The following is a 114933-nucleotide window of genomic DNA, read 5'->3' as shown; positions in this document are numbered from 1 at the left end:
GAGAGTACCTATAATACAGCTTTGTCTGAACATGTATATCTCTTATACCAGCCAGCCAGCAGCAGTTAGGTATCTCATTAATTCAATCCTTGCTTTGTGGAATCATCCCAAGCTGAATGATGATAAAGGTTCCCTAAGACTGTGACTTGTTATGTAAGGGAGGCCCATTCCACAGAACGAACAGTATGCATATCTTTTGCAGTGTACAGTATATAACTTGTAATTTCATGCAAATTTTCACCTACCGTAAATTACTGTGATGTATTAAATTGGTGATTTACAGTTGAGTACATATAAGTTAACCTGATTTTATTACCAGCCAATCAGCAGTCTGTACGACAGTCGGTGAAAACTTACAAGAATCTAGAAGTTATTTACTGTGAGCCATATTTAGCATGTTCTGTATTTGATGTGAACTGCAGAATGCTATATCATATATCCTGCCATGGTTCATGCAATTTTGCAGTAAAGCACTAGTTCTCTTTGGGTAATGTGTGGAACATCCATGTGTCTGATGTATGCTGTATGGAATTACCCCCCCCCCCCCCCCCACACACACACACACACTGCATGCTGTGTGGAATGCCCTCAACCCTTACACTCCCCACTTATATGCTCAATTTATGATACCGTTAAACCCCTCTTTAAGATAACAACGATGCATTCAAAAAGTTTTCTATCTAAGGTAAAAAGATTGTTGTACTTCTGTTATGCGAGGCAAATGATGCCCGAATGCTGCATGACCTGGACTACACTACTGTACATTAGTTCTTAAATTATTGGCTTTTTAAGTGTTCATTTGAACTTTAATGGTGAGCTATATTATGATATGGTTGTGATTGATAACGGTGATGCATTTTCATGAATATGGACTGGATAGACTGTTAGTTATGTAAGATGTGTACTGAATTTAATATATACACGTGGTTTAATATATATGTAGTTAAGCTGAAAATGATCAGGTACACCTTGAGTTTGATGGTTTTATTTTGCACGAGTTTGAATTCAACATAAACTCATCATGTGCATGGCTACTAGCTTTGTGTAATCCACATTGCTGTTTGTCTATTGTCACAGACATGTAGATTCCGAAGTATAATGTGATGAAAGATGACGTCAACAGCACTTTATAAAGATGTATGGCCGCAGGATGTAATGACCTTTCAATTGATGTATACCTTTATTATCCAAACCAGTTCTATCAAATGGTAGTTGAGCTGTAAAGTGATAACACAAACAGCAATATGTGTGTTTTTTGTGAACATGATTGTGCAGTCTCCTTGCTTGTTTTTGTTAGTATTATTGTAGTTTCAACAGTGTTTGTATTTTCCAGGATTTTTAATGTTAAAAGAAATATCAAATAAAAAAATTGGTATCATATTTATAACAATTAAGGTAATATTTCCAGTATGAGGATCCACTGGTGTAATTATATCTTCTAAGATGAGTGCTCATTGCTCTTCCGTTCAAACTCCAATTGATCATGCAGCTACTGACAGTTTGATGGTATAGAATCTAATCCTGCTCTTGGGGCCTCCGTGTCTCAGTTGGTTAGCGCACTAGCACAGCGTAATGATCCAGGAGTCTCTCACCAATGCGGTTGCTGTGAGTTCAAGTCCAGCTCGTGCTGGCTTCCTCTCCGGCCTTAAGTGGGAAGGTCTGGCAGCAACCTGCGGATGGTCGTGAGTTTCCCCCGGTTTCCTCCCACCATAATGCCGGCTGCCGTCGTATAAGTGAAATATTCTTGAGTATGGCGGAAAACACCAATCAAATAAATAAATAAATAAATAATCCTGCTCTTGATGTCAGGTACCTGGCTCTCAGGTTTCCTCTACCTTAGGATGAACTGATGTTGGATTCAGTACTTTAGTAGTGTTAAATATCAATCAAATAAAGAAATACATGCATGATGTATTGGCAACTACATGCCTCTGTACAAAGAGGATGCATGTTCAAAATCCAGTTCTGGCTGTCATTCTGTCCTAATGAGTTTTACAGCTGGAGATTACATGCCTGTGTACAAAGAAGATGCATGTTCAAATCCAGTTCTGGCTGTCATACTGTCCTAATGAGTTTTACGGCTGGAGAACACGTGCCTTTGGACAAGGACGATGCATGTTCAAATCCAGTTCTGGCTGTCATACTGTCCTAATGAGTTTTACAGCTGGAGACCACATGCCTTTGGACAAGGAAGATGCATGTTCAAATCCAGTTCTGGCTGTTATACTGTCCTAATGAGTTTTACAGCTGGAGACCACATGCCTTTGGACAAGGAAGATACTTGTGCAGATCCAGTTCTGGCTGTCTTACTGCTTTAATGAGTCATTTTGCTGATGAAGCACAGTTGAAGCCTGGCTCAGCACTTGGGTGAAGGTATACTGAGTACTTAGGTGAAAGCAGGGCTGAGCACAGGTGAAGGCAGGCTGAGCAGTTGGGTGAAGGTATACTCAGTACTTAGTTGAAAGCAGGGCTGAGTAAAGCGAAGGCAGGCTGATCACATAGGTGAAGGTATACTGAGTACTTAGGTGAAGCCAGGCTGAGTACTTAGGTGAAGGCAGGATGAGCACTTAGGTGAAAGCAGGGTTGAATATCTACATGTAGATGAAGGCGGGGCTGAATACTTAGTTGAAGGCAGGATGAGCACTTAGGTGAAAGCTGAGTTGAGTACCTAGATGAAGGCAGGGCTGAGTACTTAGGTGAAGGCAGGGCGGAGTACTTAGGTGAAGGCAGGGCTGAGTACTTAGGTGAAGGCAAGATGAGTACTTAGGTGAAGGCAGGCTGAGTACTTGGACGAAAGCAGGGTTGAGTACCTGGATGAAGGCAGGATGAGCTAGACGAGGGCAGGGCTGGGTTCTTAGGTGAAGGCAGGATGAGTACTTAGGTGAAAGCAGGGTTGAGTACCTACATGTAGATGCAGGCAGGGCTAAGTACTTAGGTGAAGGCAGGATGAGTACTTAGGTGAAAGCAGAGTTGAGTACTTAGGTGAAGGCAGGATGAGCACTTAAGTGAAAGCAGGGTTGAGTACCTACACGTAGATGAAGGCAGGGTTGAGTACCTACATGTAGATAAAGGCAGGGCTGAGTACTTAGGGGTGAGTGAGTGCTTGGGGTTTAACGTCGTACTCAACAATTTTTCAGTCTTATGACGACGAAGGAATCATTAGGGTGCATGTACGTGTAATGTGCCTCCTTTGTTGCAGGACGGATTTCCACCGCTCTTTTATTTAGTGCTGCTTCACTGAGACGATTTACCGAAGGCAAGTAAGCCGCCCCGCCCGAGCCATTATACTGATACGGGTCAACCAGTTGTTGCACTATCCCCTTCATGCTGAACGCCAAGCGAGGGAGCTGCAACTTCCTCTTTTAAAGTCTTGGGTGTGACTCGATCAAGGATTGATCCTGGATCTACCGGTCCCGAAGCGGACCTGAGTACTTAGGTGAAGGCAGGCTGAGTACTCATAGTGTAGGTGAAGACAGGCTGAGACTTTAAAAGAGGAAGTTGTAACTTCCTCGCTTGACTATCAGCATGAAGGGTATACTGGAACGACTGGTTGACCCGTATCAGTATAATGGCTTGGGCAGGGTGCCTTACTTGCCTTCGGTAAGGCTACTCAGTGAAGCAGCATCAGATGAAAGAAGGGTGGAAATCTGTCCTGCAACAAGGAGGCACATTACATACACCCTAGGGATTCCACTCAAAACAGGTAAGAGGGCATTTTTTTCAGGGGTAGCTGTTGACAAACAGGAATCTTGGACTAATTTTGCTGAGACTAATTTTAGAAACAGATTGGGAGACACCAATTGTTACCAGTTATGCTTTCTTATTATTTCTCAACAACATGTTCAAATATTATTGTCAACTTGAGGATGTTTTTCATGCCTACTTGTGCTATCTATCATACTCTGGTATTATGAGAACACAATCATTACAACAGTTTTATTACAAAATAATGCCATGGGCACATGCTAAAATGTGCCACCCTTAGACAAACATGTATTATAACCTATAATATTACACATTATTTTCACCTACAAATGTGCAGTAAAAACAATTTGATACGCAAGGGTGGTCAGTAAGTTAAATGTTCTCATGGTTGATACTATTCTCATTCATGTCTTGTATGTCATTTTCAAAAAGCCATCACACACTCAAATAGATATGTACCTAAGGTACCTACAGTTTCAACATGATATATCCTCTGACTTCACTTCTGAAGTCAACTAGATTATCCATACAGCTTCCAGATGACGTCTATTACTGTACGCATCTACTAAAGGTGTGTGACAAGCACATGTACAGTATATGCACCAATACAGGTCTATACAAATGTTAACAAGCAGTATCTGTAATACAGGACTTAGGAGTAACCGGTACTATGCTTAACAGTGACTTTCACTGTAATCATGGAATTTGATTAAAGAGCAAAATGCCGCACAGAGACTTTAATTGTAACTACATGTTTATGTACATCTTTGGCTTCATAACAATACAGAGAACGCTTTTCACTGCTAATGACGCGAGTTGCAATCTCAATATATACATATTCAGAGTGAGTTAACCAAAGGAATTAACACACCGCCATTCAAATATCTCATATGTTAATAAAAACATTGTGTAGTAGCATAAAAAAATATAAAACAGGAAGCAATGAGCACACAGCCAAGTTTACAGATGATAATCCTGCAGGATTCTGGCTTGTGCTTCCTTGCATGATAAACTGAGACATCTGCAGTCTCATAAGACGAACACGTGTGGTAACTCTATCTGAACTGAGGTGAAATGAAAAACAAAATGAGACTCAGTAGGTGATCCTGCCATTCACATCCAAGGGAAGTAACTCTTTTGGCACTTCAGCAAAATACCCAAATAAATTCAATCTGAATGGAAAGCCCTTCTTCTTTGACCAGCTCAAGACTAGAACATTATTAACAAATGAACACTTTAACAATATGCTCCAGTGCAGTATTTGTTAAGTAAATTCTACTTTCTTCATTACAGTTATAATTGTGATACAGGATCACAGATATTCGTAATAAAGATCAAAATAACCAACGAAATATGTCATGTGTCCAGGTTGTCTCCATCAACCAATCAACCAATCAAACCTATCATTTAGTGCAAGTCAGTTCTTTGAGACCTACTCTATAATGACATTATTTAGCACCAATGGGTTACTAAAGGGAGTTATTTACTCTATGCCATAATGAAGACCACCACATTCTACAGCATAACCATTTCATGGTACTCAGTACCGTAATGAAGGCCACCACATTTTACAGCATAAACGTTTCATGGTGCTCGGCACCTTAATGGAGGCCACCACATTCTACAGCATAACCATTTCATGGTACTCAGTACCGTAATGAAGGCCACCACATTTTACAGCATAAACGTTTCATGGTGCTCGGCACCTTAATGGAGGCCACCACATTCTACAGCATAACCATTTCATGGTACTCAGTACCGTAATGAAGGCCACCACATTTTACAGCATAAACGTTTCATGGTGCTCGGCACCTTAATGGAGGCCACCACATTCTACAGCACAACCATATCATGGTACTCAGTACCGTAATGTAGACCACCAAATTCTACAGCATAAACATTTCATGGTACTCAGTACTGTAATGAAGACCACCAAATTCTACAGCACAATATCATTGTACTCACTACTGTAATGGAGGCCACCACATTCTACAGCACAACCATTTCATGGTACTCACTACTGTAATGGAGGCCACCACATTCTACAGCACAACCATTTCATGGTACTCAGTGCTGTAACGGAGGCCACCACATTCTACAGCACAACCATTTCATGGTACTCAGTGCCATAACGGAGGCCACCACATTCTACAGCACAACCATTTCATGGTACTCAGTGCTGTAACGGAGGCCACCACATTCTACAGCACAACCATTTCATGGTACTCAGCACCGTAATGGAGGTCACCACATTCTACAGCAGAAAACAGCAAACAGGAAGACTGCCTTCTTCAGGATAACCTTGTCTGGATATTCAGTGCAGCAAATAGGACAACTGCCTTCTTCAGAACAACCTCGTCTTGGTATTCAGTGCAGCAAACAGGAAAACTGCCTTCTTCAGAATAACCTCGTCTTGGTATTCAGTGCAGCAAACATGACGACTGCCTTCTTCAGAATAACCTCGTCTTGGTATTCAGTGCAGCAAACAGGACGACTGCCTTCTTCAGAATAACCTCCTCGTGGTATTCGGTGCAGCAAACAGGAAGACTGCCTTCTTAAGAATAACCTCGTCTTGGTATTTGGTGCAGCAAACAGGAAGACTGCCTTCTTCAGAATAACCTCCTCTTGGTATTCGGTGCAGCAAACAGGAAGACTGCCTTCTTAAGAATAACCTTGTCTTGGTATTCAGTGCAGCAAACAGGAAGACTGCCTTCTTCAGAAATAGCCTTGTCTTGGTATTCAGTGCAGCAAACAGGAAAACTTCCTTCTTCAGAATAACCTCGTCTTGGTATTCAGTGCAGCAAACATGACGACTGCCTTCTTCAGAATAGCCACATCTTGGTATTCAGTGCAGCAAACAGGTGGACTGCCTTCTTCAGAATAACCTCCTCTTGGTATTCAGTGCAGCAAACAAGAAGACTGCCTTCTTCAGTATAGCCTCGTCTTGGTATTCAGCGCAGCAAACATGACGACTGCCTTCTTCAGAATAACCTCGTTTTGGTATTCAGTGCAGCAAACATGACGACTGCCTTCTTCAGAATAACCTCGTTTTGGTATTCAGTGCAGCAAACAGGACGACTGCCTTCTTCAGAATAACCTCGTCTTGGTAATCAGTGCAGCAAACAGGACGACTGCCTTCTTCAGAATAACCTCGTTTTGGTATTCAGTGCAGCAAACAGGACGACTGCCTTCTTCAGAATAGCCTCATCTTGGTATTCAGTACAGCAAATAGGAACACAATGTACCAACAAATGTAAATGAAATTCCATGTACAAGTTCCAATTCTCCACAATGTCCCAAGTCACTAGTACAAAAAAGGCGTCTGTAATCTGATGACGTCCTGGAAATAAATAACAGATGGAAATTCCTAAAAGATAACAAGTACATTCATGTGATAATACTGTAATGTACATGTACATTCATGTGATAATACTGTCATGTACATATGATAATACTGTAATGTACACATGATAATACTGTAATGTACATGTACATATGATAATACTGTAATGTACACATGATAATACTGTAATGTACACATGATAATACTGTAATGTACATGTGCATATGATAATACTGTAATGTACACATGATAATACTGTAATGTACATGTACATGCTAACATGACAGTCATATGAATGACTGCAATATGTTCACAATCTGCACTGTCAGGAAAAGCATTATGGTAAATAACAAAACATTTGGAAAGCAGAATCATCAGTGACTGGCTGTTTTGGGAGTGCGTATCTTGCATATCAGCTGGCTACAACATAACTTCTATAGTTATAACCTGATAAGAATTAGGGTGTACCCTTGGTTCCTACCTAGAGATGGTTCAGTCAATCAGTGTGAGGTACATCCCGCCCCCTCCTTGAGTGACTGCTGCATAACGACGTGATAGTCGCTTGGGGAGGAGACAGTCACAATTTTGTCCCGCCTCTGAGCATTTGACATCATAGCCCTCCATTCCTCACTGATCTGTATTCATCAAAACATTTATTTATTTATTTATTTGATTGTTGTTTTACGCCGTACTCAAGAATATTTCACTTATACGACGGTGGCCAGCAGTATGGTGGGAGGAAGCCAGGCAGAACCCCAGGAAAACCCACAATCATCTGCAGGTTGCCGGCAGACCTTCCCACATATGGCCAGAGAGCAAGCTAGCATGAGCTGGACTTGAACCCACAGCGACCGCATTGGTGAGAGGCTCCTGGGTTATTACACTGCCCTAGTGCGCTAACCACATTCATTTTGCTCTGATCTACATTAAAGAGGTTATACCCGAGATCTTTAGCGAAAAATCCATCTCTATTTGCCAAGAATAGCTCAAATTATTGCACTTCATACAATATTACGTGCACAGCTCTTCGCATGTAATCACATATATAGCTCATGCTTGGTAGGCACTGCAAAAAAAAGATCCTCTGTCTAAAAGTATTTTCTGATTTTGCTGGGTAAAAATGATCAACAAGAGAATTGTTGTCTGTTATTTAAGTATTAATTGTGGTTCATTACAATATCTTATCTGATCATAAATCAGATTTTAAATTTTAAATTAAAATTTAAATTTTACTAAAATTTACTAAATCTGTTAAAATTATCTATTACTCCAAAATAACCATTCCACCCTTTTTCAAAGTAAACACACATATTTTGGCAAATTCACATTCTACAGCTCAAAACAAGACTTATTCTAGAATCACACATCTTTGGGCATCAATCAACATCATGTATTTAATTATTCAAGTATTTGAGTATTTGGGGGCCTCCGTGATTCAGTTGGTTAGCGCGCTAGTGCAGCCTAATGACCCAGGAGTCTTTCACCAATGCAGTCGCTGTGAGTTCAAGTCCATCTCATGCTGGCTTCGTCTCTGGCCGTATGTGGGAAGGTCTGCCAGCAATCTATGGATGGGAATGGGTTTCCCCTGGGCTCTGCCCGGTTTCCACCCACCATAATGCTGGCCGCAGTCGTATAAGTGAAATATTCTTGAGTACAGCATCAAACACCAATCAAATAAATAAATAAATAACTACATTTAAGTATTTAATTTTCAATTACAAATTTAACTGATAATTTTTATGGTTTGATTGCTGTTCAACCCCATACTCAAGAATTTTCAGTTTTTACAATGGCTGCCAGGAAATGCCTATTGTGGGTGGAGGAAAGCAAGTGCCTTTTCGCAAATTTAACTTGTAAACTTTTCCAAGAGACACATACTGGTTGAAAAAAATGAATGTCAACTATGGCTTCATCACTATACACATGTATCTAAGGATGGAGTAAATGTCTTCATAAAATAATTTATCAGGTAATCATACTCTACATGTACTTCTCACTAACTGGGTTCATGAACTCACTCTACATGTACTTCTCACTAACTGGGTTCATGAACTCACTGTACATGTATTTCTCACTAACTGGGTTCATGAACTCACTGTACATGTATTTCTCCCTAACTGGGTTCATGAACTTACAGTACATGTATTTTTCACTAACTGGGTTCATGAACTCACTGTACGTGTATTTCTCACTAACTGGGTTCATGAACTTCCTGTACGTGTACTTCTCACTAACTGGGTTCATGAACTCACTGTACCTGTATTTTTCACTAACTGGGTTCATGAACTCACTGTACATGTATTTCTCACTAACTGGGTTCATGAACTTACAGTACATGTATTTTTCACTAACTGGGTTCATGAACTTCCTGTACGTGTATTTCTCACTAACTGGGTTCATGAACTTCCTGTACATGTATTTCTCATCAACTGGGTTCATGAACTTCCTGTACGTGTATTTCTCACTAACAGGGTTCATGAACTCACTGTACCTGTATTTCTCACTAACTGGGTTCATGAACTTCCTGTACGTGTATTTCTCACTAACTGGGTTCATGAACTCACTGTACCTGTATTTTTCACTAACTGGGTTCATGAACTCACTGTACCTGTATTTCTCACTAACTGCATTCCTGAACTCATTGTATGTGTATTTCTCACTAACTGCATTCATGAACTGACTGTACCTGTATTTCTCACTAACTGGGTTCATGAACTAACTGCACATGTATTATGTATGGTAACATACAGATAAATAAACACACTCACAGTCAGAGATTCAACACAGCCCACAATAAACAAAGAGTATCTTGCTCGCGTGAGAGCCACATTCAATCGCTGCTTGTTTCCCAGAAAACTGAAACAAAAGACAATAAGAGTTAAGATATGTACCAACACATGCAAAAGAGTACTTTTTTTTTCTCCAAAGAATAATGTTTGCCTGACTTTGCCTGTGAATGAGATCTCTTCCTGTCAGCTTTTCTTTGCTGACAGGAAGAGATCTCATTCACATTCGCATGTAGCTCCAGGGGCTTTTCTAGCCACTTTCTTGTTGTGGTAACAACAAGCTATCGGAAAATTGAGTTTTAGACAAATTTTATATTGATTTTTCATGAAATAAATTGAGTGCCTGTATTTTTCTGACTTTGGCTTTGTTCTTCTTTCAAATATGTGTTTTTTTGCTTACGGCTTAGTGTCGATTTAAGTTCATCTCTTGCCGGAGTCGCTGACATATCACCACTACTGGTCAAAGGTTAGACAAAAGACTGTGATTCGGGTTTTAACTGGCACTCTTCTCAGATGGGACATTTTCGGCAGTTGATATTTTCCCTTACTGACAAATGAAACCATCCACAGACAAATGATTGCTCACTAGAGGGGTCCACTCAATGCACAATACACTGTGTGTCCACGTGAGGTGGGTGTGGAACATGAATATGTATGACCTGCCAATCCTGCTCCTATTATTACTTTGCTTTCCTGTTTGATTGTCTTATTTTGTTTGTTTGACATCATTTAGGGTTTCAAGAATTGCATAAAACATTTTGTGACAAGTTTTTCAGTTTGCTAACTCTCTACAATGCTCACCAACAGCATTGTTGTTTTGATCAGCTGGCAAAAATTGTTCATAAACGCAAAATTCCATACCAGATACTAGACCATTCAGCAACACAAAATGTTAAATGGTAAATAATCAAAACATGGCCTTTGTTTATGACTGAAGTAACAATGTAAATGTTTACATCCACATTTTCCACCTGTTTACTCTTCTTTATAAATCACTCAGTCACTCAAAATCAGTATAACTTCTACACTTAATGACTTCTTATATTTACATGTAGGGTCATGTATACAATTATGTATACAAAGGTAATACTACTGTACACTGGACTATACAATATCCTTTCCTAATGGAAAATAGCATTTGACATAGATCAGAAATATCCAATTGCTTGCATCATCATTATCATCACAAGTGAATGGGTGAGAGCAAGTTTTAACGTCGCTTTCAACGATATTTCAGTTTTATCGCGACAATATTATCACAAGAATTAGCTGTAAATATAAACAGCTGAGATGACAAAATTTGTTACCTAACAATCATAAGCCCTTCTACTTAAAATTATCTATAAATAGGGGTCTAGGATTTCAGAAAGAGTATAAATTTACAATATAAAGATAGCATAGTATAGTCAACAAGTATAGTCAACAATCCTCCTGACTCACTCTTGTGTGGTTATCCCCACACTGACATCACTTACACAATCCCCCTGAATCACTCCTGTACCATTATCCCCAGACAGACAATCACTTACCCAACCCAACCTGACTCACCCTCATATGGTTATCCCCATACAGCCATCACTTACCCAACCCCACTTGGCTCACTCTTGTATGGTTATCCCCACACAGCTATCACTTACCCAACCCCACCTGACTCACTCTTGTATGGTTATACACACACTGACATCACATACACAATCCCAATGAATCACTCCTGTACCATTATCCCCAGACAGACATCACTTACCCAACCCCACTTGACTCACTCTTGTATGGTTGTCCTCACACAGCCATCACTTACCCAAACCCACTTGGCTCACTCTTGTATGGTTATCCCTACACAGCCATCACTTACACAATCCCCCTGAATCACTCCTGTACCATTATCCCCAGACAGACATCACTTACCCAACCCCACTTGGCTCACTCTTGTATGGTTATCTCCACACAGCCATCACTTACGCAATCCCACTTGACTCACTCTTGTATGGTTATCCCCACACAGCCATCACTTACCCAACTCCACTTGACTCACTCTTGTATGGTTATCCCCACACATCCATCACTTACCCAACCCCACTTAGTTCACTCTTGTATGATTATCTCCACACAGCCATCACTTACCCAAACCCACTTGACTCACTCTTGTATGGTTATCCCCACACTGACATCACTTACACAATCCCTCTAAATCACTCCTGTACCATTATCCTCACACAGCCATCACTTACCCAACCCCACTTGACTCACTCTTGTATGGTTATCCCCACACTGACATCACTTACACAATCCCCATAAATCACTCCTGTACCATTATTCTCACACAGCCATCACTTACCCAACCCCACTTGACTCACTCTTGTATGGTTATCCCCATACAGCCATCACTTACCCAACCCCACTTGACTCACTCTTGTATGGTTATCCCCGCACTGACATCACTTACACAATCCCCCTAAATCACTCCTGTACCATTATCCTCACACAGCCATCACTTACCCAAACCCAACTGACTCACTCTTGTATGGTTATCCCCACACAGCCATCACTTACCCAACCCCACTTGACTCCCTCTTGTATGGTTATCCCCCACTGACATCACTTACACAATCCCCATAAATCACTCCTGTACCATTATTCTCACACAGCCATCACTTACCCAACCCCACTTGACTCACTCTTGTATGGTTATCCCCATACAGCCATCACTTACCCAACCCCACTTGACTCACTCTTGTATGGTTATCCCCGCACTGACATCACTTACACAATCCCCCTAAATCACTCCTGTACCATTATCCTCACACAGCCATCACTTACCCAAACCCAACTGACTCACTCTTGTATGGTTATCCCCACACAGCCATCACTTACCCAACCCCACTTGACTCACTCTTGTATGGTTATCCCCACACTGCCATCACTTACCCAACCCAACCTGACTCACTCTTGTACGGTTATCCCCACACAGCCATCACTTAAATAACCCCACCCGACTCACTCTTGTATGGTTGTCCCCACACAGCCTTCACTTAAATAACCCCACCCGACTCACTCTTGCATGATTATCCCCACACACCCATCACTTACCCAATCCCACCTGACTCACTCTTTGCCCTCACACAAGATAGGATCACCACATCTTTCTCGCGACCCTGGAAACCATCCACAGTTCCCACTTCAACATTAATATTCCTACAAATGAATAAGCATAAAATCCATTGAAAAAAAAATTTTAACATTTAGAAGTCTTGACTGTAACTCACAGACAATAGTGATCTCATCTGCTGGGGTCTGAGAGCAGATGCTATATTAAAATTATGAAAGTCAGTTTGTTGTATATTAAGATAAAATACAGCTGCGAAATAAAATGGGCGAGGGGCCTCCATGGCTCAGTTGGTTAGTGCGCTAGCGCAGCGTAATGAGTGAGTGAGTGAGTGCTTGGGGTTTAACGTCGTACTCAACAATTTTTCAGTCATATGACGACGAAGGAATCATTAGGGTGCATGTACGGATAATGTGCCTCCTTGTTGCAGGACGGATTTCCACCGCTCTTTTATTTAGTGCTGCTTCACTGAGACGACTTACCGAAGGCAAGTAAGCCGCCCCGCCCGAGCCATTATACTGATACGGGTCAACCAGTTGTTGCACTATCCCCTTCATGCTGAACGCCAAGCGAGGAAGTTACAACTTCCTCTTTTAAAGTCTTAGGTGTGACTCGATCAAGGATTGATCCTGGATCTACCGGTCCCGAAGCGGACGCTCTACCAACTGTGCTATCCGGGCCGGTCCCGCAGCGTAATGACCCAGGAGTCTCTCACCAATTTGGTCCCCGTGAGTTCAAGTCCAGCTCATGCTGGCTTCCTCTTCAACCGTACGTGGGAAGGTCTGTCAGCAACCTGTGGATGGTCTTGGGTTTCCCATAGGCCGTGCCTGGTTTCCACCCACCATAATGCTGGCTGCCATCGTATAAGTGAAATATTCTTGAGTACGGCGTAAAACACCAATCAAATAAATAAATAAATAAACAAAATGGGCGAGGGTTTGAGGTGTGACTTATTTATCTCACTACTGCTTTACTACATATTCCTGAATAATTTAATAATAAACCAGCATTACACTAGAAAATACTGTTGTCTTGAGACACGCTTACATCAAACAATCCACACTGTACATGTAAACGCAAAAGGTCATCAATTGGGCAAATCTGGATCCAACCCAGCTTTGAGTCATCCTGACTGAACGTTAATTTAATGCTAGTCTACAGCCCACAGCTTTATACAAGACAGGTCAGGTTTATGGTTGGAAGTGGGTTCAGCCAAGAGGAAACCACCCGATCCCATCAAAAAGGCTCCCTCAACCCATTATACAGACATGCAGGTTTATCCAGTGCCTAGACCCTTGTTCCCCTGGCAACATAGGGTCTAGTGCTGACTACCTTCCTAGTTCAACTTGACGCTGTTTCATCGACTGAGATATTCTCCAGGCAGTGGTGCTACATTAAAAATTTAAGACTGCCAGGGATAGTGGAATTGCATGAGTAGTCTCCTGTCAGAAGCATTACAGTGCCATGACATCAAATGTGCTGGGAGAGTATGTCTCATTTTTGCAGTGAGGGAATCCCTTCCAGGTTTGACACATATGATGAATACGTAGGTGAACATGACGGACAACACAACCATAACCCACGAAATGTAATTAGGGAATAATTCTTAAAATGAGAGATTTTCAGTAAACTGTTGGCCAATCAATACAGCAAAAAATTAACATTCAACTAACCTTCAAACAATACGCCTGTTTGGGTTGAAGGAAATTAAATTTATTGCACAGACTTATTTTAGCTTTAAGAACCAATGTTAGGTTACGGGAGGGGGAATCTGATAACGATGATACTGCTGTACACTGTACATATGTCAGCGAGGGATTCCCCAAAACCTTGGTCCATAAATAGTGACCTGTTAGCGAAAACAAGGCTGTCATGATTTAAACACAGATTTGCCAACAGCCAATTAGAAAACTACTTCCTAAGCAATGTCAATTGGGTTAAGCTTATGAACTGACATGCCGCTAAGGGGAGATAACTTTCTCACCTGCTGCACAGCTGGCCTTTCAGGAACGTCTTCTGTTTCTGATAAGGGGAGATAATGCAGATCTGATTTTCCTTCAGCTTTATAGTTCTGACCAGATACTCACAGAATTCTACAATAAACTCTGCCTCCAACGGGTTGGATATCATCCTGCAACAGGACACATATGCAGACAACTTTACATGCAAAGCTTGTACAAGATATATATTTGCATAATTTTTTTCTTTTTTTTGAATTTATTTCAATAGCTGTTAATGCTGCAATTAAAATGATATTACACTAATATTACAACAATCAATTCACTGATTGATTTATTGATTGTCCTGGTGCCAACTACAAACCTTTGGCAAGTTAGTGATGAACTTTCCCTCATAATGTACACAAATGTTCATCACTTTGAAAGAAGACCTGTAATTTTCAACGAATGTGTACCAAAGACCAGATGAGCAGAGGTATGCACTGTGCTCAAGCATCTATTTACACTATACCATTTTCAGACAGTAAGGAATTCACTGTTACATTTCGAACATTTCCAAAAGTTTCTCAGGCCACACACATTTATGTACAAATAGAGACAAATACAATTTGTTGAACATTCCAGATGAGCAGATTATGTAATTCAATCCTTAAATGAACACCTGCTTTTATTTAAAAATTTTTTTCCAATCCATGAATTAATGGCAGTTATTCAGCCAATTGCAAACAGAGCTGCTGTGGATGGCTGAGCTTTTACATGTCTCATAAGTGCGTGTCTCATGTTCCAATCCATGAATTAATGGCAGTTATTCAGCCAATTGCAAACAGAGCTGCTGTGGATGGCTGAGCTTTTACGTGTCTCATAAGTGCGTGTCTCATGTTCCAATCCATGAATTAATGGCAGTTATTCAGCCAATTGCAAACAGAGCTGCTGTGGATGGCTGAGCTTTTACGTGTCTCATAAGTGTGTGTCTCATGTTCCAATCCATGAATTAATGGCAGTTATTCAGCCAATTGCAAACAGAGCTGCTGTGGATGGCTGGGCTTTTACGTGTCTCATAAGCGAATGTCTTACCCAACGCCCGGGTTGACCTCTCTACCATACTGAAGGTCGAACACCAGGTAAGGCTTCAGGGGGAACGTCTGACTTCTATCTAGCACAGATCTACAAGCAATTAACAAAGGTTGGAAACTACCGTTGACTATCTACCCCAGGTCACTGAATGTTGCAAGCAGATGATTAGTAGCAAATGTTATATACAGCTACATACAATGTACACATTTAGATTTATTTCATATACTCGAAAATAGTGTTTCAAAAAATTTTAGAGCCATTGGCAGTAACAGGTATTTGGGTGGATGGAGAGAAGGACAGACTGACAAAATACTGACAAAACCTTGATCAAACAATTGGCTGAAATAAGACTGAAGCCCTGTTACTATATGTGTAGTACTTACTGGTCAGTTTTAAGTCTATCATCATAGACATATTTGTTAGGGAAGTCACAGATCTCGCCATCCATCCTGTACTGAGTGTCCAGGAAGAGGACTAATTCCTGATCACCGAACTTGGTCTGTAAGTAGCGGCACAGTCTCTCGAAAAGGGACAGACGAAACTGATTCTCATCTGCTTTCTGAAACCAGACACCACATAGAAACTGGGGTAAAAATGAAGTGTTAAAAAAGGTTTTGCGGTCAAGGTATAATCAGATTAATAAGACATTTTAAGATCTTTTTTAACAAAGCCATGATGCAAATTGAGCCCAAATTTTCAATGAAAAGCCACGGTGGATTTGAACAATTATGTTTGTTATTCTATTGTTATTTTAGTCCACAAGTGTGTACAAATTAATATCTTTTTTGAAATCTATTTTAAACATATATACCCTCTCTGATTTTAGCGAATTTAAATCTGAATATAGTGAACAATCTTTTCGTAAGTTAAATACTAGATCATTAAAAGATTCTTTTTCGCACATACCTAATTCTTCTAAAAATTTGGGACAGATATTAGTAGTGCTTAAAGCAGATTATTACATTTCTTTATCAGCCTTTAAGAAAAGTAAAGATATAAGTATCTTGTTCATTAGATGGTCTGACAATGTGAGAAAAAAGAAACTCAATATTCTTGCTAGAATTACATATATCAGGTGGGTATTAAAAAAAATGGGCCGTACTTTGACGCTCAATATCTTTAAAACCCTCTTCCATCAGCTTTTAAAAATTTACACACTCAAAAGCCATTATGTCCTATGTATATAGACAAAATTTCAATGTCATCCTTTAAGATTTCTGTTCATGGGAACAAAATCAAAAGAGAGTAAAAAACGCATGTTCCAGACATTTCAAAATGATATTCTACCTTGTTTTACTTGAAAAGGTGAGCTTTTTCCTTGTCCACCGCAGAGAAAAGCATCTTGATTCAGCAAAACTTTTGCCTATCTGGCAGAAGGGTTTCTCTGACACTAGAGCCAGACAATTTTTCCAGACGACACTTGATTGATGCGTGTCACACAGGTGAAGCCCACACTCTACTCATGACACGACAGGTGATGCAATGTGGGTCGCCAGAAGGTGCGTTTCTGAGGCTATGTTTTCATTTTAACCCTGTGTATAGACTACTCAAGCTATGACCTTGAAAATTGGTCAGTATATTACCAAAGTCATGCCATTTGAATGTCCAAAGTTTGCAAGGGTTTGAACAAAGGATAATGGAGCAATGCAGCATCAAAGTACGGCCCATTTTTTTATGCCCACTCGATACAACGGCTACAATGAGGAGACCCGATGTCCCAAATTACAGAAGAAATAGTGGTAACATGACCCTATAAGAAAAAATTGGACAGGTCAGCCAGTATATTTTTTGTTTTGGTGTGACTATTGGAAATGTTAGGAATTTTTAAAGAAATTGTAAGATTTCAGAAACACTGAGAGAAAAGTACAAAAAAAAATCATCAAATCCAGATAAAAATTTAGAATGGTGTCCTTGTTTGCAGGCCTTGTATGCAAGTTACATTGTGCCAAATCAACATACTTTTACTACTGGCCCTATTCCCTGAAGTGCTAGCGCACACATACGTGCAGGGATAATGAAATCATATACCTTCACAGTAAAGAGTCAGACAGACCTGCTACACATATTTTTTGTTCACCTTTGAGAGGACTGTGGCAGGGAGCTGTTCTGGATCCCCAACTAAAACCATTTTGGTTATTCCAAACTGTAGTGGTATAAGACAATCCAGCTCAGAGCACTGTGTGGCCTGAACGTAAAAAAAATATAAATAACAGTACATTCATGAATGACTAAACCATTAAGCACACAGGCATGTACACATCTAAACATGTACCTGTACAACTAAAGTCATTTATGCGTAAAATGTACCATTTTACCCGGACAGCAGTAGTGTGACACACAGTCTTGACACCACTAGCGCTTGATGGCCTCTCACTGGCAGAGAACTGCACCTATCTGGCCACCAAAGACGGTGCTTGCAGATCCAAGGACACATTGGCCATTGTTATCTGCTCCAGCCATAAACCTACTATAATTGATAATTATGAGTGCACTCATTCAATTCAAAAAATCTACCATCAAATTTTTTTAAGTTTCTGGCATATTAGATGAGGTACATTGTCTTTCAGTATTCACAAACATGACATTTATTACATAAATTATGCACTCTTTGAATGAAGGAATGCTTGGGGTTTCACATAAAACTTTTTAATCATGTGATGACGATGTGGAGTTACTTGGTGCGTCTACATATACTGTGTCTTCTTGTGCCGGGTGAGTCCATGCCAGCACAGTGTTGCCAGTACTCTCAGTGCTGAGTGCCAAGCATGGCAGCAACTAGTACCATTTTTTAAGTCTTTGATAACCTGACCCAGGGTTTAATCCTGTGTCTCCTGACTTCGAGGCAGATGCTTTAGCCATTAGGCCACCCACATTCTTATGTAAATGGCATAAATAAAATAGATGTATTTTATTAGACGTTTAGAAAGGTAGGATGATATCCTATTGGTTAAATGTAAGTTTCAGAACCAAAAGTAGTATTTCAGGACCTATATTTGCCTCTAAAAATGTGAATTTTTAAGAAAAATATTTATTCTCCATAGTAATAAAACGAAGACAAAAGTAACACCTAAGTCAAAAGTTGATATTTTTTAGATTTACAAATGAAAAAATTCAGCTGTGTACAGTAAATCGAAATGAAGACATTTACCTTATAAACATTTACACTGGTGAAATGATAAGCAGACATTTACCTCATCAACAATGACACAGGTGAAATGATTGGGAGATGTTTACCTCATTTACAATGACACAGGTGAAATGATTGGGAAGACATTTACCTTATCAACAATAACACAGGTGAAATGATTGGGAAATATTTACCTCATCAACAATGAAACAGGTGAAATGATTGGAAGAAAGTTACCTTATCAACAATGACACAGGTGAAATGATTGGGAAACGTGTACCTCATCAACAATGACACAGGTGAAATGATTGGGAAACGTGTACCACATCAAGAATGACACAGGTGAAATGATTGGGAAACGTGTACCTCATCAACAATGACACCGGTGAAATGATTGGGAAACGTGTACCTCATCAACAATGACAGCGGTGATATGATTGGGAGACATTTACCTCATCAACAATGACTCAGGTGAAATGATTGCAAGACATTTACCTTATCAACAATGACAAAGGTGAAATGATTGGGAAACGTGTACCTCATCAACAATGACACATGTGAAATGATTAGCAGACATTTACCTCGTCAACATCAACACAGGTGAAATGATTGGGAGACATTTATAGTATCAACAATGACACAGGTGATATGATTAGGCAACGTTTACCTCATCAACAATGACGAAGGTGAAATGACTGGGAGACATTTACCTCATCAACAATGACACAGGTGAAATGATTGGTCTGGGCTCTCCTTGGGTCGGCAGCTCTGTTCGTAAAGGTGTCCACTAGAAGCGGGCTACCAATGCCGCTGAGTGTAGAACAGATGACGTCTGCCCCGAGTAACAGTCTAGTTCTGACCTGGGCTTCTTCTGCTGGGCTCATGACAACATTCTCGCTCTGACATGAAGAATAAGATGATGTTGTAATCAGCAAAGTGACAATGTTCCATACTGGGTCATCACTATTATAAATGGTTATGCAGGACTGGTTGATCCCTAACAGGAATCTCGCACTGATTGATCTCTTATAGTGATATTGGACTGGTTGATCCCTAATGGTAATGCAGGACTGGTTGATCCCTAATAGTACTTCAGGACATGTTAATAACTAATAGAGATACAAGACTGGTTGAAAGCAAGACATAAAAAGGGTCTCTAACCACTGGACATTTGTAGACTATGCTGACTGTAACTATCCAGGTGACTTACCAGCCTGCAATGACCATGTGTAATGGGGGCCAATACCATCTGTTGGAATAACTCAGATATGTGAACTATTGTGAAGATAAGCAATCACAATCTGGCAGACAATGTGGCAAAAAAAAAAAAACAATTCCTGTCCTAATGAGGTGACAAGGACATATATTGTACACGTACATGTACTTACTTTAGGGATCTATAAAGGGATACTATAACAAAATTTGGTTAATTTACATTCCGTAATTTGTCTTGTAAATGGTGTTGCCTTAAGGTGGTTATAATGAAGAAAATGTCAAAAATTCATCAGTATATTTAATATTTGATTAATTGTTGATGTCGTACTCAAGATTTCTACTCCTACTTCACTTCTACGCTGGCAGTCAGGTTTCTACAGGCGGAGGAAATCAAAGCAACTCAAGGTAAGGGTCGAACTGAACCCACAACTCCTGCATCATATCTTCTTGACCGCTAGGCCAGGGCCTGCTTAACCCTCAAAAATTCAGTTTGGTTAGACTTTGTCCAGGTTTTGAGGACATGTCCGGCAGAAGTACGAGAGAAACATCATGCTGCCCATCTAGTTAACCGAAATTCTTCAACCTTTTCAGCCACCTGTACAACCAATATTTTGAAGCATTCTGAGAGAACTATGGGGAGTAGAGAAATAAATTCCACAGTTTCAGGGAGCTAGCATCTTTAGTGACACAAACAAACAATTTTGGCATCATAAAGAAATTTCAGCTTCATAATATTTGTATGCATAAATTCTAATGAAAAAAAAAACTGATTTACATAATAGGTTAAAAAGGTTGATTTGCATATACACACAGTACGTAAATAATCTCGTGAATGTCATATACAAGACTTACTGATTGACACTTGACTGTCCGATCCAGGAACTTTTTACGGTTCTGCAGCATGTTAAGTTCCCGTCTAACACTTGCTCTCTGGAAAGATACATGCAATGCAATTCACTAAATATATGCAATGCTCAAAGACCTACAAGCAACTTGGGAATTATGAAGAGACAACTCAGCGGCTATCCTGGTCAAACTAAAAAGTAGATATATCTGGTAAACCGATGGTTTCCATATGTTCTAATGATACTGATACATGAGCATGCACATCACTTTAATATTCCAAAAGACCAATGGGCAGCGTTCCCATGGTCTTTTGTTCTTAACACAGGTATTTTCGTCAACTTTCAGTGCGAATAAAATTTAAAACCATCATCCAACTACCACCACGTTCAATAACTGAGGGCAAACACCCATAATAGAGTGGAAAACATTATGGTCACAAATTATGTGACTGCTCAGATTGGAGTTGTCTTAATCTCACATTAAGACAACTGTTTCTTGCTCTCTGCAGAGAGAGAGATAAATGTTTTGGTACTTATTTTTTCCTTTCTTGCACCACTAGGCACACCATACTACATATCCAGTTGAAATTATTTTCATAGCGAAACAACACAGCATAATATACCTACAGATTTTTTTCTCAAAATGTTTTCTCATTTCCTACTTTTTTACTTTCTGTGACCCTCAGATACAATGGGATGACACTGTGCCAGCCACAGCTGTTCAACACCGATTTATTAAAATATGTTACACATTTCAGTAAATTGAACTGGCTGCGAGAAGAACCATGACTTGACCGCACCTTTAGCGCATGCTTTTTTTCAACACTCTATTGAGGTTCTGTCTGCCTATCTGTCTTTAGTGAGATAAATAACGAAATGACTACCTATATCACACTGTGAAATCTGGACAAACCCAATAACACCCCTGATTGGGAACTTGGACACAACCACTAATGGGAATGCGGACATAACCGCTAATGTCTACATGGACATAGCCGTGAATGGGAACATGGACATACATGTAGCCACTAATGTGAATGAAGACATAACCAATAATGTCTTCATGGACATAACCGCTAATGTCTACATGGACATAGCCGTGAATGGGAACATGGACATACATGTAGCCACTAATGTGAATGAAGACATAACCAATAATGTCTTCATGGACATAGCCACAAATATCTACGTGGGCATATCCACTAATGGGAATGTGGACTTAACTACTAATGCCTACATGGACATAGCCACTAATGGGAATGTGGACTTAACCACTAATGCCTACATGGACATAACCACTAATGGGAATGTGGACTTAACCATTAATGGGTATGTGAACATAAATGCTAATGGGAATGTAGGCATAACCAATAATGGGAATGTGGACATAACCACCAATGGGAATGTGGACATAACCACTAATGTCTGCATGGATATAACTGTTAATGGGTAGGTGGACATAACCACTTAAGGGAATGTGGACACAACTACTAATGTCTACATGGACATAACCGCTAATGTGGACATAATAGCTAATGGGAATATGGACATACCCACTCATGGAAACGTGGAAATACCCACTGAACAGGAATCTCACACATCCACTTAAAGAAACGTGGAGACACCCACTAATGGAAACTTGTAACAACCATTAAATGGAACATGGACACACCCATTAATGGGAATGTGGACACATCCTTATAAGGACACCTGGACACACCCACTAATGGGAATGTGGACACATCCTTAAAAGGACACCTGGACACACCCACTAATGGGAATGTGGAGACATCCTTAAAAGGACACCTGGACACACCCACTAATGGGAATGTGGACATGCCAACTATTTATGGGAAGGATCCCCTGTCTCAGAGCAAGAGATGAGGTCATACCCACCTTTTCAGAGCTGCAGTTGTCTGGTAGAGTGTTTAACTGATTGGTCAAAGTGTTCAGCCTTGTGTTCATTGTATTCCTCTCAGTCTCCAGTGTTTGAAGCGTGTGATTGGGCAACTGCCCTGTGAATTCACAATCACGAATTAACTATACATGCATATTCTGGTATAAAACAATTTTAAAAAGAGATATTAAAATTCATGTTTCTTAGTTGTCCAATTACATTACAGAAAATCAGAGTACTGTTGGGGATTCTGGGACATGGTATGTCTTGACTGAACTGTACCTGGTAGTGCACTAAACACGCTGTCGCGTGATAGAAAAAAAGACAGGGGAACATTGGTTGGTAGGGCTTATTTAAGGCCTGGTAACAAGGCTTCTCTTTGAAGATCAGGTTATCAGCTGAGCACACGATAGAATATGCATGATGACCCCAAAACAGGTGGAGGCCATACAAAAAGAATCAATACCTGTATACACTGAGTGACCTATTATTTTGCTGCAGTAAGTTTAATTTAAAAGTTAATAAGACATAAACAAAGCACAGAAATCCTGACTGATGGACACACAGAAAGTGTACCCCCACATTACACTGAAATAGAAAGTTTCAATCACCGATGAATTTAAATTCGGGAAAGCAGTGCATTTAGCTTAAATAACATAATAGGAGCAGTTTTTTTACTTGGAGCTCAGAGTACTGAAACTGGAACAGTTGTGTGCACAAACTATCTTACTATCTTACAGCATAATCTTTGAAGCAATTGTAATATGAACATACAATGTGGAGAGGCGCATGGTATATGTAGACAGATTCCAGAAAATAAAGAGTACAGTACATTAAATGGACCAAAAAAAAAAAAAAACCCATAAAAACATACAGCTCTTTGGTGGCATGGTTCTACTGAGTAAACATATTATACTATACACCAAATCAAGAGCCTGAAACATTGGAAGCTTTGTATTTACTTATTGAGGCATTTCAACAAAGCACACACATTAGACAGGCTTAGACTTACGAATCTATGAAAACTTCCTACACAAGCCTAAAACCCTAATGGTTCCCCAAAACTTACTTTTCCGAGCAGTATTCCGAACCAGCTCATTTAAGCTGTAGCTCCTAATGAGACGATGCATACTCTCAGACCTGCCTGTTCGCACAAAGTTGATAACCTTGACTAAAATTTGAGAAAAAAAAAAAAAAAAGGCAATCGTACAAAATGGCACATGATATTAGTTCCCTGCGTCAATCTGATCTTTTCAATTTAATCATTATAGAAAATTTTTACTATGTAATCTCTTAAATTGATAACTGTTTTAGACCATACATAAATACAAACTTATAGTGAAGAGTTATAGAAAACTGCTTTGGAGAACTGAGTGGACTTCATAAGGGACCATGTAGGCGTACTACTTCACAAAACCCCTCACATTCACATTCTACAAACGTAGTGTGGCTGCTTTGTAAAAGAACTGCACACATGGACTCTTCTAAAGTGGGCACTGCACAAATCTGCCATATAGCTTATTCAAGGTTTAGGATGGACTAAATTTGGTAGAATTTGTAACTAAATTGAAAAATCATGGCAAATCACAGGCTTTTGTCTGGGCTTTTGTTCATGTTCAGATAGCCACTGGTCCAAAATGTTCCTGAGTGATGATAGGAGGTATCTTGACTTAAATTAGTTATGCCCTGTCCAAGCCCTTATCTTGATCTAAATTAGTTATACACTATACAAACCCATATCTTGATCTAAATTAGTTATACCCTGTCCAAACCCTTATCTTGATCTAAATTAGTGATACCCTGTCCAAACCCTTATCTTGATCCAACTTAGTGATACCCTGTCCAAACCCTTATCTTGATCTAAATTAGTTATACCCTGTCCAAACCCATATCTTGACTTAAATTAGTTATGCCCTGTCCAAACCCTTATCTTGATCTAAATTAGTTATACCCTGTCCAAGCCCTTATCTTGATCTAAATTAGTTATACCCTGTCCAAACCCATATCTTGACTTAAATTAGTTATACCCTGTCCAAGCCCTTATCTTGATCTAAATTAGTTATACCCTGTCCAAGCCCTTATCTTGATCTAAATTAGTTATACCCTGTCCAAGCCCTTATCTTGATCTAAATTAGTTATGCCCTGTCCAAGCCCTTATCTTGATCTAAATTAGTTATACACTGTACAAACCCATATCTTGATCTAAATTAGTTATACCCTGTCCAAACCCTTATCTTGATCTAAATTAGTTATACCCTGTCCAAACCCTTATCTTGATCCAACTTAGTGATACCCTGTCCAAACCCTTATCTTGATCTAAATTAGTTATAACCTGTCCAAACCCTTATCTTGATCTAAATTAGTGATACTCTGTACAAACCCTTATCTTGATCTAAATTAGTTATACCCTGTCCAAGCCCTTATCTTGATCTAAATGAGTTATGCCCTGTCCAAACCCATATCTTGACTTAAATTAGTTATGCCCTGTCCAAGCCCTTATCTTGATCTAAATTAGTTATGCCCTGTCCAAGCCCTTATCTTGATCTAAATTAGTTATACACTGTACAAACCCATATCTTGATCTAAATTAGTTATACCCTGTCCAAACCCTTATCTTGATCTAAATTAGTTATACCCTGTCCAAACCCTTATCTTGATCCAACTTAGTGATACCCTGTCCAAACCCTTATCTTGATCTAAATTAGTTATAACCTGTCCAAACCCTTATCTTGATCTAAATTAGTGATACTCTGTACAAACCCTTATCTTGATCTAAATTAGTTATACCCTGTCCAAGCCCTTATCTTGATCTAAATGAGTTATGCCCTGTCCAAACCCATATCTTGACTTAAATTAGTTATGCCCTGTCCAAGCCCTTATCTTGATCTAAATTAGTTATGCCCTGTCCAAGCCCTTATCTTGATCTAAATTAGTTATACACTGTACAAACCCATATCTTGATCTAAATTAGTTATACCCTGTCCAAACCCTTATCTTGATCTAAATTAGTTATACCCTGTCCAAACCCTTATCTTGATCCAACTTAGTGATACCCTGTCCAAACCCTTATCTTGATCTAAATTAGTTATAACCTGTCCAAACCCTTATCTTGATCTAAATTAGTGATACTCTGTACAAACCCTTATCTTGATCTAAATTAGTTATACCCTGTTCAAGCCCTTATCTTGATCTAAATGAGTTATGCCCTGTCCAAACCCATATCTTGACTTAAATTAGTTATACCCTGTCCAAGCGCTTGTCTTGATCTAAATTAGTGATACCCTGTCCAAACCCTTATCTTGATCTAAATTAGCTATACCCTGTCCAAACCCTTATCTTGATCTAAATTAGTTATACCCTGTCCAAACCCTTATCTTGATCTAAATTAGTGATACCCTGTCCAAACCCTTATCTTGATCTAAATGAGTTATGCCCTGTCCAAACCCATATCTTGACCTAAATTAGTTATACCCTGTCCAAGCCCTTATCTTGATCTAAATTAGTTATACCCTGTCCAAACCCTTATCTTGATCTAAATGAGTTATGCCCTGTCCAAACCCTTATCTTGATCTAAATTAGTTATACCCTGTCCAAACCCTTATCTTGATCTAAATGAGTTTTACCCTGCCCAAACCCATATCTTGACTTAAATTAGTTATACCCTGTCCAAACCCTTATCTTGATCTAAATGAGTTATGTCCTGTCCAAACCCATATCTTGACTTAAATTAGTTATGTTCTGGTCTAACCCATATCTTGACTTAAATTAGTTATGTTCTGGTTAACCGCACATCTTGGTCTAAATTAATTATGTCCTGGCCTAACTCTCCTAAAGTTGCCCGCCTAACCCACATTCTGGCTTAGGGTTGTGTCATGGTATAATCCACGTTCTTATGATATCCTCACCACCAGGCTTTTCAAACTCTCTTGTTAAATCCCTACAGAATATATTATATCCTCACCACCAGGCTTTCCAATGTCTCTTGAACGCTCCTGATGCAATCTCATCACTAGTTCATCTAATGCTGCATTGGATGCTGCACACAGCAAAATCCGAGCTTGTCCGTTACTTTCCTGTAATACCACAGCATAGCTTAATATTGAAGAATAATACAAAAGATTTCTACAAGATAACTTTCTTTACTTGGAACAATAAATATTTATTTCATTCCCAAAACATTCTGAAATTCACAAATTCAGTTTCCTTTTACTCAAGATATTGACGATGTATTTCTTGCAGTGTGAATCTGATTTCAAATATATGACAATACAGGCACCTGAAGGTACATGTAAATGGCTAAGGGTAAAGGGAAACTGGGGGGAAACTTGCTAGTAAGAGTTGTCAGAAAACAAACAAGAATCATCGCTGGTTTTATCTGACCTTTTCATATCTCCTTAACTTTGTGGATTTCTCAATACGCTTTATGGTATTCCTACTCACTGACCTCATGAGGTCTATAATGATCCTACTCACTGACTTGTTTGTTTGTCCTGATGAGCTCTATAATGATACTACTAACTGACCTGTTTGTTTGTCTTGATGAGCTCTATTATGATCCTACTCACTGACCTCATGAACTCTATAATGATCCTACTCACTGACCTGCTTGTGTGTCCTGATGAGCTCTATAATGATACTACTAACTGACCTGTTTGTTTGTCTTGATGAGCTCTATTATGATCCTACTCACTGACCTCTTCGTGAGTCCTGATGAGCTCTATAATAATACTACTCACTGACCTGTGTCTTGATGAGCTCTATAATGATCCTACTCATTGACTTGTTTGTGTGTCCTAATGAGCTCTATGATGATCCTACTCACTGACCTGTGTCCTGATGAGCTCTATAATGATCCTACTCAGTGACCTGTCTGTGTGTCCTGATGAGCTCTATAATCTTACTCACTGACCTCTTCGTGTGTCCTAATGAGCTCTATAATGATCCTACTCACTGACCTCTTCGTGTGTCCTGATGAGCTCTATAATGATCCTACTCACTGACTTGTTTGTGTCTCCTGATTAGCTCACTGACCTGTTTGTGTGTCTTGATGAGCTCTATAATGATCCTACTCAGTGACCTGTCTGTGTGTCCTGATGAGCTCTATAATCTTACTCACTGACCTCTTCGTGTGTCCTAATGAGCTCTATAACAATCCTACTCACTGACCTCTTCGTGTGTCCTGATGAGCTCTATAATGATCCTACTCACTGACTTGTTTGTGTCTCCTGATTAGCTCACTGACCTGTTTGTGTGTCCTGATGAGCTCTATAATGATCCTACTCACTGACCTCTTCGTGTGTCCTAATGAGCTCTATGATGATCCTACTCACTGACCTGTGTCTTGATGAGCTCTATAATGATCCTACTCACTGACCTGTGTCTTGATGAGCTCTATAATGATCCTACTCACTGACCTGTGTCTTGATGAGCTCTATAATGATCCTACTCAACGACCTGTTTGTTTGTCTTGATGAGCTCTATAATGATCCTACTCATTGACCTGTTTGTGAGTCCTGATGAGCTCTATAATGATCCTACTCACTGACCTGTTTGTGTGTCCTGATGAGCTCTATTATGATCCTACTCACTGACTTGTTTGTGTCTCCTGATTAGATCACCGACCTCTTCGTGTGTCCTAATGAGCTCTATGATGATCCTACTCACTGACCTGTTTGTCTTGATGAGCTCTATAATGATCCTAGTCACTGACCTGTCCGAGTGTCCTGATGAGCTCTATGGTTACCACTGACCTGTTTCAGTTTCTTGATGAGCTGTATGATGGTTTGTGACTTTCCTGTCCCCGGGGGACCCTGTAGGAGGGTCAATCTGGGCATGTTAAAGGGCTGTAGACACATGTGACACGCCATCTTCACAGCCAGCTGCTGAGAAGCGTTTAGCTTGGACTGTGGGGGAAATCAAAACAAGGGCATTAACTTCATCAGACTATGCAAAAAACTTTACTTCCTCAGCAGAAATGTGAGGAGTAGCATTTCACAACCGTGAGGTAGAGTGCACAGGTGACAAAAACAACGGTAAATGTACAGTGTGCAATATTCTGAGCCCTCCCACACAACAAATTTTTGCATTTTCATCACTATGCCATTTCCTGACCAGAAATCCCTCAGTACATCATGTGACTTACCTGTGGGTCCCTGGCACGAGCACGTACGATGGAGTCTGTGAATACACTGAGGTTGACTGGTCGCAGAATATCTCTGACCAAAGGGCTGCAGGGTAGGTACAACAAGGCCTTGTACTGTCGCACAAAGGTCGAGACTGATGCCACAATCTGGGAAACAGTATTCCAACAAAGCACACTTCTATCATCACACTTTGATTTGTATATTCATGACTTAAACATAAAGGAAAAAATGATAAAGGGAATGCAGTTTTGTTCATTTTTGTAACATCGTGTTTGTTCCAGTCGAAATCCGGGTCTATGCACAATGAGCAATTACTACAGTATAATGTTACAATAATTTACAGATTTGAAATGCAAGAGTGAGAATCTAAATAGACAGCCAGGTCTCAGCTGATGTTAGCCAGTGAAAAAAACCCATCTCCAATGAGAATATAAAATGACCTGAATTTTCATCAGTGTGACATCTGGTGTTATCTTCCTGTAGCGTGTGACCGTCTGAAACCTAACACAATGGAACTCTTCAGCAGGACCAGTCAAAGCTTGCCCTGAAACAAAAGAGAAAAAAGAAAGGAATGAATGCATGATTTCCTTTCACAGTTTACTGAACTCATTTTAATATCTGCTACAAGTACATATACCTATTCAGATACTTGTTTTTGAATCCCAGCATTACTGTGAAGTACTTAATTTTCACGTGGAGCTAATTTTCGCCGATTTCAATAATTTACTGCGAAAAATAATTCCAGCGAAAAAAATATCCAATATTGAATCAAATACTACAGTTAGTAGTAATAATGAAGTGAAATCTTTGCCAGGGTGACAGGAGTTGCGCTAAGAAAGCATGACGTGTCAGCTAAATTTTTTAACAGCTGGGAAGGAAATTATGGTTTAAATATATACAAACTCTGGTGCTAAGGCTTGGTGGGTATAAAACAAAGTGGGAGTTTATTCGTCTTTAGTTTGATCAATCTTTGCTATGCCCATAAAGTGAAAAAAAAGTAGATGCCAGCACATGCTGGCTTCTGATGAATGTCCCTCGGATACATGCTATCCCATTGGCTGTGTCTCTCCTGTGGTCCAATGGGTGAGCTTTTAACAACCTGTGAAGTGTGTACAACAACACAAGGGCCGTTTGACAGCTATGGCAATGTTTGCGGTTTCTAATAATGGTGAATTCACATGTTTTGCGTTGAACTGCTCAAAAGTCGACAGGTCACTTTGCCAGGTGTTTAAATGTATTCATCAATAATTTGAAAAGAACTGAAACCTGTTTGAGTACTGCTCACGGTAGGTGCGAAAGTAATCTTTTTACCTCGTGATAAAATTAATTCCCGCGAACATATTTTTGGAGAAAATCCGCAAAAATAAATTCCAGCGAATAATATAAAAAAGTATTTTACAGAATTAAATATTATTTACTAGTCAATGTACTTATTAATTTATCTATTTATTTATTTTTATTTGACTGTACAATACTTAAGAATTGTTCATGAACTTTCTCAAGTGAGAGGAAAGATGTTCACAACATACTGGTGGTAGATTCGAGGTCTCCATTTGTGGAAACAGGTACATGAGTAATTGTCAACTGTTTAATGGTACCAGGCATGGGGGAGCACGAGAAAAAGGCAAATGTACATGTTGTCTACGAAGATGTTTACTGTTGACTCACTCAGGATGGGCTTGTAGTTGAGGCAATGCCTTGCAGTATTGCTGTCCAGGACTTTACAGGCCTCTACATAGCCAAACACCTCATACACTTTGCTCTGATCATTTTCATTCGTCGCTTTCTTCTTCAGATGAACAATGACCATGTCCCCAGCAGAGATCATCCTCTCAGCATTGCGTTTTGTCACAGCTGCAAAACAGAATGTGTTCTCCAGCGAGGTTCCCAAACAAAACACAGGTGTTTAGTATAAATTGGGTAATTACATATTTTCATAAGATTAACAAATCACTCTGCAGTCCTTAGGTGAAATGGCGTGCAATTTTATCTGACAAATATAATTTTACATACATTACATAATCACCCTTTATACTACAGATCAAACAACAGGATTTATTTGTTTGTTTATTTGATTGATGTTTTACGCCGTATTCAAGAATATTTCACTTATACGACGGCGGCCAGCATTATGGTGGGTGGAAACCGGCCAGAGCCCGGGGGGAAAAACAACAACTCAAACAACAGGAATATTCCAACAGGAAAACTGCCATAAAATTGTGGCTGAGTTACTGTATATAATAAACATGTAAACATATAGCAGTGCTAACCACAATCCTTTGGCTCTGCAGCTCTTCACAAAACAGTTTAAAGGTTTGTAAAGCTCTACATGTATATGTAAAAATCTATCGAACATGTCGTTCTAACCAGAGATGAATTCTTACCAAAAGAAAGTAGGTCAGACATTGGTAAAATACTGTATGACAAGGGTTTTTTTCGATAGGCTTCCTAATGGAAGTCCACCAAACTTCATAAGAATACATGAATCCATTCTCAAGAATGGTCCAAGAAGGACTTTTTCTTATGGTAGTTCAGACATTCCTTTACTTGACACATTCTAGAAAGAGTTCCAATCTTTGTCTCAAAATGGCTTTAAATATGTATGTGTTTCATTTGCTCAAGCTGAAAATGGAAGTTTAGCAAGAAAAAAACTTGACAGTTTTACGACCAAGATTTTTCCCAACACATTCTCCAAGGATGGGACATCTTTGGCATATACTCTATAAGCCGAGTCAGAGACAGGATAGGGGCTCTCGCAAACTAACGCAGCTCAAAGGCGAGATTTTACCATACTTTCTCAGCTGATTATACACCTCTCACAGCCATGTCTGTCAGCTCAACATCTCTGTTAGCAGATACCATAAAATCATGTCTTTTAACCACGTTAGTTAGCGAGAGTCCCCACCATCCAATCCTGCCTAAACTTGCGAGACTCGAGGCTCCTGAAACGCCAACGTGACTTATTTTCTAGCCATAAAACAATACCACTGCCAGGGACAATGACTTCTCCATTCACATGGTCCAGGCAATATGCCCATGTGCTTCAGGACACATCATTTGTTAATACATGCAATGGGTCAATGGGTCAAACTGCGGGTCCAATATGAATATGTATAAAGAGCTACATGTACTGACGAACCAAAATCAATGATCAGTAGATGTATGTGGCGAAATGGACTAATACAACTGACAACTACTTGAGAAAGGCTTGACATTTTAAATTGTCTTTGAGGACATTGGTGAGCAAGATCTTTGAACAAACACGAGTGTGACTCAGATGTAGCTTACATGTAGTTTATAATCTGACAGTTTCTTTATTCTACCATAAGACGCAGGTCAACTAAATGTACAGAATATCACAAATGCTATCTTATACAGACTTCCGATATGACTGAACTGTATGGTGGACACTTCAGTCCATGAACACTGGGAGTGGCATCTAGACTTTCTTCTGCAATTGAGTTTCTAAAAGAAAATTGGCTAGAAAAACAACGGAAAAGTAAGTCTTTTTATTTTATATTTTATTTTATTTTTTTTATTTTATTTTTATATGAAAAGAAACACACAAAACAAAAAAATAAATAAATATTATGAACTTACTGAGCCAGTAGAATTTCATGAGTTTATGTTTTGGGTCAACATTGATATCAAGGTCTTCAAGCAAGCTCATAAAACATGGATGGTTTGATTGCTCACGCCAACTTCGGTATATCTGCAGAATGAACCAAAAACAACCATCAAGTAGTTCAGAGTTACCTCAAACCTGTCCCAGTTAATCACGTGAACAGTGGCATATGAGGAGCACATGTAATACCGGGGGAACAGAGCTAAAACAATCACGTGAACAGTGGCACATGAGGAGCACATGTAATACCGGGGGAACAGAGCTAAAACAATCACGTGAACAGTGACATATGATTTTTTTTTTTTTTTTTTTTTTGATTGGTGTTTTACGCTGTACTCAAGAATATTTCACTTATACGACGGCGGCCAGCATTATGGTGGGTGGAAACCGGGCACAGCCCAGGGGAAACCCACGACCATCCGCAGGTTGCTGGCAGACCTTCCCACTTATGGCTGGAGAGTAAGCCAGCATGAGCTGGACTTGAACTCACAGCGACCGCATTGGTGAGAGGCTTCTGGGTCATTACGCTGCGCTAGTGCGCTAACTGACTGAGCCACGGAGGCCCCCAGTGGCATATGAGGAGCACATGTAATACCGGGGGAACAGAGCTAAAACAATCACCACGTGAACAGTGGCATATGAGGAGCACATGTAATACCGGGGGAACAGAGCTAAAACAATCACCACGTGAACAGTGGCATATGAGGAGCACATGTAATACCGGGGGAACAGAGCTAAAACAATCATCACGTGAACAGTGGCATACGAGGAGCACATGTAAAACCGGGGGAACAGAGCTAAAACAATCATCACGTGAACAGTGACATATGACGAGCACATGTAATACTGGGGGAACAGAGCTAAAACAATCATCACGTGAACAGTGACATATGACGAGCACATGTAATAGCAGGGGAACAGAGCTAAAACAATCATCACATGAACAGTGACATATGAGGAACACATGTAATACCAGGGGAACAGAGCTAAAACAATCATCAAGTAGTGAGTACTGGGGTAATATTTCCAACCAGTCATTACATTTTTTTTTTACTTTATATTTTATGGCTGTTTTGTGCTGTACTCAAGAATAATTCACTTATATGATGGCGGCATTACGGTTGTAAGAGCCCGGGCAGAGTCCTGGGACGTTAATTATGACACCTACCATTTCCCAGGTTTCCAACAAAAGCAGTGGGGTCATGATATCTTCATAATCACTGTAGGAGCTGTATGTTTCACACAGAGGATACACACTGCTCATGTCCACCACTGGGGGGACAGTCTGCCCATCACCTGACAGAGGGAAAGAATGTAATGAGACAAGGCCAGTATTTAGTTGATTTTGTATGGTGCAGTTTCACCCCCTCCCCCTCCACTGCAGCACCATGCTAAAGGTGGAAATATCATATTCTCAAGGTAATGCCAAGAAAAATTTATTTATTTATTTGATTGGTGTTTTACACTGTACTCAAGAATATTTCACTTATACGACGGCGTACCCGCATTATGGTGGGTGGAAACGGGGCAGAGCCCAGAGGAAATCAACCACCATCCGCAGGTTGCTGGACTTCTCACTTACGGCTGAAGAAACTACCATTCGCTATCAAAAGAGTTATCTCCCTTAAAAGTAGCTTATCCTGTAATATATTCAGCACACTTGCCAAATCAATTAGACAGCATTTCCAAAAATAGTTCTGTCCTTTATCCTTATCACTTAAATGGGATACTTACAGAATTCTGTTGTGGAAAGTATTAAATCATTTTAATCATGTTGAACAATCTACTGCAGTTTCAACTGCAAGTCATCCACATCTAAACTGTAGCACACAGCATGTTCTACTTTTTGGGGGAACAATGTTGACTCTCACTGTATGTGACGTATCATGGTAAAGACACCGGGCTTGACACCCCAGTCACATTATACCAACACCAGACAAACCAGTCCTGTTTCCTTGCTGTAACCTCTAAATGCTGAGTATCAATCAAGGCAGCAACAAGCACCATTTCTCAAAGTTTTTGGTTTGACCTAATCTAAGTTTTATACCGGGTCTTCCGACTTCGAGGGACTCTCTAACCACTGAAGCGATCACTGTGTTGTCAGACTAATGTACACTGTATATGTATGCATGATTGGTGCTTTAACATTGTACTTAACAATTTTTCAGTCATATAACGATGAGGTCAGGCTAATGAATTAAGGTTGATCTTACCTTTTTGTTCTCTAAGCCATGAGACATTCCACTTGAGAATTTTCTTGAAGAAAGTGTGCAAGCTGCTTTGGCAGGGTTGCGTTGCACCACCTGCGGGCAAAGGCTGAATGCTGTTGGAGCTATCTGACTTTACTTTACTGACACTGGCCACTGCCCTATTGCAAGCTGCCGGTGTAGATTCCTTGCTAGCATTTACTGCACTTCCAAAAACTGAACCATTCTGACACCGTGTCCTTAGTTTTGAATCCAAATTCTGGTCTGAATCTGTACAAGGTCTTGAAATTGAAGTTTGAACAGAATTGGAAAAAACATTTACCGGTGGTGACTGGTGGTTTGGAGCTGATGTAGGCTCACCGTTAAAAGTTTGTCTGGGGGTAGAATATTGCCCTAGGCTGGATGTAGAGGACTGTTTTGAACCCAAGGAGCCTTCACACCTTGGCATGGAATTACCCGTGGAACTTTGCTCAAATCTAACGTGTTTCGAGTGGCGAGAATCAGATGTCCTTTCCGAAGATGATACCTCATCGCTTTTTGACGCGTGTCCATGACTTGTGGATCGTTCTGAATGTGAAGAGTTTTTGGAGCCAGAAGACTGTTTAGACTGGTATCTAGAATGTGAAGAGTGGTCAGATTGGTGTCTTGAGAATTGTTCAGAGCGATGTTTTGAGTCTGAAGAGTGTTCAGTTCGGTATCTGGAAGAGTGTTTGGACCCATGTCCAGAAGTTGAGGGGCGTCCATGTTGATGTCTAGAAGACTGTTCAGACTCACGTCTTGAGTCAGAAGGGTGCTCAGATGGGAATCTGGAAGAGTCTTTGGATTGATGTCCAGAGCTTAAAGAATGTTTATACTGCTGTCTAGAAGAGCATTCAGAACTTGACGAACCTTCATATTGGTGTCTGGAAGATTGTTCAGACTGATGTCTGGATCGATAAGATTTATGTCTACTGTTTGAGTAGTTCCTAGAATTGGTGGAGCTCTTGTCTGAATTGGTGGAGCTCTTGTCTGAATTGGTGGAGCTCTTGTCTGAATTGGTGGAGCTCTTGCCTGACTGGTCCTCAGACCTAGATGGCTGTTTGCTACTAGAAGCATCTGCTGCCATTGAAGTCTCTAATGATATGGCGTCAACTATCTGAGATTTCATAGCTGTAACACACTCCTGACTTGAATTTCTGGATGATTCTTCAGGTTTATTCTCAGAGTTGTCCTTTCCTGAATTTTTGTCTTTTCCTCTCACATCTGATGTGGATTGATCCTTTGGTTCACTCACATGGCCTGCAGAGATCTCACAACTTCCTGCCTGATAGACCCCCTCAGAAGGTGTACTGTTACTTGCTAATGTCGACTGAAATAAATCCTGTGCTGTCAGATGTAACGTGTAAAACTGTTGTGATCGCAAAATTGACACATGCTTGAGCATATAAGATAAAGTTCACAGTCAAATATTTCACAGTTTTTCCTCCACTCACAACACTGATTTCTTGCCATCACTTATTTATTTATTTATTTGATTGGTGTTTTATGTCGTACTCAAGAATATTTTACTTATACGACGGCGGCCAGCATTATGGTAAGAGGAAACCTGGCAGGGCCTGAGGGAAACCCTCGACCATCCGCAGGTTGCTGGAGGACCTTCTCACTTACATTCAGAGAGGTACCATCACTAAAAGAAAATGTTTCTTAAGTACAGGCTAAACGCCCAATACAAGATGAAAAACGATGACATTTTTAATTTTAAGTTAATTCAAATAATGTGGGTGAAATATTCGAAAGATTACACTCGTTTTATAGCGGAATAGTGATCTTTGTTTTTGATCGATTCCACATTTCATCACGAACATACATGTAGGTGTCTAGAAAACTACAAGGAATGACAACTAGTGGAAAAACTAGATGCAAATCTTTCAGTGTTTGCTAATGTTAAGGAGACTTAACATTTTATAGTGTAAATGCTGCCTGGCAATGGGAAATATCGCATTCTAAGTTACTGAGAAGCCCACAAACCTTCGGGTGTTTGGACTTGGTGGAACATGTGGCTGAGACTATGGGTTGCATCAAGGACTGCGTTAAACTAGCGGCTCTGGAAGAGAACCTCTGCTCCACAGCTATAGCGTTAGACTTCTTCACACTGTTCAATGGCTGAAGAAGAGGCAGACCCATCCGCATCACCGTTTCTTCATCTGGCGGCTCCACATCTGTGTTGTGCATCACAGCATGATCTACAAAATCGGCGAAATACACTTGTTATCTGACACATTTGTTTAACATGTCTGTTTTGATTCATCACCAACATAGTCACAGGAGTCACTTGGTTCAAATAAAGCTAAATATAGAATTAATTATGACTGGCACATTATCTCAATGATGATCCAAGTACCTGATTAATGAAACCCCATAATAATTCACTTTCTGTTGGCACAAGGACAACAGAAGGTTTAGATAAATGCAAGTTCTCTTACTGATGATCCAAGTACCTGATTAATGAAACTCCATAATAATACACTTTCTGTTGGCACGAGGACAACACAAGGTTTAGATAAATGCAAGTTCTCTTACTGATGATCCAAGTACCTGATTAATGAAACTCCATAATAATACACTTTCTGTTGGCATGAGGACAAGAGAAGGTTTAGATAAATGCAAGTTCTCTTACTGATGATCCAAGTACCTGATTAATGAAACTCCATAATAATACACTTTCTGTTGGCATGAGGACAACACAAGGTTTAGATAAATGCAAGTTCTCTTACTGATGATCCAAGTACCTGATTAATGAAACCGCATAATAATCCACTTTCTGTTGGCATGAGGACAACACAAGGTTTAGATAAATGCAAGTTCTCTTACTGATGATCCAAGTACCTGATTAATGAAACTCCATAATAATACACTTTCTGTTGGCATGAGGACAACACAAGGTTTAGATAAATGCAAGTTCTCTTACTTATGATCCAAGTACCTGATTAATGAAACCCCATAATAATTCACTTCCTGTTGGCATGAGGATAAGAAAAGGTTTAGATAAATGCAAGTTCTCTTACTTATGATCCAAGTACCTGGTTAATGTAACCCCATAATATTTCACTTTCTGTTGGCACAAGGACAAGATAAATGCAAGTTCTCTTACTGATGATCCAAGTACCTGATTAATGAAACTCCATAATAATACACTTTCTGTTGGCATGAGGACAACACAAGGTTTAGATAAATGCAAGTTCTCTTACTGATGATCCAAGTACCTGATTAATGAAACTCCATAATAATACACTTTCTGTTGGCACAAGGACAACACAAGGTTTAGATAAATGCAAGTTCTCTTACTGATGATCCAAGTACCTGATTAATGAAACTCCATAATAATACACTTTCTGTTGGCATGAGGACAACACAAGGTTTAGATAAATGCAAGTTCTCTTACTGATGACCCAAGTACCTGATAAATGAAACCCCATAATAATTCACTTTCTGTTGGCATGAGGACAAGAGAAGGTTTAGATAAATGCAAGTTCTCTTACTGATGACCCAAGTACCTGATTAATGAAACTCCATAATAATACACTTTCTGTTGGCACGAGGACAACACAAGGTTTAGATAAATGCAAGTTCTCTTACTGATGACCCAAGTACCTGATTAATGAAACTCCATAATAATTCACTTTCTGTTGGCACAAGGACAACACAAGGTTTAGATAAATGCAAGTTCTCTTACTGATGACCCAAGTACCTGATTAATGAAACTCCATAATAATTCACTTTCTGTTGGCACGAGGACAACACAAGGTTTATATAAATGCAAGTTCTCTTACTTATGATCCAAGTACCTGGTTAATGTAACCCCATAATATTTCACTTTCTGTTGGCACAAGGACAAGATAAATGCAAGTTCTCTTACTTATGATCCAAGTACCTGATTAATGAAACTCCATAATAATCCACTTCCTGTTGGCATGAGGACAACACAAGGTTTAGATAAATGCAAGTTCTCTTACTTATGACCCAAGTACCTGATTAATGAAACCCCATAATAATCCACTTTCTGTTGGCATGAGGACAACACAAGGTTTAGATAAATGCAAGTTCTCTTACTGATGATCCAAGTACCTGATTAATGAAACTCCATAATAATCCACTTTCTGTTGGCATGAGGACAACACAAGGTTTAGATAAATGCAAGTTCTCTTAATGATGACCCAAGTACCTGATTAATGAAACTCCATAATAATACACTTTCTGTTGGCACAAGGACAACACAAGGTTTAGATAAATGCAAGTTCTCTTACTGATGATCCAAGTACCTGATTAATGAAACTCCATAATAATACACTTTCTGTTGGCATGAGGACAACAGAAGGTTTAGATAAATGCAAGTTCTCTTACTGATGATCCAAGTACCTGATTAATGAAACTCCATAATAATACACTTTCTGTTGGCATGAGGACAACACAAGGTTTAGATAAATGCAAGTTCTCTTACTGATGATCCAAGTACCTGATTAATGAAACCCCATAATAATCCACTTTCTGTTGGCATGAGGACAACACAAGGTTTAGATAAATGCAAGTTCTCTTAATGATGACCCAAGTACCTGATTAATGAAACTCCATAATAATACACTTTCTGCTGGCACGAGGACAACACAAGGTTTAGATAAATGCAAGTTCTCTTACTGATGATCCAAGTACCTGATTAATGAAACTCCATAATAATACACTTTCTGTTGGCATGAGGACAACACAAGGTTTAGATAAATGCAAGTTCTCTTACTGATGATCCAAGTACCTGATTAATGAAACCCCATAATAATACACTTTCTGTTGGCACGAGGACAACACAAGGTTTAGATAAATGCAAGTTCTCTTACTGATGATCCAAGTACCTGATTAATGAAACTCCATAATAATACACTTTCTGTTGGCATGAGGACAACACAAGGTTTAGATAAATGCAAGTTCTCTTACTGATGACCCAAGTACCTGATTAATGAAACTCCATAATAATACACTTTCTGTTGGCATGAGGACAACACAAGGTTTAGATAAATGCAAGTTCTCTTACTTATGACCCAAGTACCTGATTAATGAAACTCCATAATAATCCACTTTCTGTTGGCATGAGGACAACACAAGGTTTAGATAAATGCAAGTTCTCTTACTTATGACCCAAGTACCTGATTAATGAAACTCCATAATAATCCACTTTCTGTTGGCACAAGGACAACACAAGGTTTAGATAAATGCAAGTTCTCTTACTGATGACCCAAGTACCTGATTAATGAAACTCCATAATAATACACTTTCTGTTGGCATGAGGACAACACAAGGTTTAGATAAATGCAAGTTCTCTTACTTATGACCCAAGTACCTGATTAATGAAACTCCATAATAATCCACTTTCTGTTGGCACAAGGACAACACAAGGTTTAGATAAATGCAAGTTCTCTTACTGATGATCCAAGTACCTGGTTAATGTAACTCCATAATAATACACTTTCTGTTGGCACAAGGACAACACAAGGTTTAGATAAATGCAAGTTCTCTTACTTATGACCCAAGTACCTGATTAATGAAACTCCATAATAATCCACTTTCTGTTGGCACAAGGACAACACAAGGTTTAGATAAATGCAAGTTCTCTTACTGATGATCCAAGTACCTGGTTAATGTAACTCCATAATAATCCACTTTCTGTTGGCACGAGGACAACACAAGGTTTAGATAAATGCAAGTTCTCTTACTGATGATCCAAGTACCTGATTAATGAAACTCCATAATAATACACTTTCTGTTGGCACAAGGACAACACAAGGTTTAGATAAATGCAAGTTCTCTTACTGATGACCCAAGTACCTGATTAATGAAACTCCATAATAATCCACTTTCTGTTGGCATGAGGACAAGAGAAGGTTTAGATAAATGCAAGTTCTCTTACTGATGATCCAAGTACCTGATTAATGAAACTCCATAATAATCCACTTTCTGTTGGCATGAGGACAACACAAGGTTTAGATAAATGCAAGTTCTCTTACTGATGACCCAAGTACCTGATTAATGAAACTCCATAATAATCCACTTTCTGTTGGCATGAGGACAAGAGAAGGTTTAGACAAATGCAAGTTCTCTTACTGATGATCCAAGTACCTGATTAATGAAACTCCATAATAATCCACTTTCTGTTGGCATGAGGACAACACAAGGTTTAGATAAATGCAAGTTCTCTTACTGATGACCCAAGTACCTGATTAATGAAACTCCATAATAATACACTTTCTGTTGGCATGAGGACAACACAAGGTTTAGATAAATGCAAGTTCTCTTACTGATGATCCAAGTACCTGATTAATGAAACTCCATAATAATACACTTTCTGTTGGCACGAGGACAGCACAAGGTTTAGATAAATGCAAGTTCTCTTACTGATGATCCAAGTACCTGATTAATGAAACCCCATAATAATACACTTTCTGTTGGCATGAGGACAACACAAGGTTTAGATAAATGCAAGTTCTCTTACTGATGACCCAAGTACCTGATTAATGAAACTCCATAATAATACACTTTCTGTTGGCATGAGGACAACACAAGGTTTAGATAAATGCAAGTTCTCTTACTGATGACCCAAGTACCTGATTAATGAAACTCCATAATAATACACTTTCTGTTGGCATGAGGACAACACAAGGTTTAGATAAATGCAAGTTCTCTTACTGATGACCCAAGTACCTGATTAATGAAACCCCATAATAATACACTTTCTGTTGGCACAAGGACAACACAAGGTTTAGATAAATGCAAGTTCTCTTACTGATGATCCAAGTACCTGATTAATGAAACTCCATAATAATCCACTTTCTGTTGGCACGAGGACAACACAAGGTTTAGATAAATGCAAGTTCTCTTACTGATGATCCAAGTACCTGATTAATGAAACTCCATAATAATCCACTTTCTGTTGGCACAAGGACAACACAAGGTTTAGATAAATGCAAGTTCTCTTACTGATGATCCAAGTACCTGATTAATGAAACTCCATAATAATCCACTTTCTGTTGGCACGAGGACAACACAAGGTTTAGATAAATGCAAGTTCTCTTACTGATGATCCAAGTACCTGATTAATGAAACCGCATAATAATCCACTTTCTGCTCGCATGAGGACAACACAAGGTTTAGATAAATGGCAATGAACTGTATTTTTCCCTTCACTTCTGTTCACCGTCCTACGTTCACACATGTTATAGATTTCTCATCATCCTTTATGTGGAATGTTTCTTGAGTGCATAACAACATAAAACATCTATCAGAAACAAATGTTATTTAAGAGCTTGATTCCCTGACTGTTTGTTTAACGTCCATATTCAAGACCTTGAAAGCTTGACAAAAACTACTTTCCTCTATAAAGACTAAGATAAAAAATTTGCTTGATATAGCATTGATACAAACTGGTATTTCTTTATTTACTACACAGCTATTTTATGCTGTATTCAAGGCTATTTCAATTATACAAAGGCTGCTAGATTTATGGGTGGGGGGAAATTGATGGAGACCCCAACAGAAAACCAATTTGTGTTTGCCAAGTCCCCTTACCTGAAGCCAGAAACAAACCAAAGGGTGCCTCTATGGTCAATGACCAATGGTCAGTTACAAAGTGAGCAACATTTAACTAAATTAGCTAGTAAAAGCCACTTAATTGACTAACATACTATGACCACAGCAAAAATTCCAACTCCAACCATTTCCACCTTGCTTAAGAAAGACTAAAACAAGTCACAACTGCTCAATCATGTGCAATTGTTTGCTTAAGGGTTAATCCGGCTTCACATGGATAACAGACACCTGCAGAAACCCCTTATTACAAGAATCTTCTTCAATGATTGTACTAAACCTTACAACAGAGAATGAAGAGTTAATACAATTTACCTGTGTTGGCATTCCTTGGCTCTTCTCTGTGACTGCCTTGATGTACAGACTTGTCACAAATTTTCCGGTTGTACATTTTGAACTTGGCAGCCGATATATTCTGGGAGAGACTGGACTGTTCAGATGTACACTTTTGCCTGGTGTCTTTCAGTAGGTCACCACTTCTAGACCTTTTCCTCTGATCCAAACTTTGCAGCCTTCCCTTGGACAGCCATCCAGATGTGGCTGGTGAAGATCTAGGCCTGTTTTCTTCAACAGCTTTAGGTTTGGGTAATGGTCTGCTTTTTTCTAATTTTTTATCTTTCGTCGAACAGAACTTCTTAGCGATGCTTGCTTCATGTCTGATATCTTTTCGGGATTTCAAAGGCTGAGCATCTATAATAGGAACTGCTGTTATTGTCTTGGATAGGCTTGTAGATGATGAAAGAGATGGAATTCCAGGAACTGCTACCTGCTGGTACTTCCTTCCCTTACTTAATGACTTGGACTTCTCAATTTTTCTCTTTTTCGTAAAATAAGGAGACCGTATAGTCCTTTCATCCTCATCTCCACTTGCTACTTCATCTGAATTTTTATGGCTGTCTTGACGTTGAAAAGATTTAGCCTCATAATCATTTGTAATTCCTGCTTTTGTAACTGTGTGTTTCTCAGAGATTTGGTCAATCTGTGTTGCCTCCATATATTGATTCTTTTCCTCAACTTCCATGTTGGCTGTGGATGTGTCTAACTGTGTGGATTCAAAATACATGTCATCAGTCTCTTCTTCAGTTTGACTGTCGTTTTGGGCCAGATATTTCATGCAGCGTTCTGACAACTTAGAAGAATCTACCTGTGTGGCAGCAAAGTAAGGGTCATCTTCATCGTCAGAAATCTTAGGGCTAGACATTAAATGTGCATCTTTCTCTAGCTTCTTCTGAACAGGTGTCTTACCTGGATCCAGCTGGGAAGCTAGTATGTACAAGTCATCATCAGAGTCATCATCGATCTCAACAGGCTCATCTGTCCTTGTATCTACTTTCATGTTGCTATCAATGGTTGGAATCTGGGATTCCACTGGTTTCTGAAAAGCAGCTTTTGGCGCCACTGCCTTAAACAACTTCTCGGCCAAGCTTTTTCCATGAGTGTCAGATTTCACTGCAAGTGTACTGTTAAGAAAATATCTGCTACCATTGCTTTTAACTTGTACATCTTTCCTTTCAGAATGTTGAGTTTCTAGGGATGGTATCCCTTCGCTTGAGTCAGAACTATTTTGGTTGGAAAATGCAGTGAAAAACTGTTCATCAGCTGGGGACACCACTGCTTCTGATTGGGAAGGCATTCCCTCTAGTGCATCCTCATCTCTGTCTCTTTCCTCTTCTCTGTAGTTGGAGGGGTCAACTTGAGTCAGGCTGCTGAAAAACTCATCATACTCCTCATCAAAAGATCCTACCTCATCATTCTGCTCTGTCCTACTTTGATATTTCGATGAACTCTCATACAAATGGTTCATTTCTGAAACATCATCTGGCACGTTTTGGCACGAAGGCTTTGTTGCCTCAAGAGCAATCGCTGTATCAGATCTTGCACACAGTGACTCGGAATGTTCACATGTTTTTGAATGCTGAGAGAAATCCTTGAACAATTCTTCATCATCGGAATCGTATATCATGATAACCTCGTCCACTTGAGTGAAACCCTTAAATTCTTTATCTGTCTGATCAGGAGGTTCAGACTTCACTTCAGGCTGCACAGGTACTTGTATTCCATCCTTATGATCCACAATTTCAGACACCTTACTGGGGGAATCAAACTCCTCATCAAGAGGTTCTGGTTTTACCTTGGAGGCACACAAGGTCTGGGTCACAGAACCTGCATGTCCATTTGTTGGTTTCAAGACATCTGTGTCCATAGGCTGAGGATCAGTGTTGGATGGAAGGATATTACTTCTGCTTCTACCTTGATGTTCACATGTGGTAGACATTTCATCCTCAAGCTTCGTGTCTTGTCTTTGGACAGACTTTGACTTTAACGCCCTGCGGGACAATGCAGACTGTAGGATACTTCCTGCCGATGGAATAGTTCTTTTTCTTGGAAAAGTATCCTTGACGATGGCAGAATCCTTCCCAGCATCATTCTGATTTGCAGTTGTGCCATTTGTTTTAGGGTGATCCTTTCTATCGCAAGAGGAAGTGGATGGTACAGGCCTACGTATATGGGATAAGGAACTGGCCTGTGCCGGCGAAGCACTAGATTGTGCTTCACCAATAGTTGAGAGTTGAACATCACCATCGGTTTTTGACTGGGATGGTATGATCTCTTGTCCACTCAAAAAGCTTAAAGGAAGATCCTCAGAATCTGAATCTGAAAGTGTTTCCTTACCTGGAGCATCAGAAGTACTCACTGAATTATCTGCTTGATTTCTAGAAAGGTCAGTACCTTGGATTTTCGTGGTAACATCTGACAATAAGCTGTTTTGGGCTGAGAAGCTACCCATGCTGTCTTCATAAATCGAAGGTGAAACGGCAAGTACTGTGGGGTCATCTGAAGCCTGTACAGATCTGTCACAATCCAGGACAACGTACGCCTGGTTTTCATCCACTGCAGGCAGAGTGATGTCACTGTCTCCTTCATCCTCATCATCATCAAGAATTACAGAAGAATGTACACTGTCAGGGCAGGACATCTGCTTGGTAACTGCGGTACTTGATTCTAGTTTCCTCTTTTTACTTGGTACTTCGGGTGAATCAGTTGTCACAAGTGATGTCTTTGGGTGTAACAACTCACTCACTGTGGGTAAATTGGCTTTTTTGCCAATTTGTCCTCCTGATTGGGCATACAATTTATTCAGAGGAATATCAGAATCTATATCACATGTTTCTTCTGACTGTGAAAAACGATACTTTGACAGTTTCCTTGACTTCACTTTCTTGACAACGTCCATTCTTTTGTCAGAATCAGAGCCTTTGTCTACAACACAGCCTTTTGCTGGACTTACATAACCTTCTACAGGATTTACTTGACCTTCTACAGAATTAAGTTGACCTTCCGCTGGATTTACACAACCTTCTGTTGGACTTGTATGGGAATCAGCAAAGGTGTCAGTGAGCAATTGTGTTGATAAGATTGCTGCCCTCAGAGATCTTTGGCTGTCCACTTCATCAACATAACTAGCAGATGTTGAAGGTAGTTTTATAGCTGCCCCCTTCATTAAAGGTGTCTTCTTTGAGATATCTGCTCTAATAAATGCATTAAAAATACTACTTTTATCTTTTGGAGTATTTTGATTTGCTTGCCTCTTGCTTGAGTGGAGATGATAAGTCAACTCCCCTTTCAAAGACTTTACTTTCTCAACCAGTTTCTTTGGTGTTTCATCTGGGTGGGAATCTGAGGTTTCCAGCACTACACCTGGCACATCTGTGTTATGTCTGGATACAAATCTTGATTCATCATCGGTAATTACATCCATTTTAGATTTGCCTCTTGATTTCTTTAATGACAGTTTACTACGTTTTGACAGACACCCAGATGAGGGAGGAGTCATGGGATCAGTGAGATGAGGTTTAACCACTCTTCCACAAACAGCATTATTTTTTGTGTCATCAGATTTTACTCCTTTTGACTTGGCTAAACGTACAAAATCAAATGAATGGTCATCTTCAGAGTCACTGCTATATGTAGCTCCAGTATTTGTCCATCCTGTCTTTATCCCTTTTCTTGGCTTAGGGTTTTTTTTTGCACCTTTTTTCTGCAATTTACTTTTTCCTGCAGGAAAGCCCTCATCATTCAACAATACAACATGGCAGCTGGAACTTGATGTTTTATCACCTTCCTCCTCTCTACTGCTTGAAATACTTGAGGAGCTATCATTCTCAATAGTATTATTATGTTCCCACTCAGATTTATTTCCTTTATTGTTGATCATCTCTTCTTTCATGTTCCTGAGAAATTTCTCGATATCCACTTTACACAGCTTTTTAATATCTACACCAGGCATATGTATCTCTTCCCCTCTGTAGAACAGCTTTCCACACACTTTTTCCAGCCCACTGATGCCCAAGTAGGAATTTTCTGTATCATCTTCTGAAGAGGATAAGTCACCTGTAGAAAAAAAGTCCAAAGAGAAATAGAAGCAAACAATTAAACAATGCAAAAACCATATCAATCTATAACATAAAATCTTTAAGAGTTTAACAATGTTTGAACTCATGCTTTAAAAACTTAATATTATCAACACCTAGAGATATAAACATCTTTCCCTCTGTTTATTATATGTGCATGGAGGATAGTAGAAATGATAAAGAAGACTACAGTGTAATAGAAGGATTACACCGAAATGCATCTCAGCTGGGTATAACATGGCAACGGCTTGCAGTGTATGTGTGAAAAATGTCTAAGTGTTTCAGTTTTGAAACTTCATGTTTGTACTTGTGGGAGGATTTAATTACACAAAATGCGCACTTGCAACAAGCAAAAAAAACCAGTATTAAATCATGAAAATTAATACAAAAAATAAACGCTTTTGTGCAAAATCAACACACTGTGAACATACTCAATGTGTACTCAACAACACCTCTCAATCTGGGAGGGCACCAAATGTCCACAAGTTGAAAGCATCTCCTACAAAAGTTGTTAATTTTATATCTTCCATTTGTAAATGTAGATGCAAAGAGATAAAACAGGTGCTGCACAGACAGGTGCTTGTCATTCCTAAGTCCCCCATCCTTTCACACAGGTGAAAACTAATTGCGATGTCATGAACTGTAACATTAAGGTCAACTGGGACAAATATGGTAAATATGGTATGGTACACCTGAAATATATTACACAAGTGCTTTCATGTGCACTGAGGGGACTCAAATACATGACAAGTTTCACTTGTGTCAAACATATGCTTTCTGCACTGAATACTTGAACACAGGAATTACAGTGTATAAAAACCATGCATATTATCATAATGCGGAAAATAATTTATTTATTTGTTTGATAGGTATTTTACGCCGTACTAAAGAATATTTCACTTATACTACAGCGGCCAGGATTATGGTGGGTGGAAACCGGGCACAGCATTTATATTATTAGTGATAATTTCTGGAAAGCAGATGGAGGAGTTAGGCCCTATATTGTTTATGATAATTTCTAGTGAGTCAAGCAGCAGCTGAGTAACTCTGATTGACTAAAATTATCAAACTTTAAAGAAAAATACAGGAATATTATTACTGATAATTTCGAGCATTCCTGTTGATGTTGAAGGCGCAACTGCTTGATTATGAGCACCCGATTCACTTCTTTTGTTTTCTTCTTTCTTTCGTTTGGTTTGTTGACTGACTGCCATGTGGTAAACCTTCCCTTGAGACCTCTGGGTTTGGGTGGACTCAACAGCCTCATGTTTCCTCACTGCCGTTTTGTTGAGGTAGCGTGTTATTGGTGGGATCAACACATTTTGCTTCCTCGTCTGACTTTGTGAGCAGCCCGTCACAAAACAGTCAGAATCATCAGAATTATCTGAGTCTGAGAGCTCTCTCACATTCATCTCAATAGTTCTTGCTCACAGAGTGATGCTGACCTGTTATGAAAGGACAGAGAGCCATTTGAGGGAAATGTCAGATACATAGCCTACATGTGTTTGATGTACAGTCAAACTTTCAAGAACTTGGTAATTCATAGTACATAAACCCTTAGCTCTAACATGCAGTGAATTCCAGTCTATAAATTCCATTTCAAAAACTGCATACATGATGAAAATGCAACACAGAATGGGCTGTTATATTAACAGTCACCAAACCAAAACGTCCGCGACGGTTGATTGACATGTACATAGCGGCTGTGAGAAAAACAGACTTCATTAACCACAGTAGTGAATATTGATTTATTTTACCCAAAGTATCTATCTCGTGTAAATGGCAGTATAAATACTGTATAGACAAAGCCTGTAAGTATGTCAATGCCGAAGGCCTGAGTAAGTATGCTCTAAATTTCTGTAGTCAAAGTGTGCAAATCTCTGTTTGCATCATATTCTAGATCACACATACATGTACTGATGCAGGCGTTATCAGTTATCTTCCCAACAACAACATTTCGTGAGACAAAAGATTCCATGTTTTGTTAGTACCACACCTTAATATCACTATGCAACAGACTGCTACTTACTGTGTAACTGACTTTTTGCATGATATTAGAGAATGAAATGTAGATAACATCATTGGTAAACGCTCGAGAAAAGCCGTGGCAACTTTGGCATTTCGCTTCCCTCAAACTTTCGCTTTCGAGCAATACGACCAGGCTGGAGTGAAAATCTTAACCTGTAAATATTATGAAGATGGCTCTCTGATTAAAATAACTTTATCGAGTATATTACACATTATCTGCTTTGTTTTTCCCTTTTACAATTCTCCTCATTTATTTTTGCCACTTTAGAATATATCTGCAACAACAACGTTTAAAATGACGACACTTAACAGCCATAGATACAAAACCTCTGCCTTTATTTTTCTAGTTCGAGTTTTTAATAGACTTTGATTAGCAAGATGTCGGCCCCCATCATTCGCCGTGTGTGCTCATCGTGTCTGTTGAGAAGACAGTTTTCTCGTAAGCTAAGCGACATATGCCATATGTGTTGTTCTTTAAATGATTGTTTTGGATAATACCAGATCTAGTACCACTGCTGAGGCACATAGAAGCTCTTATCTACTCGTGATGCAGGCTGATCAACAGTATGGCCTACCACCACTTTCACTTGGCAGATTGGGCAATGAGTTGATAAGAGATCCTGTGGTTTGTAATTCTTGTTTTAGGAATTCATAATTGGCAGGGTTTGCTTCGTGGAAGTGTTTTGATCAGCTTGACTTGTCTAGTGAGTAGAGTCGAAAAGTTCCGGTGAGACTGTTCCTTTTCACAGATTGCTGTCCAGATTTATCATATATTCATAATTAGGTACCCTTATATATTGTTAAATTGAGTTTAAATAAATATTACAAAGAGTACATTAATCGCAGTAACACGGAACTTAAAATGACTAGATAATGAGGCTGGTGTTATGCATTGTTTTCTGCTAACACAAGGCAGTTTCTGCCGAATTAAATCATACCTTGTGAGAATATTATTTGGTTGCTCTCGGGGTCTTTCTGACCAAAAGAACTTATCTTGACTGAAGTGAACAACAACAAACCCATGTAACATTGACTCTTTACTTCAGAATGACCCGAGAGCAACCTAATGATTTTCTTGCGAGGTATCGCGGGTTATGGAGAACTTGCGAGATGAACATGGCTGTTGCACTAGATGCCTAGCAGCGATGGCCATGTAGTTTTCAGGTCTGTTGGATTTACCAGTGATCGGAAGAGGGTAGATCTGGCAGAGATGAGTATTTCAGTCAACTATGAGTACAGACAGACAATTAATTTTTATCCCTCCCAACATCAATGTGTGATGGACAGTGCGTAAAGCAGATACGGTTATATGACAGGTGGCATTGTTGGCATGATGGCAATTGTCCTTTAGGATGGCCCGTGAGAGCCAAGTGTAAGTTATTGCTTACACATCCATATTATCAGACAGTGCGGTTGGAAATGCCTTGTCGACAAGGATCTGAAATATGGTCAGAGATGTCAGGGTCATAAATCGGAACTTCAGGATAGTCCACTATGACGTCCAATAGATGTAGCAGTGTATTTGTTTGTGTGTGGTTAGAATCCTTGTGGAAAATTACATCATTTGATATGAATTCCCAGATTATTTAGGCCACCTAGACTTGGGTGTCATCGGCTGAGCCATACTGGGAGGCCAACTGGACATCAGCTAGGGCAGTAAATTTATTGTTCTGGTGGATTTAAAGTCATTATTATGTCTCTCAGAAGCCCTCTCAGTAATATTCTGTTTAAACAGATTATAATCTTTATAATTAGAAGCAGTAGCTAAATCTGAACAGTAATCCTTTAACATGTATTTTTTCCTGATGTCACATATCTTGACATGCCTCCACAGTGAGATCTAGGAGTTATAATTATGAATGAGAAAAGATATATAGCATTTACAACTGATAATGGATCATTATTTTTCAGTAAATTGAAACCTTCACAGACATGAGTCTCCTAATGAATAATGTGCTAGAACATGACATGTAGCTCAAACTCACTACGAAGAGTTCAGTCCAGCACAAGGAAAATTTCACTGACCTTTACCTGACCTTTACTACCCAATACCCGTTCTTTGCTTTACACCAATTCCTGAGAGTTGAACTAACTTGAGTTACAGTACATGTAATTAAGAATAGAAGAAGATAATACTGAACTCAGCCACAGTACATGTTATCATAAACATTATTGTTCATACAGTCTAAAGCACAGGAACTTCAAACTGACCAAAAACAAAATATAATAGTACACACACTGTAGATGCTCGCAGCTCAAAGCCTGACATTGTACAACATGTTCTGACTACAGAGGACCTGTATTTCTATTTTGTGTCTGTATTTGGCTCTCAGTCTCAGTCTCTCAGTCTGTCATCCACAGCTTCAGGACGTGGAATTTACATGTAGAAACAAAAACTGATTTAACTTAAAATGTATAATGGGCTGGGTGTAATTTGTATATGCTTTCAAAGACAAAACTGTACCACATTGTGCATTATGTCAGGTAGACTGGCATTTACTATTTTACTCGTGACCACAGACGAAACCTTTACCCGCACAGATATGGAGGTGAAAATAGTTTCTAAATAACATGGAAGTTCCTGCTAGCATAAGTCTAAAACCAGGTTTTGTTGCTTTTCACAATTTACAAATATTGCACATATTGGTCTGTTGTCTAACAGGTATTATCAGGTATAGTTATCAGAATGCATGTCTATTCGTGTTAATTTCCCAATACTCTAAAATTTCCATATTATTTTTCACCTCATTGTCTGCTGGCCAGGTGAGTGAAGTGCCGGCTTGTGCACTGTGGCAAGTAACCTCTGATTTGAGATTTAAAATTTATACGGTTAAGAGAAATGACACCACATCCAGGTGTCACCTGTTGATTCTTATAACTTGTTATATTTCAGCATGGATCATAACACTGTCTAAGAGAATCCATCTAAGCCTTCGATGCTTTTTGGATAAGAGTAAATCCATTTCCCAAGATATATATGTTTGACCCAGCAATCCAAAGAGGTCAAAGGTCACTTGTTAAAACATCAGCCTTCTCAATACCTAGCTGATTTACTCCTGGACTCCTGGTTGATTATAGGGTCTGTCACATTGTCAGTTACATCCAAAAATCATAAATACTGAAAAATACTGTACAGTTGTACGATTTAGGAGCATGAAATTGGTGGATCAAAAATATATCCTCATTAAATAAATAAAAAACAAAATGTTTGGACAGACTATAGAGTGTATCAGTGGGAAAAAATTAAAATAGACATATTCTCTGTACAATGAAACAGATATACATGTATGTGTTTTGAATGTTGGGTTCTTCTCCATGTCAGACAGACCCAGATAGCACAGTTGGTAGAGCGTTCGCTTCGGGAGCGGTAGATCCAGGATCAATCCTGGGTTGAGTCACACCTAAGACTTCCTCGCTTGGCGTTCAACATGAAGGGGATAGTGCAACAACTGGTTGACCCGTATCAGTATAATGGCTCTGGTGGGGCGGCTTACTTGCCTTCGGTATGTCATCTCAGTGAAGCAGCACTAGATAAAAGAGCGGTGGAAATCTGTCCTGCGACCAGGAGGCACATTACACGTACATGCACAATAAGGATTCCTTCATCGTCATATGACTGAAAAATTCTTGAGTACGATGTTAAACTCACTCACTCGCTCACTCAGTCATTCTTCTCCATGTCTAGGTTTGACAACTGCTACCAGACTGTTAACAAATGATGTCCAAAGCTGTGGGATTAAAGTGCTGAGTTCTCCTGTATGGAATGGCAAATTGATGTCTAGACATTGGCTGCAGCATAACAATCGATTATTAGGAACCAGCTCATCCAACACCTCCAACACTACCAGGTAGATCTCACGTGTTCTAAATTTTGGATTTTACTTCAGTTTGGATTTTGAATTAAAGCAGTGCAACTACCATGGACCATTTATAAGTGTGAACTTTGTCCAGACCTACAGTAAAACCAGCCAGTGTTATCCATGATAACTTGTATAGCTACTTGTACAGAAATGGCTCCAATCATTGTTCACATAGGTAGAGGGTTACTGTTCGTGAGTTACAAGATATAATTCCCTTTATGGCATGTGTGGTGGGTAGGTGAACGTCATTGAAAGTTTCATCAGTTTGCTCCTGTGATGTTATGAATGAGATGTTTGTTTTTGCTTCAGTGTACCTCGAGTAACACAAACAATTCCGACCGACACAAATGCAGAATTAGAGGAGGTACTTCCCAATGATGCAGGTATGCCTTGTTCATATGATGCGATTTGTCACATAAATCTCTTCAAATGCGACATGTATTGGAATAAAAAGTCTATTTCATGTGCCGCTTTCACATGATGTAATTTTTTGAATTCTACAAATCCTCTTTTCATTTGTCAATTTGATTTTTCTCTTAAGTTTTTAAAAAAAAACTTTTTTACATGTAGGCTGTTCTACTTTTTTATTTCAGGAGTTGTGACTAAGGTGAATGAAGCAATTGTGGATCAAGCTGTGGGACGACTGTTTGCAGTCATTCAGGTGGCAGGAAAACAATACAAAATTACAACAGATGATATTGTCGTGGTGGAAGGATTTTTTGTACCAGAAGTTGGAGATAGAATCAGACTAGAAAAGGTAAAAGTTACAATTTCTTGAAATTCAAAACTGGCAAGTTTAATTATTGAAATTTGTTATGTACATTGGCTGCCTAACATTTACAGACATGCACACCAGTAATGGTTGACTAGCACCTGTACATCCATGGCTATTTTGTGGCTGAAACAATGTTGGAAGCCAAGAATTGATATTGATTCAGTTTTTTTTTGGTATTCACAGGTGCTCCTAGCAGGCAGTAAGGATTTCACATTAGTGGGGAGGCCCTTGTTAGAGTAAGTATCTACACTAGATTTATCACCAAATACCTGGACTAGCTTATAAAAGTTTTCTTCACTCCAAATTAAAACTGTCTCCTTGAAACAAGTACGCTGCAGCAGCTAAACACATCATTGCCAACAAATTTCAACTTTTTAAAGCACACCTTGAAATCATTTTTTGGGGTCGGACAGGATCATTGCTCTTCAATGCAGTTCATTTGTGAAATAGCTGGATTTAAAAATATCAATGACCAAAAATCACAATAAAATTTGACACCACTGAGACCATTAAGTGAAATCTGCTGCTACTCACATTGTGCCATGTATTTATTTTGGCCTGTGCCAAATTAGATTTTGGGTTACACATGCAGTCTGGGTGTTTCGTTATCAGAACCTTATAAATATGATGATAATGCGTACCTGTAAGAATTCTTCCACTCACTGTTGTATGTTGCAGACCTTATGACTTTTACACTGAACCTTTACAATCAGGTACACAGTTACATTTCCTCAGTCCTTTAAAAGATACTTTTTGCATCCTAATTTTGCTGCCATATACACCATGTAAACATTTTTTTTTACCTGATATACATGTATGTTTGTGGATGTACTATAGTATACATGATTATTCTGTGAGTACCTGTATTTTTTTTTTCAACAGCCGTGAAGTTGTGAAAGTTGAAGGTACAGTGATAGAAAAGACCCTAGCGGTACCGAAGGTGCGCTTTCACTACATCCGCCGGAAAGGACATCGCAAGTTTAAACGTAAGTTCCAATTTGTTGATCATTCTTCCTGTATGGCACCTAATTTAGGTTAGAATGTAGATTGTAGTATAAGTATGTCTGTCAGTATAATGTATATTCCTTTTAGGTACTTGAAAGTCCTTAAAAGAGTCAAATACTCCTGGAAACTCCTTGAAAATGTTTGTCCCGAACTTAAATGTTATCTGCTGACCGCCGAGTCTGTATATTGGGAGCTCGCTGATAATTCTTCCATAATCAGGGCTTCCCCTCGCACTTTGCCATTGTCAACATTTAGAACAATTTTGGGAAAAAATGCGACTGTTTTTGGCAACAATTTACTTAAGACAAAAACCAAAAGTTGTACAAAATCTACCATGAGAGTTTTCAGAGTTTTTTTAGCACATTTTCGCAATTTTTCTTATGAAAATAATCCACTTACTTTTATTTCAAACGGTTATTTCGGCGAAACAACAACAACACAGTTGTATGGCGATTACTTGACGGAAATCTGCAAAGGGAGTTCAGCTTTGTTGCAAGTTGACTTACATTAAATAACACTTGAAATCATTTTTGTTAAATCGCCAGTTGTAAAAAAAAAAAAAAATATCATGGGAAATAATCAAGCTGACACCTGTAAATGAAGTTACCTCCTATGAAAAATTTAAACCTTTCCACTTAATAAACTATTTTTTGGGGGGATCCGAAGTAAATTAAATGTTTCAGAATATGTGCCATTAGATAAATGTGTATGCTCTCAGGTTTTCCCCTGTCAGACTGTGTCATTCCAATGTACTGATCATAATGTTGCATTTAAATTAACTGAATGTACAAATTAATTTCGTAACAAATTTTTCTTATAGAGGAAATTACATTTTACTAGGATCCTACAGACAGGTGGAAAAAAGGATTGATTTTTTTTCTCAAAAAACAAAAACATGCTGCTAAGCATTGGTCCATTATTTTGAGGGCAATTGTTCTAAGTGTAACATTTGATAAACTCCAGATATAGCTGGAAGAGACCAAACTGATTCTAGCAGCTACACCAAGGCAGATAAAAACGAACCACAGAAGGAGACCTACAAGAGTCAGGGGCGCTAAGGAAGTATGGCTAAAGAAAAATAATATTTACTACAAAATCTGATGAGTGGCTAAAGTGACTTTTTTTTTTGACTGAGCCAAGGCCGGGTCAAAGAATGTGTTGCATTACAGAGATGAAGGGCAGATGTTTCTTGCAAAAGCAAGCGTACTATTTAATATACATGCATGCAAATTAAAGCATCTGTAATTCAGACTTAAAATCAAGTCTATGATTTGCACCATGGTATGTTTAAACTAGCCTTGAAAATGACAAAATACTCCTAGAAAACTCCTTCAATTTCATTTTCACATATCTGTACGAAACCTGTAATCCTAGTTTGCAAATGAGGACACAACAAAATGCAACATAAAATGTTTATGATGTTGATTTCATTTTTTTGATTAATAATTTAGAAGAAGTGATGTGATTAGTTATATGAAGGGGAGATAAGTTAGTTTCCTTGCTCAACAGGACCTTTTTTTTTACATCAAATTGTTTAACATCAAATGCACATTGCTGTTGCGTTTTTAAGTGAGTAATGGAAGTGAGGAACTTGCTTTAATTTCCAAGAACATTCAGTCACTTCTTTATTAGGTCATTTGACAAAAATTCATAACTAAAACTTTTACCAGTTAAGACAGATTCCCATGTTTTCTAAGTCTGGTGGTTAGATGGCCTCCATTGGACGCTGATGTTTAGGTTTCTGTCCTGACATGGGTCATGCCAAACATTAAATCATTAGTTTTAGTGTGGTTATTTGCATGCATGGTATATGTACTATATATAAAGGGATAGGCCAAGTATGGGTTATACCTGTGAAAGATAACAGAATGAGGTGTCATATCTGGTGTCTACAGTAGTGTTCCATTGAGGCTGTATGATAGACTTGACATATGTGATATACGTATCATATGTGATATCTGTACTGAGATTTAATACATGGAACCATGATCTTGATATGGACTTGTGATGCTAAAAGTGTTGAAACCAAAAGCATAATCTGTTCAAAAGTAAATAGGAAAAACTGAATTTCACAACATTAGAAAATTCAATTGTAAAAAATGATGTCACAAATTACAGTTGGGTTCAATTCTACAATTTGATGCTATAAATTAAATGACATTGTGCAAAATAAAAACCTTTGTCAAGTTAATATATCTTCGTGTGAACAATAACATAAAGAGGCCTGCCATCTTGTGTGTTTCAGTATTACAGATACCACAGACCATGATACTGATTAACAGTATTGAGGTGTCTCCACTAGAAGAGGGTAAGAAGTGACAACTGTCAGTAGTATCGGTTTGGTGTGGACAGGTTGAGTTACAGCTCACCCAGTCTGTGTGCACATCGGTATCATGGTGGCCAATACTTTCTCTGAAAAAGCTACCGATTTCAGAACTTCAACCTTTGGATAGTGTTCAGAGCTTCCTGTGGAAAACAAAGAGCAGTGATGTTTCCTGCATAAACTAGTTTCTTTTAATGCCATAAGGTAGGCCCAGATTGTTTGAGAATGTAATAATAATTCTGATGGTATAATTTGATTTATACCAGCACTCCATCAGTATGTACCGAAATGGTACAATTCATTCGTAATGCTTGATGTGTAGAATGTTCAGACTTTGGTAATGTTGACAAAATAAAAGCATATATTCAATTTGATTCTGCTGTTATGCTTGTCCTCTGTCACTCCTTCACTTTATAATGTGAATTCTGCCTCCTCCAGTGGCCTTTAACTCATACACTAGCATTAAACCATCCATTTGGCTAAAAAGCTAACTCCTCCTTGGGATGGATTGAAAGCGCCTAGGGAGTAGCTCATTGTTAAGGACGTAGAAGGGCGTTTTTACACAAGACGTAACGCACACCCAGTGGGTTGATTTAAGGTTTAGTGTTCAGATTGGTTATTTATTCATAATTAGCTACCCTTGTGTATATTGTTATAGTAAGTGTACACAAATATTGAAAAAAGGTACATCTATCTGAGTAATAACGCATTAAAATCAGTAGATAACCAGGCTGGGTTTATGCATTTTTTCCGCCAACACTCGGTAGTCTCCGCCAAATGACGTCATACAAATCCAACCTTCACAAGTTGTCAGAGCTGCGCCATTTAGTTCAAGGTTAACAGAGTCATAAAAGTGACAACAAGCATATTGAATTTCTCCACGAAATGCTTCGCTATTCTGCATACGTTTGGAAAAACAGGTCGTCGAAGAAACCTGGAGTTTGTTGTTTTCAAGTTTTTTTTCTCAAGTTTTCAGACGATTTGGCCCTCAGAAAAGCGTGGATTGACAGCACAAGACGGATGGGTTTTACACCCACCAAACACAGCCGTATCTGTTCTCGCCATTTTCCAAAAAAAATCTACGACAGGAATACTGGTGAACTCGAAAGATTTGGCTACTATGGGGGCCACAGTCGACTAAAACCTGAAGGATACCCACCGTAGTCACCCTGGTGACAGACACAACCCAGGGCGTCTTTAATCAGACAATGTGCCCGAAACCCCCCATTGTTGACATACACGATAACTGGCCTTCCTCCAAGGCTTTTCTGTCAACCTCGCTAACTTCCTACACAACACACTTTCCAATTCCGTTGGTATCTCTAGGCAATTTCCAGAACGACACCTATACACAGTAGTTATAAAATACTATTTAATGAGCTGAAAACTGATAGATAGCAAATCTCTGTACAGTAACGTCCACATTGCACATGAATTTTTATTGTTACACGACTATAGCCCCCTAATGCACGCTGGCGTATGTTATTCCGAATGCCGGCAATAACATGTTCCGGTAGTTGTCATCGCATACGGGTATGAATGATGAAATATTTATTTGTGAAGCTGAGTGAAGGAAAGAATAGTAAATATTAAATCTGATGTACAGACGAAATGTAGGTTTACGGTGTAACACAGGATAAAGTCATAGCCTCAATACCAACCTACATTGCCAGCACGGCTGCAATTGCTTGGCAATAATGAAATCCAGCGTCTGAAAACTCGGAATGTAAAGTCTGACCGGAGATGTCAGTGTCATAAATCGGAACTTCAACGTCATCCATTATGGGTTCAAATTGATACAACAGTATATTTGCTTCTGTGAAGCTAGAATCCATCTCGAAAATGATGTTGTTTTGATCCAAATTCCCAGGTTATTTAGGCCAGTTAGACTTGGGTTGGTCATGTATGACGTCACCCGCTGAGCTGTACCGAGCGGCCGGGTGGAGATCAGCAAGGGTAGTAAATTTATTGTTTATCATGGATTTAAAGTCATAATTACGTTTCTCAGAGGCTTGCCCGGTAACATTCTGTTTAAACAATTTATAATCTTTATAATTAAAACAAGTAGCTAAATCAGGAATCCTTTAATGATGTGTTTGTTAACGTGGATCCTGAAAGATCCACAATGCTGTAATTTACACGTTGTTTGCAATGACAGCCACCTTTGAAGTAAGATTGAGTATGGCCTACTGGTTGTCTGTTATTAGAGGTGTCACAAGTTGGGCAGAGGCCCTTGGCTGGTAAGAGCATACACTGGGCAATAAACACAAGCTTACCTCAAAGACGGCTGCTATTGCAAACCATCTATAGACAAACACTAGCAAGAGTTAATAAACATTTAGCATAGGAGTGTGTGTTCACAGTAGGTAATTCTCCGTCATGATTTAATCCGCTAATCAGTGATAACTAAGAGAACACGACTATTGTTCAAAATATACATTTGGTCAAATTAAGGGTATTTATACATTTGGAATTTCGTTTATTTGGTAAAGTGAGAGGAAAGATAAGAAAATGTACAATCAAAATAAAAAAAGGCAAAATGTCATCCCTGAAGGGTACTAGTGTCTTTCCACAACGAACAGTGGGAAATGTTTTCTGCCCAAAAACATTCATGCAGTGAATACATGCGCTCTTTACTGGTGCGACCCATTAAGCCATTGTTTGGTCCTGTTCCTGTGGGTGTGTGCTTAGTGCTACTTGTGAAAGGGAAGGGACCATAGCGTCAAGGTGGATGGACGATGATTTGGGCCTATGAATAAAGGGGGGGGGGGGGGGGGGGGTATGCTTCGTGGCTTAGTTGGTTAGCGTGCTAGGGCAGCGTAATGAGTCTTTCACCAATGCGGTCGCTGTGAGTTCGTCCAGCTCTTGCTGGCTTCCTCTCCGGCCGTAAGTGGGAAGGTCTTCCAGCAACCTGCGGATGGTGGTAGGTTTCCCCCGGGCTCTGCTCGCTTTCCACCCACCATAATGCTGGCCACCGTCGTATAAGTGAAATATTCTTGAGTACGGCGCAAAACACCAATCAAATAAATAAATAAAAAAATGAATAAAGGGCTTCAGCAGAGGTACTAGCACAGAAACTCTTCTGCCAATTGACAGGTACTTGGACAAAGCTGCAGGCTTGTCATCAGTTAAAGCAACACTCAATGATTTCGTTTTAAATCCACAATGATTAACAATGATATGGTAAATGTAAATGTGCATTTTAACTCTGCTGATAACGGATTTTCTTAAGACCACAGCTTGAAAAAAGCGTGTCTGTTTGCAAGGATTTGGGCACGAAACTACATACGATTCGATGATACTACACTCGGCTTCCGTTGCAAAAGCACTCGCACATCTTGTTACACTAAAGTGTAAGACACACTACAAGTGGTGACCACATTTATACATGTACAGTATAAACTTAATTAAGAATGCACGCTGCGTGGAGGTTGTGTACACACAACGCTAATCGTTATACGAAACAATCGCTCTTGCTTGAGGGGCAGCTGGGTTGCTTATTGTATACAGTCAGTATATATAGTGCAACGGACTTGTGTTCAAGTTTGGTTAGTGGCGGCATTTGGATGTCTATAGCGACTTATAAACATCGAAAACAGTAAACTGTTACGTTCCAACAATACTAACGATGTTATTCATCAATGCTGATCCCAGACAGCTCAGCTAAAGTGGGCCATCCAGCTTAGCGTGGGCTAACTCCAGAAGGCTGTGGGCCTGCAGCTTTGAGGTTCAGCCACTGAGACATCTGGCAGAGCCTTCTACACAAATGTGTGCTGCACAGGGACTGATGACAAACCTGCGCACAACTATTAGATAAACCAGTGTTCTTCTGGCCTATACAAGATTTTAACGCCACTTGTAGCACATAGCTGGGTGTTGATTGGCTCAGTCATCCTCTGATTTATGTTTATGTCACATGGTCTTACCTGCTGAATGCTGCTGTGTGAAGCCCTGGCTGATCCGTCATCCTCGAGAGGTTCCTAGGTTGTCGCCATTTCATTCAAGATCGGGCTCTTTTATACCACGCATAAATGCGAGGTCACGGTCTGTTGGCCGGCCGATTACTTCATCTGTGATGTAATGTCTTACCTCATGTCTGATGTAAGGGATTACCTAAACCACAAACATTCTAAAAATAGCTTTAACTGTTCCAAAAATGGAAAGCAGAAGTCAACGACGCGTGGAGGTCACAGGACGGATCAGGAGTGCGAGAATGAACCAGGGCGTATTCATGCAGGTCTTCACTTCTTTGAGCATCAAAAGTTACAGATGAGGGGTGTAATCTTGGTAGTTTTACTCTAAATTCAACAGAGATTGTCGTATCTCTGTTCACTTTTAACACAAAGGAATGATCCACGTTCAATGCGACATTCACAAGGGACAGAATGAATGATCGAGGATCAAAGCGGCATTCACACAGGATAGAAAGGATGTGCAATGATCAGCATAATAAAAATAAGTTTCTTAAAAATTCAAAGGGCATCCAGGATAATAATTTAATTCCGACAACACATAAAATATGCATGTAAAATTCGAAAATTTTGAATTTTTAAAAATTCCATTCGCAGGTTGCTGGCACACCTTTCCACGCACGGTTGGAGAGGAAACCATCATGAGCTGGATTTGAACTCACAACGACCGCATTGGTGGACGGAATATTAACATTTTACAACCAACGGTAGGGATGTAATAGATTACGTTATTATGGTTCTGAAAACTATAAAGCTAAGCTTATGAGTTCACTTAATTTCATTGAATTTTCCGATCGCGCACCAAGTAATTGATCCGCCTTTTCTAGCGAACCATATTTAAAACACAAAAGCTTATGAAAAGGGAACGCATGCTCGTGATTTGAGAGCCATAAGAAGTATAGCTGGAATTAAGTATGATATTAATGCATTTATTATGGAATGTTTCGAATAAACCACAGTGAGATAAGAAAAAACAGGATTAACTGATGACACAAGTCAGCAGAAAAGTAACAACACACTCGGCGATACTCTAGCGATTATTATTGCTGGCGATATGGTGCCTGACTCTGAGGTCGCTGGTTCGAAACCCGCAGGGGTCAGCCAAATTTCACCATTGGAATCTGGGCTATACTCAGAAAGTGTTAATCCCTATTAACGATAATACCGTTACTTAATCCACTTTCTAAAATGACATCTATACCTGTCTGATATATTCACCTAAGGGAGTGATGTCATTTGTGATCATCAGAGGGGTAATGCATGTTCGATGTACAGTCTACCACCGGTCAACTACCGCCTATTTTTGTGGAAGGCCTGTTGGTCGAGTGCTCTAGACCGTTCACATGTGTTATTGGCGTTATAGTGTCTGCCTTTGAGGTTGCTCGTTCAAAACCCACAGTGGTCCTCAGCCAACTTTCAGCTCTAGAATCTGTGCTATATTCGCTATTAACGATAATACTGTTACATTAGCTGTATTACTGACATTCTGTATCGTAAATTAAAAACGACTCATTTCACAACTCGCAGATACCGATGCAACAGACAATGGCTATCCTCGGTTTACTGATGACTGCTGAAAAACGCCATTGTGGTTAACCGAAAGCTTTGGAGAGATTTAATGGCTAAGATGTATGGCTGAATTTATTTATTTGATTGGAGTTTTACGCCGCATACTCAAGAATATTTCACTTATACAACGGTGGCCAGAATTATGGAGGGAGGAAACCGGACAGAGTCCGGGGGAAAGCCACTGTTATCCGCAGGTTGCTGTAAGACCTTCCCACATATGGAGCTGGACTTGAACTCAAAGCGACCGCATTGGTTAGAGGTTCTACCCTGGGTCATTGCTCCGCTCTGGCAGCTAACCATCACGGTCATGGCTGATAGAGGAGGGTATAATATTAACATGTTTAAATATAAGACATTGCAGTAATAAGTGAATGGTATTATTATTAGCAGATTGAAGGGATCATGCTGAATTATCATGCATATAGACTTATTCCAAAGAATTTTACACAAAATTGAAATGTAATGATCAGTTTTAACCACTGGCTACTGAATTTGGTTAATATTTAACTCCTGGAGTTGGATGGTGTCAGCTGTGATGTCAGGTGAAAGAGGATCAAAAGAGGTGTATGTTGTGTAAATTTTTTTGTTGTATATTTCTTAGGATAAGACATATTTGAATGTTAAAGTTTAAAAAAGTAATAACTGGTCCCTTTGAATCGCCTACCGCCTACCGCGAACCGCCGACTGTATAACTTTTCTGATATTCAAGGTAAGTACACAAAAAGCGATACAAATAACGTTTTAATCTTCTTAGAGCTACATTACATTAGTAAAACGTCTGTCAAAATTCTGTACTGCAATATATATTAAAGAAAAAAGACTGATTGGCATCATGCTAATACAAAAATTAAGCTTTTTGACGCCCAGAGGGGTTTCACGTTATACATAGGGCACAATAAACGCTGTTTGTTTGTATTAAAGAGGGTAGGACTCCATGAAGTACAAACGGTTGCGATACAAACTGTCAAATCTATAAATGTAGCTAGGCATAAATGTCACTGTTAAAAGCGTGCGTCCGATGCATGGAATATCCAGTATTCAGATTTTTTTTTAGTTTAAAGGCCTTTTTAGCACAAAGCGATTGTAAGTTTGTCTGTGATATCTTTTTCAGAATAGGATCTATGTCAATGATTTTATTACGAAAATTATTTGCTCGTTGATATAATACAGAGACAGAAATGTCTTGCATTTGCATATGTGTCACTGTGTTATTTGCTTAATCAGAAAAGGGACAAAATTTATTTATGATAAATGGTTTTATTCAGTTTTTGAAAAAGCGCATGGAGATGGGAAATTAATGAAGTAAAAAATACTAGTATTTTAAGTTTTTGCAAATGAAGGCAATGGCCAAGGATGATATAAGCTATAAATACGATAACAAAAGTTGTTTATTCTTGTATTTATCATCGTATATGTTTTAATTATAATACATGGAAAACTTTAGAAAAGTAAAACGTTTGCATTGTTTATGCATTGATGAATTCTTCAAATGTATAAACAACAATGTAGATCATCTGGCAGTTTGGCGATGACTAAATTCTCCACATTGCTCAGAACACAAGTTAGCTCTTTCAGGGCAGCTTCAGGACAGGGATACGTACGCACATCACTGAAGTGAATAGTAACACGGCAGTACTTCGTGGCCTCTTTGGCAGGAGAGAATTTATAAAGTGCACCAACACGACATGTAGTTGTATTGTGATTATATGTTTCCATTTGTCGATCTGTCATTAGGTCGAATCTACATCTGGCATGAGTGACGGCTCTGTTTTGATTGGGGGTAACCAAACGTCTTCAGGTCGAATAAATATGTCCACATGTTTCATTTCATCAAATTTTGTTCTAAGTCGAATTTTGTGTCTGACTGTACATACTGATGCTGAGAACCATCGCCCAGGATTCATCCCAGTTCATCCCTGTTTCATCGTACCATAATGCTGACCGACATCGAATAAATGAATTATTCTTCAGTATATATGGCGTAAAACGCAGATGACATAAATAAATAGATAAATAAATAAATAAATAAATCGCCCAGGACAATCAGGTGCTTTGCGGAAAGCAGGGATGTGTCGTTGAGTTCATCACACATAAGCCTTCTATAGTTTGAACTCATAGTTGTCTCTTGTCAAGACCAATAACTCCCCCCCCAAAAAGTGGTGTTGAGCTGTCCGCCTGGTGCATGGGCGGATAATAAGCTTTTGGTCAGTTTGAGGTCGATGCGTTGGGCAGCCTGTAGGCAAATTATATTTCATGTGGCTCCTGTAGACAGAATAACATGTGGTAGATGTAAATGTGTCGAACTAATTCCTCGTCATTGTCGTTAGCGACGTCCAAAATCTCTGCCATTGATCGGCACCCTGCCTACATTTTCCCGGTCCTTTTCCATTGTGGTGTCCTCCAACTGACAAACCCGCGTTCACTACGAACGTCATCAACCCCGCCACACGTGGGTGTTCTTGACGGTACCAATGGAGCACCTGTGCGTCTGTTGATTATGTCCGTGCTCGGGTAGCTAGGTCACAAGGCGCAGTCGTCTATCTACCAGGGGCCCGCTCTACAAACCTGTCGCAATGCTGCCTCAGGCATATTTGCCATGGTGACACATCATTGTACGTTGTTATGGAAATTGCGCCAAGCGCAGTTGCGACTGTTTCGTAGAACGGGCATCTGCTCGAATCTTGCACACAGGGTGGGTGTGAGGCATTTCTAGGCATCACTCCCTGCCACATCTCACTCTACTGCAAATAGAAATACAATCATATTCCCACTGGGGAACAAGTGACGAAGAACCATTTCTACCTACCATTCGATTTGGAACTGCTTAAGAACCATTTATGCCGATACCATGCGGGTCTGGGGGCTGACTCTAGTACGAGATAACATTTAGCGAATGTGTGACAGGCCACGGAAGACCCAGGAGCCAGCTATACAATCGAAAATATGTCTTGAGTACGACATGATCACCCAAACAGACTTTGCCAGGGTACCCCACAAACTGATGCAGGAAAGCTCGCTATCATGTAAGACCGGATCCACCGCATGGTCATCAGAGACAAAAGCGACGCGTCATGGAAAGTAAGCTTCAGTGTGAGAGCTCGCAGCATGACGGACATCGTACTGCTCTTCGAAGATCCTGCACACAATGGGAAGCCATGGCAAAGAGACACGGAAGTCTTCTACAATCACAAAATAACAAAGGTCAACATGACGATCGAAGGCGTCCCCGACCGACTTTATTCTCAGTCTATGCATGGAAACAGGTATTCGTATACCAGCCGCCAACCAACAACAGGACATACCAAGTTAATAATTGCATGGCCAATTCCCAAAACGACGATACCAAAAACCACCAAAGAACTAAGAAAGTATACAAGGCATACGTGTTTGCCAAAACTGGGATGAGATAAGTAATTTCATAGATGGCGATTTTCGCGAAAGGACCTGGCACTCGCGAAGGTTAAATATGAATTCTAAGGATGACAGGCTTGACACTGCAATGAAGAACCTTGTAACTACCAAGGTTTATGAAGTTTGTCTGGCTGTGACTTAAAAAGCAGGACATCTGGCAGATATACCAACCAGCCTTAAGATAAACACATACACCGCGCCCGAGTGAATGAGTCCATCATGCTGATCTCCCGTTTCTGCTGCGTGACCGCGAGTAGCCGCGGAGGCAGCGCTCCCAGAAGTGCTTGCGCTCTCCGCGTTCGCACTGATCATATATCCACCGGTTAAGATCCTCGACCCATGAGGGCCGAGCCTAGTTCCCAACGGCAACGGAGGCAATGGTCATCTTTGTTCCTCACGTTGACAATTGCCTTTCTTTAGGGCAACCATCTCGTGCAATGGGCGTGGAGACGGAGTTTGTCTCTCGCTCTTTGGTGTCTGGGCGGAGTGACCTTTTCGTGCATTGGCGTGTTGCCGGAGTGGGCCTCTCGCGCTTCACTCGAATTAGATCCGTCATCTTGCTAAGCTTCGGCATCCATGGTGTGTTATCATTTCTCTAAATGGAAATGTAAATTGCTGTCAGCCGCTGAAACTGGCATATTCCCCCACCACAGTCTGTTGCAAAGGGCTAAGGTTGTTTTTGACGCCCTTATATTGTGGAGTTTACAATACTTTTCCCACACAACTCCAGTCGTAGAGCTCCGGACAACCTCAAGAAGCCAGTGACATGTGTTTTACCTTTTATCTACTTGTATATCTATAAATGTTGGTGTATTTAAATGAAGGTATGTGTGTCACACATTTTCTTTTCAGGGAGGAATCTCCAGATGGGTGGACGGGTCCCTGGTGGCGAACTTACATCGTGTTTTACTTCAAACATGTGGAAAACACACAAAAGGCTGGGGTAAGATTTGAGATCCACGTGAAGACTAAGAGAGGTGGCCCATAATTACTTGCGTCGCGAAACCAGAATTATCGTACGGGAACACTTTCCATCACTATCTGTGGATCGATTGTTAGTTCAACTAGTGGTTTAGGGACTGTAACAGAGAGTTCTGAAATTCCTCTTACAAAGAACTCAGCCACTTGTCCCCGTGCAACACAAAGGATTAAAATGTTCACCACCAGCTTGTTTGAGGTTTTGAACTTCCTCCGGCTTTACGCACAGTTACACAACGTACAGAAACAGTGACATAATTCCTGATTATACCTATGTTTTTGTTTTTACTGCACAGGATTGGATAACAGCTTTTATCACTAGCTTTTGCCCGTGGAGTACCATAACTGAACCGATCGTGTCCACACCGTAAACGGGTCCTGGGATCAATCCCGAGTCAGGTCAGAACTATAACATCCTTCATGTTTCTTTCTAGCTTGAATCTAAGCGCAAAGCCCGACATTTGGCTCGCATGCCATGAAGAGGTGTTCCAAGTCCATGACCTGGAGACCCATTTCGAAAACAACTTAAAACACCAGTTATATATATAAAAAAAATATATATAACTGGTAAATAAAGCCGGTGATATTTCCATTTCCACTGACAAGTTTCACAAAGTGCAGTATTGAGGCAACTGCAACAATAGATACCAGGCGATGCAGGATTCTATGTCTGGCTCAGCAAAGTATTGAGACAACTCCAACAAAACATACGTGATACACCATCGCCTTGTATGTTTTGTTGGAGTTACCTCATTACTCTTCTTTGTAAAAATAGTAGCATGAAGATATACTTATTACTCCGATTGTCATGCCAGCATGGCATTCGGTTCAGGTAGCACAATAAATATGTTGCCATCAGACTGGCCTGCAAAGAATAGTAAAGGTACGTTCTTTAGGTAAAACCAAGTCGTGGGATGGAGAAAACTGGCACTGGTACACGACAGCCCGTTTGGATAGTTTCCAGCATTTCCCTTCACGTTTTCACGGCACGTATCCCACCATTTGCGAAAACACGCCCTGTCTCATGGCAGTTTGGTACGTAACAGGGCGTAGCTGTATGTTCCAGCCTGCCACCTCGCCCCCTTTTCCGCCCCAGTGGATGAAAAAACCATTGGAGAAAGTGACTGGAAGTGTTCGACAGTATAGGTCGATCATATCTCTCACTTGCAGTGCCCATTTGAGAAAGCGCATTGAGCGTTATTCGCCACATAATGGTCATATATCTTGACCATTGTAACACATATCATGCGGCATGAACGGCATGCAAAATTAGTGACTGGGTCAGCAGAAGATAGGTTCGAACACGCGACCTCATTGATAATTCAGAGTTGGTGGTATGGCAAGAGTGCTACCGTTATCGGTAACATGTAGTCTCGCATTTGTCGTTAATGATATGCAGGTCACATCGAGGCTGATGAATATCACTTTGCATTAAAAACATATTGCGGGAAATCCACCTCTCGTTGTATCTAAAACACACTTCGTACCCTTTTTCTGGTAATTTTATTAGCATCGTAAGTTGACAAATAAATTTAATTATAACGTTTCACATTTAAGAATGAGAGACGATAGGATAGTTTTTGTCCTACAGCCCTTCGCCAAACAACAATTTCTGTGGTAATTGGATTTTTGCCAGTTTTCAACTGTTTGCTTGTTGTTCAGTTTTACAACATTGAGTTTATAATTACGTCAAACATGTGTGCTGGAAATTATTTCTATTTTCCTACCGTCCCAAACAAATTCTTTCCTAATCGCCCCTTATCCCAATGAAATATATTTAGGTGTGTATGAAGTTCCCCTTGGCACCTTGCACCATATTTATGTTGTCAGACACAATGACCTGAAAATCACACCGTTCCAAAACACGCTCATTTTAAATCTGGCAATATCCATTTTCCTGGAATCAACAGTCATTTTAGTTTATGTTTTAAATCAGAATCGATGCTTTGGCAAATAAGCACTCTCGGCTTCGTCAGTCAACTGCGACACCGGAAACTCAAATGACGTAGTCCACAGATGATATATGGTTTGAAAACGGGTCTTGTTCGCCGGTGGTTTGGTTAACCTCAGAATGGTATTCTTTTTAGTCGGTCTCGCGGCAGATACACGGCACATGCTCGAGCGACACTTTACAAGTACTCTTGGGCACAGACCTTGTACAGTAGCATTCATGGTAAATCATACCGCCAAACGCGCCTTTACGTAACTGCGACCAAATACGATCTGGTATTCCTTAGAAGGAGAATGGCTTTCTTCTTTTTATTTTTAAGAACGTTCTTTAAGGGAAAAAAACAATGAAACCAATGTAAAGAACGTTCGTCAAATATGCTGAAATCAAGATTCCAAATGCCATCTTTTGGATCTACGACCTACTGTTGTACAGAATGGTACAACCTGAGTAATGGAAGCATCGGTAAAACCGGTCGCGCTAAAAGTCGGACAGGAACAGTCAGGAAAACAAAAGACGGCGCAGAACGAAATGAATAAACAACACGTGAATTACAAAGGTCCACGATTGCAGGTTATTTAATGGATCAAGAAGGAAAGACGGCCCGCAGAAAAGACGACAATTTTATTTTATAGTTTTAATGTAACATATGTGCGTACATACATCCACGTACACGTACAACCAGCTTTAGACATCATACTGAAAATGTTCAGAAAGATAAGGTACTCACATTGATTAGCATTAGTACGGCGCGGTTGGAGATCCTGGAGGTGCGCTTCCACAGGGGCCGGGTTTGTCACAGGTAACCCTCTATCTGACAGCTGTGGATACAGAGATAACACAAGCATAGATAAAGGTGGAGAAAAAGTTGTGTGATGGCTTTGGCGGCATACTTTACCCATATGGTTCATAAAGACAAACTTACAGTCTACAATTTGGTGGCATTCAATGATGAAAAAAAACATCTGAAAAAAATAAGTCAAGAAGTTTTCAGATACAGTTTATACAGTTCAGATAGGTTTTAATGGTCTTTATGCTAAAGCTTACTTCAATTATATGGTTTCCTTTCCCTATAAAGTGAAAGACAGCACCTAACTAAAGTTTATGTCCGCTGAAAGATTACCATTGAAAGTATCGTAAACCCGCATTAAACATTTTATTAGAACTTTTTCCAACCCAGTAAAGCTTTAATGAAACTTCGTCTTCACACAGCTTCAGCACTTCTCCATTATCGAGAGCACGGTGACGTCACGTTTACTCTAGATCTCTAACGTCGAAGGTGTTTTCCGTATAATAGTGTAAACAGTAGCCTATGGCCTATAGAAGTTGTTTACTTCGGCGATGAAGGTCCAAGTGATAAATGTAGTTTTCTCGGAAACTGGTTAGACTGGAAGAATATTTCTTCCACTGCTTGAACTGTTGATGTAGTGGACCTACTGTTATATTTCCGTATTATTATTAAATGTTTGTATTATGTTGTTTACAATAATATGTTTTGTGAATGAATGCTCCACTGTTTTGTAATTCCTTTGTATGGGTTATCTCCCCTGTAAATGAACCACTAGATGTCATTACTTGTGTTACTATACCACGTGATTTGCCCTATATAAGGCCGTGTCAAGCTGTACATTGGCAGTTCTTGCAGAGCTCGCTCGGAGAACTCGTCTCTCTTCCTGAGTAAGGATACTGAGGCAAAGTCCTGAATAACGCCTGGCGGGTATTAAACGAAGCTTACAGCCTGCCGAAGGCTATCGGAGCTTATCACGCCAGCTTCTGCCCTGATTACGAGGGCCGGACTGAGTGCTCACGCCGGTGCGTACGCATTACCTCTCTGTATATATATATCTTCAAAAAACTGTCGCAAACTTATCCAGCATGTTCTGGTTCGTCTATCAATCTCGGGAGCCCCTGCTCGAAACAAGTCTGTCCCTGGGGATTAAGCTTTATGGACGATCCTTATAATATTGTGTTACCTGGCTCCGTAACACATTTGGTGGCAGCAGTGGGATTAGATCGTCGGTGACGCAGTGTAGATTGGTTTGAATCGCTAACTATGGATAGCGCACTGCGTGAACTACTGCGTAGTAGCGACAGAGAAGAACACGAGAGTGGATCCTTTCTGCAAAAAACGTGACTCAAAGACGTCGGCGGGTGTCGACTGATTCGGGTATAGGACGCCGGACCGGCTTGTACGATTTCCTTGGTGAACGGGAAAGAACGTCTGCCATTCCAGTTCATGCGGAAAGAAGTGAAATGGACGCACCTTCCCGACAAGCGCCGTCAAGTACTCATCCTCATCTGTCAGGTGGTGCTGGACTGAGTTGTAGGAGATTTAGACCACGAAATAGCTACAACCAATAGGAGGCTGACGCAATTAGTGGGAGAGTTGTCGGCGATCTCCCGGGAGCCACGAGGACGGGTGGAATTATCGGGACCGGAAGAGGTGAGACGCGAGAGGGGAATCCCTTAGGAATCCTCTATTTACACGAAAGCCTTTGGTTATCCCAGCTACTGATGGATCATCCCCGTGGATAGATTACCACACTTACTTTGACGCATGTGCGGAAATAAATGGCTGGACAGATGAGCAGCTAGGGCTGTATTTGGCCATTAGTCTAAGGGGACCCGCCCAGGCAATTCTAGCTTTTGTCAGTGGAGGAACAAAAGCCAGTTATTCAAGTTTGGTAAACTCTTTACGTCAGAGATTTGCACCGACGAACATGGAAGAGCTGTACAAATCTGAACTGCGTGGAAGGCGACGGAAACCGGAAGAAACCCTCCTTGAACTTGGTCAGGCCATACGTAGGCTGGTCACACTAAGTTACCCTAACACCCCAGGGGAGGTTTTGGATACACTGGCCAAAGACCGGTTCATAGAAGCTGTGACTGACCCAGAGATGAGACTGAGGGTACAAATATAAGCGTCAAAAGTCCGACATTCCTATACCATTCGTTGTCCGTAAAGGGCGTTCCAAGTCGATTATCGCAAGATCCATTTCCACAACAACGTTTAACACTAACTCCCGAAGACAAAGGTATGTAAGAAATTATACAAATAAGAAATAACACACAAGAGAGAAGCGGTCATCAGTTTTCAATGATGCTGGGCAGACAATGAATATTCAAGGCATGAATTCCATATCAAAGTTCAAATTCGTAGTCCGTGAATGGGTTCCATGTCAAATAACAGCTAAACAAGTATCTCAGTCGCGCTTTAATTGCAACTGTTCATAAAGGCATCATGCTGATGTAATTAGCATGGCTACCTTTACGTCCCCTAGTCCCAGGTTAAGCGGTATTAGATACAGTTTGAAAATGACGAGCGTTACAGACCCTAACCGATCAGATTATGATTCAAAAGTAACGGACGATTACGTCTTTCCCTTTAATATGTAAAGATCTCATGCTACAAGAGGCGCCATCTATGATGTTACACATGACATACAAGATAGACGGTTACACTGGGCAACCAGCGCCATCCATGTTGTGAAATACCATGTACGTGATAGGTATGTACATAGGGATAACAGCGCCGTCTATGTGGTTGATCACAATGCAGATCGCCAGAGATTCTGAACGCTCTGTCCATACCTGCCAACGAGAGTGTTATACTCATTGTAAAATTTGAGAAACTTAGAATGAAGGCGTTTGATGGAGTATCCTTGACAAACTAGTTTTTGAACTAGCAACTTGTGACACAGATTAAAGTCATCACAATTAACGCAAGATCTGACAAATGCTACAACATATGTATACGCCATATGCAGGACCCTTTGGTATGTTGCTATCTAAATAAGGACAATTTACAATATCAAAATTGAAATTATCCCTTTTGTCGTAAAGGCGGCGTGAAAGGAGACCTTGTCCGTCTTTGTACAGATATAGATCCAAATAAGATGTACCATCAGGACTGTCTGTTGTCTCCTTTAAATCCAATGAAGGCGGATAGATTTCCTTCACCGCTTCAGCAATATGGGGATTATTTAACGCCAGTAGATCATCAATATACCGTTTGGTAAATGAAAAGGATCGAGCTTTAAAGATATTACTTTTAAGTAATTTCTGCATACAGTCGTATTCATATGAAAACAGGTATAGGTCTGCCAAAAGAAGCGCACAATTGGTACCCATTGGAATACCTATGCACTGTTGGTAAATGGTATCTCCGAATTTCACATAGATGTTATTAATGAGAAATTCAAGTAATTTCAATAAATAATGTAACATCCCATGAGTGGTAACCTTTATAAAGAGTAGATCAAAAGAAAGCCTTATTGCTTCTGACGTAAAAGTAACGGTGACCTGTTTTAGTAAATACCGAGACAATTAACGACGATATTCTTTCAATAAGGACCAGGCCCAAGAATTTTGACGAAACTCTTCAGTTAGCTGTCGAGCTTGACGCATGTCAGAAGGCAGAAGAACGCAGAGGTGGAAAGACAACTCGTGTCAGAGCCGTAGAGTCAAACCAGGAGAATGACGAGAAAGGACTGCGAGACAAAAATTGCAGAAATCGTCAAGGATATCTTGGCTCAAAGCAAAGATGGACCGTCCAATTCACATAAAAAGACTGGCAGAAGGGAAAGAATGCCGGGTTCATCCAAGTGTTATCAGTGTGGCGAAGAGAGGCATTTCCGACGAGATTGTGCAAATAATAATTCAACGGGGGGCAGAACCCGTCATTCGACATCCCAGAAGTCAACATTATCTTCCTTGAAGGAAGTTAAACTTGGCGGGGGTCGTTAGCCAACGTGGACAGAGGATTTGCCGTTCGTGTTATCGTCAACGGTACAGAAGCTGACTTTGTCGTGGACACATGTGCTTCGGTTACCATCCTGTCGAATGATCTTTTCGAAAAACTATCGCCAGCCGACAGACCAGAGCTGGAGAAGATGTCGAAAACACTGGTATTAGCTGACGGGACACCACTGGAAACCAAAGGGTTTGGATGTTTCGAAATAGATTTCTCTGGGCAGAAAACTAGACACGAAGCTGTAGTGGCAGCAGTCAGTGGGCAAGGAATACACGGTCTTGACTTCCTGAGGGAAAACAAGTGCATGTCGGATTTGGAAAATGGATCCATGAAGTTTGGACGGAAATGGGTTAACCTATTAGAGAGAGACAGCCATACTTGCAATAGAGTATCATTGAGAGAAAGCATCACCATACCGGCAAGGCATGAGGCTGTTGTTAGCTGCCAACTGCAGCGATCGTCTGATGATCTGATGTTCGGCCTAGTAGAACCAGCCGAGAAGTTGTCCTCTTTAGGGGAAATTCTTGTTGCCACATCTCTGGTATCGCCACGTCCAGACGTAACGGTGCCATTGCGGTTGGCGAATCTTGGTGCTGAACCAGTACTGCTCTATAAAGGAACCACCACAGCTTATCTGGAACCCATACGAGCTGTGGTACCATTTAGCCAAGGGTTGTACGAGCAGGAGAACGTCGCATCTCAATCAGCCAATAAGGACATGATTCAACGATTTCAAGAGAATTTAACGCCATTAGAAAAGACACAGGCCGAAAAACTGCTTCAAAAGTACAGACATGTGTTTGCGTACGCCGACGAAGCCCTGGGACGCACGGACGTCTTTCAACACACAATAGACACCGGTAACGCTAGGCCGCTAAAGCAACAGCCAAGGCGAGTCTCTCCTCTAATAAGAGCGGAGGTAAGTAAACAGGTCGACAGCATGTTAGAACGCGGCATAATAAGGCCGTCGAACAGCCCCTTGGCTTCCCCCGTTATACCCGTCAGGAAAAAAGATGGTAGTCTTCGCTTTTGTGTGGACTACCACCGGTTGAACCAGGTGACGGTCAAGGACGCATATCCTCTCCCTAGACTGGATGATTCTCTTGACGCCCTTGCCGGATCCGTTCTGTTTTCCACCATGGATCTTCGGAGTGGATACTGGCAGGTAGAGATGAATCCTGTCGATAGGCCGAAGACAGCTTTCACTACTCATCACTGCCATTTGGCTGATGTAATGCTCCCAGCACGTTTGAACGTTGTGCGCTGGCTTAAGATGGGAGACATGTCTCATCTACCTTGATGATATCCTAGTGTTTGGACGGAACTTTGGAGAACATTTGGCAAGGTTAGAGGGCGTTTTGCAGAGGTTGCAACAGACAGGGTTACGTCTTAAGCATAACAAGTGCTTTGTATTCGCCCGAGACGTCACTTTCCTCGGATATGTCGTTAACCAGAAGGGTATTGGGCCTTGCCCAGATAAAGTCACGGCTGTCCGTGATTGGCCTCGTCCAACGAGCGCGACTGAGGTGCTCAGCTTTCTGGGCCTAGCATCCTATTACAGGAAGTTTGTCAAGTCGTTTGCAAGCATTGCGGTACCCCTACATAGACTCACAGAGAAACATAGACCCTTTTGTGGACGTCGGATTGCGAAGCGGCGTTTGAAAAATTGAAGGCTGCTTTAACCACTACCCCTGTGTTGGCCCACCCGAATTTTGCAGAAACATTCATTCTGGACACTGGCGCATGCAACAATGGCATAGGCACGGTCCTATTGCAATGCACAGCTGGCGTAGAGCGTGTGGTGGCGTACGGAAGTAGGACACTTACGAAGAGCGAACGACAATATTGTGTCACACGAAAAGAGCTGCTAGCCGAACTGGGATAGCATTTCTTGTCTGAAACCGGAGGTCAAATCTTACTGGGCACAATGGGACCGACTGTTCCTGAAAGATGGTATTTTGTGTCGTAAGTGGTTTGAGGAAAACAGCCGCCACTCTAGACACCAGCTAGTCGTTCCGCTTTCCCTTCGTAATAAAGTCCTGGAAATGAGTCACAATTCTCCTGCAGGTGGGCACTTGGGAGTTGCGAAAACAATCAGTAAGATCCGGCATAAATTCTACTGGTTTGGCCTCCAGCGAGATGTCCACAAATGGTGTGAATCTTGTGCCACTTGCGCCCAAAAGAAACCTTATGGAAAACGAACACGTGCACCAATGCAACTAACGAGCTCCGGGGCGCCTATGGAGAGAATAGCGATGGACCTAATGGGGCCATTACCCAAGACAGTGAACGGGAATATGTACATCCTAGTGATTCAAGACTATTTCAGCAAATGGGTAGAGGCGCATGCTTTGCCTAACATGCAGGCGGAAACTGTCGCTAGAGTGCTGGTCGACGAAGTAGTTTGCCGCTTTGGGGTACCGAGAATCATTCATTCGGACCAAGGGAGTCATTTTGAATCTCGGTTGATGACACGGTTGAGGGATATGTTGGATATCCGCAAAACACGGACTACTCCGTATCATGCCCAGTCAGACGGCATGGTAGAGCGCATGAACCGCACGTTACAGAATATGTTAAGCTCATACGTGTCCACAAATCAGAAAGATTGGGATAAAGATCTACAACTCCTGTGCATGGCATACCGGGTCGCAGATCATGAGACGACGAAATTTTCTCCAAATTATATCTTCCTGGGGCGGGAGGTTACATTACCGGCCGAATTAGAAACTGGATCACCTCCTGGACGGACGGAGCTCTCGCATAAAGGTTATACTGACAAGTTAGGGGAGAACCTGCAGACTGTCCACGAGCTAGCTCGAGAACACCTAGGATTTGCCTTGCACAAACAGAAACGTCGTTATGGCACTAAGTTGAAGTGGCAAAGATTTCAAGTTGGGGACCAAATTTGGCTGTTTACTCCACAGAGAAAGAAGGGATTGTCACCAAAGCTGCAGAAATGGTAGACCGGGCTGTATACCACCCTGAACAAATACAGTGACGCCACCTACCGAGTTCAGATGGGAAAGAAAGCGAAGGTAGTCCATGCGGATCGACTGAAAGCCTACATCCGACCCACAGAAATATCAGACACAAATAAGAGCCACCAGAGACCCGAAGTTATATATGAATACCAGCCGGTAGTACGGGAACCAACAGTTGAAGTTGACCGTGGAGAGCCCCTCAGCACAGACGCTGCAATCGGAACTTCTGGAGGGCCAGGCAACAGAATCCGCAGACGCCCTGGGTACCTTGAGGCTTTCTGTGTGTACCACGTGACTAATGAGAGCATAAAAGCCAAGGCTCCTTCGATTCCAGCCAGACAGAGTGAACAGTCACGGAGACCGCATGCAGAAATGGTCAGAGTGAAGTCTGTCGTGCAGCACCCTGTAGCTAAGTGTCCGTTTTGCGTCGAGATATTTAACTCTTCAGAGGAAATGGCAGAGCATATCTCTGCTAAACACCGCAAGCAGAAACATAGTTGGGAGCTGTGTAGTTATTCGTCTGAGCGCCTGTCAGATGTACGGAGACATGTGGAGAGGCAACATTCCAGTCTATCACAGATGCGGTATAGGAACATCAGGGAAACCACAGCTGAGGTCCCCTTTAGGAGGCCCATTCGCCCCAGCCCGGTGGTCACACCTAAACGACTGGCAAATCAAGAGAGCAGTTCACGTGGCACACCTGTCTTGTTGGAGGACAGAGCGTGGCCAACACCAGACGAACCCTGCAGATCGGCTCCATTGAGGCCAGTCCGGCTGGCTCCAACATCCGCCACTAACCGCGGCAGGGACGGGTCTACCCAGACAGGACCAGAGATGAGCGACAAGTCTACCCTGTGCAACGGGATCAAGGGGAGACACACAAAGACCGAGGAATGGGAGGAATATGAGTGAACATTGTAAATTTTGAAAACTCGAAGCATAATTACCATGAACATTGATCACTGAATTTGAATTTTGTTTTGCTACGGTAGCATTACCCGAGTCAGCCTCGGGACGAGACTGGTTTAGAGGCGTGGGTAATGTTATGTTTCCGTATTATTATTAAATGTTAGTATTGTGTTGTTCACAATAATATGTTTTGTGAATGAATGCTCCACTGTTTTGTAATTCCTTTGTAGGGGTTATCTCCCCTGTAAATGAACCACTAGATGTCATTACTTGTGTTACTATACCACGTGATTTGTCCTATATAAGGCCGTGTTGGGACACTTAGATGCTCTGGAAGATTGGAAAGTCTCCTTCAGGAGACAAAACCTGACCTAGTTATCCTCCACATTGGGGGAAACGATGCGGACTCTCACAAATCAGCAGCAGCAATTTGCGCTGATATTTTAGACTATGTTGGTGCACTTAAATCGAAATTCCAAATTCCAAGGATGTACATCAGCCAGCTTCTTTACCGTCAGGTAACTCGGCGAATTTTGGTCCACATTTATAATACAAAAATCCATGAAATTAACAAGAAGCTGACAAACAACCAATTGGCCACCTTCTGGAGACACCGGGGACTGATCCGACCACAAAAGCAAATTCTAACCAACGACGGAGTGCACCTAAACACTCTAGGCCAGGAACTGTTCTACCGGTCTATGAAACGTGCTGTCTGCGCCGCCATGGGAGGCCACAAATAAAAATTGGAAATAGAGAAGGAAGTCAATTAAAGAAGAAGACAGGGAAAACAATAAGAAGACCCATGGGACCAAAGAAACTTAACAACCAGGAAACGAAGACCAGAAACATGAAAGACATCATGACAATAGGACTATCTCTTGCTTCAACTAAGTGGATGAGGCCTGACATCCTTGCTCCTCATTTATACTTGTCGCACCTGTTACAGGCACAGGTTTCCAGTACGCTGGTTTTTCCTGGACGGCGTCCGGTATAAGTGGCGGGAGCTCCTTAACTCCACGCCACAGAGGAGGAAGCAAGAGAAAACTGTTGTTTTCTGTCTGTGTAAATTTCTGTATAGGCAACTCATTGTAATTCTTTAATGCAGATCTATGTATTTCTAATGTAAAGATAACGTTAATCTCTGTAAATAGCTTACTATTTATCCCCTTTCTGTTAAATGACCATGGCAGCATTTGAACCTATACAATAAGCTATAACATGCTACCACAAAGAGGTTAATCCCACTAATTGACTCATGTACATATGTAAATAGTATACCAACGCACTGCTGGTATGTAACCAAAATATTCATGTGTTAAAAAAAAAATAAATAAAACACTGATTTGATGGGCCACGATATCCGCCAGGAAAGTGGCCCTAAAACCAGTAAATAAAAAAAAAAATACATCGGCCGTTCTTGCAGAGCTCGCTCGGAGAACTCGTCTCTCTTCCTGAGTAAGGATACTGAGGCAAAGTCCTGAATAACGCCTGGCGGGTATTAAACGAAGCTTACAGCCTGCCAAAGGCAATCGGAGCTTATCACGCCAGCTTCTGTCCTGATTACGAGGGCCGGACTGAGTGCTCAGTCGGTGCGTACGCATTACCTCTGTATATATATCTTCAATAAACTGTCGCAAACTTATCCAGTGTGTTCTGGTTCGTCTATAAATCTCGGGAGCCCCTGCTCGAAACAAGTCTGTCCCTGGGGATTAAGCTATATGGACGATCTTTATAACATTCTGTTACCTGGCTCCGTAACACCACAATATCATTTACAAGGAACTCCAGCGACTCTGTGTAAATAGTCTAGCTGCAGTAGCACGCCCGGGATATAGCTGAAAATTGTGCAAACCCAACGGATACAAGACCACTGACAGCGATTCCAGCTTACAGAAATATCGCGGACGTCAGAGCAAGCGCCTCGGCTTAAACATGGCGTTTCAATAATTTTATTATATTTCATGAAAGAAAACAGAGAGAAATATCCCCTGTATAAGAGAAAGGCGAAGGGGCAAAATTTAAATTCTTCAGTTGTAATAAATTCAGAGAAAAAAAAATGTGTCATATGATTTAATTAATTTTAACCTTCGGTATCCCTAAAGAATTTTGCACTGACTCTCATATTTGTTATTTAGAAACTGCTGATTAACGCTAAAATGAACGACAAAAATGTGTTTGGGGAGATGAATGCAGAGACGGACAGAGCCGGTATGCTACTGTCTGACATAATTTATGATACCGTCGTTGAATATTACACGGCTCGTAAATCAACGTCTGTTGTGGTCTGTAAATGGTACAACACTTTGTGAAATGACCCTTCGGCTAACTAAATCGTTGTAAACGATCTCAAAATGAAGTCATGTACAGTAGTTCTGTGTTATTGATTGTACGTTAAATGTGATGACAACTCAGCATTTTGAGTATTTCTAGACCAGTGAGGTCTAATAAATTGCAATTAACATCCCTGCCTTTTTTCTCCTCTTGCCAGCTATCGCACTGTCGTCGCTGCTCTGGTTTTACTCTGTATGCTGTACGTCTTTAATTATATCATATGTCACTTCATGCAGTGAATAGGTAAAGTCTGCGTCACAGATTCGTCCGCGCAATCTGTTAGCAACGTGCTTGACTGGATAAAATTCTCAAGATGGCTGCCTCCATACAAACCAGTCATTTGTGCAGTACTGTCATTTTGTTTTACATTTGATTCGGTGAAACCTCATTAAAATAATAACCCATGTTACTTGGTAGAAAACCTGACTATCCTGCTTTCGACTGAAATATGTTTCAGCCAGGTACTGCCTTGTCATTTAATGTAAGTGCTTTAATTTAATGGCAGTGCAACATATATGGAAGCGGAACCAAATATAGGATGTTTCATTCTTCCAGATAAGTACACTCAGATACGACACAAAATCAGGAGTGTCACCCTCCACTGCCTATATTACATTATAACACACGACTGTTACTGTCTTTGTTACACCATAACACACAACTGACTGTCTATGTCACATCATAACACAAGACTGTTTCTGTTACATCATAGCACAACACTGATTGTCACATCACAACATAAGCATGTCTCTGCCACATCATAACACAGGACTCACGATCTCTGTTACATGATAACACAGGGTTCCAGATTTATGTTACATCATAACACAAAACTGTTACTGTCTCTGTTACATCATAACACAAGAATGACTGTCTTTGTCACACTGTAGAGCAGGACTGTACCTGTCACACAATCACACAAGACTGTCACATCATAACACATGGCTCACGGTCTCTGTTACATAATAACACAGGGTTCCAGACCTACGTTACATCATGACACGGGAATCACAATGTATGTTACATCATACCTTACAATCTATGTTACATTATAACTCCCAGTCTGTGTTACATCATGTGTCACAATCTACGTTACATCATAACTCACAATCCATGTTACATCAAAACTCACAATGCAAGTTACATCACAACTCACAATCTATGTTACATCATAACTCACAATCTATGTTACATTATAACACAAGATTAACTACTTGAGCAAAGTCATAGGACAGGAATTGGTTGTCTGCATTGTAGGCGTATCTCAACAAAAGCTTGTGATTGTCTATTCTACACGTACATCACCCCTGAAGAGTTACTGTTTATGTCACATCATATAATATGAGTGACTGGCATTGTCTTTGTTACATCATAACATCACTTGTATGCAGTTGTGTTGAAGGATAATGAACCTTACGATTTAAACCGTCTACTTATTTTAACTCTTGCTTTTATGTGTCTGTAAACTCACCTAAGACAGTGCACACGAAGTCCTAATTCTTTTCTATTTCTAAGTATGCGAGGTTTTTAATCACGTGTTATACATCATTACATCGAAATGGTCTAGAGAAAAGAGCAACGTGTTACTTTCGGCGTTACGTCTGAAATGATTTTGCTTTTGTATGCTCTTCAAATCTATGCATTACCTTACATAGGCCTTGTGCCTGTGGACCTTGAAATGAATAAATCACTCAATAAATCAATAAATGGGGATGTTCTTCTGCCTTATGACCGCCTCGGGAGGCGGTAGATTCAAGGTCAATCCTGGGTCGGGTCACACCTAAGATCTTTAAGGAGGAAGTTCTAAGTTCCTCGCTTGGCGTTCAGCATGAATAGGATAGTGCAACGACTATCCCCGTTCCGGGGCAGCTTACATGCCTTCGGTGAGTCGTCTCAGTGAAACAACACTAGATAAAACTTCTTCGTCGTCATATTACTGAAAAATTGTTAAGTACCACGTTAAACACCAAGCACTCACTCACTCTCTCATTCTTCCTTAGGACTCAGAAACGCTTCGTTATTAACCAATATCTTTAGCACTGGTCCACAACAATGACACAAGGAAAACTAATTCTAGGTGTCTTGGTTTAACAGATATTACAGTTTATCAACAAAAATAATACAGGTTTTTTCGTGCTCTACATGGATTTAACAGTTTATGCTGAGGTAAAGTTTTCCGGTTTGCACACACTCTGCTCACATTCCCATGCAGTATGGTTTAGATACATTGACAGAATAGCGGTTCCACGCGAGGAGAGCACGTGTGCAGTTTCAGTTGTTTTAAAAGCGGAAATAGGAAAAAGAAAAGTTGAAAATTGGATAAGACATGCAGTGCTAATGATCATGCTTGCCTGTATTGTTTCTGTTTGTGGGGTTGGTAGCCGGGAACCGTTTGGCATGGGACGATCTCGCCATTCATATGATGGCTGAGAAACAGGAAACCCTCGAGCGGACCTTCGGTACATTGGTCTCCTGATCTGACAAAAAGCAATTTATGAGTGGTGTAATAATAATAATAATAATAATCAAGAGAGTGTATGGAAACTGACAGAGAACCTCGCTACCTCGACCTTTCTAAAACAGGGCGAGGCAGCGAGGTAACGTGGCAGCAGAGGTAACGAAGTAGCGAAGCGCGGTAACGAGGCCTTGGATCCTTGCAGTTATTTGTTTGCGCGTACAGCCCAACAGGGGTAACTTTTACATTTATCAGAAGTGCACCAGATTTTATGACCTACTTAGAGCACATACACGCACACCATACGTGTCCGTGGAAGTTCAAGCTGACATTCACTGAGAAATTTGAGAGAGTCTGGACTGGATTGCCCTGCTCCTCTACCCGATCCATGCAATCGGAACTGTTTCTTCCACGCACCATACTTCGATGACTAAGAGCTTCGAGTACCTTGTAGTAGAAACAAATTCGAATACATCTGACGACATTGGCAAACATCACGTGGTCATAACTGAAGCTTTGCCAAATCTGAATTCATTCGGTGCTATAAGTGATTGACCCAACTCGTCAATGTAAGATGTGTCTGAAGGGTGGAAGGTACAGGCACGTGGTAATTGATCAGCTATCATCTGTGGATGGAGTAAGCTAAGCAGAACGAACACGCTTGATCCTCAGTGTCGGAAGGACGGCTATTGTTGCGTGCCCGCCCATGCCAGACGACTGTGGGTGAATATTTGGACGCCTTCATTGCCATACAGACGGCTGTGGTGCAACATTACCACGTGCTCCTCACTGACGGACGACTGTGAATAAATATAACGGCGTGCTCCTCATTGCCGGACGACTGTGAATGAATACTACGGCGTTCTCCTCATTGCCGGACGACTGTGAATAAACATTATGGCGTGCTCTTCATTGACGCACGACTCTGAACAAATATTACGGCGTGCTCCTCATTGCCGGACGACTGTGAATGAATATTACGGCGTGCTCCTCATTGCCGGACGACTGTGAACACATATGACGGCGTGCTCCTCATTCCCGGACGACTGTGAATGAATATTACGGTGAGCTCCTCATTGCCGGACGACAGTGAATGAATAATACGGCGTGCTCCTCATTGACGGACGACTGTGAATGAATATAACGGCGTGCTCCTCATTTCCGGACGACTGTGGGTGAATATTTGGACGCCCTCATTGCCATACAGATGGCTGTCTCTTCATTACCGCGTGCTCCTCATTGACAGACCGCAATGGATGAATATTACGGCGTGCTCCTCATTGACGGACGACTGTGAATGAATAATACGGCGTGCTCCTCATTGACGCACGACTGTGGGTTAACATTTCGACGCCTTCATTGCCATACAGACGGCTGTGGTTCAATATTACCACGTGCTCCTCATTGACGGACGACTGTGAATAAATATAACTGCGTCCTCCTCATTGCCGGACGACTGTGAATGAATATTACGGCGTGCTCCTCATTGCCGGACGACTGTGAATAAATATTATGGCGTGCTCCTCATTGACGGACGACTCTGAACGAATATTACGACGTGCTCCTCATTGCCGGACGACTGTGAATGAATATTACGGCGTGCTTCTCATTGCCGGACGACTGTGAACGAATATTACGCGTGCTCCTCGTTGACAGACGACTGTGAATGAATAATACCGCGTGCTCCTCATTGCCGGACGACTGTGGGTGAATATTTGGGCGCCTTTTTGCCATGCAGACGGCTGTCTCCTCATTACCACGTGCTCCTCAATGACAGACGACAATGGATGAATATAATGGCGTGCTCCTCATTGACAGACGACTGTGAATGAATATTATGGCGTGCTCCTCATTGCTGGACGACTCTGAACGATTATTACGGCGTGCTCCTCATTTCCGGACGACTGTGAATGAATATTACGTTGTGCTCCTCATTGACGGACGACAGTGAATGAATATAATGGCGTGCTTCTCATTGACGGACGGCTGTGAATGAATATGACGCCGTGCTCCTCATTGCCGGACGACTGTGAACGAATATTACCGCGTGCTCCTCATTGCCGGACGACTGTGAATGAATATTACGATGTGCTCCTCATTGACGCACGACTGTGAATGAATATTACGGTGAGCTCCTCATTGCCGGACGACAGTGAATGAATAATACGGTGTGCTCCTCATTGCCGGACGACTGTGAATGAATATTACGGCGTGCTCCTCATTGTCGGACGACTGTGGGTGAATATTTGGACGCCCTCATTGCCATACAGATGGCTGTCTCTTCATTACCGCGTGCTCCTCATTGACAGACCGCAATGGATGAATATTACGGCGTGCTCCTCATTGACGGACGACTGTGAATGAATAATACGGTGTGCTCCTCATTGCCGGACGACTGTGAATGAATATTACGGCGTGCTCCACATTGCCGGACGACTGTGAATGGATATGACGGCGTGCTCCTCATTGCCGGACGACTGTGAATGAATATTATGGCGTGGTCCTCCTTGACGGACGACTGTGAATGAATATGACGGCGTGGTCCTGATTGACGGACGAATGTGAACGAATATTACGGCGTGCTCCTCGTTGCCGGACGACTGTGAATGAATAATACGGCGTGATTCTTATTGCCGGACGACTGTGGGCAAATATTATGACATGCTCTTCATTATTGGACGGACGGCTATGAGTGAATTTTACAACGTGCTCCCTATTGAGAGGCGAACATTGGTAATTATTATGGTGAGCTCCTATTTGGCCGAAGGGTGTCTGTGAGTGATTATCACGGTGTGCTGCTCATTCTCGGACGATTGTGGATGGATATTACGACCGCCTTCTCATTGTCGAACAGGCGACCGTGGGTTATTACGGCGTGCTCCTCATTGCCGGACGGGCGGTTAGGAGTGAATATTACAACGTGCTCCTCATTGTAATGAGTAATGAATGATACGGTGTGCTCCTCATTGCCGGACGACTGTGAATGGATATTACGGCGTGCTCCTCATTGCCGGACGACTGTGAATGAATATTACGGCGTGATTCTCATTGCCGGACGACTGTGGGCAAATATTAGGACATGCTCTTCATTATTGGACGGATGGCTATGAGTGAATTTTACAACGTGCTCCCTATTGCCAGACGAATATTGGTAACTATTTTGGTGAGCTCCTTTTTGCCCGACGGTTGTCTATGAGTGATTATCACGGTGTGCTGCTCATTCTCGGACGACTGTGGATGAATATTACGACCGCTTCCTCATTGTCGAACAGGCGACTGTGGGTTATTACGGCGTGCTCCTCATTGCCGGACGGGCGGTTAGGAGTGAATATCACAACGTGCTCCTCATTGCTGGACGGACGGCTAGGAGTGAATATTACCACGTGCCGGCTGGACGAGTGTGGGTAAATCTTACCGGGTGCTCTTCTTTACCGGACAGCTGTGGGTGATTTTCCTCGACTTTCCATTACCGGACGATGGACCTCCGTGGCTCAGTTGGTTAGCGCGCTAGCGCAGCGAAATAACTCAGGAGCCGCTCACCAATGCGGTCGCTGTGAGTTCAAGTGCAGCTCATTCTGGTTTCCTGGCCGAACGTGGGGAGGTCTCTCAGCAACCTCCGGATTGTCGTGGGCTTCCTCCGGGGTCTGCCCGGTTTCCTCCCACCATAATGCTGGCCACCGTAGTACAATTGAAATAATTTTGAATACGGCGTAAAACACCAATCAGATAAATAAATAAATAATTGCGGGACGAACGGCTGTGAGTGACTGCTATGACGGACGACTGTGGGTGAATATAACTATTAGGACGTTTTGGGGCCGGACGGACATATATGAGTGAATATTACACGGTGCTCCTTATTGCCGGACGACTCTATTTGGGTGTCGCGGTGTCATGGTGTATTCCTCTTTGCCGGTCGGATGGCTGTTGTTGCATAAATATTACTCTTCATCAACAGTTGTGGGTGGATGTTACGATATGCTCCTCACTGCGGAGAGACTGTGGATGAATATTACGATGTGCTCCTCATTGCCGAACGACTGTGGCTAAATATTACGATAGGCTCCTCATTGCGGAGCGACTGTGGCTGAATATTACGATATGCTCCTCATTGCCGAGCGACTGTGGCTAAATATTACGATAGGCTCCTCATTGCCGAGCGACTGTGGCTGAATATTACGATATGCTCCTCATTGCCGAGGGACTGTGGCTGAATATTACGATGTGCTCTTTAATACCAGACGGTAAGTGAATATTGCTTCTTCAGAACTGTCATTTAATTAAACCATACCAGCTTATGTCCGTGAAAGGCCATTTATAGGGTCATAATATCAAACGGATTTGTTATTTCTCCTGCAAAAATCGTCACAGGCACAGCTTGATTATAAATATATGTGATACAATGATGTGTTGGGCATTGCGAACTTATTAGAGCCCCAGTATGCGCTCATTGGCGATGGTAACTAGTCAGACAAATAATCCCGGACAGTTAGAAGTCTGACAAAATACTAAAGTGAACACTAGACGTTAAGTAGAATGGTATTCAAGACATTAATAAATAATGTTTAATGGCGGGCAATAAAGGGCATTGCATTAACTCAGCAATGCCATGCAGTAACCGGACATACCTATTTGACTGTCTTGGCAACTCTGACACTCATAGCCAAATTCCTGGAGTTCGAACCCAATGTCAAAACACACCCCGGATTAGAGCAGCATCTCACTAAAGCACAGACTTGAAATGCTGTATATCATCCAGCTTGATTTAACTATAACCTTCCTTAAATCTTCTGGTTACATCTGATGAACCGTACGTAAATGTGAGAGGAAAGAGCTTTAGCTCTTCGCTTTTTATACAGAAGCCCGATCACGCCACGGGAAAACATATCACGTGGTTTTTTTTAACCAATCAACCAACAAGAACGTGGGACAAGAGGAAATGAGAGATGGGGATTGGTTATCTCAGCGAGGAAATGCCCTGGTGTGAACACGCGCCGAGAGCATGGCTGAGGCATGGGAATGTAACTGTACATATTAGGTAAGCTATTTTAAACCAATGGGCAAAAAATTAGGACAAGAGCAAATGGTAGATGTAGATTTCTTATCTCAGCGAGGAAATGCCCTGGATGTGATCACGCGCCGAGAGCATGGTTGAGGCCTGGGAAAAGCATGGGAATGTAATGTACATATCAGGTGAGTTATTTTAAACCAATGAGAACATAAGTACGACAAGATCAAATGGCGGATGGGGATTTGATGTGATCATGCGCCGAGAGCGTGGTTGAGGCCTGGGAATGTTATTGTACATGTAGTTTGGGATTGTGGAACTGCTATGTAGATCAGGCAAGCACACAACAGATGCTTAATAAATGTGAATCCGACTCACAACAAGAACATTCAGAACTTCAGGACGTTGACTTTAATAGGTCCATGTTCAGGATCTAGGCTGTTTGCAGATGGATCTCTGCTACACCACATGTAGCAGGAAGGGGCGAAACGAGATAACCTAACTGCTCCACTGGAAGCTGTGCCAGAGGCGCTCTCATATACTCAGGAACTCCACCTAAGTCTCTCAGTGCAGAAATGTTATATGATATGTGTTGATGTGAGAGGCCTAAGTAAAGTTTGAGAGTTTCTGCGAGCTAAGGTGCACAGACCTGCACTGCTTTTCGCCTTACAAAATCCCAGTCCGAATGCAAATTGTGGTATATTTTTTAGGCTATGTCTAAAGCTAGTTGTTACGGCCTGAATGCAGAGTGCTACCTAATTACTCTCACACCGCTGTTTCCCACATTCTCCAATCATACCTGGCTTTATTTTACAACTAGTTCCAGTACTCTGACTGGTAGGTTGAGAAATAGAGAGACCCCAGAGACCCAGCCGCTGGCAGGTCAACTACAGGTTGCAGCGCGAATAAGCACTCCACACAAACCTCTAGCTAGTCAAATCCACGTCGTAACATTTTCTCTTCCAATCACTACGTACAAATTCCAACCAAGTATCCGTTCTCGCGAATTATATCTGCTGTTAGTGAAGGGTTTTAGGATAATTTTCAACGTTGTTGTGACGTATGCCATGTAGTTAATATAACATATTAAAAGTTGCATATTTTCTATAAACTTTAATCCAGACATCTACGTGTTTTAAGCACAGTGCTTTTCCATTATCGAAGTTCGTGAACAGTACTGATGCCTGTTTGTACTTAAAATAATCGTCCAGGTAAATCCAAGCCTGCTGTTAAGCACCTTATATCTCAAGAAAAGCACTGTTCATTTGGTGTCCAGGTAAAACTCCACAAACTGTCGTTGAAATGTAAAGATGACACTGCCTTTAAAACAACTCCGCAGGAACTTTGTGTTTTCTGGGCACAAAATTCACAAAATAAAAATTTTCTGTATGCCAATGAGAGAAACTTATCCGAGAAAAAAAGCTATAAGTTTGATTTTTTTTACAAATTTCTTTTAACTATTAACAGTAGATGTACATATACATGTATATGGTTAGATGAGATAAGAAAAAATATTCTGTATGTCCATTGGGATAAACTTTTATAAATATTTATATGAGAGAAAGAATGTAAAGTATAAATTCAGTTTTGTACAATTTTTTTTCGCTGTTCATGACAACAGTACATATGAAACAGAATGTGAAATAGAAAGGATAAGAAATATCCTGTACGTCCATTAGAGAAACTTATATGAAAGAAAGAATGTAAACTATAAGATTTTGTTAAAATTTCTGTTTACTGTTCATGGGAGTAATAAATCTCTATGGTGACACAAAATAAAAAATGTCCTGTATGCCATTTGGATTAATTTACAAGAGGGAAAGAATGTAAACGTGTTCATGAAGACAATAAATCTCTGTGGTGAGACAAGATAAAAAATGTCAGTCATGTATGTCATTGAGAGAGACTTATATGAGAAAAATAATTTAAGCAAAATCAGTTCGATTTTGTAAAAATTTCCATTTGCTCTTAACTATTAACAGTAGATGTGCATATACAAGTATGTGGTTAGACGAGATAAAAAGATATCCTGTGTGTTCAATGCGACAATATATACGAAAAAAGAATGTAAGTTATAGGTTCAGTTCTGTACAAATTTCTGTTTACTGTTCATGAGAACAATGTAAGCAAATTTACTGTTCATGAGAACAGTAGATGTACATATACCCTAATTCCTCAACCTTTTTGCATGTGAAAGAACAACTGTCAGTGCAATTTTATGCACAATTGTAATTTGATTTTGGGAAAACTATATTGGTTGGATTTTCAGATTTTAATAATCTAAAGAAGAATACATTCAAATATGCTTGAATAAACACTTTGCAAACGTGTGGAAAAGTTGAAGAATTACAGTACCGGTGCATGTACATGGCTACAAAAGAATAAAATATCTGTAGCATAAAGAGTAAAACTAGAGCAACGAGGATAGTGTGATAGTGGCAACAAGTGAAGTGTGTGCAACTGACTATACTGATGTGTATCAGGAAAGGTAGACAACGAATGCGTTAACAACGCAGATCGCAGTGAGGCTGGCACTTATGTAGATCACACTGATTTTGCTTGATGTCTAACGCATACAGACAACACTGGAATATTTACAACAATGTGAATGTGTGTAACAATACAAGCCACAGCTAATGCGTGCAGCACAAACATGCACAACAAATGCGTTCAGCAATGCAGGACACAGCAATGCGTGCAGTAATACAAGAAAACCAATGTTCATAATTTCTAACATGTTATTATCATCAGAGAAACTAAAATTTTTATATATTTTTCATTCGTTTTTTAAATACCGTTATTTTGGACTTTTGATATTTTCACTTAGGTTTCCATGAAATGCACTCATCTTGAGTCTCCTGAAGCCTAATCTCCCTTTCTGTCATTATTACCACATCGTCTGCATATGCTATTGTAACGGAAATGGCTACAACACAACGTGGACGAGCGGTCTTGCGAATGTGTCAATGCCAGTCAATCACGATCAATCAGTCATGCGGTACTGGAAATGGCTGGCGGCCTTCCCTGTGCAAACCCGTCACCATGCAGGATCTAGGAGGTGGAGAGAAGCAATAAAGATGAAACAAGTAAATCAAGTGCAATATATGTATTAACAGTGTACATGAAAAGTGAAATGAAGCGATGAAAAGGTAAAACGCTCAGGCCTGGTAACGGTCATGTCCTTGGGTGAACGGATAACCCGACACACGCTCCTTCCAGTTCCACGGTCCCTGGCCTGGCCACAGCCCCACTGGCGTCACGGCCCTTAAGTGTCACGGCCCAGCTGGTCGTCCTAAAGTCGTCAGTTAGCCGCAAGCCCTCCGACGGTCTCCGGTCGTCTCGGCAGCCCTCGCGATCCCATAGCGGTACCGTGGCGGTCTCCGGCCCTCACGGTCTTTTAGAGAAAATGCTGCCCTCAGCGCCACCACGAACTTCCAAAAGATTGACAGGCCGCTGGCTCCAAGCCCTTCACTAGCCCTGACTTCCCCGACTTGCGGCTCAGTCCGTCTGCGGCCTTCTCGTCAAGTTGTACTGTCCTGGTCCGCTGCAACGGTTATCTGTGCCTCGCGGAAATAGTCAAAAATAACAGCCACACCCCGCCGCTATGTTCACGGACCTCGATGCGATAGCTTTGCAAATATTTGAGTTCGCACTACATTATATCTGGGACACCTTGAAAATGTACTTCGGACTTATCTACATCACAAAAAAATCACACCAGCCAGTTGGGTGACAGTTTATTTTGAAAAGGCGTAAGTTAAGAGGTAAGATACCAGACATGGATCTGAAAAATAAGACATTGTGTCGTCTTGGAGATAGGCTTACATAACCACTGGAAATAGAAGGCTGAAAATGAAAATAAAAAGGACCCTTATTTGTTGTATCCCACTCATTCTGTCAAAGCGAGTAGAATTTTGACTTAACTTCGTTGAACATCTCTCGACATGATAACGTGTAAGAGACAGATATATTATTCAGCAGAAGCGCTTGTTTTGCAGCCTTGTCCGCTTCTTCGTTACCCTCTATTCCCACGTGGACTGGTGCCATGTCAAACAAATCTCTATCCCCTGAAAATACAACGAGGTTATCAACCATAATAGCTCAAAAATCACAGGAGATACAGTTTGCCAAGAGTAATTCTTAATTGCCTGCAATGCAGCAAGTGAATCCGAAAAAATGACAGCCCTCACTGGTCTATATTCCTCAAGCCAGCGTAAAGAACAGAGGATTGCTAATAACTCACATGTGAAGATCCACAATTTATCAGACATTATAAATGATTGGCATAATTTTATATCCGGTACTGAAAACCCAATACCACACTTCCCTGGGCACTTTGATGCATCTGAAAATAGTTTTTAAAAAGCAGACCAGGTGTTAGACACATAGTTTTTAAAAGACACGCAGAAAAGGTTAGGTTGGTCAGATTTGCGGGTGTACACGCAACGCCATGCAAGCATTTAGTACTTGGAGGAGCCAAGGAGGTGCGGGAAAGGAGTAGCTTTTTCCAGCTTGGTCAGGTCAACACCCACGTCATCAAGGATTTCTCTTGATCGTGCGCGAAAATTTCTGGAATGGCACCCATTGTACAGAAAATCATAATAAGAAGGCTGTAACAGTGGAGAAGCAGGATTATCGTAGGACGACCTAAGAAGAAGAGTGTATTTTAAAGTTCTGAGCCTACGTCTAATCGACAATGGGGGCTTATCGCAGGCAACTTGTACACAACATAACGAAGTCCCTTTAATTGGACCTGTACAAAAAGATAACGCTCGATATTGGGTACTGTCTAAGCTTACCTTTAACCGACTGAATTCTTTGCAGCAATAATCCAGTCTTGACAGAATGAGAGCCCTTTATAACATCAATAAAGAGGTTTTATCTGCTCCCTCCCCCCCCCCCCCTCCCCCGTGAAGTTCTGATCAATATGGTTAGACCAGGTCAAAGACTTATCTAACCACACTCCTAAGTACCTAAATGTAGGTGATATTTTTATGGCATCATTACTCAACAAAAGTGGAGAGTCTAGAATTATGCGTTACGAGTAAATATCATACCTTCGGATTTAACAGGAGAAAATTTAAACCCCCACTTTTTCCCCCAGGAAAAAATAGAGTTTAGGCTTTTCTGGAGGTAATTATCAGCCAGTTTAAAACTTTTGGACGATGCCCATACGGCTGTGTCATCTGCAAAAATACCACATTTAGTTTTAGGATGAACTACACTAGGAAGATCATTTATCATGACATTGAACAATAACGGTGAAATGACACTTCCCTGAGGGGTACCATTCTCCGTAGTAATAGGGTCTGAAAATTCTTTACCTAAACGAAAAGATATTTGTCTATTAGACAAAAAGTTTCTCACCCATGCCAATACCTTTCCCCCAAACCCATCTCTGCCATTTTCTTCAGCACCCCTCTTCTCCACACCATATCATACGCCTTCTCGACATCTAAGAAAACTGCTAAAACATATTCCTTATTTAACAATCCATTCCTAATATCAGATTCTAGCCTAACAACATCCTTCTCCCCACTGCTCTGCGCCTGTTTCTACAGGCTGGCGACGGGGGTGACCCAGTGGCTTGGGCTCGTCTGGCCCACCACGGCAGCACAGTCTAGCGAAGCAAACTTACCTCACATTGTGGACTCGTCTTGCCTGCAAGTTGCCTGACCAGCTAAAAACAAATACTCTCGCTCGGCCAATGCCTAGCGTATAGTAGATGCACAGCGATCTAGTAACACTATAAATGTACTGTTCTCCTCTTTACTTTTTACTGTGCGATAACCACAATATGTCAAAACACTTTATTCTGAAGATAGTGATGACTTGCACATTCATACTGATGATGCTAACTGGCTGAGATTAAAAACAAATATCAGGTGTTACTTGTACTTAGAACCATACTAAGCGTTCTGCAAAATTCAGCTGCAAAGAAACCCTGCCACAGAATGACGGACTACTTTCCAAACCGAGCCTGAATCATTTAACATTCAGTATTACAGAATTCCCAAGCGGTAAATGGCTGAACAATGTGCATGGCATGCAGAAATAACTGTGTTATTTTAGGGTACTGAGCGACACATGCATGAGCTTATTGATTTATTTATTCCATTGGTGTTTTACCCCGTACTCAAATATATTTCACTTATACGACGGCGGCCAGGATTGTGGTGGGGGGAAACCGAACTGAGCCCGAGGGAAACTCACGACCATCCGCAGGATGCTGTCAGGCCTTTCCACATACATGATGAACACATGCATTAAATGGATTTACTTGAACTTAACAATTTACAATTGAATTTATGAATGTGTTCTGTAGTTCGAAATACAAAGTTACCGCATCATTTGAAGCCCTGATTCAGCACACATGCCCAGCGTTATACAAAACAGTCGTCACTCTATGTTTAAGTTCGCTGAAAGTAACTGCTAATCTATGTTGTAAAGGTGCTTACTGGTTTTCACACAGTAGTAGCACAGAAGGAGTTACAGTTACTCCCACCATGATAGCAGACATTTTGATCGTAAAGTCACCAATCTGATCTGACATGCTACTAAATTGTGAACACACTTAAGTTCTACTGTTCGACTGTTTGAAAATCCTTGGTTATTTCTTTGATACCATTAATGAAAATTGATCCTCAAGATCATTTATGTACATTGAGAATAAAAACGAGGACAGACATTCGCCTTGTCTTTACACCCGTATAGCAAACATATTCTTGACAAATATGATTGTTGTATTTAACTATGGAGAGAACAGATTTTTACATGGAAACAATAATATCAAAACTTGTCCCTCGTAATCCCAGTTTCAATGATTTGTACCATAAATTATCTCGAACAATGTAGTAAAACGCCTTTATAAAATCATTAAAGGTACAGGATAACTTTTTATCAGAATTCAGTAAATGAGAAATAATGGCATGCAATACAAATATGTTATTAATGGTACTCATACATTTTCGAAATCCCGCCTTTGCCTCTACATGCACGTAATTTGCTTCTGCCCAATTCATCAGGCGGTTATTCAACATGCGCGTATGCAACTTAAGGGAGTAAAGGACAACACCAACGAATTTCGACTGGGTTTCAGGGGTTTCTAGATGCCTTTTCCAAAACATCAGACCGGCGCCATCAGTTTTCGCCATAAAGCTCCATCAGCAAACTTCAGTGACAAGATGAATTATTTATTTATTTATCTGCTTAAGAATATTTCACATATACATTTGCGGCCAACGGATTATTACACATTTACACGAACAGGAATTTCTTTTCTACTGCTAAAACACACTTCTACTTTTTTTCTCTTTCGCTTACACGTATTTTACTTAAAAGTTAAGTTTTGTTGAGAAATGTGTATAATGGCGCAATGACTGGCTTACTTTTGCTAGTATTACTTCTACGCGGTGTAGGTAAGTCCGTCTCCACGCCGACCGTTTCTGTAATGCCTGTATTTGATGATAATGGTGCATATCATAAATGTATACGGGCCTGTATCTCGCCTTGAAGACCTGCTCAGTGAATTCACAGTGTCTGTTGACAACGGTGAGTTTATTCGTGTCAAGTTTTCCAAATCCTGGAACAATCTGTTGTTTAAGTTATCCAAATTACCAATATTTTCTTGTAATGTTCTTCCAACTCGAGTTATTGTGTTGTTTAGGACACGTAAAACATCGTCCACATCCGAAACACCCGCCATTTGAACTAATTCAAACAACACCAAAATCCCGCAAGATGTTAGAAGGGAGCTATTATTATCAAGCGACTAATGTCCCTGATATGGATATGGCTATTTATCGATATCGATAAATAAATTAACGATATCGATAATTAATTTATCGATATCGCTAATTCATTTATTGATATCACTAATTCATTTATTGATATCGATAAATATGGCAATTTATCGATATTCATAAATAAATTAGAGATATCTATAATTTATTTATCGATATCGATAATTCTCGATTAAATGTTAATTTGGCCGCTCATAGATAGGGCCTAAGGCAGAGCTGAGTTGTAGCTATTTGTGAAAATATATATGTGTCCCTCACATCGAATATTTACATGTACTTGTACTAACAAGTACGTCTTTAAATAACAAATCATGCTGATAAAGTGTTGTCATGTACATACAGCCAAAGACCTTTACATTGTAATGTTTTATGATAGCTGATTATTTTCTGGCGGAAAGCCTATACGGCCTATCCGGTCATTTTTATATTTAAAAAGGTAGGCCTACATGTAGGCACTTAGTATCATGCTAGCGGAAACCCTACACGGTTTACGTTGCTCAATATATACTAGCCACACTGCTGTTTTTTGTATGTCATTTAAAATGTAGGCCTACATAAAAGCACTTAGTATCAGTAATTTTAACGAACGTTATTTCAGCGAAATATGGCCAACTCTTATCACATATGTGACAGTCGTATAGGAATTATCCAACTTCAATAAATTACCACACAGTCATACCTGATTAGCATCGATTACACAATTTTGTAAATTTACTTTGATTCTAAAGATTACATTCCACTCAGCCCTATGTTGTTTAGGGTTTACCATTACTACGCATTTATTTTATGTAATGAAAACGGGGATCAACCAAAATGGCTTCACGTATACATGTTTTGACTCTTGTGTATAACAAGCATTTACTAAAAATCGAGAAACCTTTCTGTTCTGGTATATTATTTTTATTGTTACGTAATCGCTGAGCATCCACTATAGGCTTCGCGCTGGACAAGCCAGAGTGTCTATTTTTAGCTGTTAATCGAACCTGCCGGCAAGACGAGTCCTCTAAGCTGGGTGCAGAGCAGTCGGGAGAAGGGATTGCAGAGAGTGACGCAATTACATGAGGACGGAAAACAGAAGACGCAGACGGCTGGTAGCAGCACAACTGTCAACTGAACGGCCATACAACCCGTGGGACCGGTAGGACGTTTGCACTGGGTATGTGTGAGAAGCACGTCGAGGGCCATGAATATAGCGCCGGGGCGTGGCTGTTATTTTGACTGTTTCCTAGAGGTACAGATAACCGTGCGGCGGATTGGGGCATTAAAACTTGACGAGAAGGCCGCAGACGGACTGAGCCGCAAGTCGGGGAAGTCAGGGCTAGTGCAGGGCTTGGAGCCAGCGGCCTGTCAATCTTGCGGAAGTTGGCGGTGGCGCTGAGGGCAACATTTTCTCTGGAAGACGGGACCTTCCGAGAGGGCCGGACACCGCGACGACACCGCTACGGGGTCGCAAGGGTTGCCGAGACGACCGGTGACGGCCGGAGGTCCGCGGTTATCTTACGACCTTAGGACGACCGTGATGCCGAGGGGCCGTGACCAGACCTGGGACCGTGGAACCAGAAGGAGCGTCTGTCGGGTTATCCGTTCACCCAAGGACATGACCGTTACCAGGCCTGCGCGTTTTACCTTTTCATCGTTTCATTTCACTTTTCATGTATACTGTTAATACATATATTGCACTTTATTTACTTGTTTCATCTTTATTGCTTCTCTCCACCTCCTAGATCCTGCATGGTGACGGGTTGCACAGGGAAGGCCGCCAGCCATTTCCAGTACCGCATGACTGATTGATCGTGATTGGTTGGCATTGACACGTTCGCAAGACCGATCGGCAATGTTGTGTTGAAGCTAAACCGTTTCATTTTTATATTGGGCTTGCAGATGAATGACTGAGCATACACTAGACCAATTATCTCATTATACCCGTAAAAACAGTGGCATTTTGTCGTATTATTTTTTTTTTTATTTTATTTCTCAATCACTGTGAGACAGGGTTAGTACCTTTACTGAGATATTTTATATTTAAATTATGAATGCAATTCATTATGAATTATGCATGCAATGTTTTCTCCCCCCCCCCCCACTTTTCAAACTACCCATGACAAGAAAAAATTGAACACAACGAATATTTTTGTTTTTTTCAAACGGGTTCAAAACAACCTTGCAAAGCATATTTATCTTTCAGTGGCATTAAGGGATGCGTTGTGTTCGACGAGTGAAAAATTCTTTATTTCCTATTGTTAAATTAATATGTAGATGTCATTTAAGTTGTTATACAACAGTCAGTTTTCACTCCCATGTTTTATTAATTGATGTTATTTCCAATGTATACTGTTCCGCCATACATATTGCTGTAAATGTCTGCCTATATAAGTTATATAGTCTGAATATAAAATTCTAAAAAGAAAAAAAAAATTCAATGTTTTCAAATGTATCAGAATCGACCGCTAAAGCATACATCGTTAAATATATTCCAATAGATTAACGCACTGAAATTATATCGGTCAGATATTTTGAACTCGGGGAAAAACGATTATATCGTTATTGAAAATTGGTATCTGAAATATGGCAATTTGCTAATTCGGGCTGTGTAGCTCAACATACAAATGGAGTGGAAAACATGTACGTCTATTACTAATAAAAGCATCGGAACACCACCTGCTGGCTTCAAACTATGATATATAAACTCTAATATGTCAAATTATCCCCCAGCAAATCTCAGTGCAGTATTTGCCCTATTTCATGGCATATTTTCGTCAAGGTAATAAAATAACTGAGCAATAGTTTTATGATGCCATGAAACTCTCATGGCTTACGAAAACACCCACCCCACCCCTCCCATCTGAAAGCCTGCAGTTTGAGCGCATATTTCACAGCTGATTAAGTGTGTTTTTCGACTGTGTTTGTGTGGCATATGGAAGTTAAGTACATATAAAAAGTGGGGAATCGATCCGGTATGCATTTGTGCCAGAATGTGAAGGACGTAATAATGTCGCCTTTGAGGATGGATTTTTTGTGTGTACATTTTTGTAGTGAAATACGCTCAAAGGTGTGTACGGATGCATAGGATCCAAGAGATTCCGGGGCCGTGGTGGCCCCTGAATCATCTCGCTGGTTGATATATTGTGCCCCCACCCGCCAACCCCCATCCTTTTTTGTTTGCTTTTTATGCCCCTGATATATAGAATCATCATAAGCAATCAGTAAGCCTTATAGGCAATTAAATGAGTTTTATGCATTCAGGTCACTCTATCATACAACATATCTTCTCAAAAGTACACAAGCTTTGGTCGGATATTTTTCCGTGAGCAGAGTCAAAGTCTTGGGATAGTCATGTGTCAGGTTGTCCTGTCTGTGCACTGTCTTACTAGCTTGACAAGACATGTGCAGTTACCCATCTGGTCCGTTTTAAGAGTCAGCATCAGAGAGCCCTGTAGTTGTGAGTTCAGTTATCGGGTCACTCATTATAATGAGCACCAGATGTGTTCACTGATGGTACCTCCACAAGACACACACGGACATACACTGTTCCGGCCCTCGAAAATAGCAGGGAGGATACGTGCATTCAATTCAGTTTGTGAAGAAAACATGGCTTCAGAAGGTAAGTATGTAGAAAAACTGAGAGACGAATTGTGCATATATGATATCATATCCACTGTGAATGGTACACTACACACGACAAAGTGTGTTGAAATGGCATACCGGGCGTTCTTCGATCTGCACAGTTCATCGTACATTCGTATGCGAATTATCAACTACAAAATGTTTTGCTGACAACAGATTTGGTATTTTGGCAGTTTTGAGACGCTATACAAAACATTTACAGAAAATCTCATTCCGAGAGCTTGGAATAGGTACAGCCTGTAGCCTGTGTACATATGTCTTTAAAACTGTATCGTAAGAAACGTTGTTTGTACTGTGTAGCTTTATAGATAGGTACGATCCTCTACCAACGAAGATCATTTTAGCACACTGTGTGTTAAATTACTTTGTTGTATAGTTTTTTAATTTTACACACAAGTTCAGACAAAAGGCGTGGTGTGTCACTATTATTAGCTGTACATTTCCTACTCTCTCCGTGACAGACCATACGAATGCACTGATTCTGTGCTCTGTCGAAAGACACCTGGTTTTCTGATACGAATGAAAAATGACACAGTTCGTGTTAGCTAATGAACACTCATTAGCAAAATACCTTGGCAAACGCGTACACATTTTTATTGTGGAGGTGTATATTCACTAATATTTACATAACTTACACAGATCGAGACGGCGTTGAATTCCGATTCTCGCATTCCCAAGTCAATAAATTCTACTTCAGCTATACCAAGCGTCACCGAGAGCCCTGAGATGAATGATAAATAGTTTTCATACTTATAACTCGATTCCTACCAACGAATTCGGTAAAGTGTGGCTCGTCCAGTCACAGTAACTTTACCACAACATGTTACGGCTCACGATGATACGGTCGTTTTCATTGGTCATTCTGGATTATATGAGTTAGCCTATGTATCAGATTTGTGAGCTGTTTCAGCAGAGGCAATAGACAGGAGGCTAGGGACCTCTGCATGGCGAATGTACATACCCCGAAAACAGCGTAAATAGAACACTACTCTTGTTACTCTTGGAACGGGTAACTGCTTTTATTCAGCCTTCCGAATCCAGCTTATCAGGGAACAAATAATTTTTAAAAGGATGGATCACAGTGGCATGAAATTTCTCTATTTATAAAGGAAAGTCTGTCCCTCGATTTACACAAATGACGATTAATCGATCGACGTCGACACACTTGCCCGGCGTGTTGCTAACGACTCATGCCGTAGTCTAAAAATTCTATAGACAGTGACCCATAGGCAGTGACGACGTCTCCCAAAAGGCATGAGTTACTTACCTCACCATTCTTTCGTCAGTACAATCGTGTTCTGTCTCCAAATGTTTCCCGACAACTGATGCACTGTTAACGTTAACTTGCAGGCGATAAATTGGGCATCAAGGCCATTCCCGTGCAGACGGGTGACCCGGTGAACAACGGCTCGACGATAATCGAGGGTTATGTAGCAGAGTTTGACGCCACCGTAGTCACCAAAGTTGAGGAAACAGGTATAATTCTAGACAAAGGTTAGAGATGCAATGGAAAATTTCAACATTTCACATTATTCCAGGAGCCAATTTCATAAAAAAGGCTAAATTCTAAGCTTAAATGGCTTACTCGTTTAGCTGACTAAAACAATTTTGTGAAGCCCCTTTCATATAGAAAATGTTATAAGTGTTTTGCCGTAAATTTGTCGGGGCCGCGATTTCTTCCCTACAGGAAAAGAGCCCACGTGGCTAGACACTGAAATCCCCTGCAGTCAAATACACTACCGCAAATTTAGTTCATTTTGTCTTAAAGTACCTCAAAAAACCTACCTTATATACTTTCTTAGTTCTTTGGTGGTTTGTGTTAAACGTCGCTTTGGGAATTGATCTTTGCGATTATTGACCTGGAAATGTATACGAATGTCCCTTTAATTATTCGGCGCATACATCCAACATAGTTTCAAGTTGAATAAACATAAAAAAAATATGAGCTGAACTAACTGTTCCTGCCAGTGTTGCTGTGTTGTAGCATAGGCATAAATGGTTAAATGTGCTTTTGTTTGTCCAACGTTCTGCGCATGCGTTCTGATATTCTGTCTGGCTTATAAATTATTAATGACGTTAACCTGTCTGCAGATGATCTTTGGAAGTCTCCGGCTGTTCATCCATTATCACGTGACCAGGTAAAAAAAATAGCGGATTCTCTCAAGCTGGGATGTTCTCAGGACGAAGTGAATACTTACGCGGGTAAGTTAATTATTGCTTCATAGGTTGAACAGAATGAATGAAATAAAAGCAGGAAATGTAGTTGGATATGTAATTTTCAGTTGTCTCTTCGCACTTTCTGTACTGGCTGTATGTTGTTGTTTTGTTTTTTTCTTGTGAAGGTGTCATTGCACACATCCTCCAGTCCTGTAGTTGGATATGTAATTTTCAGTTGTCTCTTCGCACTTTCTGTACTGGCTGTATGTTGTTGTTTTGTTTTTTTCTTGTGAAGGTGTCATTGCACACATCCTCCAGTCCTATCAGTGGATTCACGAAATGGTGGAACCAGCCCTTCCGGTGAAGTATCCCAGAACGCCTGGTTATAGGCCCGGACCAGAAGAGAACACACTCAATGCTTGGTGAGGCTGGCGTTGTAATTTTGTCACTAGGACACTTTACTACGATCGTTGTTATACACATGGGGAGGTCTGAGTGAGGTGGTGGTCGTATCTTGCTCTGTTTGTTTTCAATGTTCCATTTGTTCACAACGGAAATCTTCGATGAGTTTATAATGGTGAGACATGCTCAAAGAAATAGCCCTTGAAAAAAGTTATTATTTAGACACTGAAAAGAACATGATAGATTGTATGACGTAAGTTTTCTTTTGAAACAGATAACATTACTTTTTTTCAAAAGAATGCTAAGTACGTGCATGTTGAATACTTCGAAGAAGCAGACCACATGAAGTGACTTAATACTTGATCAACTGATCTATGGCATTTCCAATGTAGAATCTGATTAATTGTTGACGGGACATAGATAAAAACGAGTTTGGAATCAGTGCTACAAGAAACTACTCTTATCAAATAATTTCCTATGCATTTTTTTCTGATGGTAACTCAACGTATAAGTGAATATGCCCGTCTTGATATGAATCAATATTCGTTTAACAAGGCACATGCGACACTTTTCGGTTCCATAATATTTGTTCAGTTCAGACATGGTTTCATCATTTCGTTAGGTACTACCGATGTGACATCAAAGGTGCCGCCAAAGGTAAACTGGTCGGTAAAAAGGTTGGCATCAAAGACAACACGGCGGTGGCAGGTGTCCCGATGATGAACGGCTCTAAGATAATGGAAGGTTACGTACCCGAGTTTGACGCCACAGTGGTCACACGAATTCTGGATGAAGGCAAGCCTCAACGCATTCATATCTACCGTTACCTATTTTATGTAGTTTAGCAACTGAGTTATTGTGAAAATTATCTTCCTTAGAAATGACTATTGCATACGCAATGAGATCTATGCATAAGACCCGCTGTAAATTGTACTTTCTTTTCATTAATATAAAATTAATATAACTCATTAATATGTACAATAATAGTTTTACTTGTACAACCACCTACAATTACCTCGCAAACAGTGCTGGTGTACACGGAGCATTCTCCATTTTCCTGAGGACTGTATCAATTGCTGATTTTATAGGTTAGCTTTGGAGCAGGCCGTTGTCTTCCACCAACGAGGCCTGCTTAGGTCTATCTAGCTATTTGTCACTCTTTAGAAAGTTCGTCAGTATCTTGCCAAAACGCAGTGGTTTTCCACGGTTTTTCTGTTTTCCTCCAACCAGAAAAAACCGTCATGGTGTAAATGAAAACTTATTGTGCAGACCGTTAAACATCAGTCAAATGGATCAGTAAATGAGTATTGGGAATGCCTTGGTTCTACAATGCTGCCGGTGATAGCTTGCTTGACTATATTTTACCAACTCTGTTCAATTGTCTTCTCATTCAGGTGGTCAGATTGTTGGAAAGACGGCCTGTGTAGACATGTGTCTGGGCGGGGCGGGATTTAACAACGCTCTGGCCCCTGTGTTGAACCCCGTGCAGAAAGATCACGTCCCCGGAGGGTCCAGCTCGGGAAGTGGGGCTCTGGTGAGACATTTGATTTGGCTTTGTATTCTCTAAGATTGAAAAAAAAATGAATAATAAAAAAAAGGAAATGGAGCTATGTGTGGTATGGAATTGGTAGCTGAAGAAACAAAGCGGATTCTGGATTTCTTCTGACTGATATCACTGAACATGTCCCAATATTTCACATCACTAAAACTAAGCATAGAAGGCTATTAACAGTTACATCCAAAGATTCTAGAAACAAAGGGGGATTTTGACAAATTTCTGATTGTCTCCATTCAGCACATACTTTTACTACATTATTGATTAAAAAAGAACACATCCCCTCCTTAGTGTGAGTTGTCGTGGAAGAAATGGGAGTGCCCGGAGAACCTGACAAACCTCGTGACTTAAAATGGGATAAATACCGAGCTGAATTCCAGCGCGCAATTCACTGATCAACGTTTCATATCCAGTTTAAAAATAGGGCATAAATATCTAAACGAACAGATGGTGACAAAGCCAGATGTTATGGTCGAGGCAAAATGCTAGCCGACACAATATGATTGCCTGTCGGTCACCTAATGTGATTGGATACAGTAATTATTGTTCATGCGCAGTCTGCCCAATGAATACGTTCCCAGAGCTATGGGCTGAGAAACAGTCAAAAGTTTAATATGAACCGCCGGTGTGTACAATTAACCAATAACACCATGCAGATAGTTTTAATACCGCTAGGTATAGAATACTCTGTTCTTACTTTTGTTTTTATTTATTTGTTTGATTGCTGTTTTGCGCCGTACTCAAGAATATTTCGTGATAGCGGCCAGCATTATAGTGGGAGGAGACTGGACAGAGCGCGGGGGAACCCCACTACCATCCGCAGGTTGCTGAAGGACCTTTGCTACGTTCAGCCGGAGAGAAACCCAGCATGAGCTGGACTTGAACTCACAGCGACCGCATTTGTGCGAGGCTTGTGTGTCATTGCGCCGAGCTGCCCTCTAAGCACCTGGCCACGGAGGCCTCGAATACACCGTTGCAATCATCTTTCTGAATTAACAGATTTCAACACCGCTAATCGTAACAGCCCAAATAATATATAAACTTTAATATTACGGCTTTCATATATGAAATGATAGGTATAAAATGGGCTCATTGGAGTATCTGCAAAGAAAACTGAAAATGTTTGCCAAGGTTAATTGTTAAAGGTGCACCTGTGATTGTGTTATACCTCCCTATGTATCAGTATGTTGGAGTAGGAAGTAAAGGACGGATTTGTATAGCATACTTTTGGTAATACTGCAATTAATGATTGCTTTTTGCAGGCCTTGCCTGAAATGCAGCGAAGCTCGCCGATATAAGGGAGACTACTTTGGACCGAAATTTTGTGCAAAATTTGTCTATACTGAAATAGTGGTGACCTCAGGAGACAAATACTTGAGGAATTCCGAAGGTTCCCCAAAAATATACTTAAAAGTAACACCATTAAGTATACAGCGTTTTTGAGATAATCCTTCGGTAGGGAAGTATTTGCTTCACATCGCCATATACCCAGTATTTTAGGAATTAATGTTCCGTAACTTCAGACACCTTTGATTTGAGAGCAAATTATTTGGTTTGGTACATATCAATCTCCAATCAGATATCCTGGCAGTTTATTGCAATTCCTTTCCATTTGTTTCTTGTCCAACACAGCCATCATTTAACAGTTGTGGGTTGATATTATAAATTATACATTTATAAATTGGGCTAACGTGTAAAATCCATTTCATTTCCTGAATTCGAATATTTCTCGATGCCTGCGGAGTTGTACTTTGAGAAATTTGTGCTTCCGAAAAAAAATTCAAAGACCAATTCAAGCCAAAATGGACAAGATCTTGCTGTAATACATATCAGCGTATTATATTATTCTTAGGCATTACATACACAATACCTTTGCAGTTATATAGCCATATTGACCGAAACACGGCAATCTGCTCTGCCATTGATCTACAGTGTATCTATTACCAGATTGTAGAACCAACAATCGTGTCAAAATAATGTGTTTTTCTTCCTTCAGCTCGCAGCTGGTGAGATAGACTTGGCCACAGGCTGTGACCAAGGCGGCTCTATCCGGATCCCCGCCTGCTGGTGTGGTGTGGTCGGACTGAAGCCCACTTTCGGCCTTGTCCCCTACACGGGCTGTGTGCCTATAGACATGACCCTAGACCATTGCGGACCCATGGCCAGGACCGTCCGCGACTGTGCTCTCTTCCTGGAGGTAGGTTACTTAGGAAACATGAACACCATCCAAACTGTATACTCACCTTTCACCATTGGCGTCTCCCTTCAATAATTGTAGGCCTACCTTGCAAAAATGGCTTTGGCCACCATTAGTCTTGGATGCATAGTTAAAAAAAATATTTCCACTCAAAGTTTCAAATTCTTTATTCCTCAACCTCTCTATAATAGTAAAGCACCTCATGCAGCTTGATGGGAAATCGTCCGTCTGTTGTTCAAGACGATTGTCAACTGCTCACATTGACAGGTCGTCTGTGAAATGACACAAGGGCTTACTCGGTGTGAGGTTGAAGTTGTTATGTACCAAGTGTTACCGATGAAATAAGCCAAGAAAAAATATTCGTTGCTAACCATCAGCCTACTTTTTGCCATTAAATGTATAGGATGATACCCTTTTCCGTCTAACATTGGTATTAGAAACAACTTTTGTCTAAGGACAAATGTCTTTAAGACATTTATTATGAAGCCAAACTGATAAAGAGGTGCACCCTTTCTCTATATAACTGTACGATATACTGTTAGGAGAAGTAAAAAGCGTTGATCTCTCATTGGAAGAATACTGTGTATAATCTGTATAGATTTACAATAATATGTTTAATCTTAACATAGTACTCAAGTACTTCATTTTGTTAAGTACTAACAGAAAAGTGTGCAATTGTAGGAATCGAACTCGTTATCCTATTGGATACAACGGTTTAAGGCATGCATGTCAGTACCGAACTAATAAAGACAACAATGCATTGGAAGCCATGAACATTATGGCGAATGTAGAGTTCATTTTTTCTTTTTTTGTGATATATGAAAATATGATTGCTTGGACCAACCCGATACTTCGTTATAGCTTACTACTCCCTAACTGAACTCCAAATATGTGCAAATTATTTTGGTTCACGTAAACATATATTTACTGTGAAGGGAATTCGCCTTAAAGTAGTAAAATCTACTTTTGACCCTACTTTTGCGTTTTGATGAACAAAAAGTACCAATCGCATCACTCCAATTTCACACACATGTTCTTCCGCAATTGTGCTTCATATTCAAGTAAGTTTTACTTGTTTTTCTGCATGACTAAGATTACACCTCGCTGCTGCACCGAAGTCGGAAGATTTTCTGTCTAGTTGCAAGGGGTCCTTCCATTGCCCTTTACATATTTATTTGTTTGATTGTTGCATAACACCCGCTGCCTTGTAAGTTAACTAACATAGTCTGTTCATGTCATATCTGCAAGGTGCTGGCCGGATATGACGACGGCAATGACCCCAGACAGCCCCCAAACATCAAGGTTCCGGAATACAGTAAACAGGTTTGTATTTTGTCCCAACTTTAAGACGTTCCACAGAGTTTTGCCTGTAGCGATATAAGCTCGGATTCTTTGCTGTAGATAGAACCTTTGGCGTGCTTTGCTGATATATTAAAGATTCATGGAAACTGTAGCGGGAGGAGTGGGGAGGTATGTGGATGTATAAAATACCCACAGAAACTGATTGACTTAATTCTGTATGTTTCAAAGTTTTATCGCGGAATGATCTGTTATTTGCTATTGGAGTGATAAGCCATTTAGCATTGACTCAGCTGCATTATTTGAAGCTTTGTGTGATCAGGCCCAGATTTATCATTATCCAACGTTAAGATAGTTTTACCTGTTGGCCTATCTTAATGCAACCGGTAACCTAGTCCCAGCCCCATTTAATCAAGCTAACGATGTCCGACATGAAGCCTATCTAGCACAGTATCAACCTTCTGACAGGAAGATGACTAGTCCATATCAGTTAAATTTTGACAGATATTTCAAGGCTGACGCTATAGTTAAAACTAGGAAATTGGACATTAAGGTATGTATGCAGCCTTTTTGGTGAATATCAGGGCTAAATTGGTTTCGCTTTCCCTTGTTTGTAGTTACCAGATAAACTGGAAGGCAAACGCGTAGCTCTGTTACGGGAAGGGTTTGAGATCTGCGAGAAGGATGTGGCGGACATGGTGAAAACTGCGGCCCATAAACTGGAACAGAAAGGGGCTGTGGTCACTGAGATCAGCTTACCCGGTCACAAAGGCGGTGGGTGGAAACGTGTCGCTTTCTCGCATATATTTTCAATCTCTTTAATGCTTATAACTTTTGTTTACGTGTATGGAAGGGTTGGTCTGGTTCTCTGACGTTCTACTTCTTGTATTTGCTACAATCGGATGTTACTGAAGCCAAGGTCACGTGCCGACCTCTGTAATCAGGCATAGTGTTCATGTTAACCACCAATCAGCTGAAACTACCGCATTGCGTTGACTTGGTGTAGTCTTGGGTGACAAAAGCCTCGCCGGACCAAAACCCCGCGGATTCGGGCCAAGCACTGCATACTGTGACTGTTTATGGTGTCATCCTGACATGAGATTTCTTTGAGAAATACTTAAATTGAGTAGGCATCGGAAATGGGCTCTGGTCTTGTATGTCATGATATTGCGGTGGGAAACATGTTGAAAGGAAAGCTAAAACACAAACAAACACTCTTATCGAAATAGGTAAGAGATTATTCTTTTATTGTTGATTTTGACGAATTTGGCGTTACCGGTCTAGTTGCACACTTCCTTTGTGTAATTTATCAGTTGATGTTTGTAAGAAATTGATATAGCGATGTAAATCCACACTACTCATCAATGGACTGTCGTTTGATAAATGAGTATCTGATACGATGCATGCTTTCTTATATACATTTTGTAAGTATATGTCCTGTACACCTCCTATAATTTAACAACAATATGGTCGGAGGAATATTTGGTAAAAATAAGTAGTATAAGTATAAGTAATGTATGCTTGTAGGCTGTGAAATTACCTGTTAGGTAGTCTGTGTGATTGAAGGTGATAACATTTTTTTAACCAGGCAGTCATATCTGGACTGGGATTGCAGCAGAAGGAATGTACCAAACAATGTTCAGAGACAATGGTGAGTGCATCTGGATATGAGTGAATCTCATCTACTGAGTTAACTGAAAATAAGAGTAGCCACATTGGCTCACCTACCATGCGCTGTGTTATTCAAATTCGAAGAAACACTTAATAATTTTCTTTTCAATTTGTATTGCTGTTGTATTCAGAGCTTGTCATTACTATGTTGAATGAAAGGGCACACTGTGGGGTGGAAAGGGCAATATTTCCCCTCGCTACTCGACAAACTTGGTCAGGGTTACGCCACCCGTTCTCTGGATTTCTCCGAAGTCGTTCGCCCATTCCTCATTGTTGGAAACTACCTCCAGACGTCCTATCATGGCCGCTTTTACGCCAAGGCCCAGAATCTCGGCCGATCTCTCAAAAAGATGTACGATGACGCTCTGAAGGACCATGACGTTATCATCATGCCCACACTGCCCTTCAAAGCACCCAAGATTCCTAAAACTGACAGCTCGCTGGCTGGTAAGGGCTTGATTGTCTTGCTGGGAAGACTTAGTAAATACTAGTAAAGTAATCATGTAGTACTTCTTCAAATACTGAGTGACATCAGTACCATACAGCTGAAGAACAGCTGATTGCGCCTATCACTAGTAATACCTTACATCCAAAGAAACCAGTAAATGCGCGCTTTTCAATAACGTCTACAGTATAACTTACGAGTTTAATTATGAATGCTTAGCTTTCTATATCAACCTCCTAGTTATTTTCCTTTTGAAAAAATGTCATAAAATGGTTGAGATTTGAATTTTTGCTTCCAATTCTTTACTGACTCGATATTTCCGAAACTATGACTTCGGTCAGTGGCATTGATGGTAAATTCCATTTTTCAGAGCGAATGGCGGCATCTTCGGGAATGATTCAAAACACGGCGCCCTTTGACGTCACAGGTCACCCTTCCCTGACCATCAGCGTGGGAAAGTCCGCGGGACTTCCGGTTGGGATGCAAATCACCGGGAAACTCTTCGACGATCTTTCTGTCTTACAAGTTGCTCATGTGTACGAAAGTCTTCGAGATCAGTAACTGATCGTTATATCCGAATTCTGTGTGTTGTTGTCTACCTATGTAGGAAATTAATCTAATATCGTAAATGCACCACGGTCATCGTTTTTTTTTTCATAGCATTTAGATTCAATTGCTATTGATTATAAGTAGTCAGTATACCAAATACCAGCCGATATCGGCAGTGCCAGTATTGCCGATGACGGCAGTACCAGTACAGCCGATGATGGCAGTACCAGTACAGCTGATGACGGTAGTGCCATTTCAGCGCCGATGATAGCCTTGTGAATGTTTAAGGCATGACTATTGGCAGTTACTATGAAAAGCTTTCTGCACTGTTGGTCGTACGTATGTTATATGTAACGAACTGTCAGTAATCGCCATTCATCTCTGTGTATTGTATCTGAGCATCGACTTCAAATATCAATGCTGTCTATTACGTTCACAGTATAGTGTGTGTATACATCGGTTGGTTTCTATATAAGATCAGAGACTGAAAGAAAACAGATCACGCCCATTTCATCGTTTTCACATCATGATAGACTTTTTCTACACTGCTTTGCTAATACACAACGCATAATTTCGGAGTCTTTGTGGCAAGTGATTGGAAAACCTTCAAAATAAAATCCTCTGTGAGTTCAGGTCCAGCTCATGCTAGCTCCCTCTCTGGCCGTACGTTTGAAGGCCTTCCAGCAACCTGCGGATGGTCGTGGGTTTCATCCGGACACTGCCCGGTTTCCTCCCACCACAATGCTGGCCGCCGTCGTATAAGTCAAATATTCTTGAGTACGGCGTAAAAAACCAATCAAATCATTAATAAATAAAAGAAAAGAAAATAAAATCATTAAGATAAACCGCATGTTTCTGTATAGGCCCAGAGGATCTCACACGAGTGGTCATCGCATGTGAAAGGTTTGAAACGAGTTGCATAAAGTTTGGGTTTATTACGATATTTAATCGAAAAATCAAACTTGAATGATGTCGAATATGTTAGGATATTCGAGATGAACTGGTTTTAAGGGTGAACTAGATGAACTTTTTGTCATCCAAAACCGGCTACACGTCTCCATGGAGACGACCTTGGTAGTTCATTGTACACTTACACTATCACTTGTAGATTTGAAACTGCCCAACAGAAATATTGACCATGTTTCTGTGCATATATTATAGAATTAAACAAGTAAACGTAATCCGATAATGTATTATTTCAAGAGTGATGGATACATTGAAAATAGAAAAACGACGAAATTTTTTTTGTCATGTACATTCTTGCTGATGCACGTTGTAGTATGTCCGTCGGTCAATCCTCCCGCAAGCAAATGTAAACACCGGCAAAAACATAACCTCTTTTGTTGAAGTTATTTTTTTCATTACTCATGAAAGCCATATTGCTTATTTGACGAACTGGGATTTCTGTGTCTTTTGTCTTTAAACGTGCACTCGGTTAACTATAGCAATGATGCAATAAATTAATTCGCGGAGGTAGCGAAGAACGAGTACCAGCCCAGGGTCATGCCCAGTTTCTCTCACTGCAAAACTGGACAGTTGTGATTATATTTGTGAAATATATTTATTTCGTAATTACTAGCTAAAATGCTAATTAAGTAACGTATTATAATAATACTAACATATTCATAGAAATCCGAAAGTCTGTCACATGGTCAGTTATGTTTTGGAAGTCATCACAATCAACCTTCAGTCTCTGATGAAGTCGTACTTAAATCGTACAATGATGGATGAGAAGGACAATTTCGGTCAATGGCCCGGGCGATGCGACGGGTGCCGAATGGGATGAGGAGAATCGATGCAGGATGCATGATGGGGAGAAACTTCATGCATTACTCGTGACGTATGGAGAGTTGAGCCTGTTTGAGGAATTGAACTTGGTTTCACTGAAGAAAATCAGTTCTCGTGACTTTTCCCTCCAGCATGTCAGGGTATGATTTTACCCCATTGTGTAGTTCAGTGGTAATGTATTTAAGAAATAATGTTCCAATCCTCCTGTGGGTGTCTAGCGGCCGTTTTTCTAGTCAATAAGGTAGGCGAAGTGAAAACATTTTAGGCCCAAGGCTCCTTTTTAACCTCGTCCACCTTACTGACTATAAAACTACCGCTAGACACCCATAGCAGTAAACATTATTTGTATTCTGTAACCTTACCCAAAACCTTTAATGTGGGTAATAAGTAAATAATGAAATCAAGAAAAAGTCAAAATTATGTCAACATTTTCACACCCAGAGATCCCAGAATAGTTATTCCAACTAGCGCGCAGTCTGCAACGTCCTACATACCGGGCGAAATATAAAACATTCGTACGTATCGGTCTATTTGTAATCTTCAAGTGAGTGAGTGGGGTTTAGCGTCCGTAGAGTGCATGTAATGTGCCCCCTTGTTGCAGGACGAATTTCCACTGCTTTTTTTTATCTAGTGCTGCTTCACTGAGACGACTTAGCGTAGGCAAGTAAGTTTGCCCCATCCAAGCGATTATACTGATACGGGTCAACCATTCATTGTACTTCCACTTAATGCTGCACGCCAAGCGAGGAAGTTACAACTTCTTTTAAGGTCTTAAGTAATCCAGGATTGATCCTGGATCTACCGCCCCCGAATCGGACGCTCTACCAACTGAGCCATCGGGGCAGGTGTGTAATCTTCGATAATGACACATCTCATTTTGAAATGAACACAGCTGCCCGTAGATGTTGTTTACATGTCGTCTGTCACACACTGTTTAATACGTATGTTAGATCTTGCTTGACGTAATTACCTTCACCTGGAATGAAATAAAAATTTACAAATCGTCATATGCATATGTTTAAAGTGAACATAAATCAGGAATCTGAATTAATTAATCTTAATTAAGTAGTATTTCAGAAATGTTGTTAAAATATTTTTAAAAAATTCTACACCTCTTATCAACAAAATAAATAGCAAACAATCGTCAGTACCCAGCCACTTACTGGGTGACGCCATTTTGCCATGTTATAGCTATCTAGGGTGACGTCACAAAACCCCGGAGCTCTCCCGTACCATCGGTACTGAATAATGTGACAATGAGAAAATACAAACAAAAACGCCTGGTACTCAAGCAAAGAGTATCAACTCGGTTCCCTGTTCATAGGGCCCATGTTTCTTTTAGTTTGGCGCTGGGTCAGGGCGATGTTCATGGACACAAGCGTCGTGTTTTTAGCAGTCTTGCTCGTCTTGCTGGCTGAGTAGTATACAGAGTATAGGTTCTGGCGCACCCCCCCTCCCCCCTTGGGGCCCTCCCCATAACAAATAGAGGCTCCGAACCCCCATTCCCTGAACACCCTCCCCCTGGCAAATAGGGGCTCCCAGGCCCATCTCGTTGCAATAGGGGCTCTATGGCGGCTGTCGAAATTTTTTATTAGAGAAATCGGTGTCATTAGGTATACGACGCATACAATGAATCATCATCAAAAAGCACGAGCACTACGGAAGGAATATGAGACGCTCATAGGTGTTCGGCCCAAGTACCCACGGTCCCGCATTGCCTTGGAAGAATTGCAGGGGTTCCTCGACAGGTATAAAACGGCTGGGAAGCAAGACAAGAACTCAACCAGTAACGAGGAGTTGGATGAAGCGCTAGGTGGAATGCAGGGTGAAAAGAAACTGCAAGGCAAAAACATGCCTAAGGCTCGCAATAATTCCCGGTGGCTTCTCATCGGTACCACAGAGCTCTGTGGTAAGAGATGTCTGGGGGAGTACTCCGGGGTTCACCTATACCATCTGCGGAAGGGTCCTGGCACCCAGCCATGTATTAGTTGTGATCGGGGCGTTAAAAACCGATTTCGGCTTTGCATGGCCTGCGGACATAATAGGGTCCAGACGAGTGGAAGGAAGCGGAGGCTCAAGGCTTTCTTGAACGAGTTCAAACGGCTGGCGGCTATCGAAATTTACAATTAGAAAGTCGGTGTAATTAAGTATAACGCAGATATCGGCGCATACGATGAAGCACCATCAAAAGGCCAGAGCACTTCGGGAGGAGTTTGAGGTGCTCCTAGGTGTGCGGCCCAAGTACCCACTGTCCCGCATTGCCTTGGAAGAACAGCAGGGGATCCTCGACAGGTATAAAACGGCTGTGGCTGAGTGGAAGTTCCAACTAGGCCTCAGGGTTCAGCTGCGAAAGGCCCACGCCGATGGCAGTGAAGAGTATACCAGCCTAGTACTCCGCAGCAAACAGGAGGCCCTCCTAGAGGTCGGTAACATTGACGGGGCTCTAGATAAGGCCTTCCCCACCATCCAGGAAGTGCTAGAAAAATGGACACAGCGAGGGTCAGGGTGGGCTGTAAATGGCGTGCAAACACTCTGGCTTGACATTGTAAGGTATCAGCAACTGAGAGGGGGGGGGGGGGGAGTCCTACATCCCCCTACCTGCAGCCGTGAGTAACAAGAAAGCAGTCATCAACGTGAAGAACAAAGACGACGACTGCCTCCAATGGGCGCTCCGGTCTGCCTTATTTCCAGCCGCCCGGGACCTCAGAGACCAACAAAGTATCCCACCAAGGATGGTCTTGACTTTGGGGGGATCGACGCCCTCACACCCACCTCTCAGATCCCTAAAGTGGAGGAAAAGAACGGCCTCGCCATCAACGTGTTCGGGTGGGACAAGGGCGTGATCGTGCACCGCCTCAGCAAGCAGCCCGGCGACACGCCCCGAATCAATTTGCTGCTGATTGAGAAGGCAGGCAAATTCCATTATACGTGGATAAAAGACCTCAATCGGCTCCTATACCAAGAAAGTAAGGCGACAAATCGCAAACACTTCTGCGAGCGCTGCCTACACAGCTACAAAAGGGAGGACCTGCTCGAGGCGTATAAGCCGGAATGCCGAGGGATTGGCCAGACGGCGGTGAGGGTGGAAATGCCCCAGGAGGGGGAAAACAAGTTCACCTTCCAGAACCACCACAAAAAGCTACCGGCGCCGTTCATGATATATGCCGACTTCGAGGCTCTGACCAAAAAGGTTGAAGGCCCGCCGCCCAGCCCCACAGAGAGCAGCACTCAAAAGACTCAGCACCACGAGCCCTGCAGTTACTGCTATGTTGTGGTGCGTTGCGACGGCCACACAAAACGCCCCGTGGAATACAGAGGCCCTAACGCGACGGAACACTTCCTCAGAGTTCTCCAACAGGAAGAGCGGGAAAGCAAAAATGTTCTAGCCAACCCTATAGCCATGAATATGACTCCCCAAGATTGGCAGGCCCACAACAACGCCACAACCTGTCACGTGTGTGAGAAGCCTCTAGGCGTCGATTCTGTGCGCGATCACTGCCATATTACCGGCAAGTACAGAGGCGCGGCCCATAACGTATGCAACCTAAAGTTGCGGCTGGGTCCCACGACAGCCATGCCGGTAGTCTTCCACAACCTACGGGGCTACGACGGGCACCTCCTGATGCAAGCCATAAGTAAGGTGGAGGGCCGCATCTCCTGCATCCCCAACAACACGGAAAAGTACATCTCCTTCTCGCTGGGGCAGCTCCGCTTCATCGACAGCGTTCAATTCTTACCGACTGCCCTTGACAATCTGGTTGAGGCCAACAAGCCTGAGGCTTTCCACATCACAGCCCGGTATGAGCCCGCCGAAGAAAAACGAAAGCTACTCATGCGCAAGGGTGTCTACCCCTATGAGTATATGGACTCCTGGGAGCGCTTCGACGAGTCCAGCCTCCCACCCAAAGAGGCTTTCTACAGTAAGCTCAAAGTCGGAGGCATTAGCGATGAGGACTACATCCACGCTCAACAGGTATGGAAGGTATTTGACTGCACCAATCTGGGAGACTACACAGACCTTTACTGCGGCACAGACGTGCTCCTGTTGGCCGATGTGTTCGAGGCCTCCCGGAAGACTTGTTTACGGC

At 40.9% G+C, this 114933-nt stretch overlaps 3 protein-coding genes across 3 annotated transcripts; 2 read left to right on the top strand and 1 right to left on the bottom strand.

Annotated features, from left to right (window-relative positions):
• Window positions 1-5907: 5907 nt before the first annotated feature.
• On the bottom strand, window positions 5908-49181 carry LOC135472177 (probable helicase senataxin). Its single transcript, XM_064751556.1, has 24 exons — window positions 49075-49181; window positions 48145-48490; window positions 42949-47025; window positions 37036-37250; window positions 35035-36376; window positions 33990-34117; window positions 32797-32908; window positions 30865-31050; window positions 29637-29740; window positions 29196-29342; window positions 28804-28956; window positions 27015-27126; window positions 24123-24224; window positions 23053-23171; window positions 21164-21241; window positions 19807-19995; window positions 18047-18154; window positions 16353-16528; window positions 15970-16059; window positions 14922-15068; window positions 12922-13026; window positions 9817-9904; window positions 7530-7683; window positions 5908-7045 (listed from the first exon to the last, which is right to left on the bottom strand). Exons 2-23 carry the CDS (start codon window positions 48455-48457, stop codon window positions 7549-7551), a joined length of 8226 nt encoding a protein of 2741 aa, XP_064607626.1. The 5' UTR covers window positions 48458-48490; window positions 49075-49181; the 3' UTR covers window positions 5908-7045; window positions 7530-7548.
• Window positions 49182-49468: 287 nt separating this feature from the next.
• Window positions 49469-57391, top strand: LOC135461733 (large ribosomal subunit protein bL21m-like). The gene is made up of 7 exons (XM_064738954.1): window positions 49469-49512; window positions 52759-52921; window positions 53243-53316; window positions 53527-53690; window positions 53892-53944; window positions 54591-54694; window positions 56959-57391. The coding sequence occupies exons 2-7, from the start codon at window positions 52848-52850 to the stop codon at window positions 57030-57032; spliced, it is 543 nt and encodes a 180-aa protein (XP_064595024.1). The 5' UTR covers window positions 49469-49512; window positions 52759-52847; the 3' UTR covers window positions 57033-57391.
• A 43493-nt stretch (window positions 57392-100884) lies between these two features.
• Window positions 100885-110222, top strand: LOC135462041 (amidase-like). The gene is made up of 10 exons (XM_064739380.1): window positions 100885-100984; window positions 101235-101361; window positions 101964-102136; window positions 102736-102875; window positions 104893-105093; window positions 106342-106416; window positions 107010-107166; window positions 107981-108043; window positions 108223-108510; window positions 108879-110222. The coding sequence occupies exons 2-10, from the start codon at window positions 101279-101281 to the stop codon at window positions 109067-109069; spliced, it is 1371 nt and encodes a 456-aa protein (XP_064595450.1). The 5' UTR covers window positions 100885-100984; window positions 101235-101278; the 3' UTR covers window positions 109070-110222.
• Window positions 110223-114933: the final 4711 nt, after the last annotated feature.

Source organism: Liolophura sinensis, chromosome 1 (assembly GCF_032854445.1).
Source record: "Liolophura sinensis isolate JHLJ2023 chromosome 1, CUHK_Ljap_v2, whole genome shotgun sequence".
In the NCBI taxonomy this organism is placed as follows: Eukaryota; Metazoa; Mollusca; class Polyplacophora; order Chitonida; family Chitonidae; genus Liolophura; species Liolophura sinensis.
Note: the sequence above shows the minus strand (reverse complement) of the source record. Positions and strands in the feature narration are given on the sequence as shown.

Excerpts from the sequence above, each read along its gene's own strand:
- LOC135472177 (XM_064751556.1), bottom strand. The coding sequence starts at position 48,457 with ATGAATGTGAGAGAGCTCTCAGACTCAGATAATTCTGATGATTCTGAC. Across the intron at positions 47,026-48,144 it reads AGGAATGCTCGAAATTATCA|GTGACTTATCCTCTTCAGAA; the intron begins GTAATAATATTC and ends TTTTTTCTACAG. Across the intron at positions 16,060-16,352 it reads GATAGACTTAAAACTGACCA|ATCTGTGCTAGATAGAAGTC; the intron begins GTAAGTACTACA and ends AATTGCTTGTAG.
- LOC135461733 (XM_064738954.1), top strand. The coding sequence starts at position 52,848 with ATGTCTAGACATTGGCTGCAGCATAACAATCGATTATTAGGAACCAGC. Across the intron at positions 52,922-53,242 it reads AACACCTCCAACACTACCAG|TGTACCTCGAGTAACACAAA; the intron begins GTAGATCTCACG and ends TTTTTGCTTCAG. Across the intron at positions 53,691-53,891 it reads ATAGAATCAGACTAGAAAAG|GTGCTCCTAGCAGGCAGTAA; the intron begins GTAAAAGTTACA and ends TGGTATTCACAG.
- LOC135462041 (XM_064739380.1), top strand. The coding sequence starts at position 101,279 with ATGGTGGAACCAGCCCTTCCGGTGAAGTATCCCAGAACGCCTGGTTAT. Across the intron at positions 105,094-106,341 it reads ACTGTGCTCTCTTCCTGGAG|GTGCTGGCCGGATATGACGA; the intron begins GTAGGTTACTTA and ends CATATCTGCAAG. Across the intron at positions 107,167-107,980 it reads CTTACCCGGTCACAAAGGCG|GCAGTCATATCTGGACTGGG; the intron begins GTGGGTGGAAAC and ends TTTTTTAACCAG.